The 144,179-nt window shown below is 42.1% G+C and overlaps 1 protein-coding gene, 1 long non-coding RNA gene and 1 pseudogene across 2 annotated transcripts; 2 read left to right on the top strand and 1 right to left on the bottom strand.

The window, feature by feature from the left end:
* Window positions 1–15,817: 15,817 nt before the first annotated feature.
* On the top strand, window positions 15,818–78,840 carry LOC145390678 (uncharacterized). Its single transcript, XR_013895702.1, has 6 exons — window positions 15,818–15,886; window positions 27,546–27,657; window positions 29,729–29,847; window positions 50,055–50,209; window positions 51,864–51,908; window positions 78,705–78,840. It is a non-coding gene; the product is annotated as an uncharacterized LOC145390678 (long non-coding RNA).
* Window positions 19,220–19,337, top strand: LOC145390837 (5S ribosomal RNA; annotated as a pseudogene).
* Window positions 33,765–34,250, bottom strand: LOC145390677 (uncharacterized). The gene has a single exon (XM_080265469.1). The coding sequence runs from the start codon at window positions 34,248–34,250 to the stop codon at window positions 33,765–33,767; it is 486 nt and encodes a 161-aa protein (XP_080121595.1).
* Window positions 78,841–144,179: the final 65,339 nt, after the last annotated feature.

The raw sequence follows: 144,179 nt of genomic DNA on the forward strand, positions 1-144,179 counted from the left end.
GCGGGAATTTCAAATTATGGGAGGGAAAAAAGTCAGATTTTTTTCGAATTTTTTGCGGTTTTTGGCCCATTTTGGGAATATTGGATCCCAGGAGGATTATGTCCGGTTAGTGGGGATGTTCGGATATTGGGCATTCGGATATTAGAGGGATTACTGTATATCGGTGGAGGGTGAGATTTGTAGTTCTGTGAGGAAAAGGGCCAAAGGGGATATGGACTGAAGGAAAAAATGAACTGAGTTTAAATTTGTGGTAAGGCCGTGGATGTTGGTAAAGAATAAGGCCGCACCGTCACCTCTTCGCCGACGAGCATTCCCGGAAATAGCAACAGTTGCTGCCGGCACAGTCGCTTGATGGCGACCGGGAGGACCCTCTGCCTCCAGCCCTACCCTGCCGGTGGTGGCAATCCGAGGTACCACCTCATTTGACAGTAAGACTGCAGCGGCCATTACTAAAGATGTGAATAGAAGGTGTGATATGTTATGCACATGTAGTGTGGTGTAGACAGTTGAAGGTAGAGGTATTATGAGAGCATGCTGGCCTACTCTCTGTGTAAATGAATGCACTGAAAATGTTTAGAAAAGGGAGATGGTCAGGATCAAGTCCTGAGGGCTGGTGAAACGGGAGCTCCAGCTCTCCCTATCACCAGCTTGCCATCAACCTCGGGAGTACTGGAGAGATCGTTCGTAAACACTGCCAATGGCAACGTACCAGCTTCCTTGAATACCCCAATTTTGTTTTTTTTCCATTCACTTCTTGTTGTCACAGTTCATTTGCTATCTGTAGTACATATGTACCAAAATTACTTAACCTGAGACCATGAGTTTGTTATTACAGGCGGAATCGATTTCATATTTTTTATCAAAATGAGTCTTTCACTGGTTGCTTTTCATTATTCCTGGACTACCACAGCCACTGGGCATTTTTATAAACATTCATCTGGAAGCTTTATATGAGGATTTAGAATGTGTGATACACTGACGCATGCAGTCAGATCAGTGATTGGCAAACAAAGCAGGCAGTTGGAGAGATTGCTTGTAAACACTGCCAAGGGCGAGCTGCCAGCTTCCTTGATTAATGCAGTTTTGTTTTTTCCACTCACTTCCTGCAGTCACAATTCAAAAGTTACTACTGTATGTGTGTTACATATACAGTAAGACCTCCCTATAACGGACTAATTGGGGCCCAAACCATTCCGAAAAATGCAAAATTCCGATAAAAGCGACATCTGGACTTCCCCCTGTTAATCCAGACTTTTTCTGACCTATCAGACATTAGTCCAGATCACATGAACAGTCTTTAAACTGCTTTGACTACCAATGCAGTACTGTACTGTGTTATAACTTCACTACATTAATCAAATGGTGTAATACATATAATAATACTATACTGTACACTGATAAACATGTCTTTTATTTACCTTATTGTGGTAAACACACCTGAAGTGGTCAGGCAGTCCGGACTGCTCCTGGCTTTACCCGACTTTTTCCGATATATAGGAATTTAGTCCGGTAGCTCCTCGAGTCCGATAAAAGCGAATTGCAGTCTACTGAAGTCCATTATATCCAGGTTATACTGTATATACCAAAATTACTTAACTTGAGAGCGTGAGTTTGTTATTACAGGTGCAATCTCTGCACTGGTCTAGTAAAGAATTATGCCGCGAGATTATGGTAATTCTTTACCAGACGGGCTCAGTCTTCCCCTCTTTTCTATTGAAATGAGTCTTTCACAGGTTACTTTTTATTATTCCTGGATTACCACAGGTAAATGGGCATTTCTATAAACATACCTTTGAAAGCTATAAATGATGAGTTAGACTGTGTGATACAGTGACTCATCCAGTCAGCGCTGTGGTTGGTAAACAACTGATATTGCAAACTGTTGCATGATGTTGCTGTGTATTATAAATTTGCTGTTTAGAAATGTGCAATTTAGGAGATTTCACTGTATATCATAGGGGATGGTGGAAGAAAAATAGGACATAGCTTAGTGGGCCTGATATATTTAAGTTGCCTGGGTGCTTGGGTGACATAAGAAAACAGATGTACAACTAAATGGAAACAATGGGGGTGTCCATAAACTAAGGAGTTGTCAGTGATCACCAGGTAATTTAACTGGGAACTCAGTCAACTCCTCCGGTCTCCCAGTCACATATTTTCTAAAATCCCTTCCATAACATTTAGAGACAAAAAATACATAAATTCTTCAATACTGTAATCACTGGTTATTATACCTGCTACCTATATATGAATTACTAAGTAAAATACTGCAGAACAGTTACAATACTTGAATGCATAAAACGGCAAGTGGTCCATAAGCATTCATCAGAAAATATTAGAAGTCTTGCTGCATGTTTAATATGAAATGCTTATCATTTAGTTATCAGAGATTAATGTTTCATCTGGCAAGTGCTAATGAGAATGCAATGGCTACTAGTTATAAAAAAAAGCATAATTTATGGAGCTGAAACCATGCGAAGATGAAGCCATTGAAATTCTAAGTACTGATGTTTCCAGGAAAACAGCAACAGAACTATACACAGGTGTGTGCATACGGTCTTCATCAGATCCCTGTAAATATTTTGCAGCCAAATGACTTCATGTTAGTTCAGTGAACTCTCAATCATCTGGCATAATTCAGACAAGCCCTGTGCTGAATAAAGCAAAATGCCAGATACTGCATAGTACCCTCCATTGGGCAACATACAATGCTGAGCTGGATATTGTGTTACTATCTGTCTCAGCCCTCTATCCTAAAATCTTTCCCATGAGTAAAAGATGAAAACTAAGCATAACATACAATACAGTAATGATACAGTACAGTAATACAGTAATATAGTGCCAGTTGGCTACCACTTACAAGCTGGTTGATAAGCCTTGACGCTGGATATTGTGTAGAACCGACACACACGTCCTGTTTCGGCGTTGGATATTGCTTTAACAGAGCTGAGCCAGCAGCGTCGGATATTGCGTTGGGTCAGATATTGCATTGATGGGTAACTGAGTTTACTGTATTATAATATATACCGTAGGCATACTGTGTATGTCTGAAAAATTATCTGATTAAAATTATATTACAAGACACGACTGAGATTGTGAATAGCTTTTTACTAAAAACGACATTTGTCTTGAGGTTTAGGTATTATTGTACTGGCTATTTGGTTAGTTTAGTGACTCCCTTCAGCTTTATCATACTGAAGCTTCTTTTTCTCATTCTACTGAGTAAACCTGTTAATAAAATTATAGTTATGACCAAAATGGTAATGGAAACACATACTGCATTTTTATTCTACAAATTAAGTTATCAGGTGAGAACTGGCAACTTTTCAAAGTTTGTGAATGCTCCCATTTGATAAAGGTGTGTTAAGTGCTAAAAATATCCATAACGTAGTTTCAAGGAAAACGTGGATAGCTGTAATGCTGGAGACAGAACAATAAGAGTATAGTCTGCCTCTTGCAATTCAACCCGGAATGTTCACACCTCTCACCCTTGGCACCCAGCTGTCATCCTCCAACCTCACCACATCTCAGTCTACCCCTTCTTATCACAATACTTCTACTTTCCTCTTAACTCTTCATTCACTATTTCAATCCCCCAAGGCCGGGTGTTCAAGGAAGCACTACACATCCATTTAACCATTAATATGTCTGTACTGTACATACGAGCCTACGAATATCCTCCCTTCTTACTGTAAGAGTCTCACTACCATACAGCATTACACTCCAGTAAACAAGGAAAACATTTACCATGTTAGTAATCACACGACCAAACCTACGTGTTCTCTACATACTGTATCAGGTTAATGACAAAGTGCAGTTCTGGAGGGCTGGTGTCCATCCCTGTAAAATAAAAAACTAAAAAAACAAAAACAAAGCCTCAGACCTAGACAGATTAACATTTGACAATCAAAGACCAGACAAGGGACATGCTCAAGGCAGGTGTTTCAGAATGCAAAAGCAGATACTGTACAGTATTTGCTTTGTTGTTCTTATTGTTGTATGACTCCTGTCTGTCTGGCCAAGCAGAACCATCAAATACAGGCATGCAGCTGCTGCTGCAGGGTCATCCCGTCCAGTGAAAAATGTTCCCCCGCAACAGATAGCATCTCACCACAGCAAGGCATGGGGAAGTGTGGAGGTTTGGTTCCCAAGTGGATACCACGCTATCAAGATTATCCCACCAATCTCGATAGCGTGGTCGTAGGTACAGTACTTGTAGGGAGATAGTGAGGTCAGTTGTAAATCGTCAGAGCACTGCCAGAATACAGTCGTGAGATGTAGTATGGCTCGAACTTGTCACTGCTTATTACACAGTGTGTCGTTGACTAGAGTGAATAGGTAGGTCTCTCTCTCTCTTTCTCACTTTTTCCCTTTGTGTATCAGCAAGGTGAGTCGGAGAGGAGCTGATGGTACAGTTATATAGAACAGTGAGTTACAGCGTAACATAGCATGACTGCAAAGCCTCCTAGCAGACCCTCGTGTCATCGGGCCTCCTCTCCAACCCCTTCTGATCTGCAGGGAATCTCTCTGGCATTATATACAGCTTGGAGAGGATGTGTGGTGTGATGTAGTGTCTGGTAGATTTTCATTCACATGGACTAACTAACTAGGGCTGGTTACTCCACATGTTTGAATGTCACGAAATTCTTGGTCGTCTGAACTAAAAAGAGACTGTTTGAGATATATCATATGTTAAGAATTCTTGATGGTTTGGGACAAGACTGTGGATATACATTATGTGGATTGACATTCCTAGTGAGAAGCTGTATATGTCTCCAGCAGACACTACATCCTGTACATTGTGTTATGAGATATATACAAGTGCCTATATAATGTCTACACGACAGACTGAATGGGTACAGTGAAAGACAAGTTCTGGGCTAACATGTAAGCTTGCTTGCAGAAGATTGAAAAAAGTGTGTTTCTGAATGGAGACAGGAATGGAAAAGTGGGGAATGCTAGAACAAATGGAGTGGCTGGCCAGTGGGGTGTACCCACTGAAGTGAATGGGAATGGTAGTGTCTGTGTGGACATTTGTGCAGAGAAGAGCTTGGCAATATCCAATACCATTTTCAGGCATAAGTCACTAATATATACGGCAAGTGATAGTGAGGATGAGAGGAAAGTTGAATGAATGTAAGGAAATATCCATGCGGATGATGAGATGTCCTTGACGTGTGTACAGACATTAGGGGAGAGGACTATGTATCTCATCACTACATAGCAGCATCCAAGACAGGTGCAAAAGTGATGGGAGGAAGTAGTTCCTAGAAAAAGAGTATACAGGATGGGAGGAAGTAGTTCCTAGAAAAAGAGTATACAGGAAGGGAGGAAATAGTTCCTAGAAAAAGAGTATACAGGCTACAGAAGAAAGAAAAAAGGAAGAATACAAGGGAGAAGTGGAGCTGACAGGGGAAGTGGATGGCATGTGTAAGGTATTCACGGAAGAAATTTAGGCAGCATGTGACGTGGTGTGCAGGGTGAACAGAAGACGTAAACAGATTAAAGGAACAGTGTGGTCAAATGAAGAAGTGAATAGAGTTGTGGAAAAGAAGATGAAATCACATGTTGACTGGATATGAAGTAGAGGAATGAAGGATTTGGAGAGACTAGGAGAGGTGAAGAGAGAAGATGATAAGAAAAGAGAATATGATAAGAAAAGTGGATCAGAAGCTTGGAAGAAATCTGAGTGTGAAATGGAGGGGATGTAAGAAACTATTTTGGATATTGGTCAACAGAGTAAGGCTAGGTGATCAGGAAAAAAAAAAACAGAGGGGTGAAATATAAAAATGGCTGAATATTGGTTGAGAAGGAAAGAGAGTGAGCAGATGAAGAGAAAAGAATTACTGAAAACAGAGAATGAAAGTTGGGTAAGTATAGGGGTGCACCCAGGTGGGGGGGCCCCCCCTTAGCTCTCTGGGTCCTTTAAAAATTTATATATACTTCTTTCAATAACAGCAAAACATGAAAAATTGGCAAGTACAAACAAAGAGTAACACATGAGCCAGCAGCTCTCTGATTCTAAACCTGCATATGACCTCCCAGTAACTAAAGGATTACCTGACCTCACCTCACTATGCCCCCCCCCCTTAGAAAATTCCAGGGTGCGCCCCTCGATTACAAGTACAGTGGTTAAGGGAATGGCTAGGAGAAGATGAGAGACAAGACAGCAGGAAGAGATTAGGAGGGTTGAAGTATCTGAAGTACCATAATGAAAAAGAAGCACAAATGTGGAAAGCCCCCTGACCGATGAAGTGTATGGCAAGATGTTAAAACATGGGGGAGAAGTAGTGACAGAATGGATATGGAAGGTGAGAAGATTGGCCTGGGAGGAAGATAGGGTTCTGGAGGACTAGAAGTCAGGTATGATAGTTTCCCAATAAAAAAATAAATAAATAAATAAAAAAAGTAGAAAGAGAAGGGTGTGGCAGTCATATGGGTATTTGTCTTCTCTGTGTAACAGGAATGATATATGGTGGGATACTTGTTGACAGATTTAGGAAGATAACTGAGGAATAAGTTGGTAATGAACAAGGGGGTTGTAGGAACAGAAAGGGTTTTGTAGATCAGGTATTACTTCCATGATGATTACTGAAAAAAAGTCTCTAGAGAAGGCAAACAATTTTAAGCATCCTTCATGTATCTGGAGGCAGCATATGACAGATTAGACAGACAACGAATATGGAAAAGTGCCGAGAGAATATTGGAGAAAATGGAAAGTTGCTGAATGCTTCCAGGAGTAAGCATGAGTGGCACTAGGATTTCAGTGCATGAGCAGAATGAACTGAGTTCTTTTATTTAAATGATGGACTGAAACAGGGATGCATCATGTCTCCATGGTCATTCATTATATACATGGATTGTCCTATAAAAGATGCACAAGACAGGACAATGAATGCAGAAGTGTCCTTAGTGAGAGAGGGCAGGGTTTGAATACTGTCTGTACTGTTGTTTGCTGATGATACTTTATCATTGAGTGAAAATTAATGGGAGCTACACGGCTTGGTGAACGACTTTGGGAGTGCATGTATGGAGCCTAAACAATGAAATATAAACGTGAATGTAGTTATGAGTACAGTTATAGTCTCTGAGAGAATGAAATAAAAGAATGCATGGTGAAACTGGATGGTCAGTAAATGAAGAATGTGTGAACCTTCAAGTATTATGGCAGGGTGATGAGTAAGGATGGAAGTTTAAATGATGAAGTGCATGAATTGGTAAAGCAGGGAATGAAATGTTGCTGGTTCTCTGAAAGCAGTGATAAGGAATAGAAAAGTAAGCATGGAAATTAATAAACCAGCACTGCATGAACATGATATGATCTTCACTCTAATGTATGGAAGTAATGCATGGACCCTGGTGGAAGTACAGAAGTGAAGAACAAAAGCAACAGAAATGTGTTGTTGGAGTGGATTACATGGAGTTATACAGTGAAGCAGTCAGATAATGAGGACATGAAGGAGCACTGTGGCATTTCTGTTGTTGTGACTGAGTGCATTAAAAGAAATACTGTACAGTACTTTGAGATGATGAGGCACTGTGAAAAGAATGGAGAACAAGCTTTTAGCAAAGACGTATGGTATCCCCACCAATAAGTAAAGAATATATAGATATGGATTTGGAAGGAATTTGAGTGTAAAGTGGGGGGACTGTAAGAAAATGTTCTGGAGAGAGGTGAAAAGAGTAAGACAGGGTGGAAGTGAAGTTAGCAGGGGAGTGAAAGATAAAAATGGTAGATTACTAGTGGAGAAGGGAGAAAAAGTGAGCAGATGGAGAGAACACTTTAAGGAATTGTTGAACATAGAGGATGGAAGTAATGTGAGTATAAGTGGCTGGGGAATGGCTGGGAGAAGGAGGGAGGCAAGAAGACAGGAAGAAATCAGTAGGATAGAAGTTGTGGAAGCAATGAAGAAAGTTAAATCGGGGAAAGCCCCAGGAATTGATGGAGTGTGTGGTGAAATCTTGAAGCATGGAGGAGAGATAGTAGTAGAATGGATGTGGAAGATGTGCAGATTGGCCTGGGAGGAAGGTAGAGTCCCGGAGGATTGGAAGTCAGGTATAATTATTCCCTTGTACAAAGGAAAAGGGGAAAAAGAAGTGTGTGGTAATCATAGGGGCATTTGACTTCTTAGTATAATAGGAAAAGTGTACGGTAGGATACTTATTGACAGAGTTAGAGAAAGAACAGAGAAATTAGTTGGAGAAGAACAGGGAGGCTTTAGGAAGGGAAGAGGTTGTGTAGATCAGATATTCATTCTTAGATCTTTAGTGGAAAAGTTTCTAGAGAAGGGAAAGAAGTTGTATGTGGCTTTCATGGATTTGGAGAAAGCATATGACAGGGTGGATAGACAAGGATTGTGGAAAGTGTTAAGAATATATGGAGTAGATGAGAAGTTGTTGAATGCTGTGAAGAGTATGTACGATGGTGCGAAGGCTGCAGTGCGTGTGGATGGTGAACTAAGTGAATTTTTCTCTTTGAATGTTGGTTTGAAACAGGGATGTGTCATGTCTCCATGGTTGTTCAATCTGTACATGGATGGGGTAATTAAAGAGGTACAAGGTAGGGTAGTGGATGTTGGAGTGGCCCTGGTGAGAGAGGATAGTGTTTGGAAACTCCCTGTACTGTTGCTTGCAGATGATACTGTGTTGTTGAGTGAAGACGAAGGAGAGCTGCAAGGCTTGGTGGATGAGTATGAGAGTGTGTGTAAGAAACGGAATCTAAAGGTGAATGTAGGGAAGAGTAAAGTGATGGTCTTTGAGAGAGGTGAAGTCAGTGAATGTACAGCGAGGTTGGATGGAGAGGAATTGGAAAATGTGAGTACGTTTAAGTACTTGGGTAGTGTGATGAGTAAGGATGGAGGTTTGGAGGGTGAAGTGCTTGAAAGGGTACAGCAGGGAAGAAAGGTTGCTGGTTCTTTGAAAGCAGTGATAAGAAACAGGGAAGTGAGCATGGAAGTGAAAAAGTTACTACATGACAATATTGTGATACCAACTCTAACGTACGGAAGTGAAGCTTGGACGTTGTTGGAAGGACACAAGTCAAGAGTGACAGCAGTGGAAATGAGTTATTTAAGAGGAGCCTGTGGAGTCACATGGAGAGACAGGCTGACAAATGAGGATATAAAGGAGCGTTGTGGTGTTGATGTGGATGTGATAGGAAGCGTTATGAGGAACACACTGAGGTGGTTTGGCCATGTGGAGAGGATGGAGGGTGAAAGACTGACGAAGAGAGTGTATGTGAGTGAGGTGGAGGGGGGAAGAGGGAGGGGGAGGCCGAGGATGAGATGGAGGGATGGGGTGGAGAGGTATATGAGAGAGGGGGGTGTGAGTTGGGAGCAGGGCAGTGAAATGGCGGGGGACAGGGCGACTTGGAGGCGATTTGTTTGTGGCCACCCCAAACGGGATTGAGGCGTCTGGCAATAGATAGACAGATAGATAGATTAATAAGTATGGCAATTTCATATATAGGGGCATAAACTTGGGCTCACACACCATCTTTCTCTAAGAAGTTAAGATGATCCAGCAAGTAGTTTTCAAGATACAGCTATTTACAGATTAGTTTCCTTAGCTATATGGAAACAGCTTGTAAAACACTTAACAATGAGGCAATTTCATATATAATGACATAAACTAGGACTCATACTCAATCTTTCTTTAAGATATGAAGTGAATCCAGCAAGAAGTTTCCAAAATATAACACAAAACAGATTTTTCTGTACATGGTATATGGCCATAGCTTGTAAAGTACAGACAATATGGCAATTTCACATATCATATGCAGGCATCAACTACAGCATATACCAGTTCTCTATCTTTCTGTGTGATATGAAGCCAATCCGCCCAGTAGTTTCCGAGATACAGGCCCTGACGGTACGGCAGACAGACTTATAACACATGACAGAATTTTTCTTTATATGGTCATAGATCGTAAATTACAGAAAACATGGAAATTTTACATATATGGGCATCAAGTACAATACATACTCTGGCTTCTGTGTGACATGAAGCCAATCCACCAAGTGGTTTCCGAGATACAGACCCGGATGGAAAGACAGAGGCGGATAACAAGACATAATTTTCCTTATATGGTCACATCTTGTAAAGTTTGTGTGTGTGTGTGTGTGTGTGTGTGTGTGTGTGTGTGTGTGTGTGTGTGTGTGTGTGTGTGTGTGTGTGTCCGACTCTGGGCATAGGCTTCACAGCCTGCTCCCAAGGCCCAGTAGTCCTCCTACATTCCATAAACCTCTACATGTCACCACTTTGGTGCTAACACCCACTGTCCATGCTGAATACCTGCTAGGGCTGTCTCATAGAGGACTGGTGTATTGGTATTAGTGGGGGTATTTTTACGACACGTCGATGGGTCTTGTAGATCCATAAAATCTGCTTTTATTAAATTCAGATCCTTAAATTATTCCCTGCCCCAACAGGGATTTGAACCTGGGTCTGGTAGGACTGCAGGCCACCTCTCTACTGACTGAGCTACCGTCTCCCTCAACAGACAACATGGCAATTTTACATATACCAGCATCAACTGCGACACATACTCTAACTTTGTGTGTGATATGAAGCCAATCCACCTGGTAGTTTCTGAGATACAGGCCTGGACGGAAAGACAGATGGATGGATAACACAAAATTTTTCCTTATACAGTACAGCTCGTAAAGTACAGATAACATGGCAATTTAACACATATGGACATCAGCTATACACTTACTCTATCTTTCTGTGTGATACGAAGCCAATGCACCTGGTAGTTTCCGAGATACAGGCTCGGAGGGAGAGACAGACAGACGGGCTATTCCTATATCCCCACCACATGGAATAATGGTGGGGATACTGATGAGCTGACTAGAAAGTGTGAATGAGGTGGAGTGGAAGATGAAGAGGAGGAGAGACTGAGGAGGAGATGGAGGGATGAGGTGCAGAGATACATGAGAGACAAAGATGTGAGTTGAAGGCTGAGCTGCTGATGACAGAGGGAAGGGTGATGCAGAGGCAGTTTGTACCACCTCTTTCGGAATTAAGAAGTCTGGCTATACAGTAATTATCCAGCGCAATAGAGCCAAAGGTATGTCCAGATAGCGGATCTGTCTAGATACTGGAATTCTCCCCTTGCCCCCTTTTGTACATACCCTAAGTTTGCAAGCCACTGCAAAAGGCCACTACAGTACATCATACAACACTTATTCCTGGTGGCTTACACTACTCTGTCTGGTCAAGACCTGTCCACCACAGCCAAGCAGTTGCCATGGTCAAGCAGACCCATCAACCACAGACAAGCAATCACCAATGCAGGGTCATATCCTGCAGCAGCATGAAAAAAAAAACAAAAAAACGGCCTGGGTGAGCAAAAATGTTCACTTGGCCATAATTTCCACCCACATGCAAGCATTTTGTCCAGATAAAATGGAAAAATGTATGAATAATGGTTTCAAACAGGCAAATCACGGCATCTTAATAATGGATTGTTTGGATAATGGAGCTCTGGATTATCAAGGGATTACTGTAGATACATAAACAGACCATGCATTCTTTTCAGCTGACCCTAGGAACAGTCTATGCCAGAAAGTAATTTCCTCAAGTACAGCAACAGATTGAAAAAAAGAAGGGGGTATGCTAATGACACAAAACTGAGACTATGAGAATGGAAATAATATTCTTGGGATAATTAGTGCTTACCCTTGGGTTCCACTGATAAATTTTACAATTTTCGGGATTAGTGAAGTTTAGGACCAATATGGCTTTCAGCATTTTCATTCTTACTATCCTCTAAATCTCTCTCTTCTGAGCATTTTGAACCCCATCAATAGGTGCCGCAAATGTATAACAACGTTGGAAAATATTTTAGAAATTTTTCCAGAATTTGACTTCAGACTTAGCTCCGGTGGAGATGTTGACTGTAGCATCCTGTGACAGTTCTGTGTTCGTAGATCTGTTAGCTGCAGCTGGCGGGAACTAGTAGTCATTGCATGATGACGTGTATTTAATCTAACCAATTGCTTTTGTTTTCCAAATCACGTGATGATGTGACGGGTGGGAGACGCCCCAGGGTTTGGATTTCAAAAGCACCAGTCCACATCAAGACATGGAAACAGAAGGACAGTGTAGTGGGTGTGCTCCATTGCACCATAAAATAATACAAAGATACTGGTGAAAGAACAAGAGGAGCATAAATTTCCTACGAAAACACGGAGTCCTGCCTTTGTAAGTGTTATGTGAGAAATGCCAAAAGGTGTGTCATCGACATGAGAACAAATAGGTCCTATATCTGGAGGTGTACTCGTTCTTATGGCACGGCAAAGGGTAAGAAAAGGAAAAACTGTAACTTTTCTGTAGTGATTTTAAAGGCAGTAACGTGTCAAGTGGGTTGGTGGAGGATTAGTGCCCCTCCCTGTAAAACAAATAACTCAAGAGTCCTTGGCCACCCTGTGTGGGATTATGGCATCTGGCAATGAATGAATGAATGAATTAATGATTTTAAAGGCAGTATTTTAGCAGGCTGGGTGGTTTAGGTTAGGTTGTGTTGTGGGTCAAACAATAGTATCGGTCCCACAGAAAACTCGAACTTATTCTACCTATCAGCCTATGCACCTCATTTTGCTGTACTCACCAGGATGTGCCGTTGCTCTCGGAAATGAACAGTTTACAAGATTACTGATTTTTTCCTGCAGTACAGCAAGAGCCTGAACCGTCCCGCTGTGCTGCCATGTTTACCAACAGTAGGAGCTGCAGTCCGTCTTACATTGTTGTCAGTTTTTTATATACATTTTAAACCGTTATATATGCATTTTATGATGTTTTGCACTGACTTGACAGTGTTGGAATCACATTACTAATGAAAGCCAATCACAGCTATCCTTCCCTCATCATCAACCAATCACATTTAATTTCATTCCGCCAGTGAGCAAAGTTTCCCGCACTTCGGCAGATTCAAAAGCTGTTCCCTTCATATCCCTCCTGTGTAATGGGTGTGCTATGAAGCCTTGGGAGATTTTCAAGGCTTTTACCAAGAACCTGAGGCTTCCGTCGATTTTCTGCTTAGGCACGGTGTCCTTCCACGTCAGGTGAAGTGTCCTCACTGTCACGTATGACTTCACTTGCGACAAGAAAAGCATCTTTGGGTGTGCCACCAGTGGAGTCTGACCCACCATCTCCAGAGTAAGGTAAGTTAGACCTTGTTAGGGGGGGTTAAGTTAGGTTAGGTTAGGTTACATTGATTAGGGTAGGGTAGGTTGATTAGGTTAGATTAGGTTGGTTAGATTGTTAGGTTAGTTTAGGATTATTTTACTTCAAAACCTGTCCTCTTTCCAGGGCTTCAGTATTGAAACGACATCCAACCTGGGTGTTTCCAATGGTGTTTGGTGTGATTATTGATGATTTTGACTTAAATTTCTGTCAGAAACAATTAGTTTCTGTGATGACAAAAAATGGGTCACATCTCAGAAACTATTGATTTCCAATAGAAATGAGGGTCAAATTTGAACGAATCACACCAAAAACCATTGGAAACACCCAGGTTGGATGAAAAAATAATTGTGAGACCGATACTATATATTGACCGTGTTGTGTTGGGTTGGGTTAGGTTAGGTTAGGTTAGGTTGGGTTGGGTTAGGTTAGGTTTGTAGACAAGGTTTTTCTGATGGTTTTTTATGTGGTTTGAAGGATTCTGATCTTCTTTTCTTTTGGCAAAGCTTTGTTTTCCCTTCTACCACACCCAAAGGGGGAGGGGGGGGAATGGGTGTGCTGTGAAGCCTTGGGAGATTTTCAAGGCTTTTACCAAGAACCTGAGGCTTCCGTCGATTTTCTGCTTAGGCACGGTGTCCTTCCACGTCAGGTGGAGTGTCCTCACTGTCACGTATGACTTCACTTGCGACAAGAAAAGCATCTTTGGGTGTGCCACCAGTGGAGTCTGACCCACCATCTCCAGAGTAAGGTAAGTTAGACCTTGTTAGGGGGGGGTTAAGTTAGGTTACATTGATTAGGGTAAGGTAGGTTGATTAGGTTAGGTTAGGTTGATTAGGGTAGGTTAGGTTGGTTAGATTGTTAGGTTAGTTTAGGTTAGGTTAGGATTATTTTACTTCAAAACCTGTCCTCTTTCCAGGGCTTCAGTATTGAAACGACATCCAACCTGGGTGTTTCCAATGGTTTTTGGTGTGATTATTGATGATTTTGACTTAAATTTCTGTCAGAAACAATCAGTTTCTGTGATGACAAAAAATGGGTCACATCTCAGAAACTATTGATTTCCAATAGAAATGAGGGTCAAATTCGAACGAATCACATCAAAAACCATTGGAAACACCCAGGCTGGATGAAAAAATCAGTGAGACCGTTACTATATATTGACCGTGTTGTGTTGGGTTGGGTTAGGTTAGGTTAGGTTAGGTTAGGTTTGTAGACAAGGTTTTTCTGATGGTTTTTTATGTGGTTTGAAGGATTCTGACCTTCTTTTCTTTTGGCAATGCTTTGTTTTCCCTTCTACCACACCCAAAGGGGGAGGGGGGGGGAATGGGAAAACAAAGCATTTCCGGCAGAAATGAAGGTCAGATTCTTTCAAACCACATCAAAAACCAACAGAAAAACCTTGTTTGCATGTTGAAAACCATAATGGTCCTAAACTTCACTTTTACCCAATTTTCTAAACATAAAATTGGTTTATCCTTAACCTAACTGAAAGGGACAGTGTTATTCCAGATAATCACCTCATAATCTGCTAACTGAATGTACAGGCCTATACTCTTGTTTTTTTTTTATCGAGGCAAAGATGCACTTGACAGATTGGTAATTATTGACTGAATCAACATTGCTTCATAATTTAGCATTATTAACTGACAACAAATATCTGAGGGGGAAATTTGGGTTAGTAAATATTTTTTGGACATGTTGCATTCAGCCAATCTTCATCAACCTGTCAGGTGCATCTTCACCTCAATAAAAAAAAAAACGGAGTATAGTAGGGTACACACCACTGCCTATATATAGTATTTAACATAAATCTTATGCAACCTGGAAGACTAGCTTAGGAAAGATGTCACGAGAAACGGGCTCTATGAAAGAATACAATTACCTTGGTCAAAACCGTATATTCCATGATAACGTCTGTCAGCCACTTGCAGATGCAATTTTATATATATATATATATATATATATATATATATATATATATATATATATATATATATATATGCGGTACGGTATTATGCAGTGCACTGGCTATAGCTACCAGTAATGCCTCTTCTAGTCTCTACAGCGTAGAGTGCTCTCCATTTTGTACCTCCTTATTACATTTGAAGCAAGAAATATATAACTTTACCTCATGAAACTGTCAAAACTGTGGAAAAAGCTGATATTTGTAAGGATAACAGCGTGTTTGCTGTTTCTGTCAACTGAGGATGCCGACCTGCTTTTGCTGTCTTTTTGCTATACTCGAGATGTTTTGTGAGAAAAACCTGAACATTCGTAATTCTATAGTGCTACCATACTTTATTGCTAAGTATCTCATAAATCCAGTTGAAGCACAGAAGCTTCAAGTCGTTTCATGAGTTTATTCAGCGTTTTTTAAACATCTCAGTCTGAACAGAACCATGTAGATGGAAGCACAGGTACGTACCAATCAATGAATATCACATTCATGCAGTAAGAAAGTAATTAAAAATATGAATATCAACAGTTATTACAACAAACATTTTTATTGGCAGTAAAAGGTAAATGACTCAAAACTTGGCTATTTATTCATTAAATATCGTGATTAAGAATACACGGGATTGCCATGCGGGAGATTCTTGTTTATTGTTGTGATCATCAGCTGACTGGTGGCAGGTGTGCAGTCTTGTTTGAGTCGTTCGTGCTTGGTTAGGTATTGCACAGTTATTCAAGGAGATTGGTATGTAGTACCCTTACATATTGGTTTATACCGACCGATGAGTAATAGGCTAAATAAGAAATCCTGGTGAAAAGTACGACAGACGAGCATCCACACAATAAATTAGGTCATTTTTTGTCCCGCTAATACGTATAACGAATATTAAAGCAATAGATTTAAAATAAAAATGGAAAGGTCAGCTTGCCGTTTCGGGCAACCATTGATTTTAATTATGACTGTGTGTGTGTGTGCAGGTCAGTTCAGTTGAATGTCGGGGATAATGCTTTTACAACGGCACCCCCTGATGTATCTTATTACAGTCTGGGTATTATTCAAACTTGTCTAGTTCTTTCAGTTTCTTGGTTCTTATCTGCCAAAATTTATATAATACTGATTTACTTCTATTATACTTCTGTCGAAGAGCAAATTTCCTACTATTGAATCTTCATCCTCATAGCATGGTCTCTGAAGTACTGTGCTTCTTTGTTCCTTGCTGTATGCTAGGCAGTGTAGTACAAAGTGGTTCATATCTTCCATGGTACGGTATCTCCACACATCAGGCACTACGTTGATTGATTACAAAATCTCTCTTCCTCAAGTTCAAATTATTGCTTCTGCACATGAACAGGATCATTGAAGCCTCTCTGTTGTCATACACATGCTCCTGTCCTCCCAGTTCTTTTTGCCATGTTTTATACAATTTCAAACTCGATTTTCCTTCCACTTCTTTTCTTCACTCATTTGTATCCCACTTTCACTTTTTTCCTTATTTCCTCATTTGTCACACCTCGTCCTTTTATCCCAATCATTCTCCTATTCACTATTAAACTCCCTATCCACCTATTCATCTTTTTCTCTCTTATCTCTCCTACTATTTCAAGTAATTCATTCCCTTCCCCTCTCAAAATATACTGCAGATACTTCAGTTGTCCTTCCATTATTCTTGCCTTCATGCTTGTCATGTCTATCTCCCCTCTAAGAGCTGCCGCCTATGTAAACCTCTGTGCTCCCACTATTTGCCTACTAACACTATTCTCCATCCTTTGCAGTCGCTCTACCTCTTGCTTTGTAAAATAGATGACGTTAGCACCATACAGAATTGCTGGGAGAGCTACACTTTTCCAATACCATAAACTGAGGTGAATTCGGATGATTTTCTCATTTTTTTGTGCCATGTAATCTAGTTTTTAATTCAGTCCAAGATCTTAAGCATTGTATGTGGGGCTGGTCCACTAGGGTATCGAATCATAGCAGTAAAAAATTTAAAATGTTTCATATATAATTAGAGCAAATATAGTAATGGGTGTCCAAATTTGTACTCAAACTTTGGTGAATTCGGACACACTGTATAAATTCGTTTATAAATAGAATGCATATGACTACCCTGGGTTCCCAGTTTAGTCTCGGCCGTATGTGGGGCCATTTCGAATGTTCTAGGGCTTTTAAAAAACATGTTCTTCCAGTACAAAAATAATGCCACTCCCTGACAAAATAAGCTAAGGACTATGATGAGATATGAACACAACAGCAAATTTATTTTTTTTCTTGGTTTAAATAAAACATATTAGAACACACGTAGATAATATAAATGTAGCTACAAACCTTAGTACTGTATATTCTTAACAATCATTTCTTGACTAGTAATTTCGTTCTTGGAAGACTAATGGAAAACTAGGTAACCCTTTAACCGTGGGGCGTCACTTTCGTGAAGCTCGGGAGCAAGGGATCATACCGTGGGTCGTCACTTTTGTGATTCTTTGTTATTTTCAATTTGCCCAGGCTTTCAAGTGGTGGCTTCTATCATCTGTCAGTACCGTACTACCAGTGTCCAGCTATACTCAGTTCTGCTAATGTCATCAGCACTCCCATCCACTATTGACAATTTAGCCATTTTTCCCCCCTGTCCTTGACTCCCCTCCTTACCTCCCCTCTATTACCCTCTCCTCCCGCCTACCCAGCTGCGCTATGCTACACAAATGTTGGACGGATTTTTCCACTCATTTTATCCATTGAAATGTGCCCTTTGCCCAATTCTTATAATAAAATGTAAAAGAAAGAGAAAAGGTAATTGATACTGCCATTTGTCTGGAATGGGATGATTATCACCTGGCAGCACCCCACGTGCACTCGTTCGCTAATTTTCCCTGTTTATTTACCCTTGAAATATGCTGTATGACCTATTCTCGTAACAAAAATATACAGTACGGTATATAAGAAAGGAAGGGAGAAGCCTAAGTGATATTTACATTCACCTGGAACTACCTAATTTATTATGTATTGTCTAGATTAGGCCTACCTGCCAATCATATCATAGCATATAAATTAGCTGCTGTTGCCACGCTGACACTGTCAACCCTTCCCTGCCCCTAGGCCACATCATTCAGCTTACTGTCGTCTTTCAAGGTGAAACCACGTCCGATTCGCTCCTGTCCTTAGCCTCCTGCAAAGGGTGACCTCTTCCCCTACTAAACCTCGTGTGGGAAGGGGTAAAGGGCTAAGTGACTCTGTTGTGGAACGTGAACTGGCTAATTTATCAATGATAAGGATGGACAGTGACTAGGATCTTTCTGGTGACTCAAAAACAGTGCATGTGCAAATGTAAATAATGTGTAAATAGCAAGTGAAAGCAATGAATGTAAATATAACTGAATAGTGGAAGATAGTTTTATAAGTTACTGGAATTGACAGTGCATAACATAGTGTAAATAAAATAGAAATGTAAATAAAATAGAGAATGTAAATAGCAGTGTAAATAGTTAGCAATATAAGAATACGAGTATAAATACTTGGAGTAATGAAAGTGAAAGCTTTGCTCTAGTATGTATAAATACTTGGAGTAATGAAAGTGAAAGTGAAAACTTCGTTCTCTATGCTAGTTTACTGAACAGGAAAGTGAATGCCTGGAGTGAAAATAAACTACTAGTACTGAAAGAAACTTATGGATAAATATTGTATATATAAATAAGTGTAATAAAGTACCAGGAATGTAAAGTGTGAGTGTGCCTATGAATAATAAATGACATCTCCGCCTCAGAATACCATTGGGAAACCAGCACCAGAGGAAAGCTCGTATGCGCTCGTAATTAATATTGCTTTCACAGTGTTTTTTATTTTTTTGGAATATGGATTTCAGACTACTTGAAATTCGTAGAATAGTGTTTGTAGTTATAATATCAGATAATATCAGGCAGTGGTAACCATATTATGGGGTATCAGGAAGTGTAAAGTAGAGACTTCGTTACCCAACTTCAGAAGTCTCCACAAGTCCTACGGTAGTCGACAAAGGCTCAACAAACATTCCAGGAGAAAGCTGAAGGTATGTGCCATATGCATATGTAATTATAATATTTTAGGACTAATAACCATGCCACGTTGAGTACACCGCTTCCCGTCCGATCAGCGAAGTTAAGCAACGTTGGGTCTGTTAGTACTTGGGTGGGTGACCGCCAGGGAACACCAGATGCTGTTGGCATCCCTACGTGTCAAGTGGGGTTGGTGGAGGATTAGTGCCCCTCCCTGTAAAACAATTAACTCTAAGCCCTTGACCCCCCCGTTTGGGATACATGGCATCTGGCAATGGATGGATGGATGGACTAACAACTGATTTTTGACAAATATTTTAAAAAGTCAGTCAGAGCACGAATATCCCCGCGGGACGTGCAAGGACCGCCTCCGACATGCCCGCGGTTTAGGGGTCAAAGGTGATATTTAACATGATTATTTGGCTTTACCAATTTTTTGCTTGCCTTTTTCACAACAGTAAGGACCTTGATCTCTACCAGTTCTTTTCTTAAATGTTCGAGTCATTGGGTGACCTTGCTTAAACAAATAGTATCATAAAAGCTCAAGAGTATGCCTGTAAATGACACATATGAACCCAGTTACACACAATATCCACATCTAGCAAATTTATAGGCAATTGTACTTTGTAAAAAGTGTTATTTTTTCATTTATACTCCCCCTGTCCGAATTCACCCTAATGTCTGAACTGACTCCAATTTGCATTAAAATGTTAAAAATTTCATTAAATGCCCAGTTAAGAGATTAATTGAGAAGATGATGCCAAGTACTTACTTTGCACTTTCATACTACACATGAAAGTACATCTGGGCACCGAAGATTTTCCTGCATCTGTTCATTAACATTTCTGCCAAAGAAAGTTTGCTAATATTACGAATTTTATTCTTTTTACACATGTTTGCTTTTTAGTATATATTAGGTATATGTCATGTGATATATTAAATATCTTTATACACAAAAGTACAGTAAAGAACTACAAACAGTTGGATGCAAACTGATTTCTAATATGTTTATTCATTAATTATTAATTTAGATAACTTTTTATTGCAATACTGTAATATCTGAATTCGCCCCGAGTCCAAATTCTCCCCTGTTTATGGTATGTTTTTCCTATTAGTAATCTTAAACAACTCCTTGCCACTACTGAGTATGTCACATTTGCTAATCTTATTGCCTTTTCTATCATTTGTTCTTTCTGTACCTTGAAACAGTGTGTACAGTAATCACTCCAATATCCGGATCAATAGAGCCATCGGTAGGTTCGGATATTGGTTTTGTCCGGATATTGGGCCCCAGCTTATGGACTTGTACTTACGGACCCTAACACAGAGAAACACCTATACAACTCCCTCCGGACATGCATAGCACCTATTTAACACCCAAATCACACCAATAAGGCACATAAATGACTGAAATAAATGCAATAGACACATAAAATGTGGGTTTAGAAGTATGTTCATACATTAATAAACATTCTGGTACTTATGGACTCTAACCGAACCTAACCTAACCGAACCTAACCGAACTCTGAAAAACCCATTCCTACTGCACATGCATGAGGTAAGTTTAGTATGGAAAGAAGTACAGTATGACACTTTCTGGTAAGTATAGTATGGGAAAAAATACAATATGAAACATTCTGGTAAATATAGTATGGAAAATAGTACAACATGAAACATTTTGGCTACTTACAGCAAGTCCCTGGCCACCTCGATGAATAACCGCCTCCTCTCGGACTCTGACAGTAAGAACGATTTCCTGAAGCACTTGCACTACACTCTTCCTGAAGTCTTGCACTGAACTTAGTCACTAACACACAGAAGTCCGTTCTTTTCACAGTGTTCACTTTAGTCCAAATAATGTTCCATTAAATTTAAGTGTTGCACATTAACTTTTCCCAAGTTTTTAAGTTTCCAAAGCCAAAACAAAGAAGGTTAGTTACGTTAAATTTCTTTTCTACTTAGTCTTTTCTCCCAACTTGAAAACCTTAACACAACACACCGTTTTTTTCACTGCACAACACTCAAAATTCCCGTGTGGTCTAGTGGAGAAGTTCTTGCTGTTTATTCACTGTCAGAGCCCGAGAGTATCACTGGCAGGCGTCCAAGGGGTGCATCGGTGGGTAGTGGTGATGGCGTACCGACTACAGAAGACTCTGAAGACAGCCGCAAACTCACGTCGAGCGGTGACTCCACTGTAGCTGATGTGCTGGGCTGTGGCTCGGAGCATGAGGGCCTGTCTTGGGGAGGCAACGGAGTGGAACCAGGGCTTGGCACAGCGGGGGTCACGGGCCTGAAAAAACTGTCAATCGTTGACTGACGCAAGGACCGACGATTCTGGCGATTGATGATGCGCTGCCGGAAAGCACGCACTTCCTCCACGAGTCCCAAGGGCCCCATCTCCCTGTCGCAGTCCGGGTGTTCCAGGTAGTCTAGGACGAACTCTAGATGTTCCCGGAGTGCGCTCAGCTTGGGGATGGCTGGAGTAGTGTCCTGCTGGGCGGAGTCTGCATCATCATCGCCTTCGTCGTCGGAATCTTCAAGTTCGGGACTGACACCAGCAACCGAAGACGCGATCTCGATATCAGACAACGTCTGATACCCAGGATCGCCCTCGTCGTCGTCCAACCACTCACGAACATCGTCCACATCAACATCGTCGCCGTGCGTACGTAGCCGTGCATGGAAGTCATCCACGTCAAACCCTAGGAAATCGTACTCCACATCTGTTCCGAGAAGCAGACGAGACCAACCATTTTCAAGAGTTTTCACAGGGACTTCCTTCCATGCACTAGCCCAGTTGTACAGCGCAGACTTGATGTTGTAGCGGCGAAGGTTTTCCAAAGTCCGCTTGCCTCGAGTGTCACGTCCTTCCCTGCGCTCGTCCTCGTCCTCGAGAACCACCATCACCTCGTCCAGGAACTTCCGACGGTACAGGCGCTTTGTTGCCACGATCACTCCTTGGTCCATTGGTTGAATGAGAGCAGTCGTATTAGGTGGCAGAAACATGCACCTAATACGGCCATTCTCAGCAACCAAGTCCTTGTCGCACGGGTGGGCAGGTGCATTGTCGAGGAGAAGGAGAGCCTTTACCTGGTCGCGAGGAATTCCCAGTGTCTTCGTCTGGTAATGTATGACCTCCTTGACGAAGTGATGGTGAAACCAGTCTTTGAAAATCACAGCTGTGAACCATGCTTTCAAAGAATGGTACCATACGACAGGAAGGACATCCATCACCCCACGAAGGCACCGAGGCTGCTTTGCACGGCCAACAATAACGGGCTTAAGCCGGTGCATGCCGTTAGCATTGGCACAACACAAAGCAGATATCCGTTCCTTAGAAAGCTTGCGGCCAGGTACACGCTTCTCCGTCTCATCGGCGAGAGTGTTCGTTGGCACCGAGCGATAGAATAGGCCAGTTTCGTCAGCGTTATAGACTTGACCGAGAGTGAGGCCCTCCCTGTCGATCAAGCCTTTCACCTTGTGCCGAAACTCGTCCACTCCATCCTCGTTAGCGTCCAATGCTTCGCCATGTGCTTTACGGTTAGTAAGGCCATGTCGCAACTTGAACGCGAAGAGCCAACCCTCGGATGCCTTGAAGTCTAGGGCGTCGTGAAGCCTTGCAAACTTCTCAGCAGCAGCCTTCAGCTCCGTTCCACGTACCATCACACCAGCTGCACGTTGCTGTCGATACCAAATCAACGTGGAGCGGTCGATCTCTGCATACTTGGGAGTAAACATAACCTTCCTCTCCACGTTGCGTTTGCTTCTCGACGAGAAGTCAGCCGTGTACTGCATGAGCTTGTCTCGGGAACGCTTGATATCAAACAAAGTCGACCGGGCCAGGTTGAACTCGCGGAGAATGCGAGAGGAAGACCAACCCGCATCAGCCTTCTCCAATATCTCCCGTTTCTTCTCCAGAGTCAACACCACTCTCTTCCTTTTCTCAGGAGGCGGGGCCATCATCACACACACTAAGAGTAGGGCAGAGAGCAGCAGGAGGCCTTGCAGCAAGTACGGCACCACCACAAAAGCGAGCACGTGGGCAGCCATGACGAAGAGCGCAGGTCCAGTCGCGGTGAGAGACAGGCGGGAAGTGGGGAGGATGCAGCGGCGCTCTATCGGACGTCGGAGGAATGACGAACCAAAACAATGCTCTCACGCGGCGCGCGCGGCAAGTTCAAATTACGGACGGCAAAAAATCGGTTTTTTTTTCCAATTTTTTTGGATTTTCGGACCATTTTGGGAATGTTTGATCCCAGGACGATAAGGTTCGGTTAGTGGGGATGTTCGGTTATTGGGCGTCCGGATATTAGAGTGATTACTGTATTATCGTTTATCGTAATTCCCAAATGCTTTATTTTATCAGTAACCATTATTCCTGCAATTTCCCACGGCTTTTCCTTCTTATTAAATACTATTATTTTACACTTCTGCCTGTTCATTTCTAACCCACACTCTTTCTTACATTTATTACAGCCTCTATGACTCTCTGCATCTTCCACACTCTGTCCCAACATCATGCCATCATCAGCATGCCATCGGTAGGTTACTAAGTTAAACAACGTAGTGGACCCCGTACACCCCTGTCTTATTCTGCTAGTTACTAGGATTTTTTATTCTGCCCTCTCCCCAAGTCTTACAGTTGTGTTATCCTCCTCATACAGATTTGCTATTATTTCTGTTATTTGTGGACTTATCCAGTAATTTTTCAGTACCTCTGTCATCTTATCTCTTTTGGTGCTATCAAATGCTTTAGCATAATCCGTCGATATCACGACTAATGGTTTCCTCATTTCGAATGTTTTCTCTATACAGTACCGTAAGATGAAAATATTATTTTCTACCCTTCCTTCTTTCGTAAAACCTGCGTGATTATCTTTTCCCCACTCATTTTTCTCAATTTGCTCTTCAGTACTCATTACAGCCGTTATTAGTTTAAACCCTATATTTGTTAGTGCTATAGGTCTAAATTCTTTAACTTGAGGTTTTCTTGTCTTAGATGTCATTACCGTATTAGATTCCTGCCAACCCTCTGGTATATTCCCTGTCCGTATTACTTCTTTTAACAATTTCACCAACAACTGCAGCAATATGTCACTCTCTAGGAATACTTTAAAGAACTCTGGCTTTATTTCGTCTGGTCCTGGGGCTTTCTTAGTTTTCATCTTTTCTAGAAATTTTTGTACTCTTTCTACATTTATTACTTCATCTTCCATGTGTGCAATTTTATTCTTCACTTCTAGTGCCATATCTAAATGTTCTGTTATTCCATGAGGACATATATTAATATAATTTATATCACTTTCCTCTAACTCTTCCTCCTTTGTATTCTCTCCTTGATTGCCCTCTAGTCTCATCTTCAAATTTTCTCTCTCCCTCCTATACCTTTCTGTACTGTCTGTACTCCAAACCTCATGTATCTCATTAACATGCTTTCCATAAATTTTACCCCAAAAGTTCATAACTTCCCCTTTTATATTTTCCTTACTTATTTTATCTCCATTTTCCTTGAACACACCATCCATAAAACTGCTTTTTTCTTTATCCCTTTCTCCTTCAGCATTTTTATGTACGGTACTTCCATGTATTTTTCCCATTACTATGATCCCTCTTTATTTCCTTTGCTATCTTCTTCTTGTGAGTGTACCTCTCTTTCCTAATTAATAGTTGTACCGGTACTTTTATTTTTTGCTCCTCATATAAAATTTTCCATCTGCTCATCACCTCCTCACTACCTTCATTCCTCCTATTTCTATTTAACCTTCTCCTTTCCTTTATTTCCGCCCTTGGAAGGAAAGTCATGGTTGCTGGGGGCAAGCAGATGTTAGAATCTGCTAATTCAGGAATAATGACAGAAATAGAAATCAAACCACCCAGCTCTGTGTGTGTGTGTGTGAATGATCAGATTTCCCTCAAACTTTCCACATGTCATTGGCTTTTGAGTTATGCCCCCCTCCCCCTTCTCTGACAGTAACTGGGGATGAGGAAGGATTTGTGGGTTTTGGGTGGGGGAGCATGGCTTAGTGGTAATTTCTGAAAGAAATGATGGTGCAAGGAGATCGAATTAAAAAAAAAAAAAAAAACAGTAAGTGTATGCTTTAGTTGAAGCACTTGAAGGACCTTACCAATTTAGTTCATATCCCTCTAGTTTGTTTTCTCTATTTTTCTGACTACCGGTATTTCCAGGGTGGTAAATTACCTTTTCCTGAAAAGTTTCCCACTGTTTTCACCATCATGTTGTATAACCTAACTACTGGGTGTTTGTCGGAACTGTAAAAAAATTGGTGGCACGGCTGCGCCGGGTGTTGGTAGGAACTGTACTTGTTTTCCCAGCACAGTTAGAAGTGGACGCCACTTTATCTCGTCACCAAAAGCTCAGGGGACACTCCCACCAGCCTGCCCAACCATACCTCAGTTGTTTCTGTGACTGCCAGGTGTAGGACTATCTTTTCTTAACTTTTCTTGTCCAATTTCATTCCCGCCTTACGTGGACTTTTGCCTCATCCTTCCCTGCCAATCCTCTTTCCAAGGATACTAGGAAAAGATTCAGTGATATAGTGCCATAGGGTGTGCCTTGGACACCAATGTGTCTAGTTTTTCTAGTAATGATTAAGTTATCACGTTGAGAGCAAAACCATAGTCGGGGCCATGGGCAGGCACACAAACACGTCCTGTTTCTTTCATCATTACTCATCAACACAATGATATACAGACCTGGGGATATTTTCATTTGCAAAAAGAAGAGTTGATGAGCAATATGGTCTTTAATTCATTTCCCTAACTGCTATAGTTTCTAAGATGTTAAGGTCAGAAGTAAAGCTATTTTTTGTTTTTTTTCCGTACTGAGGTGCGGCGTGAGCAGATTTTAGCCTGGCATCCTTGGATTAAGCAGTACCTATGTTTGTTTGTCTTACTTAGCATACTCCAAGGTGGTTTTCATTTCCCAACTTCACAGCTGGATGCTAGGTTACGTTAGGTTGGGTTGGGTTAGGTTAGGTTAGGTTAAATTACATCATCATTAGGTACAGTTTAGCTAGGTTAAACCTGTTAACTGCTCATGGCGTTTTTTTGGAGGTGTCCTTGGTGCGCAGACATAGGGGTAAAAGTGAAATTTCCCAAAGGCCAAATTTTGTCTTAGGAATTGATAGAACATATGCCAAAGTATATGGTAACAAAATATTAGCTCAATATTTACCTTGGTAAAGCCGTGGATGAACATCAAAGTGTCTGATTCCCTATCGGAATGTATGGTTTTCGTTTTCTTTTTCGGTTTTGGTTTTGAAGGCTCAAACATGCTTGCATGGGTTGGCCTCGGTCACCATGGCACTATATTCGAAATTCGCCCACGCAGCCAGGGCTGAATTGAGCAATCGCACTCGGAACAGACCAGGCTGTATAGAGCAGTTAATTGGTTAATTAAAACATTTAGGTTAGGACAGTCCCTTGTGCCTTTATGATAGACAGATCAAATTAGTTGACATGGCAGAACATAACAAAAAACAACGGTGAAACAGATTTTGCATGAAATGTTTATTTACCACCCCAGAAATAATTTTAAAAATATAACAAACTATCAAGAAGAAGATGAACCGCCTTGGTAAGGTGCTTCTGCTCAATTATATAAAGCATATGTTTACGGTACCCGAGTGCGGTAGCTCAGTGGTAGGGTGTTGGGTTCATAATCGTGAGGTTGCGAGTTCGCGCCCCGCCTGGTGGCTGCTGTGCTGGGAGGGGTAGCGCTTCCCTGCAACCCTAGCAGGGGTATATGATCTGATGAGGTCTAACTTGGGGATTAATCCCCCTTATCCTAACTAGGGGCTGTGCCTCCAGAGTCCCCCCTCCCAGATGGTATTAACCTGCCCCGTACCCATGACATATGATGCACGTCGCAACTTTTTTTCACACTCAGTCCCCACGTCGTATGATGTACATTTTTCTATTACAAGGTCCGTCGATTGCACATTTTTCAAATTTTGCGCATGATTTTTGGTACATAGGCCTATACACAGGACACCTTCCTCTACCACACCTTAGTACATTTTAGTACATTACTGATACCGTGTGTGCCTGAGATAATACTAGGCTCACTATAATAGTAAGGCTTGTAAATATGTGATAATATGATGCTCACTGCAATAGTAAGGCCTGTAAATATGTGATAAGTTATATAAGGTGGAAACTGGTATAATGTTGGTGGAAAAGTACAATGTAAGTTGAAACAACAGTCATAGTGAGTTAGTTGTGCAAGAATTCGGCAATTTTTATGTGTTCATGAATGAAACAATGCTTATATCGCCTATATTTTTGTGTGAAAACCAATATATTTTTGTACTATATGTAAATTTGTACCATATTAATAAATATCTACATATTTTCAGTGGTTCCAGTAGTTACCCTACCATAGAAAATGCGACAGTAGCAGCACGGCTACAGAAAACACACTTATCAGGTGTTCAGAGGGTCACCTGTCTAGACCATTTTTAACCTCAGGTGAGCACTTTCTTGGTGATTTTCTATTGTTTCTCACCAAAAGTAGAGGTTTGAGCCCCCCCCCCCAAAAAAATAGAAAATTTGTTGGGTTTTGGGGGTGGGTTTTGTAATAAATTATTCAGTACGAGGCGGATTAGCCACCACATAATATTCAGACCTAACCTTCAAATTGCAGAAATCATATCATACTGGTTGTTTTGCCACAAAAATGAAGGTGGGAATAGATTGAACACTAGAAAAAGTTATCTTAACTGGAGGTTGCAGCTCCTCAGACCTCCCAACAACGTCATCAACCTCCTCGGGTTGAAACCCAACCTTCAGTATGCAGAAATCGTACCTTCTTAAAGGTTATCCTATATTCATAGTACTACCTGTGCTGTGTATCCTTTTATAGCCAGATGCCATAATCCTGTAAGGGATGGCTGTATATCTTTGAGTGAGTTGTTTTATGGGGAGGGCAGTAACCCCTGCAAATCCACTTGTTGACACATAGGGGATATGTATGGGTTGGTTATGTTGTTACCACTCAGCTTTGTAAATGGTTTTCTGGCTTACAGGAAACCATTAGACTTGTCATTTAGTGTAAAGCCACCTGAAAAGTGAGAGGAAAGATGAGAGAAGAAAAAGAATGAAATATGTGAAAGAAGAAGCAGCTATGCAGCACTACATCAAGTGAGTGGATGATGGTCACTGCCACCTGCCACCAGTTAATAGTACCGTACCATAAATGATCAATATTTTGCCAAATGGGCACAGGCTTTCCTAATTTGCCATTGAAATGAGTCTTTCACAGGTTACGGTACTGTGTTTGCTCTGTGGATTTCCATAAATGCGGAACTTTTTTTCTTTTACCAGTGAAATGTGTAAAGACTTGTTTATTTCACATATCGTCACTGTGATGAAGTTGCTACCAAGAGCAGAACTTGCTGCCAAGCTCTTTGCATAATATCAAATTCTCTACCAATATGTTCAGTTTGGATAATTTCATTTGATTAAGTTAGGATAGGATAGGTTACCGTAGGTTGTGATAGATTAGGTTTCTGAAGTTAGGACTTAGCCCAGACTGGGATTTTGCTCGATAGGTATTTGGAGGCTCTCGAAGGTAAGGTTAAGTGGCAATCTTTGGTTGTTAATGTTAATGGGGGTCTGGGAGAGAAGCCCTCAGCTAGGGAAAGCTAGATGTCAGACTGGATCATTAATTCCTCATAGATTTGAATGTTTGATGCACAGACAGTGAGGTCATTGATAATCAACTCATCGAGTCAGTTACTAGCTGCCACAGGTGAACTGGCAACTTTTTAAATACCCGAAAATAGGTAGCTATACTGTACTTTGTTTTTTCCAAGCACATTCTGTAGTAAAATAATTAGACTTAACTGTGTCACATCTGTAGTATACCAAAATTGCTTTCCTTCAGATCATGAGTTTGTAAGAATATGGCTAAAATCACCTATGCCTGTTTGGTAAAAAATTACTGTACCCATAAATGTTTCTCTTCTGTTTATTTACACAGTAGTTTTTTTTTTTTTTTTTTTTTTATAAGTAACAGAACAGAAGAAGGAAAAAAAAAATAAAGAACAGCCCATACACCAGGTTACAGGTGTTGTCCATTCATTAAAAAATCTGTAACAGTTGGACTTGAACAGCTGTAGGTTGAAGTCTGGGGTGGAAACCACTCTGGGGAAGTGAGTTCCGAAGAGATGCAGTTCAGGGAATAAAAGAATTCTGATAGGCAGAAGTTCTACAATAGGATAGTGTGACAGTCCAGTCATGAGTGCTACTAGATGATTGTTTAGCATGGGGGAAGGCATGGAGAGATGTCACAATGAAAGCAACATCATCTGAGCATTTGCCATAAAAGTATCTGTAAAATAAAGCAAGGGAGGCAACATTCCTTCTTACTTGTAGGGGAGGTAGTTCATTTGTAATAGGAGGGTTATTAACCTGTCAGGGCCCAGTGTTGCCTGTAGATGACAAAAGTTTGTTTGCAAGCAGATTTTAAGTTTTATTACATAGCCCTTAAATTTCTGGTTTCAACAGAGCTCAGTCATGTCTATTTTCTTTGATATAGTCAGCTGGATCCATTGTTTACATGAGGAGCTACAACAAGAGAACGAGGAGGGTGTGGTGAAGAGTTTTCACCAAATTTTCGAGTACCATATTCCACATGACTGCTAAAAGAGTAAAGAGGTGAGTGATTGGATTCAGTGTCTTTGTTGGACAACCTAAATAGTTGCTAAGTAATAACAAAACATCCATATAAATATATGAACACTGTCCTCTGTGCTAATTTATAATTTATATAGCCTGTCACCTGTAGGTGACACTGGGCACTGGAGCTACTATTTTGATACCAGTGTCTAGCAGTAACAGATGATGATTGAGAATTTTATAGTTTATATTGTAGTTTTTATGTTCTTGACTTCTCAGTGGCTAGGGTAATTAACCCGCCGCGTGCCAGTGCCGTTTTAAAACAGTCTAAAATAAAAAACTTCACTGTGATCGCATTTTTCAAGATTTGCGGGTAAAAATTGGCAGGCATGTAAGGTAACTGTTCCTCTACCATCCCCCAGGCTGTCAAGGCCATACACTCGCTCCCCCTCTCACGCTCGCTCTGCCTCACTATGCCTGTGTGCCTCACCCAGTGCTGTACATAGTGGAGGCATTTTGTAAATATTTTCATGTAAGTGTAAGTTGTAAATATTTTCTTGTAAGTGTAAGGTGGTGGCGACCATCATCCACTCACTTGATGTAGTGCTGCCTACTTCTTCCTTAGTCTCTATCATTCTTTTTCTGTGCCTGCCCTCCTCTCTTCGTATGTCTCCCATCTTTCCTGTCACTTCTTATTGCTCTTCTTTCCTTTACAGGTGGCTTTACATTGAGTGACAAGCCAAATGGTTTCCTGTAAGCCAAGAAACCATTTACAATGCTGGGTGGTAACCATATAACCAACCCATACGTGCTCCCTACGTGTCAACAAGTGGGTTGGTGGAGGGTTAGTGTCCCTCCCCGTAAAACCAATAACTCAAAGTCAAGTGGCCACCCCTTATGGGATAATGGCGTCTGGCAATAGATAGATAGATAGAAGTGTAAGGACTATATAGTGAAGTGAAGTTGTAAATACCATCTTGTAAGTGCTAGGATTGTACATAATGAAGTCAGGTTGTACCTATCTTCAAGTAAGTGTAAGATAATGCAATCACAGTGAGAAAGACATGCAAATTGTGATAGATGCTGAAGTAATAAGTGATCAGAAAAGTAACTCTACCTACCTCTTCCTTAGCCTTTATCATTCTTTTTCTGTGTCTGTCCTCCTCTCTTCCTATTTCTCCCATCTTTCCTGTCACTTCTTATTGCTTTTCTTTCCTTCACAGGTGGCTTTACATTGAGTGACAAGCCAAATGGTTTCCTGTAAGCCAAGAAGCCATTTACAACGCTGGGTGGTTACCATATAACCAACCTATACGTGCTCCCTACATGTCAACAAGTGGGTTGGTGGAGGGTTAGTGCCCCTCCCTGTAAAATAAGTAACTCAAAGTCAAGTGGCCACCCCTTACGGGATTATGGCGTCTGGCAGTAGATAGATAGATAGATAGAAAAGTAACTGAACATTGCTATACCGGTACCTTCCCATCATAAATACCAGAATATGCCTTACATAGCATGAGAGAGCGGCTATACCTGTACACGAGTATGCAGGACTCAATAAAACTCATTTCCGAGCCTCGGTGAACATTTTAATGGCAAAATTCGTGGTTTCCACATCAAATTCTATCATTTTAGCCCCCCCCCCAAAAAAAAAGTAAAAAAATGGCCTACTGGGGTGACCTAGAGGGCTAAGAATAGCCAGCACGCGGCAGGTTAATATAATGGATTATTTAATGATATATTTGTGGATATGATGATCGAACTGTTAGGGTATTTATCTTATTTATAGTTTTCTCTTTTCTCTTGCTTTATTCTGACTGTTGATGAGGTGCTGCAAATATTGGAAACCCCCAGACAATAAGAACCAGGAATCCCAGGGTTCAGATAAAGAAATTAGAGGCAGGGCTGTAAAAAAAATAAGAATTTTCCCTGCACAAGATGGGGCTGAAACAGATGAGGATTCGAATGACGAAAATACCAGAAATTTGAACCATCTTACTGCAGCTCTGCTACTTTCACCTTACTGCAGTTCATCCAGTTCAGAATGTGAAGTAATGGCTAATGCTGGAGAGACAGGAAAAACTAGGAATGAAAATACCAAGAATGAAGGACAACCTGTGGTAGGTGGGGGCACTCACCATCCACTTACTTGATGTATTGCTTCTCTCAGGTGTCCGCCCTTTCCTCCCCTCCATCCATCTTTCCTTCCATCCTCTTCTGTCTTTCTTTCCTTCATTTATTCCTTATCCTTCTGCCTATGGGTAACTTTACACTCCCTCTTCTGTCTTTCTTTCCTTCATTCTTTCCTCTTACTTCTGCCTGTGGGTGACTCTACTCTGAGTGACAAGCAAAATGGTTTTCTGTACACCAGTAAACTATTTACTATGCTGGGTGGTAACCATATAACCAAATTATGGCGCCTGGTGGTTTAGTGGGTAATTAAGGCACTCCAATCGGATTGAGCCATTGAAGGTATATGTCCAAGGGATGGTTGGGGTTTATTGCTCTTGTAATACCACTCAGGGATGAGTGAGGCTGGTCACTCTCACCTTAAATGTCAGGACCAACTTGCCTAGCCCCGGGCTTCTACGCTCCTCATGGGGCAACATGGGATTGGATGATGGATGGCTGGAGGAAGGACAACCTTGGAATAGGAAAGTACGTACTGATGCTGACATAACTGGGCATGTACAGGAGTCATGCAACCAAGCCCCATGTGCAGAGTGTCACCGATGGACCAGAATTGTGTGCGAAAAGTGAAAATTACCTCTTCATATTTACTGCTTTTATGTCTTCCATTCCAGATAGGAAAATATATGGCATAGAGGGTTTTGTGTTGTTTGGATGGATTACTTATATTCCATTAGTTGAGTTTCCTTTGCTTTTATATGGTGCCAATGGTGCTGCATCATGTATCTAACATTCTATGAATCGATTTTTTTTTTTTTTTTTTTTAAATGAATTGGAGCGGAGGGGGGACGTGGAAGGCGTGTGCAAGATATTCATAGAAGAAATCTGTACACCATATGAGGTGGTGTGTGGGTCGAGGAGAAGACGAAAGGGGGTGCAATGAACAGCATGGTGGACTGAAAGGTGAGACAGGCTATGGTGCAAAAGTAGAAAACATGTAGTGAGTGGATGAGAAACAGGAGCATGGAGGAAGTTGAGAGACGGAAGATAGAGTTACATGTAAAGAGGAAGAGAGAGGTGAAAAGATTAGTTAGAGAGAGTAAGAAGAGAGTGGATGAGGAATTTGGAAGGAATCTGAGTGTAAAGTGGAGGGAATAAAAGAAAATGTTTTGGAAGGAGGTAAAGAGAATTAGACAGGGTGGTAAAGAAGTAAGTTAGGGAAAGAAAGATAAAAATGGTAGATTGCTAGTGGAGAAGGAGAAAAAGTGACCAGATGGAGAGAACATTTTAAGGAACTGTTGAACATAGAGAATGAAGGTAATGCAAGTATAAGTGGCTGAGAATGGCTGGGAGAAGGAGGAAGTGAGAAGAGAGGAAGAAATCAGTAGGATGGAAGTAGTGGAAGTAATAAAGAAAATCAAGATGGGGAAAGCCCCAGCAATTGATGGAGTGTGTGGTGAAATGCTGAAGGATGGGGGAGAGATAGTAATAAAATGGATATGGAAGATATTGGAATGCGAAACAACCGAACTCACCAGCCTCACACTTCCAAGTGAGCGGGCTCCACCTACATACCGCAAGACCCTTCCGATGACGTCACCACTCGGAACGTAACAAGTGCGTTCGCACACACACTAACAGCAATATGCACTAACACTCTCGTCCTTTCATCTTAATTTGATGAAAGATCCTAAGGACGAAACTGAATGGATTATTGGCGTCTTATACACACTATGTATCCAATACGTAGACTTTTGTTTAAGCACCATTAAGACCCAATCTGTAACCACATACAGATATGTGGTGTCCCTTGAAGTATTATAATCCTTCTAGTCCCGGCTGACTGCTGCACGCACCTGCTCAGTCGATTCACCTTTCTTTGTGAGACAGTCAGCCAGTTGTGATGTATCCACCCAAGACACTTCATCAATCTCCCCTCGCTCCAACGTGTCTTGTAATACAACAATATCAATGTGCAATCTTCTGTCTTCTACACTCCTACAGGAGTAAAGGGCGTCCACCAGACTCTTGTTATCGATGAAACACTTGATCTTGAAATCTCCACATCCAGAAACCTCACGCAATATGTTGGTGAGATATACAGCAGTTTCAGCACATTCAAGCAGTGCCAACGTTTCAGATGAAGTTGATTTGACAACCTGCCTGATCTTTCTAGTCTTCCAGAGTAAGGAACATCTCGCCTCACTGGCATCTTGTAGGAAGATCACAAAGCCTCCCTGAGACCCATTGCCTACAAGGTTGGCAAAAGAGGCATCTGAAAAGCACTTTATATAACATTCATCGAGTGGCCCCATTCTTGGAATATATAACTTCATGTTGTCAGTCTTCACCCTTGCAATCACCTTGTTCAGCCTAAGCAAATCTGCTACGGTAGCTCGGTTGCTAGTAGGTGTAAGAGAAGAAGATGCAGAAGACAGAGTAAGATGGAGATGGGTGATCCGCTGTGGCGACCCCTGCCTCCATCTCTCCTAATGGTTTTACTGCCTTGTGGTCCACCTCTTGGTCTCTGCCCCTGCCTGGGATGGTCTTCCACATTTTAGGCATTTTATGCCGATACTTCTTCCTACTTTGTCCCAGGCATTTGGTGGGCCTGTTTCAATCCTGGAGTTTGACACCTTTCTGCCTTTTTACTTACACCTTTCCTGTTCCTCAGAGGGGCTGTTGTGTCTCAACATTTGCTTCTGCCTTTTGGCACATTTGTTATCATTTCTGTCATCACAGTACAGTACTGTATTGGCCCTATCACCTCTCAGCAGATTTATGTATTGGAACAACTGCTCCAACTTTCCTAAGACCCATGAGGTGTAGCTGGTGCTGTTGGACCTTTTTCCAGGAGCTGTCACTTTTTATGAGAGTTGGCTCTACCTGATCTTTGTCTGTCTGTCTGAGGATTCTGTATCTTTGTGCAGAATGTCAGAGCATTGAAAGCTACCGGAATATCTTGGTGTGGGATGCCATTGTTTGTTGTGAGTTTCACCTTTCGGCGACTGCCAAGGGTGTCAAGGACCGTCCTGCAGTCAGCATTTGCCTTTCTGCAATTAGGGTCATTGTGGTGGTGGGTTACTACCCTTGTTTGATGTGACCATGAACATTTTCTCAGCTACCAGGATCAGCTGCAACCAAGCTGTTTACACATGGATGGCTTTAACACTTGTCGTTTCCAATGGGACCGGAGAATTTTTCTCTAAGTTGGTCTGGTAAGTTATTCTTTTGCCTTCTCCAGGAATGACCACCTTCTAGCAAGAGGTTAATATCGTATCCTTTCCCCTCTTGGCCTGCAGACTTGTTTTGACCCTTGCACTGGTCGTCCTTCAACTCCTGACCTCTGCATGAGAAACCTTTTGTTTGAGGGTGCAGTCATTTTGAATAAGATCTGCCATGGAAGTGATCACCATCCTCATGTCATGGATGTGTGTGATCCCTACTCTGCAATCTTTCAGACTTAGCACTCCTGCTGATGGCTCATCCCAGATTGCTGGCCAGCATTTTGTGCAGCCATTATTTGCCTCCCATCCAGTTGGAGGTGCCTATGAGTGATCATACAACTCTCTTCACATTCTGAGATTTCTTAGTAGAGGTGATAATTAATAGAAATACAGACAGCAGAATCTTCAGTGTGGTAGCTACTCTGTGTTCATTTTTATTTTCAAATGCTAAAGGCCCATATTACAAATATGCCCTTCAAATGTTTACCCTTACATAAAAGTGCAGAAAGCCACATGTACACTTGGGGTCATTTCTGCCAAATACGATTACAGTTAGCCCTCCACATTCACAGGGTTAGGGGACACAGACCCCCGTGAATGTGGATTTCCCGCGAATGTTTGGTGCACCCTCCCGTAAATGCCTCTACAGCCACAAATCACCCCCTGTGAGCAAGTGTGCACATACTGTACCTAATAAACCATATATAGGACCTGAAAGCAGCATAAAATATCACAAATAGCTGATGACTTACCCACACGTGAGTGTGGGCAAGTCATCACCTACATATTTACCCCAACGTCTTACAACCATACTCATTAAATTCAGTCTTGGCTCCACAGAGGGGCAATCCGCGAATCTGTAAGACCAGTGAAAGTTGATTCTGTGAATGTGGAGGGCCGCCTGTATTAAAAAAGATTGGGTCATGATAGATATGGCAGTTGTGTGTTTGCTTACATAGGAACTGCATGAATGGGTTATGAAACAGCCCTTGTGATGGTGGTCAGAAGTGGCTGCCATGGTGTACCGGTACAGTAGAACATCGATTTAGCGCAAGATAGGTTCCTTGAGAGGTTGCCTTAAATAGATTTCACACTGAATTGAAGTGTTGTTTTCTTTCTATCTATCTATGTATTGTCAGATGCCATAATCCCGTATGGGGTGGCCATTTGACTCTGAGTTATTTGTTTTACAGGGAGGGGCACTAACACTCCATCAACCCTCTTGACACGTAGGGAGCATGTATGGTTTGGTTATATGGTTACCACCCAGCATTGTACGTGGTTTCTTGGCTTATAGGAAACCATTTGGCTTGTCACTCAATGTAAAGCCACCTGTAACAGAAAGAAAAGCAATAAGTAGTGACAGGAAAGATGGGAGAAATAGGAAGAGAGGAGGGCAGGCACAGAAAAAGAATGATAAAGCCTAAGGAAGAAGTAGGCAGCACTACATCAAGTGAGTGGATGATGGTCTCCACCACCTAAGTGTTGTTTTAATAGAATAAAATAGTTTGGTACCTGGGAGAAACACAATAGTAAAAATGCTTTTGTTAACTAATAATTATCAAAAGTATACATCAGAATGATAAATTAGTGTCAGCCATTCCCTGTGTTGAAGTCTGGAGGTGAAAGGCATCATTACTGTGTGGAATGTATGAGTGCACTGCCTGCTGCCTCATGTCACTTGCACTCTTCCTCTGTTCTCACAGAATCGATTGATGCAGTTGCACTAGGAGCACCTTCTGGGAGCTGAAGGATTGGAAGACATGCATTAAATTATTGATCTACTGCACAGTGATTACATAACATATATGCGAGATAGAACATCTACATTATTTTTTCAAGCAGCAAACAGTTTCATAACACAGTTTTGTAACTTTCACCTGATGAGGGAAATGGACAAAAGAATGAGGTGATTTTCTATTGCTGCTGAGTCATAACCATATGATTTATCAGATGAGAGAATGTGGATTCAGCCTTGTTCAGTGCCTCTACAACCTGCATACCTCGTTCCATATCTGGGTCATACTGCAGCACAGACTGGGTAGCAGAAGTGATATGCTGCATGAGTCCCCTCAGCATAGGATTTGTGAGTTCGTTCTTGACTGTCTGAGGCATATCTGTTTCCACTTCTTCACGAATCTTCAAAATTTCATCCACCTCCATGACTTCTTCAGAAGTGAGAGGTTCCTCCGTGCTGCTTAGGAGTTCATTCACATCCTCTTCATTAGTTTCCTGAAGTTCTGAACCACCTCTTACTTCTTTCCTGAGCTTCAGAATTTCTTTCATATCACTATCCTCATCAAAGCCCTTGAAATTGTTTGCATCCTTTGGCCACATCTTCAATGCACATTCCAACACACTGTTCCAGGTAAGTGGTATGTTAGCTATGGCATCTTTGATGGTTTAGCTCTTCCAGAATGTCCATGCTATCATGTCCTTCATATTCATAGTTTCTGCCGTCTGTGTCATGGTAAACTTCAGATTATTCCACCTGAACAAGGCAGTGACACCTTGATTGACTGACTGAATAAGAGAAGTCATGTTAAGGGGGAGGAAGGTCAAGTTTATGTCCTCATTTACACTGCGCAGGTATTTGAAGTAGCTAGTTGCATTGTCTACTAAGATCACGGTGCTGAGATTCATTTTTTTGCTGTGGCTGATGTATAGTATCACCCATTAAAAATATTCGAAGTCATCCAAGTCTTCTTGTTGAACCTTGACAGCACAGGACGCTTTAGGATTAACACATTGTTCAAGGCACAAGGTCTAGCTGAGTGCCGGTTGACTATTGACTTCATGTTTGCACTACATGATGTGTTGGCCATGAGAAAGGTTTTTCTGTCCTTGCCAGCCTTGAAGCCAGGAGACTTCTCTTCATTTTTCATCAGATAAGTTTTCTTCGGCTTTTTTTTTTTCCCCCCCAATACAGTCCTGTTTTGTCACAGTTCCACACTTTGGAAGGGGAATAATCCTTTTCTTTCACCAAGTCACTAAACACTTTCATCATATTCTAAGCAACCCCAACATTGACAGATCCAGCTTCACCTGCCAGCATCACATTCCTTAGTCCCATTCTTTTGATAAATTTATACATCCATCAAGTACTTTCGATGAATTTGGTGTCTGTAATGGATTTTCCTTCTTTTCAAGGATATGAGACTGTATAGTATAAGACTGGTTTTGCAGCATGGGACCAGTGAGAGGAAGTCTTCTGTGCCGCATGTCTTCCACCCACAACTTCAGTCCTTCTTCCGTCTTACCATACACTGCAGACTTCAGGTGGAATTTGCCCTTAGGTATTTCTGGAAGAGAATAGGCTGCGTTGATTTTCTTCTCATTAAGCTTGATGGAGCAGACAGGACTCATGGACAGTCCAAACTGGCGCCCAACACTTCAAGTGCCGTTGCCACATTGCAGAGCATCCAGCACCTTGATTTACTGCTCCATCGCAATCGATTGTCTTGATTTCTTTGTACTTGGAATAGCAGATGAAGTAGTGGCTGGCCTCTTGGACATAGTAGTGATGGTTGATGCACTTGGTGGTGGTGGTGGTGGTGGGGGAGAGTAAGTCACACAGCACAGTATGTCTGCTTGCTAGAGAACCAGCACATGAAATGAAAATGGTTTGAGTTGTGGGTGACTAGGAGTGCAGGCCAGAGTGCAGGAGGAATGCCCAGAGAAGCGTTTTGTGGGAAACATTAGGTGCCAAACATGTTTACTTTGAATTTCCATGGTGCACCACATTTAACTCACATAAAATTGGCAGAATTTGCTTTAAAATGAAAATATTTATATATTTGTTTGTGTTGTTATGGATCAATAATTGAAAATCAGTTTACATTTTTTTTTTTTTTTTTTTACCAGAGGAAGGAAAAACAAATGAATGAAAACAATAATCCATACACCAGATTACTGATGTCCTTTGTTCATAAAATATCTGTAACAATTAGACTTGAACAGCTGTAGGTTGAAGTTTGGAGGGAAACAACCCTGGGGAAGCTAGTTCCAAAGAGATGCAATTCGGGGAATGAAAGAATTCTGATAGGCAGAAGTTCTGCAATATGGCTGAATGACATTCCAGTCACGAGTGCTACCAGATGCCCGTGTAACACGAGGGAAGGCATGGACAGGTGCCATCATGGACGCCACCTCGGCTAAGCATTTACCATAAAAATATCTAAAATAATGCAAGGGAGGCAACATTCCTTCTTACTTGTAGGGGAGGTAGTTTATTTGTAATGGCAGGGTTGTTAATAGTTCTAACAGCTTTGTTCTGAATTTTTTCTAGTTGTTTTAATGCAACCTCTCCATATCCATTCCACAAGGGTGAGCAATATTCAGGCTGAGAGCGCACGTGACTCTTATAAATTACAGCTAACTGCTCGTCAGTGAAGAAGTTACGGACTCTGTACATTAATCCAAGTTCCTTTGAGGCAGTTTTAGCAAGTGATCTAACATGAGAGGTCCAGCTGAGGGTATTGTTAAGTGAGACGCCGAGAATTTCAATACTTTTGGAGATGGGAATATTAGTAGCACTGAAGGTAATATACGAATCTGGCAATATCTGTCTATTAGTAAATTGTATATATTTAGTTTTACTAGCATTAAATGAGACAAGGTTGATTTGTCCCCATTCACTGATCGTAGATAGGTCTTGATTTTTGGAGATGGCTGTACTGAGTTGAGAGGTAGATATTAGACTTTATAAATGGGTGTCTGAGTGTTAATGAACTATGTAGTGTTGAGTCATCTGCATATGAGTGGATGGGATTGTGGGTGACAGATAAGAGATCATTAATATGAACCAGGAACAGGGTTGGCGCCAGAACTGATCCCTGCGGCACGCCGGCATTAGTTGAGTGGAAATTGGAATATACATCATCTACTTTTACTCTTATTTTCTGTCACTGAGATATGAGGAAATCAAAGGAACAAAAGACATTAGTCCATAGCAAGGGAATTTGGACAGCAGGGAATGGTGCCATACTCTGTCGAAAGCTTTAGAAATATCAAGGGCTGCTGCATGAGATTCTCTATGTAGGTCAGTTGATTGATGGATGGTATGAGTTAGGAGATTGAGTATGTCAATGGTAGATCTTTCATGGCAAAAACCATATTGTCTATCTCTAATTAAGTTGTTGGATTCAAGATGTTTAACAATGTGCTTATTAATTAAAGTTTCAAATACCTTACCAAGAGAAGATGTGCAAGCTATTGGTTTGTAATCAGAGGGGTCAGAGGAACTTCCTTTCTTTGGAATTGGGTGGATATTGGCTTCTTTCCATGAATTAGGGAATGAAGAAGTATGTATGCATAGTCTGAATAATTTAGCTAGAACAGAGGCAAGTTCAGGGGAACACTTTTTCAAAACAATTGGCAGAATTTGATCTGGGCCTGGAGCTTTGTTGGTAGGTAAATTGTCTAGGATGGATTTTACATACTGTACAGTGAGTCCATGATATACGAAAGGGATAGGGACCAAAAAAAACTTTCGTAATTTGAAATTTCGTATATCGGAACGATTTTTCCCATTGAAATATACATATAAATGGGGGGATGCGTCCCAGGACCCCCTCAGACCCGCACCTAAACTTCACCCCCCCCCCCCCTCCCCCAATCTCCGAGACTCCCTGCCCCTCCTCATGGGGTCTTATAAATTTCAATTTCCTTTCCAGAAATAGAGTACAGTAAGCCCCCGCGTTTGGCAATCCAATTAGTCTGGTGAAACTACCGCCAAATGCGAATTTCGCCAAACGCGAGTTCTTTTTACCATATAAATTGCCTATAAAGTGCCTCAATCAGTCATTGGTCATTGCCAAAGTCCCCCTTTTGACCCCTAAAACACCATCTTTCGAGCTGAAATAAAATCTTTTGCCTTCACATATTAATACACATGTAGAAAACAGACCAATAAACAATAAATAAAGCTAATAAGACATGATATATAGGTTGTAACTAACCGTAAATAGAGTGAAGATAGGCTTGCTTGGCTGGGGACGTCGGAGTGGCAGTGGGGGCAGCTTAGTTGCTACCACCACTTTCCTCATCACTCTCCCCCTCCTCCCCCATAACCCCCTTAGCAACCATTTGTCTCGCTTGATCATCCACTTCATCGAAGCCAGAAAAGTCAGCATCCAGCTTAAAGAGGGCAGCGAAGCTTGGCTGGGGAGGTTGGGATGGCTGGGGAGGTTGCGGCTGTTCTTGTGGCTGCTTTTGGGGCTGTTCTTGTGGCACATCGAGTGGGGGGGGGGTTATCAATGATTTCACAGTTATCATCGTCTACGGGAATGGTGGCAATGACGTCTTGGATATTGCGTTGTCTGTCCAGATTCTCTAAGAAAAACTTTGTTATTTTTGCCTGCTTTGACATTTTCAATTTTTCTTGATATTGTTCTTGGAACACTTCAATCAGCTGGCCCAGAAAAACTTTGGTTTTGTTCTCTAAATCTTCATCACCACGTACCAATGCACAGAGCTCCTCCCTCATTGTGTCACAAATGCCCAACGCTTGGGATAAGATATGTGTGGTGATTTGTGGTGGCTGGCTAGGAGGAGTTTCAGTTGTTTCCTGTTCCATTTCTTCGTCAGCTTCCATCATTTCCACAAGTGTTTGCTTCTTTTTTCCTGACCCCTTTTCTACCATCTCACACACACCTTCCCTGTCCACTGTCTCCATACCTGGTACCTGCTGAACAGCCTGCATAGTCGTGCGTAATAAATCTTCACTGCGTTGCCTCTCTTCTCTCTCCAGCTTTAGATGTGGCAGAAGCGAATTCCAGGCGTGTTCGATTGTGTTCTTCGTTATCTCCCTCCACGACGTGCACATTAGGTCTACAGCCTGCTTAATTTGGAATTGCTTCCAAAACTGTTTGAGGCTAACAATGGTTCCTGGTGGGACGTCTCGTAACTCTACCACGTCTGCAGCACGGGATGTGCTGGGCTGGGGGGAGGGAGGAGAGGGGGCAGGGAGGGTGGCAGCGGTGGCAGCCGTGGCGGCAGGGTTACCAGATTTGTCACCTGACTCCTTGCTGCTGCTAACCTCATCTTGGATGTTTTGAAGTTCTGTCCGTTTATCAGTCATTTCCCTCATCTTCTTATGCAGATGCCCATAAAATATGAGCTTTACATTTGCAATTAACTCCTGGTCGAGCGGCTGAAGCTTCGAAGTTGTATTTGGGGGAAGAAAAACAACCTGGACTGCGGGGTGCCGGTCAACTAGATAGGGCATGTCCGGGGGCATTATCAGGGAACAGGACAACCTTAAAGGCAATTCCCTTTTTCTCACAATAGGCCTTGGCATCCGGAACAAGTGGTTGTCGAACCACTCAACAGACAAAGCTTGTGTCATATAGCCACTGCTGTTATGAAGCCAATAGCAGTTGGGTAGGTTTTTCATATTGCAGTTTCTGAAAGAATGGGGTTTGGCATGCTTATATATAACCAGAGGTTTCATTTTGCAGTCCCCAGACGCATTGCAAGTAAACAGCACACTGAATTTGTCCTTGGCTAATTTTTTACCAGGCGCCTGTTTAATTTCCTTTGGGATAAAAGTCGACGAAGCGGTACGCCGCCAATAGATGCCAGTCTCGTCGCAGTTAAACAGCTGATGCGGTGAATAGTTGCCATCCATGACGATTTTTTTAGCTACTGGTATGTATGCTTCAGCTGCTGCTGCATCAGCTGAAGAAATCTCACCTTGGTATTTTGCATGCTTTAAAGCACACCTTTTTTTGAACCTCTGCAGCCACCCCTTCGATGCAGTGAATGGAGGGGGGTTTTTAACACCTTTTCTTTTACACACACCAGCGTAATATTCCCGCGCAGTTTCCCTGATCTGGATCCCGTCCACACTCACTCCTTCCCTCAGTCTTCGACTTAACCACTGAAAAACATAGTGTTCTGTTATCACCAGCATATGATTACGCAAAGTTTGTTCTCTCATAGCCCTATGCGGACCATGCTGGTCTTGCCCAGCTGAACCCGGTGTACAGGTAAAATATTTCCGAGCACTTTCACATTGTTTTTTAATATCCTCTTTAGCCTTTCGTAATCTCCTCACTGTTGTCTCTGGCACATGTAACGCTGTCACTATGTCACAGTTCCTGCTTCCTTTGTCTATCATCTTGATAATTTTCTCCATTTCATTCACACCGTACGATTTGTGATGCTTTCCTCGCCTGTACTCACGCTTTTCAACCCGTTTCCCTCGCCCACCTTCGTCCTTGCCGCCACCACCATTGTCCTTACTCCCCCCCCCCCGTACCACCTGTTGCACTGGTAGAGGCCATGTTGGCGGGAAATCGCCAGAATTCGTTCCCAGGAGCACAGAATAGACGCTAGCACAACTGCTCGCACTGCGTTCTGGTTGGTCTGACGTCACCGGTCACCGGGCAGCCGTGTGGTTCAACGTGCGACCGCCAGGGGACCGCCAAGTTTGAATTCAAATCGCCAAGCGCGCATTCGGTGGTCCGTGGCCACCCTACCGCCAAAAGTGAGTTTCGCCAAGTTGAAATTCGCCAAACGTGGGGGCTTACTGTACGGTGCTGCTGCTTCTTTGCAGCGGGCTCCCCCAATGCTGGAGATGATGCAGGGCGCTTGGGAGGCATGGCGAAACAATACGAAGAGGTGAAGGGCTGCGAAAATATCCTCACGTACAGCGAGGCTGTGAGGAGAGGAGGGATGTGGACTCAACTGAGAAGCGTGAAAAAATTTGTTTACCAGAGAGGGGTTAGTTCATTTTCTCTCGGCAAGCGAGTGCTGCGCTATGCACCGCACCCATTTTGAATTTTTCGTACAGTATTCCATTAACCCCTTCATAGCTGCCAGCCTTGAACAACACTTCAGTGTTTTGGTGTCAATGATGTTGAGTTAGGGCATTATAAAAAACTGCGAACAATTACGGGAAGGGAATGAAGGTCACTGGTCTGTGTACACGGCCCTACTCTACCATCCAATCAGTCAGGCGTTCTCTTCATTCCAGATGTATTCGCCGATGTTTACATGCTTATGTTACATGCACCCTAATTTTGAATAAGTTTCTTTCAGCAAGAGAACATAATTTACCACCCTCAAAATAGTCAGAAAAATATAGAAGACAAACTAGAGGAATATGAACTGAATTGGTACGGTCTTTAGGGTGTATGCTTACACAAAAGATTGTGGGTTTTACAATTTTAAGAGACGACATGGAACAGAGATGTTTGCTGATCAGAAAAAAATTACTCCTTCATCCCACATGTTCTCGTAGGTTGGCATTCAGTTCCACATTCTTCGTTCGGTATCATCCTTCCCAATATATTTCAGACTGACTGGGCACAGTTATTTCTGTTCCTTAGAGTTAGTGTACATTTACTGCTCATTCTTTTGTTCGTTCTTATGTGTATGTGTGAAAGAGAGAGGACTGATACAAACAATAATTCCATTATCGCTTTCATAGCTGCTGGCCCGGAACAACGCCTTACTGTACTGGTGTCATTGACGCTGAGTTAGGGTGAGCTATAAAAAACTGCGAGCAATTATGGGAAGGGAATGAGGGTCACTGGTGTGTTTACACGACCCTACTCTACTACCTCAAGCAGTCTGGCGTTCACAGTTCACTTCGTCCCAGATGTTTTCAGCCGATGTATACATGCTGATATAACACGCATCCTAATTTTATTAATTCTTACATGAATCATAGCAAATCACAGGATGGGTTTTGGGGGGGGGGGGGAAACAGGTGTGCCAGACAAGTCTTTTCACATATGTAAGAAAAAGAAATTGATTTTAGAGCTTTGAAAAAATTGTCCCAAGGCAGACCACGGGAGCACGCAAAAATCTGAACCCACAGCCATTGAGGGGACTAAACATACGTTTTACTTTAAGCAGTAAAAGCACCTTACCAAATCAGTTCTTCCTGATAGTCTGTTATATTTTTCAGATTATTTCTGGGTTGGTAAATACAGTAAACGTTTCTTATTAAATCTGTTTTCCCGTCATTTTTAGCTGTTCTGGTGTGACAACTCTTGTTTATTTCATTAACATAATGGCAGAAAGGACTGTACAGTACTTCCCAAAGTGTTTAACTAAACCTGGCCTAACGAAGCTTATCTGTACCTAATAATTTTAACCTAACCTAACCTCCAGTTGGGAAATTGGGAAACGGTATCCACCTTTGAGTGCGTTGAGTTTCTTCCACTGCACTGGAAACGATTGTAGGGGAAAGTGACGATAATAACGGAGGAGAAATTTTTCAGCAAGAAAAAGTAATTTGCCAAACTGAAAGTTGTCAGAAAATTACAGAAACAAGCTGGAGGATTATGAATTGAATTGGTAAGGTCTTTCTGCTGCGTCAAATGTACAATGAAAGACACAAGTATCTTCTCAAAGTCTGACGAATATAGTGTGGAAAAATTGAACCATTTGAAACACGCACTAGTAGAAACAGGGTTTTCATTGTATTTCGCCTGGTGTAAATTTTCTTCAGACTGAACTGGGAAGATAGTTGTGTCTTTCATTGTACATTTACTGATAAATTAATCAATCTAACAGTACTTGTGTTTTGTTTCTGCCAGATTAATCTTGATTTCGGACCATTCAGGCATTTCTTCACATCACATTGTCTGGATAATTGGGCTATCTCTGCATTTCCTTTCGTATCAAGTATCGATTTTCGTATCATCGAGACAGATATTTTCATACTGTGGAATTTGTCCTATGTTAATCGATTTCGTACCATCGAAAATTCTGCCAGATTAATCTTGATTTCGGACCATTCAGGCATTTCTTCACATCACATTGTCTGGATAATTGGGCTATCTCTGCATTTCCTTTCGTATCAAGTATCGATTTTCGTATCTGGCAGAGAGTGGATGAGGAATTTGGAAGGAATTTGAGTGTAAAGTGGAGGGACTGTAAGAAAATGTTCTGGAGAGAAGTGAAAAGAGTAAGACAGGGTGGAAGTGAAGTTAGCAGGGGAGTGAAAGATAAAAATGGTAGATTACTAGTGGAGAAGGGAGAAAAAGTGAGCAGATGGAGAGAACACTTTAAGGAATTGTTGAACGTGGAGGATGGAAGTAATGCGAGTATAAGTGGCTGGGGAATGGCTGGGAGAAGGAGGGAGGTGAGAAGACAGGAAGAAATCAGTAGGATGGAAGTTGTGGAAGCAATGAAGAAAGTTAAATCGGGGAAAGCCCCAGGAATTGATGGAGTGTGTGGTGAAATGCTGAAGCATGGGGGAGAGATAGGGAAAGCCCCAGGAATTGATGGAGTGTGTGGTGAAATGCTGAAGCATGGGGGAGAGATAGTAGTAGAATGGATGTGGAAGATGTGCAGATTGGCCTGGGAGGAAGGTAGAGTCCCGGAGGATTGGAAGTCAGGTATAATTATTCCCTTGTACAAAGGAAAATCGTTTTCGTTTTCGTTTTTAAAGGCTCCAACATGCTTGCATGTGTCGGCCTTGGTCACCTAATGGCGGCTCTCCACGCTGCACGATCCATTGCAGCCTCCCTGTTCAGTCCCTTAACCCTAAGGTCACACTTAATGACCTCGTCCCATGTCTTTCTCGGTCTACCCCTCACAACCCCACCCCCAATATTAACACTTCTCACCTTCCTCACCCAATTATCATCCCCCATCCTCTCCACATGTCCAAACCACCTCAATCTACCTCTCCTCATCACAGCACCAATACACTCCAGTTCCATCCTACCTCTCAACTCTTCCATTGTAAACCCAACCCCTCCAGGCCTTGGACGCAGGGACGCACTGCACATCCACCTAATCATTGTCATTTCAGTACGTCTGAGCCGGCGAATGTCTTCCTCCTTCACTGCCCAGGTCTCACTACCATACAGCATTACACTCCTAACACATGCTGCATACAAAGACCCCTTAGCACGTAGGGAGAGCCCTCTCAATGTCAGGAGAGGCAAGAGCTCCCTGAACTTCTTCCAACCACTTCTCACCCTAGCCACAGAGCTAGCTCCAGCCCCACCTCCAGCACACAACATGTCTCCCAAATAACAAAACTCTTCCACACACTCAAGAGATTCACCAGCAAGTTCAATCCTTTCACGTCTGACGATCTCCACCTGCTCACCCCGGCACGCCGTACACATAAAATCAGCATTATCTCGCAGTCTACCTCTGATACCACTACATCTCTTATGCACCCATTTATCACACACACTGCACAAGATGGGTGGTAATCATAGGGGCATTTGTCTTCTTAGTATAATAGGAAAAGTGTATGGTAGGTTACTTATAGACAGAGTTAGAGAAAGAACAGAGAAATTAGTTGGAGAAGAACAGGGAGGCTTTAGGAAGGGAAGAGGTTGTGTAGATCAGATATTCATTCTTAGATCTTTAGTGGAAAAGTTTCTAGAGAAGGGAAAGAAGTTGTATGCGGCTTTCATGGATTTGGAGAAAGCATATGACAGGGTGGATAGACAAGGATTGTGGAAAGTGTTAAGAATATATGGAGTAGATGGGAAGTTGTTGAATGCTGTGAAGAGTATGTACGATGGTGCGAAGGCTGCAGTGCGTGTGGATGGTGAACTAAGTGAATTTTTCTCTGTGAAAGTTGGTTTGAAACAGGGATGTGTCATGTCTCCATGGTTGTTCAATCTGTACATGGATGGGGTAATAAAAGAGGTACAAGGTAGGGTAGTGGATGTTGGAGTGGCCCTGGTGAGAGAGGATAGTGTTTGGAAACTCCCTGTACTGTTGTTTGCAGATGATACTGTGTTGTTGAGTGAAGACGAAGGGGAGCTGCAAGGCTTGGTGGATGAGTTTGAGAGAGTGTGTAAGAAACGGAACCTAAAGGTGAATGTAGGGAAGAGTAAAGTGATGGTCTTTGAGAGAGGTGAAGTCAGTGAATGTACAGCGAGGTTGGATGGTGAGGAATTGGAAAATGTGAGTACGTTTAAGTATTTGGGTAGTGTGATGAGTAAGGATGGAGGTTTTGAGGGTGAAGTGCTTGAAAGGGTACAGCAGGGAAGAAAGGTTGCTGGTTCCTTAAAAGCAGTGATAAGAAACAGGGAAGTGAGCATGGAAGTAAAAAAGTTACTACATGACAGTATTGTGATACCAACTCTAACGTACGGAAGTGAAGCTTGGACAGTGTTGGAAGGACACAAGTCAAGAATGAGAGCAGTGGAAATGAGTTATTTAAGAGGAGCCTGTGGAGTCACGTGGAGAGACAGGCTGACGAATGAGGATATAAAGGAGCGTTGTGGTGTGGATGTGGATGTGATAGGAAGTGTTGTGAGGAACACACTGAGGTGGTTTGGCCATGTGGAGAGGATGGAGGGTGAAAGATTGATGAAGAGAGTGTATGTGAGTGAGGTGGAGGGTGGAAGAGGGAGGGGGAGGCCGAGGATGAGATGGAGGGATGGGGTGGAGAGGTATATGAGAGAGGGGGGTGTGAGTTGGGAGCAGGGCAGTGAAATGGCGGGGGACAGGGCGACTTGGAGGCGATTTGTTTGTGGCCACCCCAAACGGGATTGAGGCGTCTGGCAATAGATAGATAGATAGATAGATAGAAAATTCATACTTAGGGTTTTCGTATTTCGAGGACTCACTGTATCTTGTCTGTATTTTAAGTGGAACAGTTTCGGGAGAGTCAGGTTCTAGTACTGGGATGTTCTGGCTGGCATCGTCTATGGTAGAATTTCTGGCAAATGTGCGGGCAAAAATATCTGCCTCCCCATGCGGGTCTTTTGTAATGTTGCCATCTGAAGATTTTAGTGGGGGAATGGAAAATGACTTGTTAAAGTTATTATTGAAAGAATTAAGAGCTGACCAGAATATTCTATTGTCATTAGGGTTGCTAAGTAGTTCTGATGCTTGCTTTTGAAGAAAGTTTGATTTAGCTAGATTTATTACAGCTTGTGCATGATTTCTAGCAATTTTAAATTGAGAGAGTGATTCAGATGTTTTTTATTTTAAGTAAGAGTTATATGCTAATGACTTTTGGGCTGTTGCTCTGGCACAGTTGCCATCAAACCATTTTGGAGAGTTCGATCTTTTAGTGAACTGTTGACTTGGTATGAATAAATCCATACCAGCTAGTATTAAGTCACAAATGTGGGACTGGGTAGAATTGGGGTCACTAGAGAAGAAAGGCTGGCATGGAATGTCAGCAAGATAATTTCTAAATCCATCCCAGTTTGCCCCATCAAAGTGCCATCAGGTCATTCTGACTGGTTCAGAACGGGGAGGTGTGGGGGGGCTAACTAATGAGGCTTTGATGAGATTGTGGTCAGAGGATCCAAGTGGTGACAGTACAGTACCTCTGTCCTGTATTGATCTGGATTTTTTGTCAAGAATAAATCCAAGAGATGGGCATTATGGTCAGGATTATCAGGTATTCTGGTTGGTTGCTTTACTAGCTGGGTTAGATTAAATGATTCTGCAAACAGCTCGCACTCTAGACCAGCGTTGTCAGTCCTGGCAGAATGCAATAACCATTCAACATTATGTATGTTATAATCACCCAAAATGGTAATTTCAGTGCTAAGGGCAAGGTTAAGGTTACTCAGCTGTGTGGATATGCAGTCAAATACCCTGAGTTCTGAAGAAGCATTGGGGGAGTGATAGACTACACAGATATATTTAGTATATTTGGTAATATATATTTAGATATATTTGGTAATATTTTGGCATTTTAGTTTATACAATGAGTAATCAAAACTGGATGAAGTGAAGTTTGAAAAAGTGTCAACTGCATATGTGGGATTTGATATAACAACAGGTACCGCCCTTGTTACGGAAGTTTGTGAGGAGATGGTAACCGGGAAAACAAAATGGGGAGATATCAGTAGAGGGTGAGATTTGTGGTTCTGTGAGGAAAAGTGCCAAAGGGGATATAGACTGAAGGAAAAAATGAACTAAGTTTAAATTTGTGCCAAGGTCACGGATGTTGGTGAAGAATAAGGCCGCACTTTCACTTCTCCACTGAAGAGCATCACTGGAAATTGCAAGAGTCGCTGCTGGCACAGTCGCTTGATGGCAACCGGGAGGACCCTGTGCCGCCAGCCTTACCCTGCCAGTGGTGGCAGTTCGAGGTACCACCTCATTTGATAGTAACATTGCAGTGGCCATTGCTAAAGAGAGTGAATAGAAGGTGTGATATGTTATGCGCATGTAGTGTGGTGTAGACAGTTGAAGTAGAGGTATTAAGAGAGCATGCTGAAAACGTTCAGCAAAGGGAGATGGTCAGGATCAAGTCCTGAGGGCTGGTGAAACGGTAGCTCCAGCTCTCCCTATCACCAGCTTGCCATCCACCTCGGGAGTACTGCCCTGTTCGACTGGTGCTACAGTCTACTCCTCATAGATCGACTTTCTACTGTATAACACCGTCGTGTTCTAATCCTAGACAACCTGTATTAGCCATATTGAAAGGAAGATGTATCAGATACAAATGATTTTAAATTGCAGTAACAAATACTGCTAAATTACAATAAGTCCTGTGTTATATTTGGTAAAGAAGGTAATGTGTCTGTTGTCAAGATAATACTGGTATTGATTTTACATTTATGAGTTTGTACCTTAGATGTGAAGAGTACACAGTAGCCTGGGATCAGTATGGTACAATAAAAATGGTAATTACATGACTAGGTAATGTTCATATTTTACATGCTTCTTTCTTTACCATATTTATCTCTGCAGACATTATACAATGTAGTGTGTGCATGTGTCGAGTTAAAGATCAGTGTTAGGCTGTTTCATAGAAGAACAGTCTCCCTAAGTCCGGGTGCAACCCCAGTTCGTTCAGAACCAATTTTTTTACTTAGATTTTCAGTGCAGAATTTGTAGGTCCCTCTATACCAAACTCATGAACCTCTGGCATTCATGTGGAACTGCTGAATTCGACCTTGAAGTCATCATATCAGATTTCCAGATTTTTACAGTGTTTATCCAATTTGTAAAAATATTTAAACTCTCAACTGTTTCCTCTTCTTTCATTAGACTGTTCCAAGTTTTCAGTACTGTTAGTGCAAAGAATTCTTTTCTTTTTGTATAACAGGCTGGTTTCAAGGACAGTTTCAGACTCTGACCCCTAGTTCCCATATATTGTGTAATGTCATTCCTCTGGAGTATGATGTCTCAGACATCTTGATTGTAATTAGTGTGTAATATTTTGCATATTTCTATCACATCTATCTTGATCATTGTATATAAAAAATAGGTAAATCAGTATTCATTAGTCTTTCAGAGTAAGAAAGTTGTGTCATGCCAGGTAGTTGTTTTGTAGCTCCTTGTTGAACTGCTTTCATTTTCTCTACAAGACCCTTAGGATTAGGTCTCAGAGTGTGCTAGCAAAATACTGTAGCATGTTTGAACCATTGACTTGTGGAGTGGTAAAAAAGTTCTGGTATCTAGAAACTGAAAAGTCCTTCTAATCACTCCTATCATAGTATTAGCTTTCTTCACTTTTTCCATAACATCTTCATACTAGAAAGCACTCAGAGAGTGCATACCTCTGCCAATGCCACTGCAAGATCTGGATCCGAATCCACCCCAAAATTTAATCAAATTTTTCTTGGTTCATGGCCCACCCTTTCACAAAATTTCATTGAAATTCATTGAGAACTTTTGGAGATAGCACATGGACAAACAAACAGACAAACATAGTTGAAAGCATAACCTCATCCAGCTCCATTGGCAGAGGTAAAAATTTCAGGTCACTATTTGTTAAAACTCCAATATCCTTTTCAGATGTCACACGCTACTCTTCAGCATCCTGCATTTCGTACCTCCATTGTAAGTTGCTTCTCTCCCAGTATGCATGTGCCTACATTTTTCTGGATGACTCTTCAGCAGCCATCTCTTACCAGTCCTCTAATTAATGCTGTCAATTGGCTAGCAAAAACTGATTAATATCGGTACCAGTATTGGAACGGATAAATTATCAGATAATCAGAATCATATTGGAATTGGCTAAATAATGATGAAAAATAAAGAAATTGTTATATTACTCAGTGATCCTAGACTCTTATAAGTCTTCTTGCACTTATTTCTCCTCCATGTTAGGTGTAGCTAAGGCTGTAATGATTATTTTCCAAAAATATGGCCATATCCCACATCCTGTTCACTGATTTAAATGGTAAAATACTTGAATGAAAACATACAGAATATCAGAATATTTAGAACATAATGTTATATCACTGTGTTTAGAGTGAAACACAACACAAAAACAATACCCAGACAGCAATCTTCTGTCAAGGAGCTGTGGAGGACAGGTAGGAACCTGTGTGTCAGGCAGTAAACAGATCACACCATATGTACCCACACACACTGTACACTGGCAGTATTCCACCAGTGGCATGACTTAGACTTAATGTTTACATTTGATGGTGCAAGAACTGTGAGCAGAAGTTCAGTTTCTTTTCATTGTCTTCTATTAATCATAAGTAAAATGAACTGTATACAGTATACCATAATTAAAAAATACACCCAACTTAATTATTGCTGCCTTTCTTGGACTGTGAGGAATTTAGTGCTAAATTTGGTTGTTACATTTTAAAATGTTGTTAAGACACTTACTGAAAAGTAAGTAATGTCTTTGGTCATTGGCCTTGTACAGTAAAAGCCCTGTAATCCGAATGGCAGGGGACCGAGGGTCTTTCGGGCTATTGGGAGGGACCTCTGAAAACATTAGAAATATGTACACACGATCACTAATTTCTGCCCAGGAATGCCCCCTTCCTACCCCTGTATACCCAGGGAAGAGAGGAGGGGGGATGAAACGAGCACCTGCCTCTACCCCAGCTCCCAACCCTCCCCCATACCCCTACCCAACCCCCCACCTCACCCGTCATTCTTAACTGGCAGTTACATCTCAAGCTGATTTCATGCTTAACACTTTTGGTCTCACTACTAATACAAACATAGAACACTAGGATATGTTAAAAATGCTGTATATAATGTAACTGTCAACACGCTGCAGCAAGAAATTAATGCATTTGATGTTGACAGTAAAGCAAAACCATTAACAACGGCCACCTCAGGCCTCATGTGTTGGGTGCACTGCTTTGGAAACACACACACACACACACACACACACACACACACACACACACACACACATACAGTATTGGATAGGATGTCTGGATGGAGGGAAGTAACAAGTGGAGTCCCTCAAGGCTCGGTGTTGGCGCCAGTAATGTTCCTGATTTACGTAAATGATATGGTAGATGGAGTGAATGGTTATAGAAGTCTGTTTGCTGATGATGTAAAGATCTTGAGGAAGGTGGAGGTTGAGGAGGATTGTAAAATGCTGCAGGAAGATCTGGATAAGATACATAATTGGAGCCGGACGTGGGAAATGAAATTTAATGTAAAGAAATGTAAAATATTGGAAATGGGTAAAAGTACCAGGAGGCCATCACTGAATTATTTGTTGGGTAATGAAGTAATCACAAAAATGAGAGAAGAGAGAGATTTGGGAGTGCTGGTCCAAGATAGTGTGTCACCAGAAAAGCACATTAACCCCTACACCGCGGGCTTGTTTACCAATGACTTGCGTGTCCTGCGGGGTTATTTAGGCTCCGATAGACTCTCAAAAAATATTTGCCAAAAATCAGTTATTAGTCCTAGAATAATAAAATTACATATGCTTATGGCACATACCTTCAGCTTTCTCCTGGAATGATTGTTGAGCCTTCGTCGGTTACCATAGGACTTGTGGAGACCTCTGAAGCAGGGTAACGAAGTCTCCACTTTACACTTCCCGACAACCCATAATATAATTACCACAGCCAGATACAAACACTATAAACACTCTTCTACAATTTTCAAGTAGTTTGGGATCCATACTAAAAAAAAAAAAAAACACTGTGAAAGCAATGGAAATTACGAGCGCGTCTGATCGTCGCACTGGCACTAGTTCGCTCTTGGTACTCTGTCATTTATTATTCATAAAACCCCTCACACTTTATATTTCTATTACTATATAACACTTATATATATCTACAGTCTTTATCCATAAGTTTCCTTCAGCAGTATTAGTTTATTGTCACTGTAGGGATTCAATTTCTTTCAGTAAAATACGTAGCATTCACTTTCTCGTCCTGTATACTAGCATTGAGAGTGAATGTCACTTTCATCTTCACTCTCATAACTCATAGCACTCAGACATGCTAGAGTGAAACTTTCACTTTCATTACTCCTAGGGTATATACTCGTATTCTTATAATACTACTCATTTACATTTCTATTTACGTTCTCTATTTTATTTACGTTATTTACATTTCTATTTTATTTACACTGTGTTATGCACTGTCACTTGAAGTAACTTATAAAACTATTTTCCATTGTTCACGTATATTTACATTCATTACTTTCACTTGCTGTTTACACATTATTTACACATTACTGTATTTACAATTCCACTTGCACTGTTTTACTCAATAGAAAGATCGTAGTCACTCTTTTATCAATTGTCAGCCCTTTACCTCTTTCCACATGAGGTTTAGTAGGGGGTAAAGGTCACAGGGCCCTTTTGCATGAGGGTGAAAAAGGCCTTGAAGTCAGCAAGAAGAAACATACGTACCCTCACTTCGGAAGATGAGAGTAAACTGATAACGGAGGGCCGGGGTGGAGGCCTAGTTAGGGGATATTCAGAGCTACAAATGTTAGCTCTTGAAACAGCTATGTCTAGCACTGAAATGATTGGCAGGAAATCTAGACAATACTGTACATTATAAATTATGTAGTTCCAGGTGAATGTAAATATCACTTAGGCTTCTCCCTTCCCTCCTTACATGTATATTTATTACGAAAATAGATTAGAGGCCTACTTAGGGGAAATTCAGAGCTACCAATGTTAGCTCTTGAAACAGCTATGTCTAGCACTGAAATGATTGGCAGGAAATCTAGACAATACATTATAAATTAGGTAGTTCCAGGTGAATGTAAATATCACTTAGGCTTCTCCCTTCCCTTCTTACATGTATATTTATTACGAAAATAGATTATACGGCATATTTCAAGGGGAAAAAAACAGCGAAAATTAGCGAACGAGTGCACGTGAGGTGTTGTCAGGTGATGATTAGCCAATTCCAGGTGTATGGCACTCTCACTTACCTTATTTCTTTCTTGTATATATTATTTGGTATAAGAATAGGACATAGGGCTTATTTCAATGGATGAAATCAGTGAAAAATTCCAGGGAAGATTTACTTAGAGTAGCACGGCCGAGCAGGCGAGAGGATAGGGTAATGGAGGGGGGGTAGGGAGGGAAGTCAAGAATGGGGAGAAATGGCTAAATTGTCAACAATGGATGGAAGTACAGATGAGATTAGGAGTGCTGACTAGTGTTGGACATTGGCAGTACTGATAGATGATACAAGCCCCCACTTGGAAGCCCGGGTGAATTCAAAATAACACAGAATCACAAAAGCGACGCCCCACGGTATGATCCCTTGCTCCCAAGCGTCACGAAAGTGACACCCCGCAGTTAAGGGGTTAACAAGATAGTTGGAGAGACTCATAAACTCTTAACTAACATAAGAGTAGCTTTTCATTTTATGGATGAGGAGATGATGAAAAAATTGATAGTGGCCATGATCCGCCCCAGGTTAGGATATGCAGCGGTAGTGTGGTCCCCACACAAAAAGAAAGATATAAACATGATTGAGAGAATACAAAGAACAGCAACCAAGATGGTCCCCAGTCTGGAAGACTTGTCATACAGAGAGAGGCTGGAAAAGATGGATTTGCCTTCCTTAGAGGAAAGGAGAAAGAGGGGAGACATGATTGCAGTGTTCATGACCATGGTGGGAGTAGATAAAATTGACAAAGAAGACCTGTTTGTATGGGATAAAAGAGCAACAAGAGGACACAGAATGAAATTGAAAAAGTCAAGCTGCTTGAAGGATATCAAGAAATATAGCTTTCCTTACAGAAGTATAGACTTATGGAATAGCCTGGACAAAGAGATCGTCCAGTCTAAAAACTTAAACGAGTTTAAAGCTAAAATTGACTTACTGAGAAACAGCGACGGACACCCACGAGCATAGCACATTCCGTGTATATCACTATCTATCTATCTATCTATCTATTGCCAGACGCCTCAATCCCATTTGGGGTGGCCACAAACAAATCGCCTCCAAGTCGCCCTGTCCCCCGCCATTTCACTGCCCTGCTCCCAACTCACGCACCCCTTTCTCATATACCTCTCCACCCCATCCCTCCATCTCATCCTCAGCCTTCCCCTCCCTCTTCCCCCCTCCACCTCACTCACATACACTCTCTTCGTCAGTCTTTCACCCTCCATCCTCTTCACATGGCCAAACCACCTCAGTGTGTTCCTCATAACTCTTCCTATCACATCCACATCCACACCACAACGCTCCTTTATATCCTCATTCGTCAGCCTGTCTCTCCATGTGACTCCACAGGCTCCTCTTAAACAACTCATTTCCACTGCTCTCACTCTTGACTTGTGTCCCTCCAACAACGTCCAAGCTTCACTTCCATACGTTAGAGTTGGTATCACAATACTGTCATGTAGTAACTTTTTCATTTCCATGCTCACTTCCCTGTTTCTTATCACTGCTTTCAAAGAACCAGCAACCTTTCTTCCCTGCTGTACCCTTTCAAGCACTTCACCCTCCAAACCTCCATCCTTATTCATCACACTACCCAAGTACTTAAACATACTCACATTTTCCAATTCCTCACTATCCAACCTCACTGTACATTCACTGACTTCACCTCTCTCAAAGACCATCACTTGACTCTTCCCTACATTCACCTTTAGATTCCGTTTCTTACACACTCTCCCAAATTCATCCACCAAGCCTTGCAGCTCCCCTTCGTCTTCACTCAACTACACAGTATCATCTGCAAACATCAGTACAGAGAGTTTCCAAACACTATCCTCTCTCACCAGGGCCACTCCAACATCCACTACCCTACCTTGTACCTCTTTTATTACCCCATCCATGTACAGATTGAACAGCCATGGAGACATGACACATCCCTGTTTCAACCCAACTTTCAAAGAGAAAAATTCATTTAGTTCACCATCCACATGCACTGCAGTCTTCGCACCATTGTACATACTCTTCACAGCATTCGTCAACTTCCCATCTACTCCATATATCCTTAACACTTTCCACAATCCTTGTCTATCCACCCTGTCATATGCTTTCTCCAAATCCATGAAAGCCACATACAACTTCTTTCCCTTCTCTAGAAACTTTTCCACTAATGACCTAAGAATGAATATCTGATCTACACAACCTCTTCCCTTCCTAAAGCCTCCCTGTTCTTCTCCAACTAATTTCTCTGTTCTTTCTCTAACTCTGTCAATAAGTATCCTACCATACACTTTTCCTATTATACTAAGAAGACAAATGCCCCTATGATTACCACACACTTCTTTTTCCCCTTTTCCTTTGTACAAGAGAATAATTATACCTGACTTCCAATATATAAAGGAGCGTTGTGGTGTGGATGTGGATGTGATAGGAAGCGTTATGAGGAACACACTGAGGTGGTTTGGCCATGTGGAGAGGATGGAGGGTGAAAGACTGACGAAGAGAGTGTATGTGAGTGAGGTGGAGGGGGGAAGAGGGAGGGGGAGGCCGAGGATGAGATGGAGGGATGGAGTGGAGAGGTATATGAGAGAGGGGGGTGTGAGTTGGGAGCAGGGCAGTGAAATGGCGGGGGACAGGGTGACTTGGAGGCGATTTGTTTGTGGCCACCCCAAACAGGATTGAGGCGTCTGGCATTAGATAGATAGATAGACTTCCAATCCTCTGGGACTCTACCTTCCTCCCAGGCCAATCTGCACATCTTCCACATCCATTCTACTACTATCTCTCCCCCATGCTTCAGCATTTCACCACACATTCCATCAATTCCTGGGGCTTTCCCCGATTTAACTTTCTTCATTGCTTCCACAACTTCTATCCTACTGATATCTTCCTGTCTTCTCACCTCCCTCCTTCTCCCAGCCATTCCCCAGCCACTTATACTCGCATTACTTCCATCCTCTATGTTCAACGATTCCTTAAAGTGTTCTCTCCATCTGCTCACTTTTTCTCCCTTCTCCACTAGTAATCTACCATTTTTATCTTTCACTCCCCTGCTAACTTCACTTCCACCCTGTCTTACTCTTTTCACCTCTTTCCAGAACATTTTCTTACAGTCCTTCCACTTTACTCTCAAATTCCTTCCAAATTCCTCATCCACTCTCTTCTTACTTTCTCTTACTAATCTTTTCACCTCTCTCTTTCTTTCTACATATAACTCTCTCTTCCGCCTCTCAACTTCTTCCACGCCCCTATTTATCATCCACTCATTGTATGCTTTCTTCTTTTATGCCACAGCCTGTTTCACCTCTTCAGTCCACCTCGCTATTCCTTGCACCCCCCTCCATCTTCTCTTCCTTCCACACACCACATCACATGCTGCACATATTTCTTCTGTAAATATCCTGCACACACCTTCCACGTCTCCCATCTGCTCCAGTTCATATTTGCCCAATTGTTCCTCCATTTCTCTCTTATACTCTGCCTTTTTCTCATCCTCTTGTAACCTTTCCACTCTCCTTGCAACTACTCCTTCCTCTCGTCTTTCCCTTCTTCTATTCCTCCATCTTACTTGAATTCTAATTCTGGCCACCACCAAGTAGTGGTCAGAAAGGCCACTCCCCCAACCTCTATAAACTCTTGCATCCATTACACATCTTCGCATCCTTTCATCCACACACACATGATCAATCATTGCCTTCCTTTCATTCAGTTCACCACCCACCCTTCTCATCACTTGCCATGTATACCTGTGGATCATTTTATGCCTGAAGAGGGTATTGGCTATCACCAACCCCCTCCTAGCACAAATGTCCACTAACGCACTCCCATTCTCATCGATCTCAGGAAGCACACCCCACTCACCAACTATTCTATCCAACTTCACATTCCCAACTTGACCATTCATATCACCGATCAAAAACACTCTCTCATTCCTTCCAGACTCTTCCATGCACACTTCTACATTTGTCCAGAACTCTTCTCTCACTCTTCTAGCATGATCTTGCGTTGGCGCATACACACACACAATCGCCCACATTTGTATTCCAACTTGCAACTTTACCCACACAATCCTTGACCCAACTGATCCATACTGTCTTATGCTCCTCTTCCATCTTTTACTCACAACTGTGCATACTCCTTCCTTTGCCCTCTCATTCTCACCTACTCCTGCACATATACCCCATCCAAACTCCCATTCTCTCACACTTTCTCCTCTCCATTTTGTTTCAGTTATTCCACATACATCCACTTTCGCACCCTCAAGCACATGGACAATCTCTCTCTCTTTCAGCTCATCATTCGCTCCCCTTACATTCCACGTTCCAATAATCATGTCCTTTGTCCGGTTCTTGGTCGTCATCGTTTGGTCAGTCCTTGTCCGAGGCTTATTGTTTGTTTTTTAGTTAGTTGTTTTCCGGGGAGGGGCACTAACCCTCTGCCAACCCTTTTAGTCGCCTTTTACGACAAGCAGGGATACTGGGGTAGTATTCTTGAAAACCCCCCCTACCCCCAGGGGGTTGAAAAACCTCCCTACCCCCAGTGGGTATATCACAATTAGGTATATTATGTAAATACATAAATATTTGGAACGACTTAGACGAAGAGGTGGTGCATGAGAAAAACATTTATGTGTGTAAAGGTAGACTTGATAAATGTGGATTTGGAGACAGGACAACACGAGCATTGCTCAATTCCTGTATACTACAAATAGGTAAATACACACACACACACACACACATAGAGTGTAAGAAAGGAATTTGAAAAAGGTATAATAGACAAATATGGTATGTGACTGCGCACACCATCCACTCACTCGATGTAGCGCCGTCCTCGGGTGTCTGCCCTTTTCTGTCCTCCATCCTTCTTTCCTTCCATCCTCTCCTGTCTTTCTTTCCTTCATTCATTCCTCGTCCTTCTGCCTACGACTGACTTTACACTCTCTCTTCTGTCTTTCTTTCCTTCATTCTTTCCTCTTACTTCTGCCTGTGGGTGACTCTACAATGAGTGACAAGCCAAATGGTTTCCTCTACACCAGGAAACCATTTACTATGCTGGGTGGTAACCATATAACCAAATTTTGGCGCCTGGTGATTTAGTGGGTAATTATGGCGCTCCAATCGGATTGAGCCGGTGAAGGTTTATATTCAAGGGGTGGTTGGGGTTTATTGCTCACCTAATGCCTCTCAGGGATGAGTGAGGCTGGTCACTCTCATCTTAAATGCCAGGACCAACTTGCCTAGCCCCGGGCTTCTACGTTCCTCATGGGGCAGTGTAGGATTGGATGATGATGATATAGACAAATGTAAGGATGAACCCAAACTGTTTTATAGATTTGTCAGTGGCAAACTGAAACAAAAGGAAGGAATCACCAAACTGAAAGTAGAAAGAGAGGTCTATAAAGACGTGGCAATGCAAGCATAAATAATGAAGAAATGTTTCCAATCGGGTTTCACTAATGAAAAGGAGTTTGTGGAAGAGGAGGGAGTGACTAGAAATGTAGTGATAAAAGATATAAAAGTGGAAGTACATGAAGTTTATAAATTACCAGAAACTCAAGATGTAAGGAAAGCCACAGGACCAGATGGAATCTCTAATTGAGTACTGAAGGAATGCAGAAAATAACTGGCGGATAAGATTCACAGTTTAATTGTGTGTTCCCTGGAAGAGGGGAAAGTGCCTCAAGAATGGAAGAGGGCAAATGTGGTACCAATTTATAAGGGAGGAAACAGGGAAGAATCTCTGAATTATAGACCAGTGTCCCTAACCAGCATGGTTGCAAAATTGTGTGAGAGAATCCTGAAAGATAGATGGATAAAATATCTGGAAGAGATGAATATTTTGGCTGAAAGTCAGTTTGGATTCAGAAGTGGAAGTTCATGCGTTTCCAACTTGTTGAGCTTTTACTCAAGAGCGATAGGTATGCTACAGGAGAGAGATGGTTGGACGGATTGTATGTATCTAGATTTAGAGATGGCCTTCAACAAGGTACCACATAAGAGACTAATGTGGAAACTAGAGCATATAGGAGGACTGAAGGGAAACCTCCTGGAACGGGTGAGAGACTTTTTGAGAGACAGACAAATGAGGACAGTAATAAAGGATAGGATGTCTGGATGGAGGGAAGTAACAAGTGGAGTCCCACAGGGCTCAGTGTTGGTGACAGTAATGTTCCTGATTTATGTAAATGTTATGGTAGATGGAGTGAACAGTTATGCAAGTCTGTTTGCTGATGATGCAAAGATCTTGAGGAAGGTAGAGGTTGAGGAGGATCGTAAAATGCTGCAGGAGGATCTGGATAGGATACATGATTAAAGCCGGATGTAGGAAATGAAATTCAACGCAAATAAATGTAAAATATTGGAAATGGGTAAAAGTACCAAGAGGCCATCACTGAATTATTTGATGGGTAATGAACCAATCACAAAAGTGAGAGAAGAGAAAGATTTGGGAGTGCTGGTCCAGGATACTGTAGTATGTCACCTGAAAAACCTTTTAACAAGACAGTTAGAGAGACATATAAACTCTTGACTAACATAAGAGTAGCATTTCATTATATGGATGAGGAGATGATGAAAAAATTGATAGTGGCTATGATGCACCCCAGGTTAGAATATGCAGCAGTATTGTGGTCCCCACACAGAAAGAAAGATATAAACAAGATTGAGAGAATATAAAGAACAGCAACCAAGATGATCCCCAGTCTGGCAGATCTGTCGTAGAGAGAGGCTGGAAAAGCTGGATTTGTCTTCCTTAGAGGAAAGGAGAATGAGAGGTGACGCGATTGCAGTATTCAGGACCATGATGGGAGTAGATAAAATTGACAGGGAAGATCTGTTTGTATGGGATAAGAGAGTAACAAGAGGACACGGAATGAAATTGAAGAAGCCAAGCTGCTTTGAAGGATATCAAGAAATATAGTTTTCCTTATAGATGTATATACTCGTGGAATAGCCTGGACAAAGAGATCGTCCAGTCCAAAAACTTAAACGAGTTTAAAGCTAAATTTGACTTACAGAGAAAGAGAGACGGGACCCCACGAGCGTAGCTCATTTCCTGTATATCACAATTAGGTAAATACAATTAGGGAAATACAGACATGCACGCACGCAAGCATACGCAAGCACCCAACCCATGGGGCCTGGGATGGTCGTTGTGTATGTTTTTGTTTTACTGTCAGCGTAATAATGCATTAATTTCTTGCCGTAGCATGTTCATAGTTATATTATATCCTTTTTGCATATCCTAGTGTTTCTTTTGTGTATTAGTTATGTAATGGGTACATGGAATGCAAGAGGAGTAAATGATGAGGTGAAAGAGAGAGAGATTGTCCAGGTGCTTGAGGGTGCGAAAGTGGATGTATGTGGAATACTGAAACAAAATGGAGAGGAGAAAGTGTGAGAGAATGGGAGTATGGATGGGGTATATGTGCAGGAGTAGGTGAGAATGAGAGGGCAAAGAAAGGAGTATGTATAGTTGTCAGTAAAAGATGGAAGAAGAGCATAAGACAGTATGGATCAGTTGGGTCAAGGATTGTGTGGGTAAAGTTGAAAGTTGGAATACAAATGTGAGCGATTGTGTGTGTGTATGCGCCAAAGCAAGATCATGCTAGAAGAGTGAGAGAAGAGTTCTGGACAAATGTAGAAGTGTGCATGGAAAAGTTTGGAAGGAATGAGAGAGTGTTTTTGATCGGTGATATGAATGGTAAAGTTGGGAATGTGAAGGTGGATGGAATAGTTGGTGAGTGGGGTGTGCCTGCGGAGATAGATGAGAATGGGAGTGCGTTAGTGGACATTTGTGCTAGGAGGGGGTTGGTGATAGCCAATACCCTCTTCAGGCATAAAATGATCCACAGGTATACATGGCGAGTGATGAGAAGGGTGGGTGGTGAACTGAATGAAAGGAAGGCAATGATTGATTATGTGTGTGTGGATGAAAGGATGCGAAGATTTGTAATGGATGCAAGAGCTTATAGAGGTTGGGGGAGTGGCCTTTCTGACCACTACTTGGTGGTGGCCAGAATTAGGATTCAAGTAAGATGGAGGAATAGAAGAAGGGAAAGACGAGAGGAAGGAGTAGTTGCAAGGAGAGTGGAAAGGGTACAAGAGGATGAGAAAAAGGCGGAGTATAAGAGAGAAATGGAGGAACAATTGGGCAAATATGAACTGGAGCAGATGGGAGACGTGGAAGGTGTGTGTAGGATATTTACAGAAGAAATATGTGCAGCATGTGATGTGGTGTGTGGAAGGAAGAGAAGACGGAGGGGGATGCAAGGAACAGCGTGGTGGACTGAAGAGGTGAAACAGGCTGTGGCACAAAAGAAGAAAGCATACAATGAATGGATGATAAATAGGGGCGTGGAAGAAGTTGAGAGGCGGAAGAGAGAGTTATATGCAGAAAGAAAGAGAGAGGTGAAAAGATTAGTAAGAGAGAGTAAGAAGAGAGTGGATGAGGAATTTGGAAGGAATTTGAGTGTAAAGTGGAGGGACTTTAAGAAAATGTTCTGGAAAGAGGTGAAAAGAGTAAGACAGGGTGGAAGTGAAGTTAGCAGGGGAGTGAAAGATAAAAATGGTAGATTACTAGTGGAGAAGGGAGAAAAAGTGAGCAGATGGAGAGAACACTTTAAGGAATGGTTGAACATAGAGGATGGAAGTAATGCGAGTATAAGTGGCTGGGGAATGGCTGGGAGAAGGAGGGAGGTGAGAAGACAGAAAGAAATCAGTAGGATAGAAGTTGTGGAAGCAATGTAGAAAGTTAAATTGGGGAAAGCCCCAGGAATTGATGGAGTGTGTGGTGAAATGCTGAAGCATGGGGGAGAGATAGTACTAGAATGGATGTGGGAGATGTGCAGATTGGCCTGGGAGGAAGGTAGAGTCCCGGAGGATTGGAAGTCAGGTATAATTATTCCCTTGTACAAAGGAAAAGGGGAAAAAGAAGTGTGTGGTAATCATAGGGGCATTTGTCTTCTTAGTATAATGGGAAAAGTGTATGGTAGGATACTTATTGACAGAGTTAGAGAAAGAACAGAGAAATTAGTTGGAGAAGAACAGGGAGGCTTTAGGAAGGGAAGAGGTTGTGTAGATCAGATATTCATTCTTAGATCATTAGTGGAAAATTTTCTAGAGAAGGGAAAAAAGTTGTATGCGGGTTTCATGGATTTAGAGAAAGCATATGACAGGGTGGATAGACAAGGATTGTGGAAAGTGTTAAGAATATATGGAGTAGATGGGAAGTTGTTGAAATGCTGTGAAGAGTATGTACAATAGGCTGCAGTGCATGTGGATGGTGAACTAAGTGAATTTTTCTCTTTGAAAGTTGGGTTGAAACAGGGATGTGTCATGTCTCCATGGTTGTTCAATCTGTACATGGATGGGGTAATAAAAGAGGTACAAGGTAGGGTAGTGGATGTTGGAGTGGCCCTGGTGAGAGAGGATAGTGTTTGGAAACTCCCTGTACTGATGTTTGCAGATGATACTGTGTTGTTGAGTGAAGACGAAGGGGAGCTGCAAGGCTTGGTGGATGAGTTTGGGAGAGTGTGTAAGAAACGGAATCTAAAGGTGAATGTAGGGAAGAGTAAAGTGATTGTCTTTGAGAGAGGTGAAGTCAGTGAATGTACAGCGAGGTTGGATTGTGAGGAATTGGAAAATGTGAGTACTGTACATTTAAGTACTTGGGTAGTGTGATGAGTAAGGATGGAGGTTTGGAGGGTGAAGTGCTTGAAAGGGTACAGCAGGGAAGAAAGGTTGTTGGTTCTTTGAAAGCAGTGATAAGAAGCAGGGAAGTGAGCATGGAAGTGAAAAAGTTACTACATGACAGTATTGTGATACCAACTCTAACGTATGGAAGTGAAGTTTGAACGTTGTTGGAAGGACACAAGTCAAGAGTGAGAGCAGTGGAAATGAGTTATTTAAGAGGAGCATGTGGAGTCACATGGAGGGACAGGCTGACGAATGAAGATATAAAGGAGCGTTGTGGATGTGGATGTGATAGGAAGCGTTATGAGGAACATACGGAGGTGGTTTGGCCATGTGGAGAGGATGGAGGGTGAAAGACTGACGAAGAGAGTGTATGAATGAAGTGGAGGGGAGAAGAGGGAGGGGGAGGCCGAGGATGAGATGGAGGGATGGGGTGGAGAGGTATCTGGGAGAGGGGGGTGTGAGTTGGGAGCAGGGCAGTGAAATGGCGGTGGACAGGGCGACTTGGAGGCGATTTGTTTGTGGCCACCCCGAACGGGATTGAGGCGTCTGGCAATAGATAGATAGATAGATAGTTATGTAACTATGAGTGTGAAGTACAATGCCCTCGCACAGTGATGAGTTTATGGGTGGCAGACGAGCTCGTTCAAAGTGAATTCGTTCACTGTGAACAGCATATCTTATGAAGAAAATAGCATGTGGGCAGCACCAGTCCCTCAAAGTCCACTTTTTGAGCCACAGAGATGTAATAAAGGGCACATTTCAAACACATACAGTTCAGATATATAATATAAAACACATGGTTACTTACCTTAAATGAAGCAGATGGCAGCCTTGGTTGGCTTGAATACAGGTGGTTCCGAGGCAGGGAGATACACTTAGTTTGTCCTTGCCACATCACCTTCCACTCCCTCGTTCCCGTCACCAGTCTTGCTCTCATCACTTGACTAAACCACTTCGCCACATGCCTCTACCTCATTCACTTCTCCCATAAAACCTTCAAAGTCCAAAGATGACACCACTGACATCACATCATCATCGTCTTCCCCAGGAAGTGTAGCAGACGATGTAGAGGCAACTGATTCCTGTTGTTCTTGAGTTCAGTAGTAACGTGTGATAAGTGTTTGTTTTCTTCTGTTGACTTTCATATTGTTCGTTTCATTGTAATGACGAAAAGTGGTTTCTACCCCACTGAGCACTTCTTGTGTCCTAAGGTAGCTGGTTTCAGTTGCCTTGATTTCTTCTCTCAGAACATACATTACTGTTAGAATTTTATTGATCTTAGGCATATAGACATAGGCAAATCTTTGTCCTCCATTTGATTCTGTTCAAAAGGTTGCTCAGATCTGGCCTCTTGTGCAGCGTCTACTCGGGGGGGGGGGGGGGGTCGTTCAGTATGGGAGATGGCAGTTATGGCCTGCTCTTTCCCCCGATTTCGTTCACTCGGGGCTCAACTCGTTCATTATGATTTTGTGGACCTGATTACCCCCTGCTTGTTCACTAGGCAAATTGTTTACTCTGAATACGTTTACTGTGCGAGGGCACTGTATGAGGTTAGCTTGAGATATAACTGCCAGTTAAGAATGACAAGTGGGGGTTGGGTGAAGTAGGGGTGTGGGGGAGGATTGGGAGCTGGGGTAGAGGCCGGTGGGGCTCGTTTCATCCCCCCATCCCGCCTTCCCTGGGTATATAAGGGTAGGAAGGGGGCACCCCTGAGCAGAAAATAGTGATCATGAGTGTACATTATCATTAAATAAACACTTAAAATTATATGGGTTATTGTTTCACTCATGGGAAATGCATTGAGGTGTAGATGAATAGTTGCAGACAGGTACATCGAAGTCCAAGAGCAAGTCCAAGCCAGATAAATCCATAGGTAAAGCCCAGAAAATTTTGAAAAAAGACTAGAGAAATTATAAATATTCTGCCTTGACAAATTTAGAGTATTGGGATTTTTGGATTATTGGTGGCCAGATTGGAGGACTTTTACTGTGATAGGAAACATCATAAAAACACATACCGTAACTTTAGTGCTTCCCCAAAAGTATGCATCATTCAGTCATTAGACAACTATAGTAGTCCCTCAATTATCCAACATGATAGAGCCAAAGGCATGTCTGGGTAGTGGCAATGTCCAGATAATGATATCCCCCCCCCTGCTATACCCACACCCTACCTATACCTAACCTCCAATCTACACCTAACCTGTTGGTAGAGCACCTCTACATACTTTGGCAGTGTTTTCCAGTCATTCAGGCATATTTAAACATCAAAACACTTCTAGAAATATCAAAAATAATTTTTAACTCCAAGAAAACCATTAAAAAAAAAAAAAAATGAAAACCAAAAAACTCCCAAGCTAGACACTATTGTATGCACTATACCCCTCCTAATTTTGGCACTGTTTTCAGGTCAGTCTACCATTTTGACATCAAAACACAAATAGGATTATCCAAAGAAATGCTAAGCACTAAGAAAACCATGAAAAAAAAAAATAAGTACAGTGTTTTCCAGTCATTTTGCCATATTCTACAGTGTTTTCTGGTCATTTTGCCATATTTAGACCAAAACACACTTAGGAATATCTATATTAATACTAAACACCAGGAAGACGATGCATAATCAGCCAAAATCCACAAAAAAACTGAAGACGGTTGGAAAATCAGTTATCTTTTTGACGAGTGATTACTGCTTGTGGGGCATTAAAAAAAAAAAAAAATCTACGGCCAAATATGCCACCAAAAATTGGTTGTATTGGTACAAATGGTGTACCTTCATCTTCACCAGTGTTTATACTATAAGGTAAGCTAATAAAAATGCAGAAAACTGATGAGTAAAATAACTCCAGTGAGAATAATTGGTGTTCAAGAGTAAAACTTACCTTCATATAACTTCCCACCATTCTAATGCAAAATTTTATCCACACCTTGCAAGAGTTAAGATTGTGTCTAGATGCAGAATTTCATGAGCTTTCTTGTGGATTTCGCAGAATTTTGATACGGCCAATAGTATTCAAATAAATCGCCAAAGCCTTTAAAAAGTCATGGGTCAGTGCTTTCAGCATGAAGGAGGGGAGGGACTGTGGGAGTGAGGAGGGAGCCAGGAGGCTGCCTAACAAGGCAGGGAGCATGGGAGGGTACGGAGGAGGGACGGTGAGGAGGGGGAGATGCGAGGCAGTGGGCAGGGTTTTCACCCTTCTGTCACAAGGCGGACAGCTGCTCTCATGTGACATGTGGCCTGTGGTCTGTCTTACACATGCTTTGGCCGTTGGGAAACACAACTCCCGGTGACCAGGTGACTTTGGATGTTCGGTGTAGAGGTGGATGGACGCTTTCACCTGACTTGTTGCTTGAGGTCTGTGTTAGACGGGTAGTGGCAGTTGGGTAAGGCTAATCCCGGTGGCCGTGCGACTTTGGACATTCGGTGGGGATGCATATGGTTGTTTTGATGTCACTTGTGAGTTGTGATCGTTATTACTCTGGTGCTGGAGGTTTGTAGGGAGTGATTGGACCAGCGCACGACTTTGACCATTCAGTGCAGGGGCGTATGGACATTTTAGCTCAGGTTGTGGGTTACAGTCTATTTCCCGCACACGGCTAGAGCCCAGGAGCCATGATACCAAATGTTTGAACATGTCAGCAGCCAGGCCAAATATCTCCGGGACTTCTACTTCCGGAAAATAGCGAATAAATTCGGATAATGGTTTAACAGAGCCAAGGTACAGTATCCGGATAATGAACAGGTCTGGTTACTGCGTGTCTGGATAAATGAGGGATTGCTGTACTGTAGTAAACACATAACACTTTAACTTCTAAATATAAGCCAAATCTTGGTACTGTATTTGGCAGCATATAAGAAGCTGCTGTGTGAAAGACGCACCCGAATTCAGGAAGGACAGTTCTGCGAAAAAAAGTATATCTTGATCAAGACTGCAGAAAAGTTGCTTGATATGAGTACTTTTCACACAGATACACACTCACCTTTCGGAATCTCTGTTTAGTACTGTATATGTTTTTGGTTTCTTTATTTTTATGTAAAAGAAGGGTACAAGACAAGAAAACAAATGAACAAAACTTTCGTTACAAAAAGTTACTTTATTCCATGACGCCATCTTAATGCTGTTATGTTTATGATGTCCGATTCCTTTTGTACAATAATTTGAGAATTAACCCATCACGTCCGGGGGTTGTTTTCACCACCCAAACCACCAGAAGGTGTTTTTCTTGAAAATCATCTTTATTTAAACCATAATATCTCAGCTAAAACTATAATATAATATTATAGTTTAATATAATATATTGCTGTAATTGTAATAATAATAATACAATAACAGTAATACTACAAAACACTAGATCATGTATACATGACCCCCGGACGACCCCAGGAAGACATGTATACATGTCACCCGGACGGGAGGGGTTAATGTTCATCTCCTTTAACCCATTGCATCTGGGTGTCATGTATACATGTCATCCCGGGGCCATCCAGGTGAAATGTACACATGATGTAGAAATTCGCTCCCTTGTTTGAATATTCAGCTAGTTATTTCCACCACACGCAGCCATTGGCAACCCTCCAGCATGCATCCCAGTCATGTTACAGTTGCCAATGTACCTCTGTCATGGATAGACCGATGCAAAAATTTTTCCCTGTGTCCGGACCCTCATCTGAGCACCCGCAGCCGCTGACTTCAACACCAATGAAGGCCTGAAAGGGAAAGGCCTTAGTGATGTGCAATAGGGAGAGAAATGAATCTGCCGTTATCGCCAATAGTGAGTGGGGAAAGTGACTACTCTGACGAAAGTGACCTCGCCATGCTGAGTGTGGAAATGAACACATCAGATGAGGAGGGTGACCATGAGTTCTCCATTGTGCGGCAATCCTTTCCCTCTGCATGATCATCAGCCTTTTCTGATGATGAAAAAGGGTCAAATGATGTTGATGATCCTGCAGAGGGAGATATTTGCACGGTGGAGAAGATGGAAGAGGAGGTAGGGAGTGAAGAAAGGGAGGAGGTGGAGGATGGCGGGAGGAGGAAACGCCGCAGGCTGAGCCACACACCAGAGCGTGATTCACTGCCTACCATGGAAATTTCCACCCATCCTCCCTCAACACTAGCCTCTCCCACATGGCCTGCATCTGTACCTGCCTCACCACATGCCTCACCACGCCGGCCTGCCTCACTACATGTCTCCCCATGTCGGCCTGCCTCACTAAGTGCCTCGCCTCACCAGCCTGCCTCACCACATGCCTTGCCACACTGCCCTGCCTCACCACATGCCTCGCCATGCTGGCCTGTCTCACACAGGCCTGTCTCGCCATGCCGGCTTGTCTCACCACATGCCTCGCCACGCCGGCCTGTCTCACCACGTGCCTCATCACCACAGCCAAGTACATCAGGGTATACAGGTGCAGGTGGACGACGTAAATCTGTTTATGGCCGGCAGGCACGTGCCTGTCCCCAAATATCACCATCGCCATCACCACCACAATCACTGTCGCTAGCATCATCACCACCACCACCACCATCACCTGCCTCATCTAGTGAGATTCCGCAGACTCACCACCATGGCGCCATGCTAGGGGCTGTGGCAGGGCACGGGGCAGGCCATGTGCACGGTATACAAGGCAGGCAGGAACCAAGAATGGGTAGGTTTGAGACATTTGCTTGGGAGGAAGGGATGGGGTTTCAGCCTGAAGAACCTGTGTTTGATGACACAAATACATGTGTGCCTCACCCAACAGCGTTCACAGATGTTTTCGTAGTTTACTTTTTTCTTTCATTTGTACCAGGAATTGCTGTTTGTCCATCAGAATGAGCAAGAATCTCTTTAAAACAAAATTTATCAAGGATAGTAATCATCAGCACCAAAATTTTTTGGCACGAAATTCATCCATCCATCCATCAACCAATCCTACGTTGCCCCATGAGGAGCGTAGGAGCCTGGGGCTAGGCAGGGTGGTCCTGGCATTTAAGTTGAGAGTGACCAGCCTCACTCATCCCTGAGTGGCATTGCTTGAGCAGTAAACCCCAACCGCCCATTGGATATAAACTTTCACCGGCTTATTCCTATTAGAGTGCTGTAATTACCGTATTTCGCGGCATGTGAGATGCAGCATTGTGAAAGACGCACCCTAATTCTGGCAGGGTACATCTGTGAAAAAAAAGTTTGCCCCAACCAAGACTGCAGTAAGGTTTCTTGATAAGAGCCATTACCACACAGATACACACTCACCTTTCAGAATCTATTCATTACTGATCATCAGCCTTTGGTTTCTTTTTTTTATATACAAAGAATGGTACAGGAAAAGAAAACAATGCCACTTCTTGACAAAACGTGACTGATATGAGCCACTATCACTTAGATACACACTCACCTTTCAGAATCTATTCAGTACTGCTCATCATCCTTTAGTTTCTTCTTTTATGTACAATGATACAGGAAAAGAGAAAACAAAACCCCGTCTTAACAAAACGTGACTTCAAACCACGAGGCCATCTCAACTTTGTTGATAAATATGTATCAGTAAACTGATATAAACACTGTTTTTAATATTTTATGAATTTAAAACCACAAATGAAGTCAATAAACTCTATTCTTTCATTCACTGACGAAAACATAAAATACAATGAATGTTCACATCAGTTCATTTATCCTAAAAGAACCCCGTCATATTCCACACCTGTTACGGAATTTCCTCACATTGCCTTGACTCAAGCACAATATCAGACTACTACCATCATTAATCATGCACTCTAACTAACCTGTTATTACCTCCACAAATAATATAAAAAGGTAGCACTTGTAAATACACAAATTACAATGTTTTACAACCAAAGTTCAATATAACAAGGCTGCTTGGGAACAGGATAGACATCTGTTTTTACTCTCTTCTCTCAGTATCACTCCTTCACTGTCAGCTATGTTTGCCTTGCAGCATCAACAATTAAAAATGCATGCTTCACTGATCATAATTTACTATAAACATTCATTTCAAAACATACTGAGTATGGTGAAAACATCCATTGTTACACCTTAGTAACACTGCTGCCTCCCAGTCGCTAGACAGCAGTCTCTACCCCTTCCTCTCAGTATCACTTCCTCACTGTCAGCGATGTTTCCCTTGCAGCATCAACAGTTAAAAATACGTTCTTCACTTATCACAATTTACTAAAAACAGACATTCATCTCAAAACATGTTGAGAATGGTGAAACTATCCCTCAGCAACACTGCTGCATCCCAAGCGCTAGACAACTGTCTCTACCCTCTTCTCCCAGTATCACTCCCTTACTGTCAGCTGTTTTCCTTGCAGCATCAACAATTAAAAATGCCTATTTCTCTTACCAGAATTTGCTAAAAACAGACATCCATCTCAAAACATTCGAGTACTGTGAAAACATCCATTTTTGGTCTCAACACTGCTGCCTCCTAGTCGCTATGGTACACACACACACACACACATGTACACACCACATGCAACATTCGCTCGCCTCTGAAACATTTACATCAGTCAGTTTTGGAATACCCAGTGGCTTTATTATATGCCAAAAACATCAAAATGTATTTGGTTGTTCAATATAAATATCATCACTTAAGGACATGAAACATCTCAAACAATTTATTCATCCAAACATCGTCAGTGCAAGACTAAAGGTGTACAGCACCATTGATCCTAAATTTTCCATGGTTGCATCTGTCATGATCACCTAAAACCTATATTCACTTCATATTACTGACATGGTGAAAATTTCACTCGTCTTCAAATCCTGAGAATTCATCACTACTTCCCCCAAGTCCTGAAGCATCACTGGAAGTCATCACCACGGTCATCATCACTGTTTCACTGTCACTTTCATACAGTAAATGGTCCTCAGTACCATCCATTGAATTGCTTATACCACACTTCATATGACTTTAACTTGGCAATCGTTTTAACTGAGCACAGGCTATATTCAGACTTGGGGCATTTGATACAGCCCACATTAACCTCCTCAGTACATGTTTCCTGAACTGAATAAAATCATATGGCGAGCATGAATAAACTACCCTATAAAATACATTGCTGGGCTGAAGGGATTATAATAAGCGGATTATCAGTTCCCTAGCCTGACTCTTCCCACTCCTACTTCCTTAACTAAACCCACACCAAACTCTCACCTACACCTTAGGATTCTGGTCATTTCGGCCGTAATGTCCAAAATGGCAAACGACTTTATAACCTAACCAATTTGGACGTTACGGCCTAAATGATCCCCATTGCCGATCATGAGAGCTTTGCTTAGGCAGCAGAGATGCAGAGAGTGAACGTTGTCAATCATTCTGTTCGCTTCGTCTGCTAAGAATACAGCAGAAATGGCGGACGCTGATATGAATGCCCGTCAGACACTGCTATTTCAGATATTGCATCAGTTACGCTACTCAGTGAATTTTATCCTATTTTCATAAGAAAATACTGTAATTGGGTGTGCCCTGAGTTGCATAGACATTGCTAAAGTACTTCACTTGGCTGAAAAAGTGAAGTTGTAACTTCAGGCAGTACTGTTTAACGTTACAACTGTTTTTCCTGTTTTTCGCAATTGGTGTAATAAGACTGTTCACTTCTATGATACTCTTGTCAGGCATGAAACAAAATGTCACTAAGAGAAGCCAACCATATGAGGGTGATTGAATTTCCATAGGCGACAAAAATCAATTCTGATGACTTGTCAGGTTCGCTTGCCAGCATCTCTCCAGTATGACTGCTTTGCTAGTTAGTAAGTGGATGGCAAGCAAAGTGGTTATGATTGCCTTTCAGAAGGTTAGCAGTCAGTTCACCGGTGAGCATGTTAGCTTGCTAGAGTAGGGTGTACGCTAGACGCTAAACTGCAAAGTTGCTAAACCGCTAAAACTCTTGACGGTATTGGCCAGTTGAACTGAAAATAAACCGTGAATGCTTTGTGTTCTTGAACTTGCATGTTTTAATATCTGCTGCATATATACACTCACAAAATGTCACAAAAGTAACTGACGTAATTAGGGTTACTGAATTTCCATACGTGACGAAAGTGTTTTGATGACTTGGCAGTTTCACTAGCCAGCATCTCTCCAGTATGATTGCTTTGCTAGTTAGTGAATGGATGGCAAGCAAAGTGATCATGATTGCCTTTCAGAAGGTTAGCAGACTTCACCAGTGATCATGTACGTTAGCTTGCTGGAATAGTGCGGATGCTAAACTGTTAAATTGCTAAACTGCTAAATATATTCACGATGTTAGCCAGTTGAGCTGTAAACAAACCCGCAAAAGTTTTGTGTGTTTCTGATCTCGCGTGTTTTTTAAATCTGCTGTATATACACACTAGTGTATATTATTTTTTTAAATAAAATCAAGTCTGCATTACTGTAGAAAACACCTGTGGTTGCTAAGCAGTGAGATGATCATCTTTATAAGAGTTTCTTCTCAATGGAGCCAAAATAACCTGCCTTAGTCTAGCATGCAGGACGCATGGGGATATTTTAAGGTAACTTTGAGACAAAAAAGTGCGTCTTACGTGCCGCGAAATACGGTACCTACTAAACCACCAGGCGCCAAAATTTGGTTATGTGGTTACCACCCAGCGTAATAAATGGTTTCCTGGTGTACTGGATACCATTTGGCTTGTCACTCAGTGCAGAGTTACCCACAGGCAGAACTAAGAGGAAAGAATGATGGAAAGAAAGACAGGAGAGGATGGAAGGAAAGAAGGATGGAGGAGAGGAAAGGGCAGACACTCAAGAGCAGCACTACATTGAGTGGATGGCGCGAAATTAGAAACAAAATTGTGATGTGGTGGCAAAAGGTGGCTAGTAGTGCACTGTGTGGTGATTGAGCACTCATGCCTTGCACTGGGTAGGGAAGGTTTGCTGAGAGTTTACTAACCTCTCTAAAATGAAATAACACAAAGCACTCCGCACAATTACTGCTGTATGTACCATTTATAAATACAATGAGTCCTCGAAATACGAAAAGGATAGGGACCAGAAAAACTTTCGTAATGCGAAATTTCGTATATTGAAACGATTTTACCCATTGAAATATACATATAAACGGGGGGATGCGTTCCAGGATCCCACTGGACCCCTCACTTAAACTTTACCCCTCCTATTTAGAAGTATGCAATACACATATACAATACTATACTATTGTACCAACAAAAAAATAAAACATATAACTAATTACTGTAGTATTAGTACACTGTACAGTTAAATATATACCTGTGCTATGGCTGGAGATTCGTGTCGTTGATATGGTGCTAAGTCACATGGTGGGACCCTATTGCTTCTCTGGTGCTTCCTCAACTGGTGCAGGTGGTTGTGATGCAGACAGAACATCAGGAGACTCCAGGGCTGATGAAGGAGTGGGGTGATGCTGGGAGGAAGGTGAGGGAAGTGGAGCAGGCGGAGCTCATGGTACGGCAGGCGCAGCAGGCCGAGCCTTAGGAGCAAAAAAATCAGTGACTTTGCATTGCTTGCCGCTGATTTTTTTGTTCGAAGAAGCTCCAACATCTCAGCGCATCCTTTACAGCATTGTGCACCTTGTAGCTTCTGTCCATTTGTGGGTCAAGCTGAAAGGCCACCTCCGTAGCTTGCTCAAATGAGTCCAGAATCTTTTCAAGTGCTGCAATGGTCATGGTGGGAGGGACTGGAGAGTCAGGCTCTGGAGCATCTGTCCTCGTCTCCCCCAACTCCAGGAGGTCCTCGGTAGAGAGCTCCTGGTTGTGACTCCACAAGGTCCGTTATGTCCTCTGGCCTCAGTTCCTCTCCACCATCTCCTAGCACGGCCTCATTGGCAAGGGCAGCAATCTCCTTGTCGAGGTCGACAGGATCGGGCACTGCAAAACCAGTGAAGTCATGCACTGCCTCTGGCCACAGTTTCCTCCAAACAGCATTCATAGTAGAAGAGGAGATCTCCCGCCACACTTCATCTATCATCTGAAGGCCTTTTTTAATACCAAAGGCCTTCCAGAATTCATGCGATCCATCAGCTCTGCCTTCCCGTTGAGCACGCAACAGCGAATGCGTGGCTTGTCTTGTGTAATATCGTTTGAAGGTGGCAATCACCCCCTGATCACATGGCTGCAACAGCGATGTGGTGTTCGGGGGAAGGAAAACTACCTGGACGTTATCACACCAGTCGACCATGGTTGGTGGATGTGCAGGAGCATTGTTGACTAGCAGCAGGGTCCTGTTCACTAGGTTGTTAGATTTCGTGTAGCGGGAGATGAAGGGGGAGAAATAGTTGTAGATGTAGTCGTAAAAGATTGAAGAAGTGACCCATGCTGTTTTGGAGGACTTCCAGTAGACAGGCAAAGAAGGCTTTGATGTGTTTTTCAGTGCCTGGGGGTTTTCATAGCTGTAGACCAGCAGTGGTCTAAGCTCAACATCACCCTCTGCATTGCCCCCTAAGGCCAAAGTCAGCCGATCCTTCGCCGCCTTGAATCCCGAAGCAGACCTACGCTTGAGGATGTAGGTTCTGCAAAAAATACAGTCCTATCTTACGTCTGTCTAGTGAGACCTCGCGCCAATTCAGAAATCTAACCAAAGCATGGGGGATTTATTTTATTTTGTTTTGCTGTAAAATTTGCCCACAACATCACTTTTAAGACACACGTGTAATTTTTACTTCCTTCTAATGGCAGGCACTGTAATTACGAAGTTGATCTCACCCCCAAAAAAACACAGGCTTATCCTAACACCATCCAAGGAGACACACACGCATGTTGGTTCTGCGAAAAACACAGTCCTATCTTACCTCTGTCTAATGGGACCTTGCACCAATTCAGAAATCTAACCTAAACATGGGGCATTTATTATTTATCATTGTAAAATTTGCCTATAACATCACTTTAGACACACATTCATAATTCATTCTAACGGCAGGCACTGTAATTACGAAGTTGATTTCACCCCAAAAAAACATGTGCCTACCCTCACTCCCTCCAAGGAGACACACACGCACGTTGGTTCTGCGAAAAACACAGTCGTATCTTAGACTTACCTCCGTCTAATGAGACCTTGCGCCAATTAAGAAATCCATCCTAAACATGCAGCATTTATGCTTTACTGTTGTAAAATTTGCCTATAACATCACTTTTAAGACACACATGGATAAATTTAACTTCATTCTAATGGCAGGCAGTGTAATAATGAAGTAAATTTCACCCCAGAAAAACACAGCCCTAACCTAACTCCCTCCAGCGTGACCTTGTGCCTACCCCACATAAACATGGAACATTTATTTTTCATCCTTGTAAAATTTGCCTATAACACCACTTTTAAGACACACATGGATAAATTTAACTTCATTCTAATGGCAGGCAGTGTAATAAAGAAGTAAATTTCACCCCCAAAAAACACAGACCTAGCCTAACTCCCTCCAGCGTGACCTTGCGCCTACCCCACATAAATGAGGAACATTTATTTTTCACCCTTGTAAAACTTGCCTGTAACACCACTTTTGAGACACACATGCATAGATTTTACTTCATTCTAATGGTAGGCAGTGTAATTATGAAGTTAATTTCTCTAGACAAGTTCACAGACCGTACATAAACAAGGAGCATTTACAATTTACCCCAAAACATCATTTTTAAGAATAACCTGCATGAATTTTCCTTTAATGGCGGGACTACCTTTACACGTGCTGCTGCCTTTCTTTAACCCGTTAACTGAGCATGGCGATTATTTGGTGCTGTCCGTTGTGCGCAGACATAGGGGTAAAAATGAAATTTCCCAAAGGCCAAATTTTGTCTCAGGAATTGAGAGAACACATGCCAAGGTATATAGTAACGAAATATTAGCTCAATATTTACCTTGGTAAAGACATGGATGAACATCGAAGTGTCTGATTCCCTATTGGAATGTATGGTTTTCGTTTTCTTTTTCGGTTTTGGTTTTGGTTTTGAATTTGAAGGCTCAAACATGCTTGCATGGGTCGGCCTTGGTCACCATGGCATTATATTCGAAATTCACCTGCACAGCCAGGGCTGTATTGAGCAGTCGCACTCGGAACAGCCCAGGCTGTATAGAGCAGTTAACGAGTTAAACATGGCACTGCCTCCTTTACAGAAGGCAATGCGTCCCTTTACACACAGCACTGCTTCCTATGCACATAGCACTTTATCACCATAACCTGCCAAAAATTTACTTGTTAAACATCGATTTAAGACATTTTCTTACCTGCTAGGCATTTTCTTCCAGTAGAGGCCAGTCTCATCAATGTTGAACACCTGCTTGGGGGAGTATCCTCCTTCCTCGATGATCTTCTTCAGGCGTTCTGGGAAGGAAGATGCAGCGTCGATGTCAGCACTAGCAGACTCCCCTTGAATTCAAACACCAGTGAGACCGGCCCTCCTCTTGAAGCGCTCAAACCACCCACGGCTGGCCTTAAACACCTCAGTCGAGGAATCACCAGAGGATGGCACTGAAGGAGCAGCCCTAGAGTTGCTGCTGGTGGATGGCACTGGTGAAGAACTTCCTGCCTCTTCCTCATCTCCCAGACTCTCCCAGATTTCAATGATCCTTTCTTGAATAAGGGGCAGAGACACAGGGATGTTTTTTTGCTGGCAGCCCTCCATCCACACAATCAGGAGCTGCTCCATCTTCTCCATGTGACAGCTGCGGGTCCTCGTGGCTTGGCAGGTGGCTGAAGATGAAGAGAAGGAGGTGGCCATTGTCTTGTACATTTCCTTTTTCTTAGTCACAGTCCCAGCGGATAATGGTGCAAGACCTAAAGCTCGCCCAATATCCAAGACTCCCTGCCCCTCCTCGTGGTGTCTAATAATTTCCAATTTCCTCTCCAGAGTCAGAGTACGGTGTTGTTTCTTCTTGGCAGCTGGTTCCCCGGATGCTGAAGATGATGCAGGGCGCTTGGGAGGCATGGCGAAGTACGAAAACAGGAGGAACAGCAAAAAACTGCATAACGTACAGCGAAGCTGAGAGGAGAGGACGGACGTGACTCGACTGGGAAGCGCGCAAAAATGTGTTTACCAGAGAGGGGTTAGTTCGTTTTCTCGCTGCAAGCGAGTGCGGTGCTGTGCAGCGCGCCCATTTTGAATTTTTCATATTTCCTCTCGTATCGCTTTTCGTACCATCGAGGCAGATACTTTAGTATTGTGGAATTTGTCCTACATTCATTGCTTTCGCACCATCAGATATTCGTACTTCGAGTTTTCGTATTTCAAGGACTCACTGTAATCTCTTCTAGTTTGAGTCATGTCCGATGGCAGCTTTAGAGTTTTTCTTTTACTTTCACGACATTCACTTTAATGCCACACTTTAAAGCAAGCTGCCTTGTTTTCCTTTTGTTCTTCTTGATGCTTAATACACTTTGTTTGACAATACCACACTTTTACTGCAAGCTTTCCTGCAGAAACACCAGCTTTAATTTATCACTGTCAGCAGTAGGTAATGTTACATGCTTCCTCTTGACACCTTTACTCTTTCCAGAGGCTCCATTTGCATTAACAGCCATGGTAAGGAGCATTGACTTTTGAAATACTGTATAGGAAAAAAAAAAAAATGTTGAACTAGTTGATGGTACGAATGCTCATGTATGTTTAAACAAAGGGGCCCTCTTTGCGACCTACAGTAGTGTGATCTGAGGCCAAACACATGAGTCGCTTTCTGCCCCACAAGTAAAAATGGTTTTAGAATTATTTTTAGACACATTTTTGGAATTCATATTTTTAAACTTCTGTCTGAATTAACCGAAATCTGGACTAAAGGGGTCCAAACCAAAGAGGTTCTACTATATATATATAAATATATATATATATATATATATATACCTATCTATCTATCTGGTTCTACTGTGTGTATATATATATATATATATATATATATATTAGGATGGAGAAATAGAAGAAGGGAAGGACAGAAAGAAGGAGTATTTGTAAGGAGAGTGGAAAGGTTACAAGAGGATGAGAAAAAGGCAGAGTATAAGAGAGAAGTGGAGGAACAATTGGGCAAATATGAATTCGAGCAGATGGGGGACGTGGAAGGCGTGTGCAGGATGTTTACAGAAGAAATATGTGCAGCATGTGATGTGGTGTGTGGGATGAAGAGAAGACGGAGGGGTGTGCAAGGAACAGAGTGGTGGAATGACGAGGTGAGACAGGCTGTGGCACAAAAGAAGAAACCATACAATGAATGGTTGAGAAATAGGGGCATGGAAGAAGTTGAGAGGCGGAAGAGAGAGTTATATGTAGAAAGAAAGAGAGAGGTGAAAAGATTAGTAAGAGAGAGTAAGAAGAGAGCGGGTAAGGAATTTTGAAGAAACTTGAGTGTAAAGTGGAGGGACTGTAAGAAAATGTTCTGGAAAGAGGTGAAAAAAGTAAGACAGGGTGTAAGTGAAGTTAGCAGGGGAATGAAAGATAAAAATGGTAGATTACTACAGTCGCGACAGCGAGAGGTGGCGGAGAAGCGCCTCCCTCAGGGAGGACTGAGGAAAAGGCTTTCCTTCTCTCGTCCCTGATTGGTCTACGGTGATGGGCAGAATGGGAAGGTGTGAGAGCGCTTATATTTCCCTCATAGTACCGTCACCAAATTGATCGCCATGGTTCGAAGCTTTATTTATTGCTACAGCAGTTAATATGTGTACACAGACTATTACCTATGGTATATCACAATACATACAGGTGTGCATGTTGATATTCTAGAATATGAAAGTCCAGCCAAAAACATTTAAGGAGTAAAACATTAGAAAGGACAGGATAATACTCATCATAGCCAAAATCAGGGAAGGGGAGAGAGAGAGAGAGAGAGAGAGAGAGAGAAGAATACAGAAAGAGAAACACGTGTGCTTGGAGGGAGTGGTAATGACAAGATCAGGTCCACCGGGACATACTTGTCAATCCTAAGCCCCTTTCTTCTCTCCCCTACCCCGTCGCTCCGGAGGGCGTACATGCATGCATTCAGACATATATTTATACATACAGTGTATATATATATATATATATATATATATATATATATATATATATATGGGAATTAAGCAATGGGTGTACACAATCATAAAATAATCTATGTATGCTGTGTCCTGTCACTTTAAAGCACTGGACGAAACTTTTGAAATAATTCTTTAGTAAAATTCTCATGCTTGTGAACCTCAGCTATTTCTCTCAGAAAAACCATAAAGAAGGATTGATGTACCATATGGTTGGGAAATATTCATTCTGAATAAACTGGCTTAAACCAACACGAACAGGAGCATCGCTCATTGTGAAAACATTGTTCACCTGTGTCAATTTTTTTTTTTTTTTTGATCGATTGAACGCAGGTCTGCTAAGTTTATATTTAAGAATAAAGCATTAGAATGGCCATACAATATACATCTCAAGCCAAAAGCAATGCATTCCGTCGGACAAGCAGACAAAGCAGCTGGAAGGTGAGGTGAAGAGTCAAGATGCAAAATACAGAGGAAACAAAGGCAAACATTCTCTGAGGCTCACACTGCGCTCACGTCCCTGGGGATTGTCATGGAGGGCTGAAGGGAATCACAGGTCACAAGATCCACCTGTCCATACTTGCCACTCCTTAACCCTTTCTTCCCTATGTTGCTCTCTCTCTCTCTATCTCGAAACACACCACAACAAAATGTAAGCAAAATAGTATATATATATATATATATATATATATGTATATATATATACGTGGAGGGATTGCATATACCGGTATTGACTTTATTGACGTGGAACAGTGTACAAGTCCTTGAGTATGATAGTGAGAGAGGGGCGCGCGCGAACACACACACACACACACACACACACACACACACACACACACACACACACACACACATACACCAGAATATATTGTCCCTTGAGAATTAGCCTCCCTCCTCAGGTCACACACACTCTTGGCTGCCTTTCATTTTAACTTCCTTCCTTATGTATTATGAAACTTATTTCTACAGCAAATCTTTTATCAATACCCCTCTAATGTTTCCTTTTTTCACTCGAGAGAGAGAGAGAGAGAGACAGACAGACAGACAGACAGACAGACACACAGACAGACAGAGAGAGATGGGTTGAAGGGTGGAGGCTGGTGCAGTACATTGAAGGTTATTAAATTCGGCGATGAATTACGGATGACTTGATAAGCCTTATAATAGGATACTGACTGCATAAGTACAGCATGATAAATACAATATTTTCCTTTGTATTTCAAGACCATGAAAAAAGAGATTAAAAAAAATAATGAAACCACATCACAACAAAATGTTAGAAAAAACGTACATACTGTACATACATAGAGAGAGAGAGAGAGAGAGTAGCACCAGGCAGGTGACGATGTCTTTCCAGATTAGACGGTACACCTGTACTGGTCATCAAATGGACTCCTAACCTCACTCACGCACCTCCCATCCCACCATCCACCAATCACAGACATTCCAGTGAGAAGAGAGTGGGATGAGCTTCTCCGCCACCTCTCGCTGTCGCGACTATAGTGGAGAAGGGAGAAAAAGTGAGCAGATGGAGAAAACACTTTAAGGAATGGTTGAACATAAAGGATGGAAGTAATGAGGGTATAAGTGGCTGGGGAATGGCTGGGAGAAGGAGGGAGGTGAGAAGACAGGAAGAAATCAGTAGGATAGAAGTGGAAGCAATGAAGAAAGTTAAATTGGGGAAAGTCTCAGCAATTGATAGAGTGTGTGGTGAAATGCAGAAGCATGGGGGAGAGATAGTAGTAGAATGGATGTGGAAGATGTGCAGATTGGCCTGGGAGGAAGGTAGAGTCCCGGAGGATTGGAAGTCAGGTATAATTATTCCCTTGTACAAAGGAAAAGGGGAAAAAGAATTGTGTGGTAATCATAGGGGCATCTGTCTTCTTAGTATAATAGGAAAAGTGTATGGTAGGATACTTATTGACAGAGTTAGAGAAAGAACAGAGGAATTAGTTGGAGAAGGACAGGGAGGCTTTAGGAAGGGAAGGGTTTGTGTAGATCAGATATTCATTCTTAGATCTCTAGTGTAAAAGTTTCTAGAGAAGGGAAAGAAGTTGTATGCGGCTTTCATGGATTTGGAGAAAGCATATGACAGAGTGGATAGACATTGATTGTGGAAAATATTAAGAATATTTGGAGTAGATGGGAAGTTGTTGAATGCTGTGAAGAGTATGTATGATGGTGCTAAGGCTGCAGTGCATGTGGATGGTGAAGTGAGTGAGTTTTTCTCTTTGAAGGTTGGGTTGAAACAGGGATGTGTCATGTCTCCATGGTTGTTCAATCTGTTCATGGATGGGGTAATAAAAGAGGTACAAGGTAGGGTAGTGGATGTTGGAGTGGCCCTGGTGAGAGAGGGTAGTGTTTAGAAACTCCCTGTACTGTTGTTTGCAGATGATCCTGTGTTGTTGAGTGAAGACAAAGCATTAATAATGCTTTGTGGATGAGTTTGGGAGAGTGTGTAAGAAACAGATTCTAATGGTGAATGTAGGGAAGAGTAAAGTGATGGTCTTTGAGAGGGGTGAAGTCAGTGAATGTACAGCGAGGTTGGATGGTTAGGAATTGGAAAATGTGAGTACGTTTAAGTACTTGGGTAGTGTGATGAGTAAGGATGGAGGTTTGGAGGGTGAAGTGCTTGAAAGGGTACAGCAGGGAAGAAAGGTTGCTGGTTCCTTGAAAGCAGTGATAATAAGCAGGGAAGTGAGCATGGAAGTGAAAAAGTTACTGCATGACAATATTGTGATACCAACTCTAACGTATGGAAGTGAAGCTTGGACGTTGCTGGAAGGACGCAAGTCAAGAGTGAGAGCAGTGGAAACGAGTTACTTAAGAGGAGCCTGTGGAGTCACTTGGAAAGACAGGCTGACAAATGAGAATATAAAGGAGCGTTGTGGTGTGGATGTGGATGTGATAGGAAGCGTTAGGAGGAATACACTGAGGTAGTTTGGCCATGTGGAGAGGATGGAGGGTGAGAGACTGACGAAGAGAGTGTATGTGAGTGAGGTGGAGGGGGGAAGAGGGAGGGGGAGGCCGAAGATGAGATGGAGGGATGGGGTGGAGAGGTATAAGAGAGAGAGGGATGTGAGTCGGGAGCAGGGCAGTGAAATGGCGGGGGACAGGGCAACGTGGAGGCGATTTGTTTGTGGCCACCCCGAACAGGATTTAGGCATCTGGCAATAGATAGATAGATATACCTATCTATCTATCTGTCTATCTATCTATTGCCAGACGCATTAACCCCTTAAATGCGGATCGTCTCGTTTGCGACGCTCGGCAAAAAGGACATAACGGCGGATCGTCGCATTTGCGATTCTAGTCAATTTTGAATAACCGCGGGCAAGCAGGCTCCAGCTGGTATTGTCTATCAGTACCACCACCCTTTAGCTACAACTAGCATACAGTAATCCCGCATATTTCGCGGTAGTTACGTTCTTGTAACCCCCGCGAAAAGTCAATTCCGCGAATACTCTATTAACAATTGAATCTTACACTTGTGTCCACCATGCTGCCCATCACACAGTCCATGTCCATACTGATTGCGAGGCAATTCGCCGTCAGACAATTCCCCGTCAAAACATGGACGATTCCACTTCAGAACAATTCGCACCCTGGACGATTCCCCGCCATTCTATAAATATACTAATCAATACTTTTATCAATAAACTTATTAATCAATACTTTAATAACTATATTTCAAGGGGATCCAGCAAAGTATGTTCAGTAGCGTAGGTTCTGGATATTATTTATTAGTTGCTCCTTTAGTCAATAATTAACTTGTTTCTTCCTTGCTGTAGTTGCCTTTGAATTATATTCTAGCATCACCCATAGCTATCTTCATTAATGAAGGCGAATTGTTTTGTGTTTGTTGTGACTGCGAATTGTCCCGAAACCTCCATACTCATCCCGAAATACCTTCTTACAAGATTGAAAGCACATACTCCATTATGAAGGAAAAACGTAAACACCGTACTGTAATACACAGTTATCTACACATTTATTCACAAAACAGTACAAAATAAAAAGATGCATCAACTGGTGATAGCACACACTCGCACGGTCGTTTCTTAGCTTGTCCAATAACACAATTTTCTCTGCTAAGGTCATAACTTTTCTTGATCGTTTTGTCACTTTGGAGTTCTTTCTAATTGTATTATTAGCCTTTGGTGAGGCTGGCTTACGTCCTGGGGCCATGTGGAAAGCAAGTGGGAGGCAAGAGGCTCAGATCATAGTGCGGTTACAAGAACAACATACACGTCAGGCAGTCAGGCGTGGACTGAAGAATGCGGGTCAGAGAGCAGTGTTGCCATATCCAAACAACGAAATTATGCTAGGGCAGTGAAAAAATTATGCTAGATTGAGCAAATTTGTTCCAAGTATAAAATGAATTATGCTAACTTGAAGCTAAATGATAAAATTCTATACATATTCGTGCTACATATTAATTATGTATTGTTTACTATGAAAATATTAAAATTAACCTACATACAGTAAGAGGATAAATATCGGTTTTCTGCCCATACTGCTTTTTCCCACGAAACTTACGTTTTTCTGATGGATTTTGATGTGATTCATTCGATTTTGAGCATCATTTCCGTCGGAAATAACCAGATTTTGAGATATGACCCCCCCCATCCCCCTGCAATAATGGGGGATCTTTGGGGAATCGGCGGTTATAGAGAGGGGGGGAAACACAGAAAATGGTCATTTCCGACTGAAATGAAGCTGATACTCGAATGAATCATACCAAAATCCATTGGAAAAACCTAGGTTTCATGGGTAAAATACAAAGCTCAAACTTATCCTAACCTAACCTAACCGAACCAAACCGAACCTAACCTAACCTAAAACCTAACCTAACCTAACCTAAAACCTAACCTAACCTAACCTAATTCAACCCAACCAAGCCCAAACTGAAAGTAACCAACTATTCAAACATCTTCTTACCTTATCTCTCTCTCTCTCTCTCTCTCTCTCTCTCTCTCTCATTTGTAGCTTTTATAAAATTATTCCAAAAATATTCCATTCCATTCTAAATTATGCTAGAATGATGCTAAAACTTCTAATATGCTAAAAAATATTCCAGACTCGAAAATTTGATCAAAATTATGCTAAAAGAATAAAATTATGCTACATATGGTAACACTGGCAGAGGGGCTGTGGGAAAGGGACAGAGGGTGGCGTGAGTTTACCGCGCTACAATTGGAAGCTGCGGGAATTTCAATTTTTTTGTTTTCTCTATATTCAAGGATATTTTAGTTGAACTTATTAATGCTAAGAAAATCCGCGAGAGGGCAAAACCGTAGACAAAAAATCCGCAAAAAATGCGGGATTACTGTACTTTACCTTTGTACTACTGACCTCAGTTGTTGCCAAGTATCGCGTTTTTTCCCCCGTCCCCCCACCACCACGGCCCGGCCAGCCTGGCTGTGATACATGGCAGCGCTCTGAGCTCTCAGAACTGTAAATCTGCGCTCTCCTCTCACAAGCAGTTTATGCTAATAGAAAACGCTTGTTTTCCCAGTTGTAACACTTGCTTTTTTTCTCATGGTTTGCCCCTGTTTAGCGTCAGTTTACTGCAGGCTTTCAAAGTGACATTATGGCGAGTTCTAGCTCTTCCCAGTCAGTGCAAGCGGCCGACAGGAACGAGAATAAAGTGGCGGGCGTAAGGCAGAATAAAAAGCGCGCCGTGGTGATCTTTTGGGAAGTAATATGATTGAAAATAATGTAGTATACATGTTTTTAGCTGTGAAAATGGAAATGTTTGTTGAGTGACGAGAAGACCGCCGCCACGGTGCATGTCGGCCGTATGCTTCATTGATTTTAGCCTTATTTTCAGTGCTTATTGTACAAATACGGATCCAAACTACCTTTACGTTGTAGTATAAAGTTTACTGTGACAGAATGAGGCTGTGGTAGAGGGGAAACCGGGTTGTTGGAGGTGTGAAAGTGAAGATTTGGTTACCCAACTTTGCAAGTCTCCACAAGTCCTTGGATAGTCCACGAAGGCTCAACACCTGTCTCTGGAGAAAGCTGAAAGTAAGTACTATCTGCCATACCAAGTATAATGTTCTAGGGTTAATCTCTGATTTTTGGCTAATATTTTCCTACAGGTACTCAGACCGCGATACAACCCCGCCACTCGGGGGGGGGGGGATCGACTGTTCACGGCCGCATTTAAGGGGTTAATCCCGTAAGAGGTGGCCACAAACAAATCGCCTTCATGTCGCACTGTCCCCCGCCATTTCACTGACCTTCTCCCAGCTCACACCCCCCTCTCATGTACCTCTCCACTCCATCCCTCCATCTCATCCTTGGCCTCCCCCTCCCTCTCCTCCCTTCCATCTCACTCACATACAATCTCCTCATCAGTCTCTCACTGTCCATCCTCTCCACATGGCCAAACCACCTCAATGTGTTTCTCCTAATGCTTCCTATCACATCCACATCCACACCACAATATTCCTTCACTTCCTTATTTATAAGTCTGTCTCTCCATGTGACTCCACATGCTCCTCTCAAATACAGTAATTCATTTTCACTGCTCTCACTCTTGACTTCTGTCCTCCCAGCAATGTCCAAATGTTAGGGTTGGTATCACAGTAGTCATGTAGTAGCTTTTTCACCTCCATGCTCACTTCCCTGTTTCTTATCACTGCTTTCAAGGAACCAGCAACCTTTCTTCCCTGCTGCACCCTTTCAAGCACTTCACCCTTTCAAGCACTTCACCCTCTAAACTTCCATCCTTACTCATCACACTACCCAAGTACTTAAACACTCTCACATTCTCCATTTCCTCCCCATCCAGTCTCACTGTACATTCACTGACTTCACTTCTCTCGAAGACCATCACTTTACATTAACCTTTAGATTCTGTTTCTTACACACTATCCCAGACTCATCCACCAAGCCTTGCAGCTCCCCTTCGTCTTCACTTAACAACACAGTAGCATCTGCAAACAACAGTACAGGGAGTTTCCAAACACTGCCCTCTCTCACTATACCTCATACCAATTAATCTGGCCAGGCATGTATGGCAACACTGTTCCTGCCAAAATTCTGATTGGCTGGAGGTGTTTGTTCGATTTCGTTATTGCTAAAGCTGATATTCTTTTTATTATCAGATGTGATACTGAGTTTGTTGACAATACAATCGTCAAAAGCAATAAGAAATCTGTTATATCAGCAATGAAATTTTCCTAGCAAGATAGAGATATGAGTCAGCAAAGTATGATAACAGTCCAAGTCAAGGTCAGCATTCGACCAATTCCTTTAAATCTGACACTCCGTAATATAACAGAAAATTAAGGAAACCTGCTTAATCTAAGCAGTGGTATAACACATTTAAATTTTAAGATCAGTCGGTACTGTGATAATAGAGGATATATAATGAAATAGTTTTCCTTTAGCCTACTTTGATTTATCGTGATTTTTTCAAACCTCCCTCCCTGCAGAACTCCTCTTTTCATTAGAATTTTTAATTATTCAGAGTTGTGGCATGATTTAAGGGTGCGGACTGATCTTAAAATTTAAATGTGTGTTATACCAACGCTTAGATTAAGCAGGTTTCCTTAATTTTCTGTTATATTATGGAGTGTCGAAGATTTAAAGGAATTGTTCGAATGCTGACCTTAACTTGGACTGTTATTATACTTTGTTGACTCATATCTCTATCTTCCTACGAAAATTTCATTGTTGTTAAGTATCTAACTGATTTCTTATTGCTTTTGACGATTGTATTGTCAACAAACTCAGTATCACATCTGATAATAAAAAGAATATCAGTTTTAGCAACAACGAAATCGAACAAACACCTCCATCCAATCAGAATTTCGGCAGGAACAGTGTTGCCATACATGCCTGGCCAGATTAATTGGTATGAGGTATAGGGCCACTCCAACATCCACTGCCCTACCTTGTATCTTTTATAACCTCATCCATGTACAGATTGCACAACCATGGAAACATGACACATCCTTGTGTGTGTATATATATATATATATATATATACTGTATATATATATATATATATATATATATATATATATATATATATATATATATATATATATATATATATATATATATATATATATATATATATATATATATATATATATATATATATATATATATATATATATATATATATATATACTGTATATATATATATATATATATATATATATATATATATATATGAGGCCCCTAATGACATAGTACTGAACGCCACATGAAAACGGAGAAAAACGCAGTTAAAGTTGCGTAACTTTCAAAATACCATAACTTTGGAACTAGTGAATATTTTTTAGTGCTTTTTTTTATATTTTAGCTTGAAGTTCATACTTTCATGTCATGCTAATCTTGGTAGAAGAGAAATTAGTAGCATTCTGAAAGGTACAACAATAGCTGAGTTTGTCTCCAGTGTGTTTATTGAGAGACAAAACGTACTCTCAGTAAGCATTTTTAACAATCAAACCAACCAAAGATATCAATAGGAAATGTTTACAAAAGCAAAATAGATGTATGTAATACTATTTTTTAGAAATTAAAAACCATTATAAAAAAAGAAATCTATCATTTTAGCCATTTGGGAATAATGGTGAGCTCTTTTTCTGTTATGAGAAGGACCAGCAGCTTTTTGCTCACTATTAGAGTCATTCATGTTCTCGAGACAAAGAGAAAAAATACTAAAACAGCTCTGAAAAAAGCCAGTTAATCCAAGCAGTGTTCTAGGCCGGCTGGTAAAAAAGAAACTGTGTCACGTCGTGACTGATTCCCAGATCATAGTTGCCAATGTCTTTCTGAGCTCTCTGCCTTTCCCATTTTCTGTACATTCTGGCTAACATAACCTTAAAATCATGCAATTTTATGCTAAAATATTCCATTATGTTAGAATATTGGTACAATAATTAATAATGCTATGAAAAAAATGCATGGCTGTGAACATAAAGAAATGCTAGTATCTGTTAACACCAGACAACACGTTGCTGGGAGGCACTTGGTACATGCTGTGACCAGCATGAAGGCTTGTTGACGCACTGAGGTGAAGCAGGAAGTGAGACCATGTTACAGAAGGGGAATTTGGACCCTAATGCCAGTTGCTTTCTGTCCCTCGTGGTTGCTCTCCACATCAAAGAGGGTTTGGCCTACATAGTGGTATACTTAACTTGGTTTCGCTTGCAGTGGCGCTCGGTACACTATGTTATTAGGGGCCTCATGCATATATATATATATATATATATATATATATATATATATATGTATATATATATATATATATATATATGTATATATATACAGTGCTCGTTAGAAGTATCGAGCGCCCTGCGTCCCTTTTAAGAAACAAACCTTTCAACATTGAAAAAACATATAAATAATGCATTTTATTTACCTTTAGTGCTTCGTAGGGTAGCCTTTACGTTTCTTCACGGACCTGAGACGTCTTGGAAGTGAAAGGGCGAGGCTTCTGAGGTGCTGGAGGGGTATTTTGTCGCAGGAGTCACGAATGGCGGCATCCAGCCTAGGCAGAGAGCTCACGTCCTTCCCTTGGAGACTCTTCTTTATGGGGTACCAGAGGTTTTCAATCGGGTTGAGGTCTGGGCTATTTCCTGGCCAGTCTTTCATGAATGATACCTCGCAGTCACGAAGCCAATTGATGACCAATTTGGCCTTGTGAGCAGGTGCACCGTCCTGCTGAAACACTTGTGCACCTGTTAGATCGAAAGAGTCTGGTAAATGATCACACAGAAGCTCCAGGTAAACTTCCTGATTCACTCTTAGGTTTTTGGGAAGAACAACAAGCTTCCCTAAACCCTTCCCTGAGAAACAACCCCATACCATGAGTGAATCAGGATGTTTAACTCTGCTTTCTACATACCGTGGGTCAAGTGGGTCACTACCTTTGCGTCGATACACACGTGCTCCTCTGTTACAGGTAACACTAAACGTTGCCTCATCAGACCACACAACACTGACAACCATTGCTCCTCACCCCAGTTTAGATATTTATTAGCAAAGGCAAGCCTACGAATTCGCTGGTTCTTGGTGAGAAGAGGCTTTCTTACAGGCCTGTGACTTGTGTAACCAAGTTCATGGACCTTACGAGACACTGTTCTCACAGACACCTCACCAAACACTTCCGGGTTGCTCTCCTTTATTTTTCTTGCACTCACACGATGATTAAACTCCACTGGACGTCTTAAAACATTAACAGACCTTGGGAAAGTTTTCCTAGGCCTACCAGACCACGGTTTCTTTGTGGGAACTTCACCACTGTTTTCCACTCGAAACCGCGCACACCAACGACGCACTGTCGATCGTGCCACACCAACCAATTCACTAATTTCCTTTGTCTGGAGGCCTGCCTCCTTTAGAGCAATGATCTGGGATATGATTTCACTCGATAGTTCACGGGTAGGTGCCATAACAAAGTTGTGAAGGCCAAAACACTGCGGGACACTTGGCAGGCAGCCCATGGGTGACTGAGGTGGGAACCAACCAGCGTGTCGGAAGGCCTCAGGCTACCGTGACGTCATGCTAGCGCCGCAAACTTGTGGCTCAATTTTTACCCCCTGAAATGGGTGATTCTTTTTTGGCCATAAGTATTGCATGCCCGGCGGTAGGTGCTCGATAATTTTGACGAGTGCTATATATATATATACACACAGTGGAATCTCAAATTGTGGTAGGTGGTGGTAACCATCATCCACTCACTTGATGTAGTGCTGCCTACTTCTTCCTTAGCCTTTATCATTCTTTTTCTGTGCCTGCCCTCCTGTCTTCCTATTTCTCCCATCATTTGTGCCACTTCTTATTGCTTTTCTTTCCATTACAGGTGACTTTACATTGAGTGACAAGCCAAATGGTTTCCTGTAAGCCAAGAAATCATGTACAACGCTGGGTGGTAACCATATAACCAAACCATACGTGCTCCCTACATGTCAGCAAGTGGGTTGGTGGAGGGTTAGTGCCCCTCCCCGTAAAACAAATAACTCAAAGTCAAATGGCCACCCCTTATGGGATTATGGCATCTGGCAATAGATAGATAGATAGAATCTCATATTTCAACAGTTTAGAATTCAATGAATCAAATTTCGATGCATTTTGGAGTGGTCTGCCTAACTTACTTTTCTATGCAAAGTCGCGTATTTCGATGTTCTCAGGGCCAGACTCCAACCAAAACAAGCAAAGATAATATTTTTGATGTGAACCAAAATGCTAGAAGTCTATCTGTCTATCTTATCTATTTATAGCCCGACGCCCTAATCCCGCAAAGGGTGGCCGCAGACAAAACGCCTCCAAGTCGTTCTGTCACCCACCATTTGACTACCCTCCCCCCAACTAACCCCCCCCCCTCCCTCATATACCTCTCAACTCCATCCCTCCACCTCATCCTCGGTCTGCTCCTCCCTCTCCCTCCCTCCACCACACCTACATACACCCTCTTAGTCAGTCTTTCATTCTCCATTCTCTCCATATGTCCAAACCACCTCAGTGTATTTCTCCTAATCTTCTCAACCACATCCACATCCACCCCACAACGTTCCTTCACTTCTTCATTCGTCAACCTGTCCCTCCATGTCACTCCACATGCTCCTCTCAAGTAACTCATTTCCACTGCTCTCACTCTTGACTTGTTCCCCTCTTGCAAGGTCCACGCCTCCCTTCCATACGTCAGGGTAGAGATCACAATACTATCATGCAGTGACTTCTTAACTTCCGTACTCACCTTCCTATTTCTCATCACTGCTTTCAGTGAACCAACAACCTTCCTTCCCTGTTGTACCCTTTCACGCACTTCATCCCCCAAAGTTCCATCCTTACTCATCACACTACCCAAGTACTTGAATGCACTCACACTCTCCATATCCTCACCATCCAACCTCACTGTACATTCTGTGACTTAATTTCTCTCAAAACACCATAACTTTACTTTTGTTTACATTAACTTTCAGCCTCCTTCTCCTACACACTGTCCCAAATTCATTCACCAAACCTTGCAACTCCCATTCATCTTCACTCAACAATACTGTATCATCAGCAAACAGCAACACCGGAATCTTCCAAATCTCATCCTCATTCATTAGAGCCAACCCCACATCCACTGCCCTACCCTGCACCTCCTTTACAACCCCATCCATGTATATATTAAACAGCCATGGAGACATCACACAACCCTGTTTCAGTCCCACATTGAGATCAAAGAACTCGCTCAGCTCACCATCCACTCGCACCGTAGCCCTAGCTCCTTCGTACATACTCTTCACAGCATTCAGCAATTTCCCATCCACTCCATATATTCTTAATACCTTCCATATACCTTGCCTATCTATTCTGTCATAAGCTTTCTCCAAGTCCATGAAGACAGCATACACTTTCTTTCCCTTCTCTGGATACTTCTCCACTAAACATAGAACAGATATCTGATCTACACACCCTTTTCCCTTCCTAAATCCCCCTTGTTCTTCTCCAACTAGCTCCTCTGTCATATGCCTAACCCTATCAATGAGTATTCTACCATATATTTTACCAGTCACACTAAGAAGGCAAATACCCCTATGGTTACCACATATTTCTCTCTCCCCTTTTCCTTTATATAAAGGAACAATTATACCTGATTTTCAGTTCTCTGGAACCCTTCCCTCTTCCCAAGCCAATCTACACAACTTCCATATCCACTCCACAACAATCTCACCCCCCTACCTCAGCATTTCACCACACACTCCATCAATTCCTGGGGCCTTTCCCAACTTGATCTTCTTCATTGCTTCCACTACTTCCGTCCTGCTGATCTCTTCCTCCCTCCTCTCATCTCTTCTTCTCCCTGCCATTCCCCAACCACTTATACTCGCACTGCTCTCACTCTCTACATTCAACAAATTCTCAAAATGCTCAGTCTATTTGCTCAATTTCTTTCTGTTCTCCACCAACAATCTATTATTCCTATCTTTCACTCCCCTACTATTTCCCCTTTCACACTGCCTTACTTTCTTTACCTCCTTCCAAAACAATTTCTTACTCTTCCTTCATTTCACACTCAGATTCCTCCCAAACTCTTCATTCACTTTCTTCCTACTCTCCTTCACCAGTCTCTTCACCTCCCTTCTCCTACTCACATATACCTCTCTCTTCTCTCTCATCTTCTCCCCTACCTCTACTTGCTAGCCATTCACTATATGCCTTCTTCTTTTGTTCCACAGCTCGTTTCACCTCATCATTCCACCATGCTGTCCCTTGCACACCCTTGCATCTCCTCCTCACTCCACAAACCACCTCAAACGCTGCGCCTATCTCTTCCTTAAATATCTTACATACGTCTTCCACCCCTTCCATCTGCTCTAGCTCATACTTTCCCAATCTTTCTTCCACTATGCTCTTATACTCTGCCATTTTCCTCATTATGTTGCAAATTCTCCATTCTTCTCACAGGAGCTGTTTCCTCCTGTCTTCCTGTTCGACTCCTCAACCATTTTCTTTGCAGCTTTACCTTGACCATCACTAAGTGATGGTCCGAGACTTCATTCCCCCACCCTCTCCACACTCTTGCATCCAACACTTGTCTTCTCATTCGCTCATCCACACACACGTAGTCTATCATTGCCTTTCGTTCAACAAGTTCACTATCCATCCTCCTGATTATTCTCCATGTATACCGGTGGATCATCTTATGTCGAAAGTAGGTGTTGGCTATTGCCAACCTCTTACCAGCACAGATATCCAGCAAAGCACTACCATTCCCATCTATGTCAGCTGGCACACCCCACTGATGAACCACTCCATCCACTCGTACATTCCCAACTTTGCCATTCATGTCTCCAATCAAAAGCACTCTCTTGCTCCTCTCAAATTTGTCCATACATGCTTCTACTCTCGCCCAAAACCATCTTTCACTCTTGCCACTCGGTCCACTGTTGGAGCATACACACATACAATCGCACACGCTTGTATACCTACTTTCATCCTCACCCATACAATCCTTGCACCCAATGTGCCATACTCTCTTAGAAGTGAAGGAAAATTATAAGAAAAAATATGAACCTAACCTAAGTATGTGACATGTGCTCTCAGGGCCAGACTCCAACCAAAACAAGCAAAGATAATATTGTTATGAAGGGGGATTTGCCAATTAGGTGCCCGAGAAGTTTCTCAGCGTTTCGTGTACAGTAGTTTCCTTATCAGTACGAGTCAGAGTTGCCAGTTAGCCTGCTGTTTGTGAGCGTAGTTATTTCTTAAGTTATGCATTAATTTAATGTGCTTTTTCTCAATGATGATTTATTTTAATGACTGCTTGTTAAATTATGTAGTTTAAGTTCGTATGGTAAATGATTTAGAGTGTTATGTTATGTGAGACAACTCTGCATGTTTTGATGTGTCTGAGTTGGCAACTGTTGCCCATTGAGAGTATACTCGCAAAATGTAGATGTTTCAAGAGTAATGCAAGCTTATATAAGATGGAGTAGAGATTATTACAAGTTTAGTTGGGTGTCAAGTTAGTCTGTGCGAAGTGCAGTCATTTTGGTACTTTTGGTACTTGTAAAAACAGTGGCAAACAGTGATGAGTTATTGAAGTTTGTATATCATTGGAACTTAAGAAGACGGTGAAGTGTATTAAGTTACTACGTGACAGTATTGTGATACCAACTCTATTGTATGGAAGTGAAGCTTGGATGTTGTTGGAAGGACACAAGTCAAGAGTGAGATCAGTGGAAATGAGTTACTTAAGAGGAGCCTGTGGAGTCACATGGAGAGATAGACTGACAAATGAGAATATAAAGGAGCGTTGTGGTGTGGATGTGGATGTGATAGGAAGCGTTAGGAGGAATACACTGAGGTAGTTTGGCCATGTGGAGAGGATGGAGGGTGAAAGACTGACGAAGAGAGTGTATGTGAGTGAGGTGGAGGGGGGGAGAGGGAGGAGGAGGCCGAGGATGAGATGGAGGGATGGGGTGGAGAGGTATATGAGAGAAGGGGGTGTGAGTTGGGAGCAGGGCAGTGAAATGGCGGGGGACAGGGTGACGTGGAGGTGATTTGTTTGTGGCCACCCCGAACGGGATTGAGGCGTCTGGCAATAGATAGATAGATAGATAGACTGTCAGTGAAGATTATTTTTGGTACTTGTGTAAGAAGTGAAGTGTTGGAAATTATTAAATGTACTGACAGTGAAGTGTTGTTAAGCATTAAGTGTAATAGCATTTAGTAAAGTGTGTATAGCTCCAGTGCTTGTGAGAGCAGTGAAATTGAAAAGCATTAATTGGAATTACTTAGAAAATAAAGACAGTGAACTTTACGGAGCCAATGTTTATTTTCGCCTCAGCTGATCTTGTGTACTGTACACCTAAGGCTGATCATAGGAAGAACAACTCACTGGGCAATGTCCTTCCTGTACTGTACTACTGCTGATGGACCCTTTGGCAGTGGGGGGACAGGGATGTAACAGTATTTTTTATGCGAACCAAAATGCTAGAAGTGAAGGAAAATTATAATATAAATTATGAGCCTAACCTAATATCGTATGTGACATGTGCTCCCAGGGCCAGACTCCAACCAAAACTATCTATCTATTGCCAGACGCCTCAATCCCGTTTGGGGTGGCCACAAACAAATCGCCTCCAAGTCGCCCTGTCCCCCGCAAAGATAATATTTTTGATGCAAACCAAAATGCTAGAAGTGAAGGAAAATTATAAGAAAAAGTATGAGCCTAACATAATATTGTATGTGACATGTGCTCTCAGGGCCAGACTCCAACCAAAACAAGCAAAGATAATATTTTTGATGCAAACCAGAATGCTAGAAGTGAAGGAAAATTATAAGAAAAAGTATGAGCCTAACCTAATATCGTATGTGACATGAGTCAAAAAGAGAATGAAAATCAACATCATTCATTCATACAGTACATGAAGCATACGATGATATGGTTCCGAGACAGTTCACTGTCAAGTCAATTCACTCATCAGATAATTCCCCGTCAAAACATGGACAATTTCCCGTCAGGACAATTCGCACCCTGGACGATTCCCCGTCATTTTATAAATACAGTATACAGTAATCCCTCCAATATCCGACGTAATAGAGCCATAGGCAGGTCCGGATAGTGGTCCTGTCCGGATATTGGGCCCCAGCTTATGGACTTGTACTTATGGACCCTAACTCTGAAAAACACCTATACAACTCCCTCTGGACATGCATTGCACCTGTTTAAGACCCAAATCACACCAATAAGGGACATAAAAGACTGAAATAAATGCAAAAGAACCATAAAATGAGGTTTTAGAGGTGAGTTTATACAATATTAAACATTCTGGGTACTTACAAGTCCCTTGCTCCTGGACTGGTTTGAACCGCCAGTTTGCAGTCCACAGTTAATCCTCTGCACTCTAAATTCTAATTTCTTAACACTGCACAACACTATAAATTCCTGTGTGTTCTAGTGGCAAGGTATTGCAGTTTATTCACTGTTTATTCACAAAAAACAAGCACCTGTGGCTTGCACTGTTATGAGTATCTGCTCTCCATCGGAGTTAAGCTGTGACTGTTGATGTTGGTGGGGTAACAGAGTTGCCAGATCGCAACAGCCGCATTACCAATCTCCTCAACTTTCATTGTCAAATATAACTTTTCATTACCAAATTCGTAAAGCTAGCATATATTCTTCACTAATTATATATACAAGTGTAAATACATGTAATCGCTCTCCTTATAACTAACACCATGTTGATTATTTTCACACTATGTAGGGTAGCAGATTAATCAGAGAGAGCAAACAATCCACCATCTCCATCCTGTGTATCCTCATACATGTGAAAAATCCATTTGGTAATGCATTATTCTAATTCATTACCAAACGAATTTTTCATTACCAAATTGGCCCACACTTGGTAATGAAAAATACCAAATGGCAACCTGACAGGGGAGGGGGGAGGGGGAGGAAGGAAGGGGTGAAGGGACCATGGTGTAACAGCTGTTCGGCGCCAGGCGGGAATTTCAAATTATGGGAGGGAAAAAAGTCAGATTTTTTTCGAATTTTTTGCGGTTTTTGGCCCATTTTGGGAATATTGGATCCCAGGAGGATTATGTCCGGTTAGTGGGGATGTTTGGATATTGGGCGTTCGGATATTAGAGGGATTACTATTATTAATTAATATTTTAATAACTCAAAGATATAACAAGAGAAATTAGAGGAAGAGAATCAATAGTAGAACTACTAAAACAAAATGAATTACAGGTGGTAGCAAATACTGTACAGTAGGCAGAATACTGAAACGAAGAGAAGTATGGTAATTATGAATATAAGGAGCAACATAGAAATGAACAATAGAGACTGAGAAAAAAGAAAGTCATGTTGTTTAAGGACAAGAGTTCCCGGATGGGAGTAGGCACCAACAACAACAAGCCATGTGCAAGGCGATGCTCTGTTGTCGACGGCCATCTTGCGACTGTCCTGCCAGCAGCCAGCCCTCTACACCCAAGTACAGGTACTGCACTTTCAGCCTGTACCTTCCATATGTGGACATGCATTTCACTGCAGTTTAGTTGCATGTATTTTCTTTGTATTTTCATTGCAACTTACCTGTTTCAAGATGGCAAGCAAGAGTGGTTCTTCGGGTAGCAGTGGTAATGGACGAGAGCAGCCTGGCACCTCAAATCTTTGCAGCGGAAGGAGAAATGGCAATACAGGAAAGGGCAGAAATACACCAAGTATACACTTGCTGACAGTATGGCAAGACAATGCAGAACTACAGTTACTTAACCACAATTATAATTCATAAAGTTTACAGGGGGTGTGAGCAAAAAATCATGATTTTATGTAGTTAGGTTCGGAAGCCCCGGACCCAAACTAATTTTTCCCATAAGACGTTCAGTTTAAATTTCGATGTTTTCAATTTCGATGTGGTTTTTTGGTACATATCCCCATCTAAATTTGAGGATCCACTGTATATATATATATATATATATATATATATATATATATATATATACATAGGCTGCTTCCCCCAAGGAAAGGGAGGTAGCCGAGACAGGACAACACACTCCCCATTTACTCATCCATTCAAACCCATTCATTCGCATCTTAGCCCCAAAGGGGAGAAGGGACAGATCCTCACCACATCACACCGCACAAGGGTCAACTGTGCGGTGCAATCAGTGACATCTGCAGCAGGGCCCGACAGCAGAGCTGGTCTACCCCTGCCACATCATAATAGACCCATCCCCTTACCCGCAGCTGACCTGACTAGCTGATCAGACCAAATGCAGGAAAATATCCCCTCAGGGCTGCATCATCATTTATTCATTCACAATTTCTCTCCATTTATTTCTGTCACTCACAGCCACTCTTCCTTGCTCAACAGACATCCCTCTCGCATCCAGCGCTCTCTTCACACTGTCCATCCATCCTATTTGTGGTTTCCCTCTCAGCCTTACACCTCTCACGTCAGATCTAGTTATCTTTTTCACCAATTGCTCATTATCCATTCTCTCCATATGCCCAAACCATCGCAACACCCTCTGCTCAACTTTACCAGCCATATCCCGAACAACTCCAGTTCTCCTTCGCACGTCATCACTTTGCACTCTATCCATATGGTGAAGTGCGAAGGAGAACTGGAGTTGTTCGGGAGGTGGCTGGTAGAGTTGAGCAGAGGGTGTTGCGATGGTTTGGGCATATGGAGAGAATGGATAATGAGCTATTGGTGAAAAAGATAACTAGATCTGCTGTGATATATATATATATATATATACTGTATATATATATATATATATATATATTGTCGTTTCATTGTTTCATTTTTAAAGGCTCCAACATGCTTGCATGCGTCGGCCTTGGTCACCTACGGGCGGCTCTCCATGCTGCACGATCCATTGCAGCCTCCCTGTTCAGTCCCTTAACCCTGAGGTCACACTTAATGACCTCGTCCCATGTCTTTCTCGGTCTACCCCTCATAACCCCACCCCCAATATTAACACTTCTCACCTTCCTCACCCAATTATCATCCCCCATCCTCTCCATATGTCCAAACCATCTCAATCTACCTCTCCTCATCACAACACCAATACACTCCAGTCCCATCCTACCTCTCAACTCTTCCATCGTAAACCCGGCCCCCCCAGACCTCGGACGCAGGGACACACTACACATCCACCTAATCATTGTCATTTCTGTATGTCTGAGCCGATGAATATCCTCCTCCTTCACTACCCAGGTTTCACTACCATACAGCATTACTTCTAACACATGCTGCATACAAAGACCCCTTAGCACGTAGGGAGAGTCCTCTCAATGGCAGGAGAGGCAAGAGCTCCCTGAACTTCTTCCAACCACTTCTCACCCTAGCCACAGAGCTAGCTCCAGCCCCACCTCCAGCACAACATGTCTCCCAAATAACAAAACTCTTCCACACACTCAAGAGATTCACCAGCAAGTTCAATCCTTTCACGTCTGACAATCTCCACCTGCTCTCCCTGCCTGACACGCTGTACACATAAAATCAGCATTATCTCGCAGTCTACCTCTGATACCACTACATCATTTTGGGGGAGGCGGTGGCTCAATCGGTAGAGAGGTGGCCTGCAGTCCTAATGGACCCAAGTTCGAATCCCGGCTGAGGCAGGGAACAGTTTAAGGATTTGAATTTCATTAAATCAGGCTTTACTGATCTACCAGAAGACCCGCCGACATGTCGTAAAAATACCCCCGCTAATACCAATACACCAGTTCTGTATGAGACAGCCCTAGCATGTATTCAATATGGACGATGGGTGTTAGCGCCGAAGTGGTGACATGTAGAGGTGTATGGTATGTAGGAGGACTGCTGGGCCTTGATAGCAGGCTGTGAAGCCTATGCCCAGAGTCGGACACATAAAAAAAAAAAAAAAAAAAAAAAAATCTCTTATGCACCCATTTATCACAGACACCGCACAGGATGGAATTACTTCCCATGCCCTTGTGGCAAACTGCACATTTCCACTCTCCCTCGTCTTTGACAGTACCGCCACCAACCCTAGATATCATCACTTTTGTTTTATCTGCATTTACCCTTAAGCCCTTTTGCCCCATACCATGTCTCCACTTCCTAACTCTTTCCTCTGCCTCCCTTTCATTCTGTGCTATAAACATCAAATCATCAGCATACAACAACTCCCACCGGAGTCCGTTTCTTAAGTCAGGTGAAAGGGCTTCAAGTACCATGATAAACAACATGGGACTCAAAACTGACCCCTGATGCACACCAACATTCACAGAAAACTCATCACTCAAATCCCCATTCACTCTTACCTGGGTGTGAGCGTCCACATACATAGCCATAACCACCCTAACCAGCCACTCCTCCAAGCCAAGCTTTCTCATTGCCCACTTCACCACCTCTCTAGGGACTCTGTCAAAGGCCTTTTCCAAATCAACAAAAACAAAATAAAGATCCCTTCTCCTACCAATATATTTTTCCTGAAGCTGTCAAACAATGAATATGACATCAGTGTTCCCCCTACCTGGCATAAACTCAAACTGCATCTCATTAATATATATATATATATATATATATATATATATATATATATATATATATATATATATATATACACTCAATCCTCGAGTACCGCGGGCAATAGAGACTGGACAAGGACCGTGGTACCCAAATCCGCGTCACTCAGACAATATGTTTGTGTGTATAATGGTACAGTGTGTTCTGGCAACTTTTCATAACTCACTTTTACCCCTTTTTACAACCTAACCCTACGTAAATTAACCCTTACTTGCACCCACCATCATGTAAAACAATGAGACGTAACTATTGTTATTTAAAAAATCATTGGCATTAAAAATAGCATTAACAAAGCAGAAGTTGGGCTGGGTACCCTTTAATTGATACGTAGCTCCATGGTATTTTCCTCCCTCTCCTCAACCCCATTGTTGTTGTCAAAGTTTCGCCATCTCTTGTATCATGTGGCCTTTAGGAGAGACCTTAGGCCATGTGGTTAGATGAAAAGTCATGGGTTTGACGGCTTTAGGGGACGAAACAACAAAAATGTGTGCTAACCAGAAAAAATTACATTCATCCTTGTGTTCTCTTGAGTTAGCGTTCCGTTTCACATTCTTCATTTGATATCGCGCCTCCCTACAGTTTTCAGACAGACTAAGCCTATGGCTAAACTGCTCAGTCAGTCCAAAATGTGTTGGGAAAAGCGATATCGAACGAAGAATGTGAAACGGAATGCTAACACAAGAACACATGGATGAAAGAGTACTTTTTTTTTTTTTTTTTTTTTTTTTGCAAACATTTTCGTTCCATTTCGTCCTCTAAAACTGCCAGACCCATAAATTTTAGTCTAACCATACGGCCTAACGTTTCTTCCGAAGGCCACAAGATACGAGGAGGCGAAATTTTGATAATATTATCGGTGGGGGGTGGGGAATGAGTGCCGGGAAGCTACGAATCAACATAAGGGTACCTAGCCCAACATTTTTGTTAATGCTTTTTCTAATATCATTGGTGATCTTAATTACAATGATTATATCACTGTTTTACCTGATGGTGCATATAAGTGGGGGTAATTTACGTGGGGTAAGGTGGTAAGGAGTAAAAATGACAATTTCTCTGATGCTCCACATAACGCCCTGTAGGCCTAAGCTTCTCAGTCAGCTTCAGGACAAATATAAACTTTCATTGCTACAAGGTTCGCATCACTTCCTTCGCACGATCTTTATCTTCTCCTGGTCCTTCCAAATCGTTATGATGGTGCTTTCATGTACTCCACACTTTTTTGCCATTTCGGTAAACGTATGCTTTACTTACAGCAGGAGAAAGACCATACCAATTCAATTCACATTCCTCCAGTTTGTTTTCGGTGTTTTTCTGATTATTTTAAGGGTGATAAATTACAACTTCCTGCAGAAAAACTTCCCACATTTTATCATCACGTTCCTTAAGCCGTACCTATGATTGTCTTGACGTACTCAAAGGTGGTTTTCGTCTCCCAATTTTCCAACTGGATGCTAGGTTAGATTAGGTTAAATTATTAGGTATAGTTAGGCTAGGTTAGGTATAGTTAGGCTAGGTTAGGTCAATTGTAGTTAACATTTAGGACAGGCCCTTTCGCTGTAACCCTGACGAGTCAAATGAGTTGACACAGTGTAACACAGCTAAAAACAACGGGGAAACAGATTTAGCATGAAACGATTATTTACCTCCCATAAGGAATCGGAAAAATACGAGACTATCAGGAAGAAGATCGAAGAATGTGGAACTGAATGCTAACTTGTGAGAGAACATGGAAGTAATTTTTTTTTCTGGTTAGCAAACATTTTCATTCAGTTTTGTCCCCTAAAACTGCGAAACTCATATGACTGTGAGGTAAAGTCAGTGAGATGCGAGAAAGGATTTTATAGACGTATGTTCAGTCGGTCCGAAACGTGTTGGGAAGCACGAATTCGAACGAAAATGTGGAACTGAACACTAACTTACGAGAACCCATGGATGAAAGTTTTTTTTTTTTTTTTTTTTTTAATTAGGAAACATTTTCGTTCCATTTCGTCCCCTAAAACTGTGAAACCCAGTATGAGTGTCGGGTAGAATTAGGCGAGGCGCGAGAAAGGACATAACCGTATGCTCGGTTAGTTGGAAATGTGTTGTGAAGCACTAAATCGAACGAAGAATGTAGAACTGAACGCTAATTTACAAGAACACATGGAAAAAAGAGTAACTTTTTGTCAAGCAAACATTTTCATTCAATTTCATCCCTTAAAACTGCAAAACCCATTATGAGTGGGTAAGAACTAGGTGAGGCATGAGAAAGGACTGATAACCATATGCCCAGTTGGTCCGAAATGTGTTGGGAAGCATGAAATCGAATGAAGAATGTGGAACTGAACCCTAACTCACGAGAACACATGGATTTTTTTTTTTTTTTTTATTCCTGATTAGCATACATTTTCGTTCCATTTCATCCCCTGAAATTGCGAAACCCATAAATTTTGTCTAACCATTTGGCCTTGAGTGTGCCCATGAAGCATATTTCCATCTTGTATGCGTATTCATCTCGCCACCGGGAACCCTCAGCCAGGAATGATGCTCGCCCAGTTGTTTCAAAACTAACCATAGGTTTTTCTCAAAAATATGCTCAGTGTGTTTCCCAGGCAAAATTTTTTCTACATAACACCTAACCTATCCCACTAGGGCTGCTTGGCTTAGGTGGCTGGGTGTGGTATTGAGATCAATACTCATACAGAATGGAACTATGTGCCCAGGAAAAGTACCCAGAGTTTAGAGGGTGACGTCATCGCGCGCGACTTTCAAATTTAGTCGCCAGGCCAGCTGACTTCCCGCGTGAGCTCGAGTTTTTCCGCGTGTTGACATGACTTGTCTCATTATGATGACCGCGTTAGAACAAAAACGTGTTACTCAACCATGTGTTACTCAAGGATTGAGTGTATATATATATATATATATATATATATATATATATATATATATATACAGTAACCCCTCCAATATCCGGATCAATAGAGCCATCGGTAGGTTCGGTTATTGGTTTCGTCCGGATATTGGGCCCCAGCTTATGGACTTGTACTTATGGACCCTAACTCAGAGAAACACCTATACAACTCCCTCCGGACATGCATAGCACCTATTTAACACCCAAATCACACCAATAAGGCACATAAATGACTGAAATAAATGCAAAAGAAACATAAAATGAGGGTTTAGAAGTATGTTCATACATTAATAAACATTCTGGTACTTATGGACCCTAACCTAGCCTAACTCTGAAAAACACATTCCTACTGCACATGCATGAGGTAAGTATAGTATGGAAAAAAGTACAGTATGAAACATTCTGGTAAGTATAGTATGGAAAAAAGTACAATATGAAACATTCTGGCTACTTACAGCAAGTCCCTGGCCACCTCGATGAATAACCGCCTCCTCTCGTACTCTGACAGTAAGAACGATTTCCTGAAGCACTTGCAGTACACTCTTCCTGAAGTCTTGCACTGAACTTAGTCAATAACACACAGAAGTCCGTTCTCTTCACAGTGTTCACTTTAGTCCAAATAATGTTCCAGTTAACTTTAGTGTTGCACATAAACTTTTCCCAATCTTTTCAATTTCTAAAGCCAAAACAAAGAAGGTTAGTTACGTTAAATTTCTTTTCCATTAAGTCTTTTCTCTCAACTTTAAATCCTTAACACAACACACCGTCTTTTTCACTGCACAACACTCAAAATTCCCGTGTGGTCTAGTGGAGAAGTTCTTGCTGTTTATTCACTGTCAGAGTCCGAGAGTATCACTGGCAGGCGACCAGGGGGTGCATCGGTGGGTCGTGGTGATGGTGTACCGACTACAGAAGACTCTGAAGAAAGTCGCAAACTCACATCGAGCGGTGACTCCACCGTAGCTGGTGTGCTGGGCTGTGGCTCGGAGCATGAGGGCCTGTCTTGGGGAGGCAACGGAGTGGAACCAGGGCTTGGCACAGCGGGGGTCACGGGCCTGAAAAAACTGTCAATCGATGACTGACGCAAGGACCGACGATTCTGGCGATTGATGATGCGCTGCCGGAAAGCACGCACTTCCTCCACGAGTCCCAAGGGCCCCATCTCCCTGTCGCAGTCCGGGTGTTCCAGGTAGTCTAGGACGAACTCTAGATGTTCCCGGAGTGCGCTCAGCTTGGGGATGGCTGGAGTAGTGTCCTGCTGAGAGGAGTCTGCATCATCATCGCCTTCGTCGTCGGAATCTTCAAGTTCGGGACTGACACCAGCAACCGAAGGCGCGATCTCGATATCAGACAACGTCTGATACCCAGGATCGCCCTCGTCGTCGTCCAACCACTCACGAACATCGTCCACATCAACATCGTCGCCGTGCGTACGTAGCCGTGCATGGAAGTCATCCACGTCAAACCCTAGAAAATCGTACTCCACATCTGTTCCGAGAAGCAGACGAGACCAACCATTTTCAAGAGTTTTCACAGGGACTTCCTTCCATGCACTAGCCCAGTTGTACAGCGCAGACTTGATGTTGTAGCGGCGAAGGTTTTCCAAAGTCCGCTTGCCTCGAGTGTCACGTCCTTCCCTGCGCTTGTCCTCGTCCTCGAGAACAACCATCACCTCGTCCAGGAACTTCCGACGGTACAGGCGCTTTGTTGCCACGATCACTCCTTGGTCCATGGGTTGAATGAGAGCAGTCGTATTAGGTGGCAGAAACATGCACCTAATACGACCATTCTCAGCACGGGTGGGCAGGTGCATTGTCGAGGAGAAGGAGAGCCTTTACCTGGTCGCGAGGAATTCCCAGTGTCTTCGTCTGGTACTGGATGACCTCCTTGACGAAGTGACAGTGAAACCAGTCTTTGAAAATCACAGCTGTGAACCATGCTTTCAAAGAATGGTACCATACGACAGGAAGGACATCCATCACCCCACGAAGGCACCGAGGCTGCTTTGCACGGCCAACAATAATGGGCTTAAGCCGGTGCATGCCGTTAGCACTGGCACAACACAAAGCAGATATCTGTTCCTTAGAAAGCTTGCGGCCAGGTACACGCTTCTCCGTCTCATCGGCTAGAGTGTTCGTTGGCACCGAGCGATAGAATAGGCCAGTTTCGTCTGCGTTATAGACTTGACCGAGAGTGAGGCCCTCCCTGTCGATCAAGCCTTTCACCTTGTGCCGAAACTCGTCGACTCCATCCTCGTTTGCGTCCAATGCTTCGCCATGTGCTTTACGGTTAGTAAGGCCATGTCGCAACTTGAATGCGAAGAGCCAACCCTCGGATGCCTTGAAGTCTAGTGAAGCCTTGCAAACTTCTCAGCAGCAGCCTTCAGCTCTGTTCCACGTACCATCACACCAGCAGCACGTTGCTGTTGGTACCAAATCTACGTGGATCGGTCGATTTCTGCAAACTTGGGGGTAAACATAACCTTCCTTTCCACGTTGCGTTTGCTTCTCGACGAGAAGTCAGCCATGTACTGCGTGAGTTTGTCTAGGGAACGCTTGATATTGAACAAAGTCGACCGGGCCAGGTTAAACTCGCGGAGAATGTGTGAAGAAGACCAACCTGCATCAACTTTCTCCAATATCTCCCGTTTCTTCTCCAGAGTCAACACTACTCTCTTCCTTTTCTCAGGAGGCGGGGCCATCATCACACACACTAAGAGGAGGGCAGAGAGCAGCAGGAGGCCTTGCAGCAAGTACGGCACCACCACAAAAGCAAGCACGTGGGCAGCCATTGCGAAGAGCTTAGGTCCAGTCGCGGTGAGAGACAGGCGGGAAGTGGGGAGGATGCAGCGGCGCTCTATCGGACGTTGGAGGAATGACGAACCAAAACAATGCTCTCACGCGGCGCGCGCGGCAAGTTCAAATTACGGACGGCAAAAAAATCGATTTTTTTTTTTTTTTTTTTTTTTTTTTTTTTTTATCCCAGGACGATAAAGTTCGGTTAGTGGGGATGTTCGGTTATTGGGCGTCCAGATATTAGAGTGATTACTGTGTATATATATATATATATATATATATATATATATATATATATATATATATACACGTGTACATATACATATATATATATATATATATATATTTATATATACAGTATATATATATATATATATATATATGTATATATATACAGTATATATATATATATATATATATATATATATACAGTATATATATATATATATATATATATATATATACAGTATATATATATATATATATATATATATATGTATATATATATATTTATACATTATATATATTTATATATATATATATATATATATATATATATATATACAGTATATATATATATATATATATATATATATACAGTATATATATATATATATATACATAGTAATCCCTCTAATATCCGAATGCCCAATATCCGAACATCCCCACTAACCGGACATAATCGTCCCGGGATCCAATATTCCCAAAATGGTCCGAAAACCGCAAAAAAATTGAAAAAAACCCGAATTTTTCCCACCCGTAATTTGAACTTGGCGCGCGCGGCGCGGGACAGCTTTGTTGTGGCGCGTCATTCCTCCGACATCCGATAGAGCGCCCCTGCATCCTCCCCACTTTCCGCCTGTCTCTCGCCGCGAGTGCACGCTCGTCTTCATGGCTTCTTACTTGCTCTCTTTTGTGGTGGTTCCTTACCTGCTGCAGGCAGTCCTGCTGCTCTTGTGCCTCTTATTAGTGTGTGTGATGATGGCCCCGCCGCCTGAGAAGAGGAAGAGAGTGGTGTTGACTCTGGAGAAGAAACGGGAGATATTGGAGAAAGTAGATGCGGGGTGGTCTTCTTCCTGCATCCTCCACGAGTTCAACCTGGCCTGATCTACTTTGTTCAATACCAAGAGATCCCGAGACAAACTCATGCAGTACACGGCTGACCTCTCGTCGAGAAGCAAATGCAACGTGGAGAGGAAGGTGATGTTTACTCCCAAGTTTGCTGAAATCGACCACTCCACGTTGATTTGGAATCGACAGCAACGTGCTGCTGGTGTGGTGGTACATGGTACAGAGCTGAAGGCTTTTACTGAGAAGTTCGCCAGGCTTCACGACGCCCTAGACTTCAAAGCATCCGAGGGTTGGCTCTTCGTGTTCAAGTTTCGGCATGGCCTTACCAACCGTAAAGCTCATGGTGAAACTTTGGACGCTAACGAGGATGGAGTCGACGAGTTTCGGCACAAGGTGAAGGGCTTGATCGACAGGGAGGGCCTCACTCTCGGTCAAGTCTACAATGCTGACGAAACTGGTTTATTCTATCACTCTTTGCCAACGAACACTCTATCCGAGGAGACAGAGAAGCGTGTACCAGGCCGCAAGCTCTCCAAGCAATGGATATCTGCTTTGTGTTGTGCCAATGCTAACGGCATACACCGGCTTAAGCCCGTTATTGTTGGCCGTGCAAAGCAGCCTCGGTGTCTTCGTGGGGTGATGGATATCCTTCCTGTCGTATGGTACCATTCTTTGAAGGCATGGTTTACCGCCCAGATCTTCAAAGACTGGTTCCACTGCCACTTCGTCAAGGAGGTCATACATTACCAGACGAAGACACTGGGAATCCCACGCGACCAGGTAAAGGCCCTCCTTCTCCTCGACAATGCACCTGCCCACCCGTGCGACAAGGACTTGGTGGCTGAGAATGGCCGGATTAGGTGCATGTTTCTGCCACCTAATACGACTACTCTCATCCAACCAATGGACCAAGGAGTGATCGTGGCAACAAAGCACCTATACCGCCGGAAGTTCCTGGACGAGGTGATGGTTGTTCTCGAGGACGAGGACGAGCGCAGGGAGGGATGGGACACGCGAGGCCAGCGGACTTTGGAAAACCTTCGCCGCTACAACATCAAGTCTGCAATCTACAACTGGGCCAGTGCATGGAAGGAAGTCCCTATCAAGACTCTAGAAAATGGTTGGTCTCGTCTGCTTCTCGGAACGGATGTGGAGTACAGTTTTCTAGGGTTTGACATGGATGACTTCCATGCACGGCTACGTACGCATGGCAACAATGTTGATGTGGACGATGTGCATGAGTGGTTGGATGACGACAAGGGCAATCCTGGGTATCAGACATTGTCTGATATCGAGATCGCATCTTCAGTTGCAGGTGTCAGTACCCAGCTTGAAGATTCTGACGAGGACAGTGACGATGATGCGGATTCCTCTCAGCATGACACTACTCCAGCCATCCCCAAGCTGAGCGCACTCCGGGAACACCTAGAGTTCGTTCTCGACTACCTGGAACACCCAGACTGCGACAGGGAGATGGGGCCCTTGGGACTTATGGAGGAAGTGCGTGCTTTCAGGCAGCTCATCATCAATCGTCAGAATCGTCGGTCCTTGCGTCAATCAACCATTGACAGTTTTTTCAGGCCCGTGACCCCCACTGTGCCCAGTCCTGGTTCCACTCCGTTGCCTCCCCAAGACAGGCCCTCATGCTCCGAGCCACAGCCCAGCACATCAGCCACGGTGGAGTCATTGCTCGACGTGAGTTTGCGTCTGTGTTCAGAGTCGTCTGCAGTGGGTACACCATCACCACGACCCAGTGACGCACCCGTAGGTCACCTGCCAGTGATACTCTCGGACTCTGACAGTGATTAAACAGCAAGAACTTCTCCACTAGACCACACGGGAATTTACAGTGTTCTATCTAGCTATTGCCAGACGCCTCAATCCCGTTTGGGGTGGCCACAAACAAATCGCCTCCAAGTCGCCCTGTCCCCCGCCATTTCACTGCCCTGCTCCCAACTCACACCCCCCTCTCTCATAAACCTCTCCACCCCATCCCTCCATCTCATCCTCGGCCTCCACCTCACTCACATACACTCTCTTCGTCAGTCTTTCACCCTCCATCCTCTCCACATGGCCAAACCACCTCAGTGTGTTCCTCATAACGCTTCCTATCACATCCACATCAACACCACAATGCTCCTTTATATCCTCATTTGTCAGCCTGTCTATCCAAGTGACTCCACAGGCTCCTCTTAAATAACTCATTTCCACTGGTCTCACTCTTGACTTGTGTCCTTCCAACAATGTCCAAGCTTCACTTCCGTACGTTAGAGGTGGTATCACAATACTGTCATGTAGTAACTTTTTCACTTCCATGCTCACTTCCCTGTTTCTTATCACTGCTTTCAAAGAACCAGCAACCTTTCTTCCCTGCTGTACCCTTTCAAGCACTTCACCCTCCAAACCTCCATCCTTACTCATCACACTGCCCAAGTACTTAAACATACTCACATTTTCCAATTCCTCACCATCCAACCTCGCTGTACATTCAGTGACTTCACCTCTCTCAAGGACGATCACTTTACTCTTCCCTACATTCACCTTTAGATTCCGTTTCTTACACACTCTCTCAAACTCATCCACCAAGCATTGCAGCTCCCCTTCGTCTTGACTCAACAACACAGTATCATCTGCAAACAACAGTACAGGGAGTTTCAAAACACTATCCTCTCTCACCAGGGCCACTCCAACATCCACTACCCTACCTTGCACCTCTTTTATTACCCCATCCATGTACAGATTGAACAACCAAGGAGACATGGCACATGCCTGTTTCAACCCAACTTTCAAAGAGAAAAATTCACTTAGTTCACCATCCACACGCACTGCAGCCTTCGCACCATTGTATATACTCTTCACAGCATTCAACAACTTCCCATCTACTCCATATATTCTTAACACTTTCCACAATCCTTGTCTATCCACCCTGTCATATGCTTTCTCCAAATCCATGAAAGCCGCATACAACTTCGTTCCCTTCTCTAGAAACTTTTCCACTAAAGATCTAAGAATGAATATCTGATCTACACAACCTCTTCCCTTCCTAAAGCCTCCCTGTTCTTCTCCAACTAATTTCTCTGTTCTTTCTCTAACTCTGTCAATAAGTATCCTACCATACACTTTTCCTATTATACTAAGAAGACAAATGCCCCTATGATTACCACACACTTCTTTTTCCCCTTTTCCTTTGTACAAGGGAATAATTATACCTGACTTCCAATTCTCCGGGACTCTACCTTCCTCCCAGGCCAATCTGCACATCTTCCACATCCATTCTAGTACTATCTCTCCCCCATGCTTCAGCATTTCACCACACACTCCATCAATTCCTGGGGCTTTCCCCGATTTAACTTTCTTCATTGCTTCCACAACTTCTGTCCTACTGATTTTTTCCTGTCTTCTCACCTCCCTCCTTCTCCCAGCCATTCCCCAGCCACTTTTACTCGCATTACTTCCATCCTCTATGTTCAACCATTCCTTAAAGTGTTTTCTCCATCTGCTCACTTTTTCTCCCTTCTCCACTAGTAATCTACCATTTTTATCTTTCACTCCCCTGCTAACTTCACTTCCACCCTGTCTTACTCTTTTCACCTCTCTCCAGAACATTTTCTTACAGTCCCTCCACTTTACACTCAAATTCCTTCCAAATTCCTCATCCACTCTCTTCTTACTCTCTCTTATTAATCTTTTCACCGTTCTCTTTCTTTCTACATATAACTCTCTCTTCCGCCTTTCAACTTCTTCCACGCCCCTATTTCTCATCCATTCATTGTATGCTTTCTTGTTTTGTGCCACAGCCTGTTTCACTTCTTCAGTCCACCACGCTGTTCCTTGCACCCCCCTCCGTCTTCTCTTCTTTCCACACACCACATCACATGCTGCACATATTTCTTCTGTAAATATGCTACACACACCTTCCACATCTCCCATCTGCTCCAATTCATTTTTTGCCCAATCGTTCCTCCACTTCTCTCTTATACTCTGCCTTTTTCTCATCCTCTTGTAACCTTTCCACTCTCCTTGCAACTACTCCTTCCTCTCGTCTTTCCCTTCTTCTATTTCTCCATCTTACTTGAATTCTAATTCTGGCCACCACCAAGTAGTGGTCAGAAAGTCCACTCCCCCAACCTCTATAAACTCTTGCATCCTTTACACATCTTTGCATCCTTTCATCCACACACACATAATCAATCATTGCCTTCCTTTCATTCAGTTCACCACCTACCCTTCTCATCACTCACCATGTATACCTGTGGATCATTTTATGCCTGAAGAGGGTATTGGCTATCACCAACCCTCTCCCAGCACAAATGTCCACTAGCACACTCCCATTCTCATCTATCTCAGCAGGCACACCCCACTCACCAACTATTCCATCCACCTTCACATTCCCAACTTGACCATTCATATCACCGATCAAAAACACTCTCTCATTCCTTCCAAACTTTTCCATGCACATTTCTACATTTGTCCAGAACTCTTCTCTCGCTCTTCTAGCACGATCTTGCGTTGGTGCATACATACACACAATCGCCCACATTTGTATTCCAACTTTCAACTTTACCCACACAATCCTTGACCCAACTGATCCATACTGTCTTATGCTCCTCTTCCATCTTTTACTCACAACTATACATACTCCTTCCTTTGCCCTCTCATTCTCACCTACTCCTTCACATATACCTCATCCATACTCCCATTCTATCACACTTTCTCCTCTCCATTTTGTTTCAGTTATTCCACATACATCCACTTTCGCACCCTCAAGCACCTGGACAATCTCTCTCTCTTTCACCTCATCATTCGCCCCCCTTACATTCCAAGTTCCAATTACCATGTCCTTTGTCCGGTCCTTGGTCGTCATCGTTTGATCAGTCCTTGTCCGAGGCTTATTGTTTGTTTTTTTTAGTTAGTTGTTTTCCGGGGAGGGGCACTAACCCTCCGCCAATCCTTTTAGTCGCCTTTTACGACAAGCAGGGATACTGGGGGAGTATTCTTGAAAAAAAACCCTACCCCCAGGGGTAGGATTTACAGTTGTGAGTGAGAATACAAATTTGGAACAAAATGTAACGTAAATAGACTTGTTTGTTTTTGCCTTAGAAAATGGTTAGAAGAGTGGGAAAAGTTAAAGTGCAGAGTGCAACACTTAGTAAGTTACAATGGAGCATAAGTTAGACAAGAGTGCACGCTGTGAAGAGAACGGACTTCTGAGTGCGATTGACTAAGTTCAGTGCAAGACTTCATGAACAGTGTACTGGAAGTGCTTCAGGAAATCCTTCTTACTGTCAGAGTCCGAGAGGAGGCGGTTATTCATCGAGATGGGATAATAATTGGGTGAGGAAGGTGAGAAGTGTTAATATTGGGGGTGGGGTTATGAGGGGTAGACCGAGAAAGACATGGGACGAAGTCATTAAGTGTGACCTTAGGGTTAAGGGACTGAACAGGGAGGCTGCAATGGATCGTTCAGCATGGAGAGCCGCCATTAGGTGACCAAGGCCGACACATGCAAGCATGTTGGAGCCTTTAAAAACGAAAACGAAAACGAAAACGTTGGCCATGGACTTGCTGTAAGTAGGCAGAATGTTTCATACTGTACTTTTTTCCATGCTATATTTACCTCAAACACCTCATTTCACTCTTTAATGTCCATTATTGGTGTGAATAGGGTGTTAGGAGCTATGCATGTGCAGTAGGAAAGTGTTTTTCTGAGTTAGGCTAGGTTAGGGTCCATAAGTACCAGTCCAGGAGCCAGGCACTTGTAAGTACCCAGAATGTTTAATATTGTATGAACCTACCTCAAAACCCTCATTTTATGCTTCTTTTGCATTTATTTGAGTCTTTTATGTGCCTTATTGGTGTGATTTGGGTCTTAAATAGGTGCTATGCATGTCCAGAGGGAGTTGTATAGGTGTTTCTCTGAGTTAGGGTCCATAACTACAAGTCCATAAGCTGGGGCCCAATATCCGGACAGGACCACTATCCGGACCTGCCTATGGCCCTATTACGTCGGATATTGGAGGGATTACTTATATATATATATATATATATATATATATATATATATATATATATACATATATATATACACACACACACACAGATTTCTGATGATTCACTAGGCTGAACAAAAGAAATGGGGGAACATTCCCACAATCCAAACAGTCATCGATTCGGTAGCTCAAACACTCCACCCATCCCTAGGTTTGAAGCGAGCATGTCTGAACAGGATGTGGTGGTGCACATGGCTCTCCCTGCCCCCATCCATTCCCTCTCTTCTTCCCCCATCCCTCCTCCATCCCCCACCATGCATAGCAGTGCCAGGTGTCTCCCTCTCCATCCCCCCATCCTCCTCCATCCCCAATTGTCTAACTCCCCATCCCCCCACCCTCCCCCACCTTAGCTTGTCTCCCAGTGTGTGTGTGTATTTACATAGTTGTGATATGCACTTGACTCTCCATTTCCCGTATCCCGATTTCTCAGGTTCCGGATTTCACACACACGAGCTGAGGCCGGACAATATTATCAAATGCCGGACAAAGGCCCGTGCAAGTCAGGGATTCTCACAAAAGTCCGGCCATTATTCTCTCATATAAAACTTTAAGCAGTCTGCTTCTCAACACAGTATAATTTTTGCAAGGTTTAGACTCGATAAAGGCCATTTGTAACACGCACAAGAAGATATTTTCATACATGAAATGCATCTTTGTCACCCTCCTGCATCACCCCTCCAATTCCTTCTAACTTGTGGCAATATCCCATTTGCCTCTTACCTTTCTCAAATGTCACTATAAATAATTTATTGCATAACACTGTAAAATTTAAGCAAGGCTTGGACAAAATAAAACTCATAAATAATAAAAAAAATATTTTCTTCTGGACAAGTCACTGGTATCCATTCTGACTCCCTTAGCTCACCCGACTCGGTGCAACTGAATACCGAATCAGCACTTTTAGTTGGAATATATTTTAATTTTTTTTCCACAGAGGCTCATACACACCTAATTATCTGAAATCCGCAAGAAAAATTGTACTTAATATAACATAATTAAAAAATCAGGTTTCAGAGCTAAAACGTGCCAGAGTTAGCAGATATTTCTCCTCTGACAGATTGTCAGCACGCCTTGAGAGACTTCTGTTTTGTATATTTATTTTGAGCACAAAAAATGTATCTGCATTGCAAATCGATATTTATACAAAACAAAAGTCCGTCAAGACGAGTTGTTAGGCTAGAGGCAAAACACTTCTGCTAACTTTAAGAAATTTTCACTCTGAATCTTGGTTATCTGTTCTATCTATTCATCTATTGCCAGACGCCTCAATCCCGTTTGGGGTGGCCACAAACAGATTGCCTCCAAGTCGCCCTGTCCCCCGCCATTTCACTGCCCTGCTCCCAACTCACACCCCCTTCTCTCATATACCTCTCCACCCCATCCCTCCATCTCATCCTCGGCCTCCCCCTCCCTCTTCCCCCCTCCACCTCACTCACATACACTCTCTTCGTCAGTCTTTCACCCTCCATCCTCTCCACATGGCCAAACCACCTCATTGTGTTCCTCATAACGCTCCCTATCACATCCACATCAACACCACAACGTTCTTTTATATCCTCATTCGTCAGCCTATCTCTCCATGTGACTCCACAGGCTCCTCTTAAATAACTCATTTCCACTGCTGTCACTCTTGACTTGTGTCCTTCCAACAACGTCCAAGCTTCACTTCCGTACGTTAGAGTTGGTATCACAATACTGTCATGTAGTAACTTTTTCACTTCCATGCTCACTTCCCTGTTTCTTATCACTGCTTTCAAAGAACCAGCAACCTTTCTTCCCTGCTGTACCCTTTCAAGCACTTCACTCTCCAAACCTCCATCCTTACTCATCACACTACCCAAGTACTTAATACTCACATTTTCCAATTCCTCACCATCCAACCTCGTTGTACATTCACTGACTTCACCTCTCTCAAAGACCATCACTTTACTCTTCCCTACATTCACCTTCAGATTCCGTTTCTTACACACTCTCCCAGCCTCATCCACCAAGCCTTGCAGCTCCCCTTCATCTTGACTCAACAACACAGTATCATCTGCAAACAACAGTACAGGGAGTTTCCAAACACTATCCTCTCTCACCAGGGCCACTCCAACATCCACTACCCTACCTTGTACCTCTTTTATTACCCCATCCATGTACAGACTGAACAACCATGGAGACATGACACATCCCTGTTTCAACCCAACTTTCAAAGAGAAAAATTCACTTAGTTCACCATCCACACGCACTGCAGCCTTTGCACCATCATACATACTCTTCACAGCATTCAACAACTTCCCATCTACTCCATATATTCTTAACACTTTCCACAATCCTTGTCTATCCACCCTGTCATATGCTTTCTCCAAATCCATGAAAGCCGCATACAACTTCTTTCCTTTCTCTAGAAACTTTTCCACTAAAGATCTAAGAATGAATATCTGATCTACACAACTTCTTCCCTTCCTAAAGCCTCCCTGTTCTTCTCCAACTAATTTCTCTGTTCTTTGTCTAACTCTGTCAATAAGTATCCTACCATACACTTTTCCTATTATACTAAGAAGACAAATGCCCCTCTGATTACCACACACTTCTTTTTCCCCTTTTCCTTTGTACAAGGGAATAATTATACCTGACTTCCAATTCCCCGGGACTCTACCTTCCTCCCAGGCCAATCTACACATCTTCCACATCCATTCTACTACTATCTCTCCCCCATGCTTCAGCATTTCACCACACACTCCATCAATTCCTGGGGCTTTCCCCGATTTAACTTTCTTCATTGCTTCCACAACTTCTATCATAGTGATTTTTTCCTGTCTTCTCACCTCCCTCCTTCTCCCAGCCATTCCCCAGCCACTTATACTCGCATTACTTCCATCCTCTACGTTCAACAATTCCTTAAAGTGTTCTCTCCATCTGCTCACTTTTTCTCCCTTCTCCACTAGTAATCTACCATTTTTATCTTTCACTCCCCTGCTAACTTCACTTCCAACGTGTCTTACTCTTTTCACCTCTTTCCAGAACATTTTCTTACAGTCCCTCCACTTTACACTTAAATTCCTTCCAAATTCCTCATCCACTCTCTTCTTACTCTCTCTTACTAATCTTTTCACCTCTCTCTTTCTTTCTACATATAACTCTCTTCCGCCTCTCAACTTCTTCCACGCCCCTATTTCTCATCCATTCATTGTATGCTTTCTTCTTTTGTGCCACAGCCTGTTTCACCTCTTCAGTCCACCACGCTGTTCCTTGCACCCCCCTCCGTCTTCTCTTCCTTCCACACACCACATCACATGCTGCACATATTTCTTCTGTAAATATGCTACACACACCTTCCACGTCTCCCATCTGCTCCAATTCATATTTGCCCAATCGTTCCTCCACTTCTCTCTTATACTCTGCCTTTTTCTCATCCTCTTGCAGCCTTTCCACTCTCCTTGCAACTACTCCTTCCTCTCGTCTTTCCCTTCTTCTATTTCTCCATTCTAATTGGACCTTGATTCTGGCCACCACCAAGTAGTGGTCAGAAAGTCCACTCCCCCAGCCTCTATAAACTCTTGCATCCATTACACATCTTCGCATCCTTTCATCCACACACACATAATCAAGCATTGCCTTCCTTTCATTCAGTTCACCACCCACCCTTTTCATCACTCGCCATGTATACCTGTGGATCATTTTATGCCTGAAGAGGGTATTGGCTACCACCAACCCTCTCCTGGCACAAATGTCTACTAACGCATTCCCATTCTCATCTATCTCAGCAGGCACACCCCACTCACCAACTATTCCATCCACCTTCGCATTCCCAACTTTACCATTCATATCACCAATCAAAAACACTCTCTCATTCCTTCCAAACTTTTCCATGCACACTTCTACATTTGTCCAGAACTCTTCTCTCACTCTTCTAGCACGATCTTGCATTGGCGCATACACACACACAATCGCCCACATTTGTATTCCAACTTTCAACTTTACCCACACAATCCTTGACCCAACTGATCCATACTGTCTTATGCTCTTCTTCCATCTTTTACTCACAACTATACATACTCCTTCCTTCGCCCTCTCATTCTCACCTACTCCTGCACATATACCCCATCCATACTCCCATTCTCTCACACTTTCTCCTCTCCATTTTGTTTCAGTTATTCCACATACATCCACTTTTGCACCCTCAAGCACCTGGACAATCTCTCTCTTTCACCTCATCATTCGCTCCTCTTACATTCCAAGTACCCATTACCAAGTCCTTTGTCCGGTCCTGGGTCGTCATCGTTTGGTCAGTCCTTGTCCGAGGCTTATTGTTTGTTTTTTTAGTTAGTTGTTTTCCGGGGAGGGGCACTAACCCTCCGCCAACCCTTTTAGTCGGCTTTTACGACAAGCAGGGATACTGGGGGAGTATTCTTGAAAACCCCCCCTACCCCCAGGTGGGGGTTTTCAAGAATTTTTGACTGAATTTCAGATATTTGGGTGTGCAAGCCTATATGGTGATAAGGATTAAAATATTTTCAAATTATGAAGCCGATTCAGTCTAGGATTGAGATCACATTCGGTGATTGCATGTTTTTATCTCAGTTGGCTGATGAGTGGTTAGCTCACCTTGTGGTGTTCCATTCCATGTTCATTTTCCTCTTTTTCCTCAGCTTTCTATTCATCTTCTATCATATCCTCCACATTCTCGTCAACAATTGTCTAACCGACCATTCTTAGGGTTGTAGCTAGCAAAATTCCGCTATTGTCAATGTTGTTGTTATTGTTTTTGTGTCATTGTTATTATTTTTTGTACTGTGTATGTTAGTTATGTTGTCATAGATAGCCTTCATTCCAGATTAGCCTAATTGCCAGACAGTATTGGAGAATTCAGATAAAGTATGGTAAAAGTCCAGGGAATGGTGTGTGGGGCCAGACTTTTGGATTCCCAGACTTTTGGGGTTCCCGGATTGGTCTCCCCCCAATTTTAGTCCGGGAAAAGGAGGGTCGAGTGTACAGGAAATGAGCTGGGCTTGTGGGATCCCGTCTCTATTTCTCGATAAGTCAAATTTTGCTTTGAACTCATTTAAACGTTTCAACTGGACGATCTCTTCGTCCAGGTTATTTCACAGGTCTATGCATCTATATGGAAAACTATATTTCTTGATATCCTTCAAGCAACTTGGCATTTTTAGTTTCATTCCATACCCTCTTGCTACTCTCCCATCCTATACAAACAGATCTTCTCTCTCAATTTTTTCTATTTCCATCATGACCCTGTGCAATCATATTGCCCTTCTCTCTCCTTTCTTCTAAGGAAGGCAGGTCTAGTTTTTCCAGCCTTTCCCTGTATAACAGATCTGCCAGGCTAGGGACCATCGTGGTTGCTGTTCTTGTATTCTCTCGATCTTGTTTATATCTTTCTTTTTATGCGGGGACCATATGACTGCCGCATATTCCAACCTGGGGCGGATCATGGCCACTATCAGTTTTTTCATCATCTCCTTATCCGTGTAATGAAATGCTTCTCTTATGTTAGTCAAGAGATTATACTTCTCTCTAACTGTCTTGTTAATGTGTTTTTCAAGTGATAAATTATCCTGGACAAGCACTCCCAAATCCATCTCTTCTCTTGCCTTTGTGATTGGTTTATTACCCATCAAATAATTCAGTGATTGTCATCTGGTACTTTTACCTATTTCCAATATTTTACATTTTTATGTGTCAAATTTCATTTCCCACATCCGGCTCCAAACATGAATCCTATACAGGTCCTCCAGCAGCATTTTATAGTCTTGTTCAACTTCTACTATCCTCATGATCTTTGCATCATCAGCAAACAGACTTGCACAACTGTTCATTCCTTCTACCATATCATTTACGTAAATCAGGAACATTATGGGCGCCAACACCGAGCCATGTGGGACTTCACTTGTTACTACCTTCCTTCCAAACATCCTGGCTTTTATTACAGTCTTCATTTGTCAGTCTCTCAAGAAGTCCCTCATCCACTCTAAGAGGTTCCCCTTCAGTCCTCCTATGTGTTCCAATTTCCTCATTAATCTCTCGTGGGGTACCATGTCAAAGGCTTCATCCAAATCTAAATACACACAGTCCACCCAACTATCTCTCTCTCTTGTAGCATGTCAATTGCCCATGAGTAGAAGCTCAGCAAAATGGAAACACATTATCTTCCACTTCTGAATCCAAACTGACTTTCTTCCAAAATGTCCAACTCCTCCAGATATTTTATCCATCTGTCTTTCAGGATTCTCTTGCACAGTTTGAAACCATGCTTGTCAGGGACACTGGTCTGTAATTCAGGAGTACTTCCTTGTTCCCTCCCATATAAATTAATACCACATTGGCCCTCTTCCATTCTCGAGGCACTTTCCTTTCTTCCAGAGAACACACAATTAAGCCATGAATCTTATCTACCATTCGTTCTCTCCATTCCTTTAGTATCCAATTAGAGATCCCGTATAATCGTGGGGCCTTCCTTACATGTTGAGTTTTCAGTAACTTATATCTTGCATTTCAACCTTTACGCCTTTTAACACAACATTTCTAGTCACTCCCCCCTCCTCCACAAAATTACTTTTTTTAGTGAAGACAGATTGGAAGCATCTATTCATTACTTCAGCTCGCATAACCGCATCTTTATAGGCATTTCCTTCAACTTTCAGCTTATTGATTCCTTCCTTTTGTTTGAATTTGCCATTAACAAGCCTGTATAGCAGTTTAGGTTCTTACATTTGTCAACTATACCTTTTCTGAAGTTTTCTTCCTATTTACATATTCTTGTATATTCATTTCCAGTTCTTTTATATTCTTCCTTTGTTTTATCATTACTTTTCTTTCTCCATTTATTCCATGCCTTATCCCTTTTCTTTTTTTGCAATCATACACCTTTTGTTGAAATGGTCTTTTCTCCAGTTCTCTCTCCCACTAACTTTTGGCACATACTTTTCCACACCCGTATTATAGAAGTCTAGAAAGTTATCCCACTTCTGTATCTCTCTTGTTTCCAAGAATTCTCCCCAATCCACTTCTTTGAAAACATTTCTCAATCCTGTAAAGTTTGCTTTCCCAAAGTTGTATCTTTCAGTACTCGCAGCCCACCTCACTGTGTCAATATTTCCACCCCTGTCCACATCGGGACCTGCCCCTTCTCCCCGGAGGTCGAAGGCCTAAGTCCTGCCGACCAGGAGATTGAGGCTCCTCCGCCTTCCACCCGTAGACCATGGCCGATGACCCTCCCTCTGCCACCACCTGGATCGGGGTCTTCCCTCCACACGACCACGACCGGGCCTTCCCTCCTCGGCCACCATCTCCTGCTGAGTTGGGCGGGTCTTTACCACCCTAGTACATCGAGGGCAAGGGGGTTGAGGGCAGTGTCGGGGCGGTTTTCGACTTGCAGCTCATCGTCACCTTCCATGATGCTCTACCCGTCCCGCCCTGCCCTTGTCGACCATCTGCAGCCGGTCTCACTCTTCCGTCGACTTGTGCCCTGCCTTTGTCACCTTCCCTCATTTGCCAGTTTGCTTGCTGTGCTACGCTCCCCTAGGGGAGTCTTTTTCTGCCTCTTACCTTGACAGGCTATCTGTTTACCCTTGCCCCACCACTGTTGTGGGGCGAATGTCCACAAACAAACAAATTATCTTTCATGCCTGTATAGTTCATCTCTTGTCTCCCCAGTTCCTTCTGTCACTTGGAACTCTATCACTACTGTACATGATCATTTTTTCCTATAGTACACAGATATTTCAGAGATTCAGTTGCATCAGTTTCTTTGGTTAGAAATCTAGTCTTGCTAGTGTGTCATCCCCCCTAAATCTTGTTGCTTCTTTGATCCACTGGGTCATTGCGTGTGTGTGTGTGTGTGTGAGAGAGAGAGAGAGAGAGAGAGTCTGTGAGTGAGTGAGTGAATGAGAGAGCAAGTCAGTGAGAGTGAGTGTGAGAGTGAGTCAGCAATAGTGAGTGATAGAGTGTGTCATTGAGAGCGAGTGAGAGAGCGAGTCAGTGAGTGAGACTGGGTGGGGGTGTAGTAGGATAGTTTGGCTTTCTTGTCTTTCTCACCATCCTCCTGCCCTCTCCCACCCTCTGTTTGCCTCCCTCCCTGTCCCCCCACCCTTCCTCACCCCCAATTGTCTCCCTCTGCCATTCCAGCTTGTCTTCCTCCTGTCCCCTCACCCTTTCCCACCCCCACTTGTCTCCCTCCCCATTCCCCCACCCTCCTCCACCCCTGCTTGTCTCCCTTCCCAGCCCCCCACTCTCCCCCACCCCCCCACTCTCCCCCACCCCCACTTGTCTCCCTATCCCACTCCAGCTTCTCTCCCTCCAGTTCCCCCACCCTCCCCCACCCCTGCTTGTCTCCCTCCCCCACTCCAGCTTGGTGCACTGCTAACTGCCTGCTTGTCAGTTGTCCAGAAGCACCTTACACAGTACATACCACCCACCTTACCTTCTTGCATGTGATGTTTGATGTCTCATTTTTTAGCAGTGGCATTGTCTGCATTAAATTCCATTTGCCATTTAGTGCTCTATTCATGAAGCTTATTTAATTCATTACTCTTGCAGCTCCTTGCAAGAATCTGTGTTAGTAATTTTCCTTTGTATTTTTGCATCATCCACAAACATATTTAGATAGCTTCCATTTCCAATGTTGCCGTCTGTCATTTATATATACTTAAATCATACTTGGTGCCAGCACTAAGCCTTGTGGAACTCCACTAGTCACTTCCCTCCTTGGTGAATAATTTCCCCTTAATACTGTTCTCATTTCCCTTTTTCCGAGAAAATCCTGCATCCAACAGTACAGATTGCCTTTGATACCTCCTTGTTGGTACAGTTTCCATAGAAGTCTTTGCTGCGGTACGCTGTCAAATGCTTTCTTGTATTCTAAATAGATACTGTCAACCCATCCTTCACTTTTCTGTAATATTTCTGTAAATCTATCATAGTAGCTTAATAGATTAGTAACATAATTTTCCTTTTCTAAAACTGAACTGCCTTTCTGTTATCATACTGTGTCCTACATGTTTCACCCAAACTTTTCATATCAGCTTTTTTAGTATCTTACTTGCAACACCGGTCAGTGATACTAGTCAGTAGTTTAGTGGATTTTGTTCATTCCTTCTTGAATAGGGGAATAGTGTTTGCTTTCTTCCAAATATCAGGTAGTTTACCTTGACCTAAGGATTCCTTGAATATTAAATACAATGGTCTGCTTAACTCTTCTGCTCATGTAGCACCCAACGTGTGTGTGTGTGTTCTTACCTAATTGTTCTTACCTAATTGTATCTTTACAGGAATGAGTCAAGCTCGTACTGTCCCGTGTCTTAAACCATATTTATCGTACATATCCTTAAATTTGTGAATTGTTTTGGTACACACTATTTCATTCGGTAGTGCATTCCATTGATCAATTGCTCTGTTTGGGAAACTGAATTTCCTTACGTCTTTATCACCTCTCTTCTTATGCAGTTTTTTGCAGTGTCCTCTTGCTGATGCTTCTCCATATGTTAAGTAATCATTTATGTCTATTTTCTCCTTCCCTGATATGCACTTATATAGCATTATCGTGTCACCTCTTTTCCTTCTTTCCTGTAGTGTTGGTAGATTCAGTTTATTTAGTCTTTCTTCGTAGCTGGTCCCTTAAGCTTGGTATCCATCTTGTAGCGGCCCTTTGAACTTTTTCAATCTTGTCTATGTGTTTTTTGAGATGAGGACTCCAGACTACTGATGCATATTCCAGTGTTGGTCTAATGAATGATGTTATTATCCTTCCTAGCATGTCTTCATTTATGTATGTGAATGCTGTTCTCATATTTGCAAGCAGTGTATACATGTTCCATACCTTCTCGCTGATGTGGTCAGCTGGAGATAGTCTGTTATTGATAATCACACCTAGATCCTTCTCTCTTTCTGATGTGTATAGGGTTTTATTTCCTAACTTATAATCCCAATCAGGTCTTTTTCCACTTTTACCAAACTTGATTACCTGACACTTGTCCACATTGAATTCCATTTGCCGTGTATTACTCCATTCATGAAGTTTATTTAATTCTTCTTGTAGCTCTTTACAAGAGTCTGTGTTAGTAATTCTCCTTTGTATTTTTGCATCATCTGCAAACATATTCAGATAGCTCTCATTTCCAGTGTTACTGTCTATATCATTTATATACACTAAAAACATGATTAGTGCCAGCACTGAACCCTGTGGTGAACCCTGTGGTACTCCACTAGTCACTTCTTTCCATGATGAGTAGTTTCCTCTTAGCACTGTTCTCATTTCTGTTTTTATGAGAAAATCTTGCATCCAACAAAACAGTTTGCCTCGAATTCCTCCTTGATGGTACAGTTTCCATAAAAGTCTTTGGTGTGGTACTGTGTCAAAAGCTTTCTTGAAATCTAAATAGATACTGTCCACCCATCCTTCTCTTTCCTGTATTGTGTTTGTTACTCTGTCATAGTAGCTCAACAGATTAGTAACACATGATTTTCCTTTTCTGAAACCAAACTGTCTTTCTGTTATCATACTGTGTTCTTCTAGATGATTTACCCAAGCTTTTCTTATAAGCTTTTCTAATACCTTGCTTACAACACTAGTCAGTGATACTGGTCGGTAGTTGAGTGGATTTTGTCTGTTTCCTTTCTAGAATAAGGGGACAATATTTGCTTTCTTCCAAATATCAGGTAGTTTACCTTGACTCAAGGATTTTTTGAAAATTAAAAATAATGATTTACTTAACTCCTTTTCACATTCTCGTAGTACCCAACATGAAATTTCATCAGGACCACTTGCTTTTCCTCTGTCTAATTTACTTAACTCCTCCTGTATTACTTTTTCTGCTATTTGTATATCTGGTAGTATGTGTGGACATGCATGTTCCACATAGTCTCTCTCAAAATTTTTTCCTTCTGTAAAAACTAACTGGAAATTCTTATTTAGTGCTTCACAAATATCTTTCTCCTGCGTATAAGTGATTCCCTCGTCCGTAATGGATTGTATTATATCTTTTACTTTGGTTTTGCTTCTGATGTAGCTGTAAAACAGCTTTGGTTGATCACTACTTTCATTTATTATATTCTCCTCAAACTGTTTTTGGGCTTCCCTCCTTATTCTTGTATAATCGTTTCTTGCCTGTTTGTAATTATTATACGCCCTTTCACTATTTTGTCTTCTGTATCTATTCCACAACAAATCTCTTCTTTCTTTTGATTTTTTACATTCTGTATTGAACCATTTCTGTATTTTCTTATCTGCTTCTTTGTGCTGTGGGATGTACTTCTGGACTCCTATTTTATAAAATTCACCAATTTTTTTTTATACAGCATTTAAATCTTGTCCTCTAAGCTCATTTTCCCAATCAACTTCTAAGAAATACTTCTTTAGGTCTTGATAATTTCCCTTTTTATAGTTTAGGCTCTTTTTGTAACTTTCATTGCTGTTAACTATGTCCTATGCTATCCTGAAGTTGTAATTTAGTACTGCATGATCGCTTTTGCCGAGTAGAGGGTGATATATTAAACTGTCAATATCATTTTCTTGCCTAGTAAATATTAGATCTAGCACTGAAGGTACATCGAGTCCTCTTTTTCTGGTGGTTTCCCTCACATGTTGCGTTAGGAAAAACTCTTGCACGAGATCCAGGAGCTTTTGGTCCCAACAGCTTTCTTGGCTAATTATATCTAGAGTATTCCAATTTATATTTGTATTAAAATCTCCAGTTAGGATAATTCTTTCCGATTTCTCTTCCATTTTATGTAGTAATGATCTTAAACTCTAAATTGTACTCTCTGCCAGGTCCTCATATTCATCTCTTTCCCATGTGTTTGATCTGGGTGGCATGTACAAATTGGGTACAATTACTTTCCCTTCAGATGTGTTGATCTCTACTGCAATCAGTTCTACTTGTGATGGTATATCTAGTTTTATTTCATTGACTTTTAGGTTTTTCTTAGTTAATATTATAATTCCTCCTCCTTTTTTTAAATTTCTGTCTCTTCTACATATATTGTATTCCTCTAAGTTTAGTATGTCATTGGATATCCTTGGTGTTAATTTTGTTTCAGTTAGGCATATTATTTGTGGTTCATTTTTTCTGACATAATCATTCATCTCTAGTAATTTAGATACCATTCCATCCACATTTGAGTACATCAACTTTATCATCTTGTTTATATACTTGTCATGACATGGTTTTACTACTTTCCTCCTTTTTATTCCATCCTGTTTGTGTACCACTTTTGTACCTGCAATCCTATTACTTTGTAAAAAAATTTGTTCTTCTCCTCTTCTGATCTTCCCTCATTTTTTGTTTTTGCTTCCTCCCTCATCTCTTTCAGTAATTCCAGTTCCTCTTGTGTTAGGCATCTTTTTATCCATACATTTTTGAACTCCTCTTTTTCCATAAGATTCTTTGCATTTTTTAGTATCTCCTCCACATTGTTTACACTCTGGAAAGTCACCTTTAGAGGTCTTGTCCTGCTTTTCTCGTATTTCCCTAGCCTTTTGTGTTCCTCTATGTCTTTACTACAGATTTCCTCTGATACTTCTTTCAGTAAGCTCATTACATTTGCCATCTCCATTTTGTCTCTTGTGATCTTGTTTTTTACTTCTTCCTCTTCTATACCAGTGATTACTATAGATTTGTTTATATCTACTGAATCTCTGACTAACTTTGGATTGTTTTGGATTATTCATTTCACTTCCTGTTTAATGCTTTTTTCCTCCACCCTTGTTTCTAAGTCTTTCTTTACTTTCACCATTTCAGCATACGTGGTTTCCACATCATTTTTGTAGCTTTGCACAGCTTCATTCACCTGTGTTATCTTCTCCTCAGTATCACCGCTTTGGTCTATCAGACTGCTTACTTGCCTAATTGTCTCTGTATCATTTTTGAACTCTTCCATAACACTCTCGTGATTGACTACTGTACTTGCCATTTCACTCATTTTCTTCCTAAGTGTACTCAATTCCACTGTTAGTTCACTGATGGTTGTGTCTTTCTTGTTGGCCTCCCTTCCTAGCTTTTTCTATTTCTTCCTTTTGCAAGTGCATCTGCTTCTTTATTTCATCAATTTCATTTTTGAAAGCCATTTCTAGTTTGTGTACAGTAATCCCGCATATTTCGCGGTAGTTACGTTCTTGTAACCCCCGCGAAAATTCAATTCCGCGAATACTCTATTAACAATTGAATCTTACACCACCATGCTGCCCATCACACAGTCCATGTCCATACTGATTGCGAGACAATTCGCCGTCAGACAATTCCCCGTCAAAACATGGACGATTCCCCTTCAGAACAATTCGCACCCTGGACGATTCCCCGCCATTCTATAAATATACTAATCAATACTTTTATCAATATACTTATTATTAATTAATCAATACTTTAATAACTATATTTCAGGGGGATCCAGCAAAGTCTATGTTCAGTAGCGTAGGTTCTGGATATTATTTATTAGTTGCTCCTTTAGTCAATAATTAACTTGTTTCTTCCTCGCTGTAGTTGCCTTTGAATTATATTCTAGCATCACCCATAGCTATCTTCATTAATGAAGGCGAATTGTTTTGTGTTTGTTGTGACTTCGAATTGTCCCGAAACCTCCATACTCATCCCGAAATACCTTCTTACAAGATTGAAAGCACATACTCCATTATGAAGGAAAAACGTAAACACCTTACTGTAATACACAATTATCTACACATTTATTCACAAAACAGTACAAAATAAAAAGATGCATTAACTGGTGATAGCAAACACTCCCACGGTCGTTTCTTAGCTTGTCCAGTAACACAATTTTCTCTGTTAAGGTCATAACTTTTCTTGATCGTTTTGTCACTTTGGAGTTCTTACTAATTGTATTATTAGCCTTTGGTGAGGCTGGCTTACGTCCTGGGGCCATGTGGAAAGCAAGTGGGAGGCAAGAGGCTCATATCATAGTGCGGTTACAAGAACACCATACACGTAGGGCAGTCAGGCGTGGACTGAGGAATGCGGGGCAGAGCAGTGTTGCCATATCCAAACAACGAAATTATGCTAGGGCAATGAAAAAATTATGCTAGATTGAGCAAATTTGTTCCAAGTAAAAAATGAATTATGATAACTTGAAGCTAAATGATAAAATTCTATACATATTCGTGCAACTTATTAATTATGTATTGTTTACTATGAAAATATTAAAATGAACCTACATATAGTAAGAGGATAAATATCGGTTTTCTGCCCATAGCCTACTGCTTTTCCCACGAAACTTACGTTTTTCTGATGGATTTTGATGTGATTCATTCGATTTTGAGCATCATTTCCGTCAGAAATAACCAGATTTTGAGATGACCCCCCCATCCCCCTGCAACAATGGGAGATCTTTGGGGAATCGGGGGTTATAGGGAGGGGGGGAAACACAGAAAATGGTCATTTCCAACTGAAATGAAGCTGAAAATCGAATGAATCATACCAAAATCCATCAGAAAAACCTAAGTTTCATGGGTAAAGTACAAAGCTCAAACTTATCCTAACCGAACCAAACCGAACCTAACCTAAACCTAACCTAACCTAATCCAACCTAACCTAACCTAATCCAACCCAACCAAGCCCAAACTGAAAGTAACCAACAATTGAAACATCTTCTTACCTTATTCGTCTCTCTCTCTCTCTCTCTCTCTCTGATTTGTAGCTTTTATAAAATTATTCCAAAAATATTCCATTCCATTCTATATTATGCTAGAATGATTCTAAAACTTCTAATATGCTAAAAAATATTCCAGACTCGAAAATTTGATCAAAATTATGCTAAACGAATAAAATTATGCTAGATATGGTAACACTGGCAGAGGGGCCGCGGGAAAGGGACAGAGGGTGGCGTGAGTTTACCGCGCTACAATTGGAAGCTGCGGGAATTTCAAATTTTTTGTTTTCTGTATATTCAAGGATATTTTAGTTGAACTTATTAATGCTAAGAAAATCCACGAGAGGGCAAAACCGTAGACAAAAAATCCGCAAAAAATGCGGGATTACTGTACACGTTCAACCAGTCTATTGTGAGTCTCCACTTCAACCAGTTCTTAGTAGAAATCATCATTTTGCTTTCTACCTTTATCCCTTTTCTTTTCCAAATTTGCTTTACTAAAGTATGTGTCCATTTTGCAATACTAAAAGCACAGAGTACATGTGCTTACATTCCCCGTGCAGCTGTAGTCTAAACAAACCTCAGCTGACTGAGCGCATTCTTTCGCCTCTTGGTTCTCTTTTCTGTTTGAACAAGTCTTGTTTAAACTTCTTATTATTTTTTTTTCTTTTAATAATGAAAAATCATTTAGTCTAACCTGGTACAGAGCTTGACTCATATAAAGATACTAATTTAGGTAATGCCATTGGCCGTGCTGGTTCGGTACGGAGCGCCGACGTCGCACATCTGCTACCTCTGACTCCCACTGTGTGTGTGTGTGTGTGTGTGTGTGTGTTCTTACCTAATTGTATCTATACAGGAATGAGTCAAGCTCGTACTGTCCCGTGTCTTAAACCATATTTATCGTACATATCCTTAAATTTGTGAATTGTTTTGGCATACACTATTTCATTCAGTAGTGCATTCCACTGATCAATTGCTCTATTCGGGAAACTAAATTTCCTTACGTCTTTATCACCTCTCTTCTTATGCAGTTTTTTGCAGTGTCCTCTTGCTGATGCTTCCCCATAGGTTAAGTAATCATTTATGTCTATTTTCTCCTTCCCTGATATGCATTTATATAGCATAATCATGTCACCTCTTTTCCTTCTCTCCTGTAGTGTTGGTAGATTCAGTTTATTTAGTCTTTCTTCGTAGCTTAGATCCCTTAAGCTTGGTACCCATCTTGTAGTGGCCCTTTGAACTTTTTCAATCTTGTCTGTGTGATTTTTGAGATGAGGACTCGAGACTACTGATGCATACTCCAGGGTTGGTCTGATGAATGATGTCATTATCTTTCTTAGCATGTCTTCATTTATGTACATGAATGCTATTCTCATATTGGCAAGCAGTGTATACATGTTCCGTACCTTTTCACTGATGTGGTCAGCGGGAGATCGTCTGTTACTGATAATCACACCTAGGTCCTTCTCTCTTTCTGATGTGTGTAGGCTTTTATTTCCTAATGTATAATCCCATATGGAGAGAATGGAGAATGATAGACTAAGAGGGTGTATGTAGGTGAGGTGGAGGGAGGGAGAGGGAGGGGTAGACCGAGGATGAGGTGGAGGGATGGAGTTGAGAGGTATATGAGGGATGGGGGGGGTGAGTTGTGGGGAGGGTAGTCTAATGGTGGGTGATAGAGTGACTTGGAGGCATTATGTCTGCGGCCACCTTTTGCGGGATTAGGGCATCGGGCTATAGATAGATAGATAATCCCAATCAGGTCTTTTTCCACTTTTACCAAACTTGATTACATGACACTTGTCCACATTGAATTCCATTTACCATGTATTACTCCATTTATGTAGTTTATTTAATTCTTCTTGTAGCTCTTTACAAGAGTCTGTGTTAGTAATTCTCCTTTGTATTTTTGCATCATCTGCAAACATATTTAGATAGCTTTCATTTCCAGTGTTACTGTCTATATCATTTATATACACTAGAAACATGATTGGTGCCAGCACTGAGCCCTGTGGTACTCCACTAGTCACTTCTTTCCATGATGAGTAATTTCCCCTTAGTATTGTCCTCATTTCTCTTTTCATGAGAAAATCTTGCATCCAACAATACAGTTTGCCTCGAATTCCTCCATGATGGTACAGTTTCCATAAAAGTCTTTGGTATGGTACTGTGTCAAATGCTTTCTTGAAATCTAAATATATACTGTCCACCCATCCTTCTCTTTCCTGTAATGTGGCTGTTACTCTGTCATAGTAGCTCAACAGATTAGTAACTCATGATTTTCCTCTTTCTGAAACCAAACTGTCTTTCTGTTATCATACTGTGTTCTTCTAGGTGATTTACCCAAGCTTTTCTTATAAGCATTTCTAATACCTTGCTTACAACACTGGTTAGTGATACTGGTCTGTTGTTAAGTTGATTTTGTCTATTCCCTTTCTTGAATAAGGGAACAAAATGTTTGCTTTCTTCCAAATATCAGGTAGTTTACCTTGACTCAAGGATTTCTTGAAAATTAAAAATAATGGTTTACTTAACTCCCTTGTACATTCATGTAGCACCCAACATGAAATTTCATCAGGACCATTTGCTTTTCCTTTGTCTAATTTACTTAGCTCCTCCTGTATTACTTTTTCTGATGTTTGTATATCTGGTAGTATGTGTGGGCATGCATGTTCCACATAATCCCTCTCAAAGTTTTTTTCCTCTGTAAAAACTGATTGGAAATTCTTGTTTAGTGCTTCACAAATATCCTTCTCTTCTGTAATGGATTGTATTTTATCTTTAACTTTGGTTTTGCTTCTGATGTAGCTGTAAAATAGCTTTGGTTGATCACTACTTTTTTTTAGGATATCCTCCTCAAACTGTTTTGGACTTCCCTCCTTATTCTTGTACAATCGTTTCTTGTCTGTTTGTAATTATTATATGCCCTTTCACTATTGTGTCTTCTGTATCTATTCCACAACAAATCTCTTTTTTCTTTTGATTTTTTACATTCTATATTGAACCATTTCTTTCTTTTCTGCTTCTTTGTGCTGTGGGATGTACTTCTGGACTCCTATTTCATAAAGTTCACAGAATTTTTCATAGATAGCATTTAAATCTTGTCGTCTAAGCTCCTTTTCCCGATCAGTTTCTAAGAAGTACTTCTTTAGGTCATGATAGTTTCCCTTTTTATAGTTTAGGCTTTTTTTGTAACTTTCATTGCTGTTAACTATGTCATATGCAATCTTGAAGTTGCAATTTAGTACTGCATGGTCGCTTTTGCCGAATGGAGAGTGATATATTAAATTGTCAGTATCGTTTTCTTGCCTAGTAAATATTAGATCTAGCATTGAGGGCACATCGAGTCCTCTTTTTCTGGTGGTTTCCCTTACATGTTGCGTTAGGAAAAACTCTTGAACGAGATCCAAGCGCTTTTGGTCCTGACAGCTTTCTTGGCATATTATATCTAGAGTATTCCAATTTATATTTGTATTAAAATCTCCAGTTAGTATAATTCTTTCCGATTTCTCTTCCATTTTATGTAGTAATGCTCTTAAACTCTGAATTGTACTCTCTGCCAGGTCCTTATATTCGTCTCTTTCCCATGTGTTTGATCTGGGTGGCATGTACAAATTGGCTACAATTACTTTCCCTTCAAATGTATTTTGTGTGTGTGTGTGTATGTGTGTGCACAGTGTTATTAGTTGGTAATATGGTAACACCCAGCTCTAGTGTGTACAGTGCTAGTGTTCACAGTGTGTTGTTGAGACTGAGATCATTATTTTAAAGGCAGCCTTTGTTCCAGGTTCAGCTGAGGACAAGACCACACGAAGACCAAGAGTGAATCAGAAGCACCAAGTCTGTGGCATTCAGGAGATGCAGTAAAAAAAACAAAAAAAGAAAAATGTACAAACATAAGTGACATCACATCTTGTGTTTTTCATCAGGAGAGTAGGACAAGTAGGCCAGTTCACCTCTCTGAGCATATCATACAACAGTGAATATAAATCAGGAGAATTTTTTTCTTTTTTCTGGTAAATTGATTGATTACTGTTAAAGGACAAGAAAAATCTTACCTGCCCAAAAGTACCAGTGAAATATGACAGCATGATGGTGTTTGTGTATTGGCAGTATTGATTTAGTGTTGAAGTAACTCTTCTAGCACACCATCGTGGTGCTAGTGGTGTATAATTATTTTGACATTACTAAGTTTGGTTTTAAGGTGGAGTGGAAATGAAAATCTTTTGCAGGCATCAGAGAGACATACACACAATAGTGAATGTGGTAAAGAAAAGTAGGGTAAAATAAGTTTGCCTGACATAAAGAGACCCAGAAGTGTGATCATGGAAGAGGTTGAGGAGAGACCAGAGGAGGATTGTGATTATGAGAGTGTACAAGTGTGCATCCAGAAGGGTGATGTCCTGCTCTCAGTTGCACCCACAGAAAGGTTTGAATGTTTGAAGTGTGGAAAAGTATTTGCAAGTAAAAGAAACTTGAGTCAGCATTCAAAACTCCATTCTGGAATAAAAAACTTTAAATGTCAGGAATGTGGCAAATTCTTTGCCCGTAAGGGCTGCCTCAATCAGCATTTATTAATTCATTCAGGAGTAAAGAACTTCGAATGTTTGAAATGTGGTAAATCATTTACACGTAATACTGATCTCACCAGGCACTCCTTGACTCATTCAGAAGTGAAGAAGCTTGAATGTTTTGAGTGTGGTAAACTGTTTGCTCAAAAGAGACTTCTCACCCAACACATAACCATTCATATAGAAGGCAAGAAGTTTGAATGTGTGGAGTGCGGTAAAATGTTTGGCAGTAAAAGTAACCTTACTCAACACACTGCAATTCATTCAGGAAAGAGATTTGAGTGTTTGGAGTGTGGTAAAATGTTTAATCAAAAAGGTTCTCTCACCAAGCACTCTGAGACTCATTTAGGATTGAAGAACTTCCAGTGTGATCTCTGTAAGAAGAAGTTTAGAAACAAAAGAAATTTATCAGAACATTTAATAAGCCATACAGGAGTAAAAAGGTTTGAGTGTCTGGAGTGTGGTAAACTGTATGCACGTAAGAGTGACCTCAACAGACACTCCCAAAATCATTCATGAAATATTATTGTTACTACTCATCTGGAAGTGAATGCTGTTGACTGCAGGAAGCCACTAATCTCAACTGGGCACCCCTAGAGATCTATATTTTAAGGCTTATTTGAAGGATTGTCAATGTTGTGTGAGTGTGATGCAGGCGAGTGTATTGTGGTGTGATGTTTAAAGTTTGTTTAGTACTCATAAGTCACCCCTCTCAAACCATTGATATGTACATTGTACTGGTTACCACTAGGAAGTAATAAATTCCAGGGAGAAAAATTTGAAGTTAGATGGTATGGTTAGAACTAAAAGGAGTTTGGCTGATTATACGGTGGAGTTGCCGTACTCACAGTACCTAACATGTTTAGCTCATTCATCCATCAATCATTCCCTCCCATTATGCTTTTCCAGGAGTGTCAGAACCCAGAGCTAGGCTACTCCTTTCATACATCTAAGAACAGAATGACCATTTACTCAACCCTCAGTGGCATTATATGAGTAATAAAACTCGACCATACCTGGACAGCACATTCATGCCTATGTAAAAAATTACCAGATATGTATCAGTCTTGTGCATATGACATTAAACTAAAGGGAAGTTCACTAAAAAATCAACTGAATACAATGAACTTGTGTCCAGATCTGGACAAATACAGTTATTCATCACTAAAAATCAAGAGAGTCATACTGGGTCCACATGATAACTATTACTGGACTGCAGGAATGTTTGTTATATTGCAACTTTACGGTATATTCCCATAACCAACTGCAGAATTCTGTTTGTTTGTGAAATTAAAAGTGAGTATTGTTTTCACCATTATCTAGTAAGTATTTTTACTGAAATATGCAGTGCTGTGATGATCAAGTCTCTACCATAGTTGATATAACATGGCTGGTTATGTAACTGACAAACCTTTGACACTCGTTCGTGCTACCAGGTTTGGTGGCTTCCACCACCAATGTGATGTTAAATCTTTCATAGTATATTCACTGCATTACATTTGTGTATATTTCAGTCATTATGAGTGCCTTTTTTGCTGTTATTCGGTAAGTTTGTAAGTAAAAATAGAAGCACTGTATTCAGAAAAATGGAATGCTGTCAGTATTTTGCATCTTAATTTAGCAGCTAAGGTATGTCAACAGCATCATCATCATTATCATCATCATCAAGGGGGGGGGGAGCAAACACCGTGGGGTGCATGCCCCACTCACCCTCCACTTCACCCATGGGGTTTCTTTGTGCTGCCATCAGGCAATGACTTTTCCTCCTCTAAGTAGCTTTCGACATGAATGACAGCCATGAGCTCTGTGGCCTTCCGTTTAGTCACCTTCAACCTGGGTTAGCTCTCCCAGAGATCACCCTGTGGGCAGTGTCACCCTTGGCAATATGGAGTTGGAGTTGCTGTATTATGTTGGTAACAGACTGTGGCATAGTCTCATGGAGTAGTTGCTTGTTACATACCTGGTTGAACCAGCGATATCCTGTGATCCAGCAAAGACACTTAGCAACAAAGGAGTCTTTTTGCAACTTCAAGTCATTGTTAAGTGTCTGTGTCTCAGCCACAGAGTAAGTCAGGGAGCACCAGTGCCTTGAAAATGTGAATTTTTGTCCTTCTACATGAATGACGGCAGTGCTAAATACCAAGTTGTGTGAATTCATAAACCTCATAGGCCAGACTGATGCAATAAGAAATCTCCCTGTCTGATCTACCGTTTTTATTTACCACACTGCCAAGATAAGTGAATTTTTCCAAGACTTCTTCATTCTCACCACACACTTGGACAGACTGAACTGCTTCATCCAACAGGCCACCAAATGCATGAACCTTGTTATTGGCCCAAGAGGCCCTCAGGCAGTACTTCTTTGATTTTCCCTAGAAAGATTATTGCTTCCATGGCCAGGAGCCATCTGAATGTGCCTTGTGCATTACAGAGGTTATTCTCTCGGGCATGGAAGCATACATTCCTTTCTCATATCCTTTGACTAATGCAAGAAAGCCTTGGTTTAATCACGCTTGTTCTAATGCTCTCCGCAACAAGGAGAGGGCCTATAAAAGGTACCAGAACCAACCCACCCCTGAATCACATCTTTTTTATGTTTCTGCCCGGAATTGTGCTAAGTCTGTTCTTCCCTCTGCTAAAAATAATTTCATCCGTACTAAATACTCTCAACTTTCCAACTAGAATTCTTCCTGGTCCTTCTGGCACCTTGCCAAAAACATTGCTAACAACTTTACCTCATCATCCTTCCCTCCTCTTTTCTATCCTGTTGGCTCTGTAGGTATTTCTTCTACTGATGAAGCAGATCTCTTCGCTCAGACTTTTTCCTCCAATTCCACCTTAGACGATTCTGGTGCTGTTCCTCCATCATTTCTTCCCTCTGACTTCCTCATGGCTGACATTAAAATTTCTTCAGCTGATGTATTTTCTGCCATCACTGGCCTCAATACTAACAAGGCATATGGGCTTGATGGGGTCCCTCCTATTGTCCTCAAGAACTGTGCTTCTGTGCTTACACCCTTTCAACTTGTACCTTTCCCTTGTGCTGGAAGTTTGCTCTCATTCAGCCAGTCCCAAAGAAGGGTGACCATTCCCAACTGTCTAACTATCGTCCAATTGCTTTAACATCCTGTGTCTCGAAAGTTTTCGAGTCTATTCTTAACAAAAAAATTTTAAAGCATCTTTCCTATCACAACCTTCTTTCTGATCGTCAGTATGGGTTCCGTCAGGGACACTCCACTGGCGGTCTTCTCGCCTACTTTTCAGGCTCCTGGTCATCCTCCTTTTGGGACTCTGGCGAAAGCTTTGCCATCGCACTTGACATCTCAAAGGCTCTCAGTCGAGTCTGGCATAAATCTTTAATTTCCAAACTACCCTCTTACGGTTTCTATCCTTCTATCTGTGCCTTCCTCTACAGCTTCCTTTCTGGTCGTCCTATAACCGCGGTTGTAGACGGCCATCGTTCTTCTCCTAGATCTATCAACAGTGGTGTTCCTCAGGGCTTTGTCCTATCACCAACTCTCTTCCTTTTATTCGTCAGTGAGCTTCTAAGCTGTACATCTAACCCTATCCACTCGTACGCTAGTGATTCCACCCTTCACCTTTCCATTCGGTTTCCTCAATGCCCATCCCAGCAGTTACTTCAACGAACAAGGGATGAGGCTATGGCGCACCTAATGTCTGACTTGGTTCGTATCTCTGACTGGGGTAGAAATAATCTTGTTGTTTTTAATGGATCAAAGACTCAGTTTTTACACCTATCAACCCAACAGAATCTTCCACAGGAGTACTCACTTATGTTGAATAATATCCAGCTCAGTCCTACATTATCCTTGAACATGCATGGGGTTTCATTCACTCGGGATTTAACTTGGAAAGATCATATTACATCTCGTGTAAAATCAGCTTCCAAGAGATTAGGTGTGCTAAGCCAACTCCGTACCTTCTTTACCCCTGCTCAGTTGTTGACTCTATATGTGGGTTTTATTTGCCCCTGTGTAGAGTACAACTCTCATGTGTGGGTAGGCTTCCCACATACAGCTCTTCTCAATAGGTTGGAGTCAAAGGCTTTTCATCTCATTAACTCCCCACCTCTTACTGGCTCCCTTCAACTTCTGTCTCTTTGCCGCACTGTTGCCTCTTTATCTCTTTTCTATCGCTACTTCCATGGTGATTGCTCCTCTGAACTATGTGCTTGCATCCCTCCACCTCTACAACGGGCGTTAGCACCCGTCAAGCAATAAACTCTCATCCCTTTTCTGTCCAGCTCTCTAATGCAAGAGTTAACCGTTACTCAGAATCCTTCATTTATGCAACGGGTCAACTCTGGAACTGTCTCCCTCTTTCTGTATTTCCTACTTCCTGTGATCTCCAGTCTTTCAGCTGCAGTGTGTCCAGGCATCTCGAAATGAACAGATCTTGAATTTGGCTCACTTTTGTATTGTTTTTGTTTTTTTCTTGGAAGGAATTGTTTTTCTTGGAAGGAATTGTTTGCGGGCTCCTAGCCTTTGGTTCCTTCTTACTCGCATTGAAAAAAAAAAAAAAAGACCTTTAATCCAATTAGCTTTGCATTCTTGTGAAATTCCTCGAGGGCACTCATTTGTATCTCCAGCAACTTTGCTAGGATAACTGCGTTATCAGCAGAGTCAAGGTCAGTAACCATGAAACTGCCAGTTGATACTCCACAGTGACCTTGACTCACAGCCTGGACAGGTATCCAATCCATCCACGTGTTGCAAGTGTGGAAGCAAGGACACTTCTGCAGTACACACTGGGAGGAAGGTGAATGTTCCTTCTCCATACTTGACTATTCACAGTGTTTGAATACTGTACAGGCCAACAGTCAGTCAGATTATCCCTGTGGGGATCCCAAATAGTCTTAGGAGTTTCTTTAGTGCCTCCCGATTCACTGAGTCAAATGCTTTCTTGAGATCCACATAGGCTGCAGCCAGGTCTTGTCAATACTGAAGGTGACATTCCACAAGAACTCAGAGCTAGGGTGTGGTCAGTTGTAGACTTCTGGGGTGTGAAACTGGATTGCTCCAGCCCCTGAAACTTTAGAAGATAGTCAAGGATATGCATCAGGAGAATCTGAGCAAGAGCCTTGCCTGGCACACTGAACACTGTAATACCATGGTAAGTACTACAGTCATGCTGGTCTCCATCTCCATCCCAGACAGGGGTGATGAATCCCCTTGACCAGTCAGGAGGAATGATAACACTCTTCCAAATGGTGTCCATGACTGCATGTAATGCCCCCTAGCTCTGATCATTTCTGCTGAGATGCTATAAACACCAAATGCTTTACCACTTTTCATCATATCCACCACCTTCTTGAGTTCCTCTAGAAAAGGCATGGTATCATCAATTGGTGGTAGAGCAGTCAGTGGTTGTACATCAGCTGATGAAGGCCCTCCACTGGGAGGTTCAGCCTTATACAGCTGCTCAAAATAGCCCAACGATCCCATTACTTACTCCCCCTTGATATCAAATGTCCATATGCTGTCTGAACAGTGTTAACCTGAGATGCAGGTCTGCAGTGGAGCTTCTTCAGGGCTTGGTAAGCAGGTCGAAGATCATTTGCATGAAAACAGCCTTCCACCTCCTCAGCAATTTCCCTGACATACCTCTCCTTGTCCCGTCTCAGCAAAACAGGTGTATGGTATGTAGGAGGACTGCTGGACCTTGATAGCAGGCTGTGAAGCCTATGCCCAGAGTCGGACACATAAAAGAAGAAGAAGAAAAAAAAAAAACACTTGCCTTTCGAGATAGAAGTCTGTGCTGCTCCCAGTCCCCGGCTAATCAGGCAGCATGACTCTCCTCAGTTGTGGCCAGTGTCCCTGGTGAGACAAAACCCCTCCTTGATCTTGGGTGCTCTCCAGAGCCCACATCAGCTATTGCCAGGGTAGCACATTTAATGACATCTCATTGTACAACAGGGTCCTTTGCAGTACGTAGCACTTCAGACCGATTTGAGACTGCCACTTCATACAATGTACTGTGTTGTGTGAAGCATTATTAATAATGTCATTATAATTTCCTGTGCACAGTCTGCAAAAAGTCCCTGCCATCATGAGTGGTAAACTTAAATATGCAAAAATGTCTAAATATCAACATCTTTAAAAGCTGAAATGAATTATATGTAAATACTGATCATCTAATACTTGGACATGTTCCCTTATGCTTGCCGAACCATATGCAGTCACTTGGGTGTGGTGTCACAGTTTCATGAAGTGATAGGCAGGATGCAGGTGGGGAAGGCAGCAGATGTGTCTGTGATGACTGCTGAAATGCTGAATGCCTCAGGAAATATAGGAGTGGTGTTAGTGATAGGCAGGATGCAGGTGGGGAAGGCAGCAGATGTGTCTGTGATGACTGCTGAAATGCTGAATGCTTCAGGAGATATTGGAGTGGAGTTAGTTACTGATTTGATAAATATAATTATATAATAATAAGTGTGTTGTCCTAGATGTTTGGTTGAAGAGTATGATTGTAAACATGTACAAGGGGAAGGGGGATGCTCTGAAAAGAGGAAGTTATAGTGGCATAAAACTGGGACAAGATAATGAAGATAATGGAGGTAGTTCTAGAAGGTATGATTAGAGAAAGAGTGAATATTGATGAGATGCAGTTTGGGTTTATGCCAGGCAAAGGGAGCACTGATACCATATTCATTGTTTGACAGCTGCAGGAAAAATGTATGGGAAAGAAAAGGATCTGTATTTTGTTTGTTGATTTGGAGAAGGCCTTTGACAGAGTCCCTAGAGAGGTGGTGAAGTGGGCTTGAGATTGAGGAATGGCTGGTTAGAGTGGTTATGGCTAGGTATGTGAGTGTTCACACCCATGCAAGAGTGAATGGAGATTTGAGTGATGAGTTTTCCATGAATGTTGGTGTGCATCATGGGTCAGTCTTGAGCCCCCCTTGTTGTTTATCCTGGTGCTTGAAGTCCTCACATGTGACTTCAAAAATGGACTCCAGTGGGAGAAGTTGTATGCTGATGATTTGGTGTTGATTGCAGAAAGTGAAAGGGATGCAGTGGAAGATTTAGGAAATTGAGAGATGGTATGGGACACGAGGGCTTGAGAGTTAATGCAGATAAAACAGAAGTGATTGCTTAGGTTGGTGACAATACTGTCAAAGTCAGGGGACAGTGGCCACATGCAGTTTGGCACAAGGACATGGGAAGTAATTCCATCTTGTGAAGTGTTTGTGATAAGTCGGTGCATAAGATATGTAGTAGTGTTAGAGGTAGAGTGTGGGATCATGGTGATTTCATGTGTGCGGTGTGTCAGGGAGAGCATGTGGAAAGTGTCTGGCATGAAAGGATTGATCTTGCAGGCATGTCTCTCAAGTGTGTGGAAGAGTTTTGTTACATGGGAGACATGTTATATGGTGGAGGTGGGGCTGGAGCTAGTTCTGTGGCCTGAGTGAGGAGTGGTTGGAAGGAGTTCAGGGAGCTGTTGCCTCTCCTGGCATTGAGAGGACTCTCCGCCCGTGCTAAGGGATCTTTTTATGCGGCATGTGTTATGAGTGTAATGTTATATGGTAGTGGGCTGGGCAGTAAAGAAGGAGAATGTTCACAGGCTTAAATGTACAGAAATGACACTGATTAGGCCGATGTGCAGTGTGTCCTTGAATGCAAGGCCTGAAGGGGCTAGGTTTATGATGGAAGAGTTAAGAGGAAGGATGGGACTGGAGTGTATTGGTGCTGTGATGAGGAGAGGTAGATTGAGATGGTTGGGCATGTGGAAATGATGATGAGTTAAGAGGAAGGCTGGGACTGGAGTGTAATGGTGTTGTGATGAGGAGAGGTAGATTGAGATGGTTTGGGCATGTGGAAACGATGGGGGATGACAGTTAGGTGCAGCAAGTGAAAAGTATTAGTGTTGGGGATAGGGTTGTGAGAGATAGACTGAAAAAGACCTGGGATAGGGTAATAGAGTGTGATCTCAGGGATAAGTGACTGAATGGGGAGGCTGCCAGAGATCGAGCAGCATGGAGAGCTACCATTAGGTGACCAAGGTTGATGCATGCAAGAATGTTAGAGCTGTTATAAACAAAACAAAATGAGTCCTAAGATATTTCTTGGGTTTGCAGCTGCCTACATTCCTGAGGGGGTGTGGAACCAGCAATATTTGGACTGGATAACTTCCCTTGATGAAATTTCAGGCATTATCTTAGGGGTTAGAGCTGACAGGTTGCCAGGTCAGTCTAACAGCTTAATGCAGTTACATTATTCCATCACCACTGTATACAAGGCAAGATGCAAAGTTTTGCACGAAGAAATCACAGCCATGGATGTTGCAGGTACTAGGGAGGTGGTCTTATGGCATATTAATGAACCTTTCAAGATCCATAATGCTGTTCATTGACAGAAAATTCAATCCTACTCATCCAGTTGCTGAATGTGGCTGTTTTCATTGTGCAGTAAAAATCACAGTAACTCATACTGGTGTGTTCTCTCACAATGTCCAAGCCTAGGACTGAGACACCTGAAGGTTTTGCTGTCTATGTGTGTCCAGGTGCTCTAACCACAGAAGAGGTAGTCACAAACTAATAACCTTCATTTCACTGTCCTCAGCCATGAAACTGCCCTCCCTTCAGTTCATGCACCCACTTGACTCATGTACCTCCCTACATAATTTCTCCTGAAGGTGCTTTCATCAGAAAGCATAAATTTCCACCACTCTCCCACAGTACAGTTCCTGTCTCTGTGTGCAGATTTCATTGTCTTTTTTTTACATGTATGGTGTCATCATGAGTTACTTGGCAGCAACATGAGTGGAAAGGCTGAGGTTCACTTGAAGCTTATGTTTTACTGTGTGCTGAGACTTGTATGCTTGGAGAATGATATGATTGATCTCGAGCAGATATGGATATAATTATAAGGTGTTTAGTACTGAAAGGACAAACAACACTAAAAGCAAGTTTTGAGAAAATGAGGTCTAAAGTTTCATAAGTCTTGTTTTGATGTAATCATGATAAACATGGCTCATTTAGTGTATATGAGGAATGAAAATGATTCTGTAGAAGTTCTCCACACATTGAAAGGAAGAGAAAATGATTCTGGAAAATTTCACTGAGTTGTCTTTTTTTCGTCTAAACAGCATGCCGTTTCACCTGTAAATAAACATACATTTTCAAAATATTAAAGTGTGTACAGTGATCCTTTGGTTGTCGCACACATGGTTATAGCAGTTTTCATTATTACTGCAAGATGAAAATTTGCTCTCCTGTCATTATCACACATTTTTCAGCTAAAAGACATTGTTATCATGCACCTGAACTGGTTTCTGCTGACAATGATGGTGCTTAATCTCTGGTTTCTGATTGCATTGAGGGATTCAGAGATGAGATGAGACTCTACTGGAGGGTTAATCCCAGGTGGTGGAGACCACTTACTCTCTACCACTGAGCCACAGAACCTCTTCAAGCCCATCTCAGGTCCCTGTATGGTACAGTATGTGTTTCTTTCTTATTGTGCCTTTTTCATCATTTCCTTTTAACCTAACCATGGCTGCCGGTATGTGTGATTCTGATACTTACTATAACAGTATGTATATATGTATTTAGTGGGTCTCACTCGATGTAGTGTTGATTACATCTTCCTTCACCCTTATCACTCTTTTTCTATGTCTGCCCTCCTCTCTTCCTGTTTCTCCCATCTTTTTATTACTCTTCTTTCCTTGTCAGGTAGCTTTACATTGAGTGGCAATCATATTGGTTTCTGTAAGCCAGGAAACCATTTACAGTGCTGAGTAGTAACAATATAACCAACCCATACGTGATCTGTTCCATGCACGTCAGCAAGTGGGCTGGCGGAGGATTGGTGCCTCTTTTCGTAAAACAACTAAATCAAAGACAAATGGGCAACCCTTACAGGATTATGGTGTCTGCCTATAGATAAATGGACTTGTTTCTATATCATATGAGAGAAAACCAACTTATAGTACATGCCCAGAAAAATCACTTTCCACATCAACACCAGGATTTTATACCAGACAGTACAAAACCACTATAGTTTGGTTATAATACTTATTTTTGTACTAGAGTTTTCCTTAGCTGCTGTTGTTTACATGTATGTTTTTTCTATGATCTTACATTACTAAATAAATATTGGTCCTTACATTCATAAACACTTACTCTCAACACTGAAATTTTCCTTATTTCTTTCTTTATCTATCTATCTATTGCCAGACGCCTCAGTCCCGTTCAGGGTGGCCACAAAGAAATTGCCTCCATGTCGCCCTGTCCCCCGCCATTTCACTGCCCCGCTCCCAACTCACACCCCCATCTCTCTCTATACAACTTATTTTTCCCATTTTAGTGTACAAAATACAGTATAGCATACTGTATATGTTATAATTCCCCCCACATGTGCCAAGTGTCAGGTTGGGGTGATGTGGATGGTGGTGAGAGGGTGGTGACGCGTTGGCGCCACAAAGACGCTGGGAAGGAGGATGGGGCCATAAGGATGGTCAGGGCACGTCACTTTACACTCAGCATAACTCCCACTATCAGACATCTCACCACTCGATAATGGCGCTGTTATCATCTCTCCCATTTGCACTGTCACTTCAGTGTCTCTTCCCTGCACAAGTGGAAGGCTCGTCAGGGTGGAGGTAGCAGGTGCTGGGTGGCCTCCTGCAGCAAGAAGCAAATCGGACTAGGGTAATATTCTATTTATCAGTCATAACTCAGCCAGAGTCACATCAGATATTGTGGACTTTCAGATGACGACATATTACCCTCTCCCAGCATCTCTAGATGAGACTAACCCCAACAAAAACCCTATATTGCACTGTATAACTATCCAGACAG

The sequence above is a fragment of the Coenobita brevimanus genome, chromosome 15, assembly GCF_032717465.1.
Source record: "Coenobita brevimanus isolate Jiangsu-jjx chromosome 15, ASM3271746v2, whole genome shotgun sequence".
Taxonomy (NCBI): Eukaryota; Metazoa; Arthropoda; class Malacostraca; order Decapoda; family Coenobitidae; genus Coenobita; species Coenobita brevimanus.

What these genes read in the sequence shown, in the direction of transcription:
- LOC145390677 (XM_080265469.1), bottom strand. Translation starts at nt 34,250, where the DNA reads ATGGGGCCACTCGATGAATGTTATATAAAGTGCTTTTCAGATGCCTCT.